At 47.5% G+C, this 138,956-nt stretch overlaps 8 protein-coding genes and 1 long non-coding RNA gene across 18 annotated transcripts in view; 5 read left to right on the forward strand and 4 right to left on the reverse strand.

Annotated features, from left to right (window-relative positions):
• The first annotated feature begins 4,037 nt into the window (after positions 1-4,037).
• On the forward strand, positions 4,038-19,220 carry LOC308461675 (trans-1,2-dihydrobenzene-1,2-diol dehydrogenase-like). The gene is made up of 7 exons (XM_080978792.1): positions 4,038-4,221; positions 8,147-8,258; positions 10,211-10,374; positions 12,929-13,181; positions 17,436-17,560; positions 18,586-18,736; positions 18,984-19,220. Exons 1-7 carry the CDS (start codon positions 4,129-4,131, stop codon positions 19,091-19,093), a joined length of 1,008 nt encoding a protein of 335 aa, XP_080834918.1. The 5' UTR covers positions 4,038-4,128; the 3' UTR covers positions 19,094-19,220.
• A 2,533-nt stretch (positions 19,221-21,753) lies between these two features.
• LOC308460199 (trans-1,2-dihydrobenzene-1,2-diol dehydrogenase-like) lies at positions 21,754-27,586 on the forward strand. The gene is made up of 7 exons (XM_080976280.1): positions 21,754-22,044; positions 23,794-23,905; positions 25,053-25,216; positions 25,361-25,613; positions 26,488-26,612; positions 27,097-27,247; positions 27,333-27,586. The coding sequence occupies exons 1-7, from the start codon at positions 21,952-21,954 to the stop codon at positions 27,440-27,442; spliced, it is 1,008 nt and encodes a 335-aa protein (XP_080832406.1). The 5' UTR covers positions 21,754-21,951; the 3' UTR covers positions 27,443-27,586.
• Positions 27,587-33,836: 6,250 nt separating this feature from the next.
• On the forward strand, positions 33,837-41,263 carry RPL13A (ribosomal protein L13a). The gene is made up of 8 exons (XM_080976324.1): positions 33,837-33,947; positions 35,465-35,537; positions 36,308-36,373; positions 38,111-38,212; positions 39,201-39,286; positions 39,491-39,550; positions 40,752-40,874; positions 41,139-41,263. Exons 1-8 carry the CDS (start codon positions 33,933-33,935, stop codon positions 41,223-41,225), a joined length of 612 nt encoding a protein of 203 aa, XP_080832450.1. The 5' UTR covers positions 33,837-33,932; the 3' UTR covers positions 41,226-41,263.
• Positions 41,264-42,390: 1,127 nt separating this feature from the next.
• Positions 42,391-52,923, reverse strand: LOC308460196 (trans-1,2-dihydrobenzene-1,2-diol dehydrogenase-like). Its single transcript, XM_080976276.1, has 7 exons — positions 52,627-52,923; positions 49,186-49,297; positions 47,949-48,112; positions 45,072-45,324; positions 44,832-44,956; positions 43,462-43,612; positions 42,391-42,555 (listed from the first exon to the last, which is right to left on the reverse strand). The coding sequence occupies exons 1-7, from the start codon at positions 52,714-52,716 to the stop codon at positions 42,416-42,418; spliced, it is 1,035 nt and encodes a 344-aa protein (XP_080832402.1). The 5' UTR covers positions 52,717-52,923; the 3' UTR covers positions 42,391-42,415.
• A 5,236-nt stretch (positions 52,924-58,159) lies between these two features.
• TULP2 (TUB like protein 2) lies at positions 58,160-83,050 on the reverse strand. 6 transcript variants are annotated; one of them, XM_080976164.1, is made up of 18 exons: positions 82,952-83,050; positions 82,001-82,173; positions 80,976-81,097; positions 78,040-78,089; positions 76,373-76,417; positions 74,519-74,570; positions 73,543-73,699; positions 72,794-72,919; positions 71,370-71,489; positions 69,706-69,900; positions 67,812-68,003; positions 67,334-67,470; positions 65,070-65,252; positions 62,865-62,977; positions 62,048-62,162; positions 60,448-60,546; positions 60,164-60,335; positions 58,160-58,980 (listed from the first exon to the last, which is right to left on the reverse strand). In XM_080976164.1, the coding sequence occupies exons 2-18, from the start codon at positions 82,065-82,067 to the stop codon at positions 58,847-58,849; spliced, it is 2,079 nt and encodes a 692-aa protein (XP_080832290.1). In that variant the 5' UTR covers positions 82,068-82,173; positions 82,952-83,050; the 3' UTR covers positions 58,160-58,846. The 6 variants fall into 6 exon arrangements, with proteins under 6 accessions (XP_080832290.1, XP_080832291.1, XP_080832294.1 ...); XM_080976165.1 differs by lacking the exon at positions 76,373-76,417 and having other exon boundaries at positions 82,952-83,049; XM_080976168.1 differs by lacking the exons at positions 80,976-81,097; positions 82,952-83,050 and having other exon boundaries at positions 82,001-82,115.
• Positions 83,051-88,120: 5,070 nt separating this feature from the next.
• On the forward strand, positions 88,121-103,440 carry NUCB1 (nucleobindin 1). 2 transcript variants are annotated; one of them, XM_080976232.1, is made up of 13 exons: positions 88,121-88,186; positions 89,203-89,345; positions 90,045-90,152; positions 90,691-90,823; positions 91,497-91,600; positions 93,353-93,538; positions 93,666-93,756; positions 94,970-95,028; positions 96,649-96,741; positions 98,827-98,916; positions 100,935-101,105; positions 101,397-101,511; positions 102,662-103,440. In XM_080976232.1, the coding sequence occupies exons 2-13, from the start codon at positions 89,238-89,240 to the stop codon at positions 102,787-102,789; spliced, it is 1,386 nt and encodes a 461-aa protein (XP_080832358.1). In that variant the 5' UTR covers positions 88,121-88,186; positions 89,203-89,237; the 3' UTR covers positions 102,790-103,440. The 2 variants fall into 2 exon arrangements, with proteins under 2 accessions (XP_080832358.1, XP_080832357.1); XM_080976231.1 differs by having other exon boundaries at positions 89,212-89,345.
• Positions 97,822-98,820, reverse strand: LOC308460237. Its single transcript, XR_013978515.1, has 2 exons — positions 98,171-98,820; positions 97,822-98,129 (listed from the first exon to the last, which is right to left on the reverse strand). It is a non-coding gene; the product is annotated as an uncharacterized lncRNA (long non-coding RNA).
• A 2,756-nt stretch (positions 103,441-106,196) lies between the features above and the next one.
• On the reverse strand, positions 106,197-115,392 carry PPP1R15A (protein phosphatase 1 regulatory subunit 15A). The gene is made up of 3 exons (XM_080976196.1): positions 115,169-115,392; positions 109,997-111,479; positions 106,197-107,136 (listed from the first exon to the last, which is right to left on the reverse strand). Exons 2-3 carry the CDS (start codon positions 111,470-111,472, stop codon positions 106,876-106,878), a joined length of 1,737 nt encoding a protein of 578 aa, XP_080832322.1. The 5' UTR covers positions 111,473-111,479; positions 115,169-115,392; the 3' UTR covers positions 106,197-106,875.
• PLEKHA4 (pleckstrin homology domain containing A4) overlaps positions 113,327-138,956 on the forward strand; it is a 44,430-nt gene continuing 18,800 nt past the window's right edge. The window contains exons 1-5 of one of the 4 annotated variants that reach the window (XM_080976123.1): positions 113,327-113,457; positions 131,661-131,769; positions 136,476-136,586; positions 137,341-137,413; positions 138,752-138,852. In XM_080976123.1, coding sequence (XP_080832249.1) covers positions 131,686-131,769; positions 136,476-136,586; positions 137,341-137,413; positions 138,752-138,852 — 369 coding nt within the window. In that variant the 5' untranslated portion in view covers positions 113,327-113,457; positions 131,661-131,685. Of the gene's footprint in view, positions 113,458-120,211; positions 120,485-128,467; positions 128,641-131,660; positions 131,770-136,475; positions 136,587-137,340; positions 137,414-138,751; positions 138,853-138,956 lie in introns of those variants that run through there. The other 3 variants (XM_080976124.1, XM_080976125.1, XM_080976122.1) reach the window with 3 other exon arrangements.

Raw genomic sequence — 138,956 nt, forward strand, 5'->3', positions numbered from 1 at the left:
CCCAAGGGTGATAAAATCAACACTCAAATGCCTGGTGATAGAAACAAAGTTTTTCTCTGGCTTTGCTATGTTGTCAAAGTTGGCACCAGGCGAGCCTCTCTTGGGGGAGCGTTCCACAAACAGGAACGAAGGCTGGACCACCGAAAGTGTTAAGTTGTGGGTGAACATATCAGACGACACAGCGATTCTTCAAACAGCTCTTGTTTATTCCCAGGCCAGAACAGAACCGAACTGAAGGGTTCAGTCAGCCTGCTTATATAGAGCTCCAGTACAACGTAACTGTAACAATTTTCTAAAACTATCCAATCACTGAAAGTCACTTTCGATCCCTTATTTGCATAACTATCTACAGTATCCCCCTGCTGGCCCAGGATGAGAACTTCAGTACATAACAGAAAGGGCCCTATTCCTTGTTGTCATCCTGTCAAGTTGTGGGTGAAAATATCAGACGACACAGTGATTCTTCAAATAGCTCTTGTTTATTCACAGGCCAGAACAGAACTGAGCTGAACGGTTCAGCCAGCCTGCTTATATAGAGCTCAACTACAACGCAACAGTAACAACTTGCTGTAACTATCCATCCACTGAAAGTCACTTTCAATTCCTTATTTGCATATGTGGACCTGTGTGAAAACTATCTACAGTATCCCCCTGCTGGCCCAGGGTGAGAACTTCAGTACATAACACATCCTTTACTGAATAACCAAGTCCTCAAATGGGCTCAGAGTCAATGCCATTCATTATTTCCATAGTATTTTCAGGCTTCATGGCCTTTTCTCTCTTTTTTTACAGTACTGAAGGCTGGCCACCTTGGCTGGAATCATTACAGCTCCCTCAGCCTGGGTGGGGAACTTTAAGCCTAAAGGCCAAAAGCAACCCTACAGCCCCCCCTCTACCCCCACCCCCCTCTTGCTTGCCTGGGCAGAGGACAGAAGTGTGTGTGAATTTAGAAACCCATGACTTCTATATGTCTGGAACTTGGCCAAACCAATCAAAATCAATGCTCAATAAAGGGTGCCTCCAGACCCCCTTTCTATTGTTCATTCATCAGGCACTTATACAGTGCTGGGAGCTGATGGGAGGCCCCGATTCCACTCCCAGAGCTACAACTCGCAGTGTAGTTTAACAATCAAATAATTGTAGTGAACAAGGGGCCTCCTAACAACCCCCAGCACCCTTAACAAGCTACAGCTCCCAGAATTCTTTGGGGGAAGCCATGACTGCTTACAGTGGCGTCATGTTGCTTTAAATTTATGGTGTGACTTTAGCCTTAGAGGCAAAGGGCTGTGGCCACAGAACCCTGCAAGCAGGCCAGTTTCGGGTTGGGAGGTGGCTTCCAGCACTTCCTTCCATAGAACCCAGCGAATGACCCAGCCCCAGTCCCTATTATTAATATCATTGGTAAAGCAAATCATGGGTGCCTTAAATTGCACCTGTGTCATGCACATGGGCTTCAGACTGCAGGCTAGTTTATTTTATTTTTTTGAGAAGCCTGGCACAGGTTGCATCTCCTGCCTTTTTGGTCGCAGCTGGATCCCAATGCACTCGGCTCCAATTTCCCCTGGCTCAGCAGTGCAGCCCTCCATCGCCTTAGATCAGTCTTCAGTGCAGACAGGGAGGGGACAAGGTGACCCGAGCTTGAATTTCACTTGTTCTCATGCCTAAAAAGAAAGAGGCCGACTGCTCCCCTACCCCACCCACCCACCCACACCAGAACCCACCCCTCCTGCCTCCTTAGATCTACGCCACACTCCTCTCAACAGAGAATCTAGGAGCACCAGCTCCTACCCTGCTCTACTCACTATTGATTGTTTTATTGATTTTGAGCTAAACTTTCTGCTAAGGTGCTCAAGGTGACATATATTTTATTTATAGCCTATATGTCGCACACTTAAAGAGTATCTAGGCGGCAAACATAGCACAGCCGTAAAGCAACGTAAAAATACTTTGCCATCATTTCCACTGTATAATCCCGAGGTAAGGAGGATCAGAAAGTCTGTTTTGGCTTTTGGAAGTCTTCTCAGGCCACGCCCCCTCTATCCAGGCTGCACCTCCTCACCGGCCCAGCTTCAGCTCCTGAGTGTTTTCGGCTGGCTAGGAGGTGACCGTGAACTCTGGTGACGTTTCCTGGTTGCCCGGACAGAGGAAAGAGTGTTTGAGTAGGTGCAGACATTTGCCTCCTGTCCACAGATGATGTTGACATTCATTGCTCCACCCACTTTCACCTCTGGCCCCGCCTACCACCACCATGTGACCCTCAGAAGGTGGGCCAGAAGGAATGCAGATCTTGGGCCAAAAAAGGATTACCTATCCTTGTTATAGGGATGTGGGTGGTATTATGGATTAAACCACAGAGCCTAGGGCTTGCCGATCAGAAAGTCAGCGGTTCGAATCCCCATGATGGTGTGTCGGTTCCAGCTCCTGCCAACCTAGCAGTTCGAAAACAGACAGTGCAAGTAGATAAATAGGTACCGCTCCGGCGGGAAGGTAAGCGGCATTTCCATGTGCTCTGGTTTCCATCACGGTGTTCCGTTGCACCAGAAGCTGTTTAGTCATGCTGGCCACATGACCTGGAAAGCTGTCTTTGGACAAATGCCAGCTCCCCCAGCCTGAAAGCGAGATGAGCGCCACAACCCCAGAGTCGTCCACGACTGGACGTAATGGTCAGGGATCCCTTTACCTTTACCCTTGTTATACACAATAACTGATGAGCGAGCGATACATCAGAGTTATACATCACCTGTGTAAGCAGAAAGCAGATTTGTGTGTCCTTCCTCGTCGTCCCTACTGCCGCCTTCCGAGGCAGCCTGTGTTCCACTGCCAAACAGCTATACGTGCAAGGAGAGCCCTGCTGAATCAGGCCCATTGCAAAGGCAGATTTAAGGGAGCGAGACTGGTTTGCCTGCATGGGGCGCTGAGCCAAGGGCGCTACAGGGGGCACCGCAGCAATGAACAGATGAGAGATGAGGGGGGGATTTTGGCACTGCACAACACGCTGCTGAAATTTGAAAGCCCCAAGTCCGCCACTGCCCATGGTCCATCTAGTTCAGCATTCTGCTCTTGCAGCGGCCAACCAGATGCCCCTTTGGGGAGCCCACAAGCAGGACCCAAACGCCAGAGCCCTCTCCCCTCCTGAGATTTCCAGCAGCTGGTATTCAGAAGCATTATTTCCACCATCTGCAAAGGCAGAGCATAGCTATGGCTGCTAGTAGCCACTGAGAGCCTTTATCTCCATGTGAAAAGGTGAAAAGGTAAAGGACCCCTGGACAGTTAAGTCCAGTCAAAGGTGACCATGGGGTTGTGGCGCTCATCTCACTTTCAGGCCAAGGAAGCCGGCGTTTGTCCACAGACAGCTTTCCGGGTCATGTGGCCAGCATGACTAAACTGCTTCTGGCGCAACGGGACACCGTGATGGAAACCAGAGCGCATGGAAAAGCTGTTTACCTTCCCGCTGGAGTGGTACCTATTTATCTACTTGCACTGGTGCACTTTCGAACTGCTAGGTTGGCAGGAGCTGGGACAGAGCAACGGGAGCTCACTCCGTCATGGGGATTCGAACCGCTGACCTTCTGATTGGCAAGTCCCAGGCTCTGTGGTTTAGACCACAGCGCCACCCGCGTCCCTCCATGTAAGACTGTTTGCTCACTGCATGCCATAGGGAAGTTCTTCCTAACATGGCAGACTATGAAGCTCTGAAAGGTGTAGAGCCCTGTTGCCAGTGTTGTGGGGCGGCGGGAATTGTTCTCTCCCTAGGGCACAGGGTGGGGAACCTGCTGCCCTCCCAATATTGCTGCCCTCTAGTTCCTATCAACTCAAATCAGTGGGGCTAATTGTGAGGCATGATAGGAGTTGTAGTCCAGGAGGGCCACTGGTCCCCCAACCTTGACTTAAAAAAACCCAGGATACTGAGGCAGTGAGGTTCCCTTTCCTGGATTCAACCCCTGCCATTCCCTTCCCTATCATGAGCTTCTGCTGCCCCCTGCTGGCTCCTCGCCACTCCTGAGAGCTTTTAAAAGCAGCAAACTCTTAAACTGTTACGAAAGTTTCCCTCCTCGGAGCAGCTCACCACTCTGCCATTAGCCGTGTGCTGCTGCTTCCTAGATCTGCTGCCTCTCGCCCTCTTCTGCCATGGTGGTCACACGCTGGGGGATCTGCTCTGCAGGGAAGATCGCCCACGACTTCCTGGTCGCCCTGAAGACTTTGCCACCCGAGGATCACAAGGTAGCAGGGGTGGTTTTTGAGAGGGAAAGCACTTGGGCATCAGAAACCCATTTTCTATCATTAGCTTCCTGTCGGAGGAGGTGGCATCCCTGTGCTTGGGGTTTTGCCACCATTTCTCATAAGAAACAAGATCCAGTCCATGTTCCATGGTTGGGAGAACGGCTGTTCTCTTTGAAGCAGCTAGTCAGTCCACAACACAGTGGTACCTCGGGTTAAGAACTTAATTCATTCTGAAACTGTTCTTAACCTGAAGCACCACTTTAGCTAATGGGGCCTCCCACTGCCGCCGTGCCACCGCCACACAATTTCTGTTCTCATCCTGAAGCAAAGTTCTTAACCCGAGGTACTATTTCTGGGTTAGCAGAGTCTGTAACCTGAAGTGTCTGTAACCCGAGGTACCACTGTAATTACTGTATTTAAAAATAAAAGAGAATGCGGGAATAATGGGCCTCTGGCTTGATCTGATGTTCTTAAATGACAGGTTGATCCAAACTCATAGGTACTCACAGTTTCCTGTTCCATGAACCTTCTGCCAAATCTGAGACTTTCATCTCCTTGGGGCAACAGCTGTCTCTTGCTTAGGTTGTTAAATACCACATACAGTGCTATTTTTATAGAAAAAGAAGAGCCAGAACTCACCATGAGCGCCTCCCTTGTTCCATTATAATTGCAACGACACCCACATGAGAAATGATAGAACTGAGTTCTGGCAAGTTGTAGCTGAAAGAAAGCCCTGATGGTGTCTCATTCCAAAGACTTTTATGAACTGAAAGTGGAGATGCTATTTGTACTTTTCCTTGTTTATTTGTTTGTTTTCACAACAAATTTTTTAATAAAAGCTAATTTGATAATAAAAGGTACCGCATACAGCAGATAGGTGACTTGTGTTGGAGGACCGGGAGCTGGACAAATGCACAGAACCAGGAGAAGTATTGCTGGAGAGGGCTCTCAATAGCTGACCCCAACCCACCATCCCAGCTAGGAAATGATGAGATTTAGGTGGCTTCATGCAAAGAGAAATGAAACTCTGAGTGTGAGACTAAGTCTGTGTACACACCACACATTTAAAGCAGTTTCCGCCACCCCACACTGAAAAGAATCATGGGAACTGAATTTTACCCAAGACAGAATTACAATTGCAGCACTCTTAGCAAACTAAGGTTCCCAGGATTCTTTTCTGGGGGGGGGGAAATGTGCTTTAAATGTATGGTGCATATGCAGTCACAGAAACTAGACTGTCGCCATTTTCTTCTGAGAAACACATTTTTGTATGCCGCTTTGACTGATGTGCACATTTTTGCAAGCAATTTCTCCTGATATAATGCGTTCTTACATATATATAAAATTTTCACTGGTATATTCGTTTTCAGGAAGGGTTTCCCCTGATATGTGCATTGCTCTAAGCATTGTTTGGTTGGAGAACTTGCATCGCAAAATTCAGATATGTGCAACTTTTGAAAGATGGCTGTGGTGGAATCTACACACCACATGCTAAAAACATTGTGAAAATGCTTTTTTAAAAAAAATGTTTTGAAAAATGCATTGAATTTGCTATAGCTCACCACCACCACCTAGTGCCACAGTTGTATATTGCACTTTGCAACACATTCACAACGTTTTATTTGCAGCTGTATAGCCGAGTCCTAAGTTTCCATTCTCACGCTGTTTTGGAAACCGCAAATTTGATATATCTGGCTTTAAATGTGAACCCAATCACATTTCTCTTGCATCCCTACCCGGAAGTGACCAGCTTGGAAGACAGAAAATGAGTGGGATGGGGTTAGGCTCTGTGAACACTTTCAGCAGCTTTCTGTCCCAGAGATCTGAAGGGGGAGTTTGGGGCCTCAGAGGCTGCTTACAAACCATCCCTTTAAGGCACACCCACCCATGAATCCTGAGAACTGTAGTTAACCCCCTGACCTACAGTTCCTAGCACCCTTAACAGACTACAGTTCCTGGGATTACTGGGGGGGTGCGCTATACATTTTTGGTGTGTTCACAGCCCAAGTATTTTTTATTTTTTATTTTTGTTTAGTTCGAGATTCTTACATACATTATATTATCTCCTTCCAATTTTTAAATTTCCTGTACAATTTTTTCTTTCACTCCCTTCCCACCCACCCATATCCACTGGAAGGGTTCAAACAATTATCCTCAGCCACGGGCATAGCATCTTTAGTTTCCACCAAATGTCTTTTGTTCCAGTAGTTTCTATCCATTGAAGATAGGGGTTCCATCTGTTCCTTATCGTGGTAGACTTGACCTTCCACATTTCCTGTGACATGACTGCGACAATGTCCAACTGAATAAATTCAAACAAATAACTATTCCATGCCTCTACTGTCCATTTTTCTCTCTCTTTCCAACCTAAAGCTATCGTTGCCTTTCCCGCTAAAATCATAGCTTTGAAGGTAAGCTGGTCACCTTTCTCCATAGCCGTGTTTCCAGGTATACCCATTGTCATGAAATCAAAGTCTGTTGAAAGCTTCACTTTAAAAATTTCATTAATAACCTTTAGGATTTTATTCCAGAATTCCTTTACTTCTGGGCATTCCCAGCACATATGGGGAAACCATCCCTTGGCTAGTTTACAGTGCCAACAGTTAGAATTCAATCCTGCTACCATATTAGCTAGCTGGGCTGGAGTTCTGTACCATTTTAGAAAGAATTTTAATTCCAGCTCTCCACAGCCCAAGTGTTTAACCTGTGAGCCCCACCTATGGCGCAGGTGCTGGATCTGGAGGCATGTTTGCAGACGACTTCTCTTTTTCATTATTGGTTGCATGCACTGGAGAGTGTTTGGTTGACTCTGTTTGCAAAGTGCTTCACTGTGCCTTGTGCGTCGGTGTTTGTCCTAGAAGGAGAGAGGGAGGCAGCTGTGGGACTGAAGCCCAGAGCTTGTGACCTCAATTGGCAGCAGAAACTTCCTCTCAGCTTCGAGAAGACGCCCTTCCTGGATTGCTGCTCCCTTTCTGGCCTCTCTAGGAAACGGCTCGCGCTGGAACGTAGTAACCCTTCTCACTCCTTTGGTGCCAAGGATCCTTCTACACAGGCACTTGACTTTGTAAGCAGCCTGGCAAATATCACAAATGGGTTGTTGGCCACATCTTTAAAACAAAAACAACTCTTCAGATTTTCTCTGGAAAGGGAAGACAATCCTGTTCACAAGAAGCTGGCCTAAAGCTCGCCCGTACAGTGGTACCTCGGGTTACATACGCTTCAGGTTACATACGCTTCAGGTTACAGACTCCACTAACCCAGAAATAGTACCTCGGGTTAAGAACTTTGTTTCAGGATGAGAACAGAAATCATGTTCCAGCGGCGCAGCGGCAGCAGGAGGCCCCATTAGCTAAAGTGGTGCTTCAGGTTAAGAACAGTTTCAGGTTAAGAACAGACCTCCGGAATGAATTAAGTACTTCACCTGAGGTACCACTGTATTGCATACCCTCCAAATGTCCCTATTTTCCAGGACAGTCCCGGATTTACAGAAGCCGTCCCGGTTTCTGATTTGATCCTGGAATGTCCCACTTTTCCTTAGGACGTCCCTATTTTCACTGGATAAATGTTGGAGGGTATGGAGTAATGGAACCCCTGAGCCAAGGAGATAAGTAACTATGCAACCTTTAAAAGACATCTGAAGGCAGGTGTCTGAAAGCATCGGAAGGTATATGGCTTCGTAAGTTCAGCTGAGCCAAGGTCAAGGGACTTAAGGGCAGCTGAGCCACAAATCAAGCTGTGGAGACAAAGATCCACTGGATCCTAAAATGCTCATCCTGGTGGATCCTAGCCATAGGATTGCCCCCTCAATAAGGGGGTGGAATGGGTTGGCATTTTGATACCTAAGACATAATGCAGGCACTATAAGAAAGTTGCGGGGGGGGGGGGAGGATGAGTTCCTGCCCGTTAACTCTTTCTTCTCCTCCAGGTAGTGGCCATTGCTTCTCGCGACCTCAGCCGGGCTCAGCAATATGCCAAGATCCACGGCATCCCCAAGGCCTACGGCTCGTACGCAGAACTGGCGGAGGATGCTGATGTTGGTGAGCTGCCTTCCCTCCTCAAACAGGGCTGGGGGACTCGTGGCTAGAGAGAGGGCAACTCCCATCATCCTTGACCATCCTTGGCACTGCCGGCCGGGACTCATGGGAACAGGAGTCCAGTGACATCCGGCAGGCCCATCCTTGCCCCCAAAACTGAGTTCCCACTTCTGTGAGTATAAAACTTGCTTCCCAGCCTTCTTCCAAGGGCTGCTGGGGAGACCTGGGTGGTCTTCCAGGGATTCAAGCAGGACAATCCCAGCTCTTTCTGGAGATGTCAGGAATTGAACTCGGGTCCTTCTGACAACGAGCTACTATGGCCTTTCCTTCGAGGCAGCGCTGGGGTCTTTCCAGGTGCTGTGACCTCACTGTCTGTCCAAGGCTGATGCCTGATGCGAAGCGTCTGCAGCCTTTCTCAACCTGTGGGTCCCCAGATGTTGTTGGACTACAACTCCCATCACCCCTTGCTAGCAAGGCCAGAGCTCAGGGATGATGGGAGTTGTAGTCCAACAACATCTGGGGACCCACAGGTTGAGAACCACTGCCTTAGGGCTTGTGCCTGCCAGCTCTCTTACAGACAATGCCACATGGCTACTACAGGATGATAAAACAGGATCTGTCCCCTGAGGAACACTGGTGCCCTTTGTATCCTTCGCTTGCAAGTTTCTGAAGCTTTTTAATTATTATTTTTAGGAACAAAGGATCTATTGAGGTGTCGTAGCGACACACTCCTTGGAAATATAATTTGTGGCCTTTCTAAACTCTCCTCAGAAAGAAAGAATCTGTTATCTATGTGCCTCACCACTTTTTGCTACATCTAAGAAAAAGCTTCTGTGCTGGTGAGCAGCTGACTCAGCAAACACGGACATATCAGGCTCATCTGATTCCCTCCCTTCTTTCTGCCGAGGTTATCCAAGGTTATGTTGGGAGCCAGCAGGAGCTTGAGATGTGGGGTATTTAATTGGTTACCATATGCACAATGCGTAACGCTTGATTTGATTCCCTGTTGTATGAGGGGCTGGCACTCGTCTGTGCCAGGGGTTCTTTTGTTAGCAGACTGCTTGACAATAATATAGTGTGCAAAACTAAAGCAGACTTGGCTCTGTATACCTGAAGGAGGGTCTCCACCCCCATCGTTCAGCCCGGATGCTGGGGTCCAGCTCTGAAGGCCTTCTGGTGTTTCTCTCATTGTGAGAAGTGAGGTTACAGGGAACGAGGCAGAGGGCCTTCTTGGCAGTGGCACCCTCCCTGTAGAATGCCCTCCCATCAGATGTCAAACAGATAAACAACTATATGACTTTTAGAAGACATCTGAGAGCAGCCCTGTTTCAGGAAGTTTTTAATTTTTGATGTTTTATTGTGTTTTTGTATTTTGTTGGAAGCCACCCAGAGTAGCTGGCGTAACTCAGTCAGATGGGCAAGGTACAATTATTATTATTATTGTTGTTGTTGCTATTATTTATTTATTTATTTCCAACATGCATTGACCTTCCAAGTAGAGCTGAGACTGGGTCACGAAAAGCAAATCAAAAGAAGCATGGAGACAAGATATTTTACGATAGCCAGTCCTTTCAAGCAATACCTCTATTGTTAGCTTGAGAACAACATTTCAGATTACCCTATGCACCCTGCAAAGTTTGTTTTTTTGTTACCCAGTTCTTTCCCGTAGCCATTAGGTGGACTGTGAGTCTGATTCACTTTAGCACACTTTAGTACTGTCAGGTAGTCTGCTAACAAAAGACTTCCCTGCAAGGACTGCCCAAATCGTGGAAATCGCTCCTGCCTCTTGACATTGGCAACAAACACTCAATACTCATGGGGCATAAAAAAGATTATCTGAACTGCACAGAACTAAGTAGGCAGGTAGAATCAGGGTCTTTTCCACTGTCTCTCGCCCACCCCCCATTTCCTGCTGGTCTTGGCTATGTATTCACTCTCTCAAATCTCTGTTACAGATGTGGTCCACATCGGGGTGGTGAATCCATACCATCTCCCTACCAGCCTCCTCTTCATCCAGGCTGGGAAGAACGTGCTGTGTGAGAAACCGCTGGGCATGAACACCGCAGAAGTGAAGGCCCTGGTGCAGGCAGCTCGGCAAAAGAACGTCTTCTTCATGGAGGTACAAGGCAAAGGCAGTCCCCCTGAAGCAGAGGCAGACTTAGGGGATCACAACCGGCCCATCCACACTGGGTGCCAAGCCTAGAGGGCATTGCAACAACGATGAACAACGGCAAGCAAGAGGCGGAGGGGGGCGAGTGTTGGCATCGCACAGCGGCATTCAGCGCCGCTGGAATTTCAAAACCCAATGTCCACCACAGCCTGTTGGTTCACATATAATAATAATAAAAATAAATTTTATTTATATCCTGCCCTCCCCAGCGGAAGCTGGGCTCAGAGCAGCTAACAACAGTAAAATGATAAAACATTCTAAAATCATTTCATTATAAAATTAATTCCAATCAAATTAATGGCAACCGTTGGGCTAGAAGTTCTGTGAGGATTGCCAAAGGAGGGAGTCAGGCTGTGCCCTGGCCAAAGGACTAGTGGAACAGCTCTGTCTTGCAGGCCCTACGGAAAGATGTCAGGTCCTGCAGGGCCCTAGTCTCTTGTGACAGAGCGTTCCACCAGATCGGAGCCACGGCCGAAAAAGCCCTGGCTCTAGTTGAGGCCAGCCTAACCTCTCTGTGGCCTGGGACCTTCAAGATGTTTTTGTTTGAAGACTGTAAGTTCCTCTGTGGGACATACCAGGAGAGGCGGTCCCGTAGGTACGAGGGTCCTAGGCCATATAGGGCTTTGAAGGTTAAAACCAGCACCTTAAACCTGATCCTGTACTCCACCGGGAGCCAGTGCAGCTGGTATAGCACTGGGTGAATGTGATCTGGCAGCGAGGATCCCGTAAGGAGTCTTGCCGCGGCATTCTGCACCCGCTGGAGTTTCACCAAACCATGGCTTAGGGCTTATCCACGCTTACTTTTCCTCTGCTCTTTCCAAGCATGGCCTGCACTTTAAAGTTCCACGTCCAAGCACCCGTTTTTTTGGCTTCCCCCACAAAAACCCTCTCTTTAAAGCTGAATCAGAGCAAACGGCAACCCATGAAAGACTCAAATTGCCATTTGCTCCAAATGAGCACTAAAGAACGTGTTTTTCTCAGGGAAAGCTCCAGGGCAAAAAAAAAAAAAAGGTCCCTTGGACATGGAACTTTAAAGTGTGGACCTCTGCCTGGAAAGAGCAGGGCAAAAGGTAAGGAAGGATAAGCCCTTAGTGCCAACTAGCAAAGGTGCAACTTCCTAGAGCGGAGATCCCACTCTTGCCTAGGTCCTTCTGCTGCCACATTGCTGTGAGCTAAGCTACAATTTGCCTGAGCATTAGAATCAAATCCAGGGTTGTGGTTTGTGTGGGGGAGTGGTAAACAAAGAGTAAGCGTTGCAGCTCATGCTTTGTCTGGAGCAAACTGTGAGCCTGGGTTAGGACATAATGCTAAATCAAACCATGGATTAGCCCCATGTAACACAGCAGCAGCAGCAGCAGCAGCAAGACCAGGGGAGGAACATAGCAGCTGCAGTCTTTACTGTGGAGTCCTGTACGTTTGCTTCTTTGCGCTAAACCATGGTTTAGCTTAGCATTATGTTCAAACCAAGTCACTGGCTATGTTTGGACGTGATTACAAACCATGGTTTATTGTGGTGTGAACCAGCCTAGCCTCCCCACCTACCAGGCTTAGACATCTTTCCCCCTTGAACATTTGACTCCTGTTTTTGATTAATTGCCGCTCATTGCATCATCTGCACTTATGGTTTGTTTGAAGCAAGCTTGCTCCAAACCATAGGTTACAAAACTGACTTGTTTAAACAAGCCATAGTTAAACTTAGCTATGGTTTAGGGTTCAAATATAAACACTAAACTGTGGGGAATTCAAATGGGAAGCAAATCTAGCCACCCTGGAGGCGGGGGGGAAACCCTGCTGGAAACTAGACCCCCAATGTTCTGGCATTGCTTGTGGAAATGCTGTTTCTTCTGGCCCAGCACTAGAAGTCCAAAAGGGCTGGCAGCCGGTTGCCAGCATTCGAACCAACCCTTCTACCTGCTGCCCTAACACAGCCTTCCCTAGCTGCGTGCCTTCCAGATGTTTTAGACTACAACTCCCATCAGGTTGGCCAATGGTCAGGGTGATGGGAGTTGCAATCCAGCAACATCTGAAGGTTCAGCCATTCTTGGCATCAAACCCCCCATGTTCTTAAGCAGGGGTAGGCAACCTAAGGCCTGGGGGCCAGATGTGGCCCAATCACTTTCTCAATCTTGCCCACGGACGGTCCAGGAATCAGCGTGTTTTTACATGAGTAGAATGTGTCCTTTTATTTAAAATGCATCTCTAGGCTATTTGTGGGGCATAGGAATTCGTTCATTTCCCCCCAAAAAATATAGTCCGGCCCACCACATGGTCTGAGGGACAGTGGACCGGCCCACAGCTGAAAAAGGTTGCTGACCCCTGTTCTTAAGACTATCAAAAATGCAAACTGAGGGTTTTATCACTGTATGCACAGCTTGAAGAATAATTTTTTTGCCTTGCTCGCATCTTTATGGGGTTTCACGTAGCTTGTCTTAATAAAGGACTAGCTCTGGATATTCCCCCCGCCCATGTGCCAACATGGCTACCTGCAATTTTTGTACGCCAGGGTCTGTGGACACGTTTTTTCCCTGCTTCAGAGAAGATCCGTTCCTTGCTCAGCCAGGGTTCCATCGGGGATGTGATGGTGTTACATGCTGAATTTGGGAGCCCGCAACTCTCCATCCCCAGATGTGTGGAGAAAGAGCTGGGGGGAGGTGGCCTTCTGGATATTGGCTGCTATTGCATCCAGTTTGCCTGCATGGTCTTCAATGGAGAGAAGCCGGAGTCCATTCTGGCCTCTGGATTCCTGCATGATACAGGTGAGTACTTGGCTGGTCACTTTCCTTGTCAGGGGAAGAAGTAAGGCGTTTCAGAAATTGTCCATCAAGGAAACCAAATGAAAAAAAGGGCTGGTCCAAGTCATGAGACAGAAAGTTCCTACAGTATTTAAGGTGCCCTCCTTAAATAAATATCTTCTTCTTCTTCTTCTTCTTCTTTGGCGATCATTCATAGCCAAGTATGATTCACTGGGCAACAATTTTTTACTTTTTGAATGTTGTCTAGATTTCTACAATTGATTTAGGGTATGTTTGCACTGCTGAATCAGGAAATGGCATCCGTTTCTCTCCATAAGGTCAGGTTTTTGTGCTATGTTGATTTGAAAAAAATCAGATCTTGTGACAAAATCGATTACATTTTTGTGGCATTATCAGCTGATTTTTGTCAACACATATCATCCTAAATATGTTTTTAAGAGAAAAAAATGTTTTTCCAACAACATATATTGATTACCAGATAGAAACAACTGTATGGTGGGCATTGATCAAGGTAAGTACACATAAATTGCATGTTGCTTCACCATTTTTCAAACTTCAGGGCTTGAACTTCCGTTTCTTGGAACTCCTGGAATGCTCAGCGGCAGGGAGGTCTCTCTTCAGAGTCCAACAGTAGTCAGCCAGCGACTGCGTCCCAGCGACCCTGATACCTGGTCTCCATCTCTTTCATGTCCTGATGGAATCTCTCCCCCTGCTCATTGCTCATTGAACCCAGGTTCTCTGGAAACCGGTCCATATGTGAAAATAGGTAGTGCATCCTGACGCTCATGTTGCAGCCCAGGTTTCTGAAAGCAGTCAGCATGTTGTTGACAAGTTCTGCATAGTTTCTGGCCTTATTGTTGCCAAGAAAGTTCTTCACTACCAGAACAAATGCCTTCCACGCTTCCAGTTCCACTTCGTTCATTGTGTTTCCGAACTCTGGATCTCTGATGAGCTGACGGATCTGAGGACCGTCAAAGATGCCAGCTTTCAACTTCTCCATGGTCAATCCTGGAAAAGCCTGGCACAAGTAAGTGAAGCAGTCACCATCCTTGTCCAGAGCCTTGGTGAACTGCTTGATTAAGCCGAGCTTGATGTGCAGCGGTGGGAAGAGTATTCTGTCTCTGTCCACCAGAGGGTCGTTGATGATGTTCCTTTTTTTGCAAGGCACCAATTCCTCCTGCACAGGCCAGTCCTTCTTCGTGTAATGCTGAGCACGGTCCCTACTATCCCACATGCACAGACAACATGGGTACTTGGTGAAGCCAGACTGTTGTCCCAACAAAAAGTTCACCATCTTCAGGTCAACACAAATAAACCACTTATGCTGATCATAACCAATTTTCTCCAGCACATACTTCACCGCTTCATAGTTCTCCTTCAGTGTAGTCGAGTGAGCCAGGGATATAGAGGCAAACTGGTTGCCGTTGTGTAGCAGAACACATTTCAGTGATTGCTTGCTGCTGTCAATGAACAGTCTCCAATCTTTGGGTTCGTACTGTGGCACTCCAAGCTTGAGCAGAAGCTGCGCAATATCTGCACAGTACACCAAGTCCTTCTCTTCCGAGAAAAAACAGAGGTACTCTTGATGCCTGTTGCGGAAGAAGCTGATGCGAGCACTGTTTCCTATACACTTCGTGGGGCGGCTGCCCCATTAACTTAGTTTTGATCCCCCAACTTTATGCTTTGCTGCACCAATTTATGGAAGATTTTGAGGTTTTATGAATTCAAACTGATCCCTTTTCGACATAATCACCCAGAACTATCAGACCTGAATACTTCTTGTCATTAAAATAATCATTTCCAATCAAAACAATTATTCGACATGGCATTTTACCCCCACCAACTTCTTCTAAAATGCTCCACACAAGCGTACATGTGAACAAAAACGTAAAAAAACGACATGTGGCCATAGCTCAAAAACTTGACCTGATTGAGCAAAACCAATGTGATTTTTGGATTCAGCGCATCAGATTCGTCCCAAATCAACTGAAAAAACGCAGACAATAAATTTGTTGTTGACCAGTGTTATCTTCCATGAACATGGTTTTAACAGTGAGTCCGTAAATGACTGTGGAGGCCAATTCTGGATCCACACGTCCTTCCACAGTGGGGACATAGGTTTCCAGGTGGGAGTTGATCATGGTGAGGGTTTGCCAAACGTGCCTTCCTCCTAGCGTGTCTCCCTTTTGTCTTGAGTTTGAGCGTCTTCAAAACCCGTGACACCTTTGGTAAAGGCTGTTCTTCAATTGGAGCGCTCACGGGCCAGTGTTTCCCAATTGTCAGTGCTTACACTACATTTTTAAAGATTTGCCTTGAGAGAGTCTTTGAACCTCTTCTGTTGACCACCAGCATTACACTTTCCATTTTTAAGTTCGGAATACAGTAGTTGCTTTGGAAGACGATAATCAGGCATCCGCACAACATTACGAATCCAATGAAGTTGGTGTTGAAGAATCATTGCTTCGACACTGGTGATCTTTGCTTCTTCCAGTACACTGGTATTAGTTTGCTTGTCTTCCCAAGTGATGTGTAAAATTTTTCAGAATGTGCTCTTACATACGGGGAGAAATTCAGCACAATTCACAAAGTCAAATCTATCAAATCCATATAATATAAGAACTAAAACACAGTCATGTTTCTAAACTCTCACTTTCCCAAATTTTACAGTTGACAGATCCTTCCATCCCTGTGTTTCTCTGCTGTCTCAGGGTAGTGCTAGCAGGTTTGATTTTGCTGTGGGTGACAGAACATTGCTTGCTTATGGGATTCTTTTAATATTTATTGCCTATTACAAATAGACAAGCAGAAGACAAGTGGGGACAAACTGCAGGACAATAGATCCACTATGTCACATCTGTTCCCCACAGAGGCCACATGCTTTCTGCCATCTCCCTGTCTCTGTCCCTCTTTCTTTCAAACTTCCCTTTGCTACTTCCTGTCTCTGACTGTTCAGCCAGAAGAACGTCTTCTTCTCCAAACTCTCACGGGGATCTCATTCACAAGCACAAAGAGTGCCTCAGATTTTAAGAGACTGTCTCCCAACCATTAGCTGACAAAACAAGATGATCCTGGAATCTGAGCCAACAACCCAGAAAGGGAAAGAAAAACAAAAGGAAAGGTCAGCCAGGAGCTGTAATTACATTTTACTGAATCATTTGCTGCCTTTTTAAAAAATGGTGTCTCATTCTGCTGCCTGAAGTTACTCATTTCATTTTGCCCAATGGTAGAGCTGGCCCTTCTTACTGGGGAAGGAAGGGGAGCAGTACGGATGTGGAGGTTGGGATACCTTAATTCCCACAAACAGATGAAAAGAACTGAGGAGCTACACTAACGATGAAGATGTGGAAATCCAGAAGATGCACCTCTTTGACACCTGAGATGCGTTCCTTCAGAGTCCATCAAATTCCTGTGACTATAATCTGTGACTATACTGTAAAATGTTTTCAATTTTCAATTGTTGTCACCTGCCTAGGACTTGCTAGTGAAGGGCAAGTAATATATAGGATGATGATAGTAGTAGTAGTAGTAGTTGTTGTTTTGACACACTATAGAAACTTCTTTTTGCTTCGTCAAACTTTGGGCATATGTCAGGGAACTGCCATCAGTGCCGGAGGGAGAGAGCAAAAGCCAGAGGGATTCCAGAGAGCGTCCAGGGATCGGGAGAAGCAGCCCATCTTCTGGGGAAGAGAATCAGCGTAGCACCAGTGGAGAAGGGGGGCAGATGGGGGAAGCGGTGAGGCGGTCCCATGACTCCTTGCCTGGGACCAGCGGGGAGAGTAGGGGTCCTCCGTTGCCCACGCCCTCCTTGCGCAGAAGGCTTTCACGCAGAGAGGGCAGGTGGAGACTAGGCGTCAAGGAGCTTCTTTGCTGGAAGAAGTTTAAGAAACGCCCACTGACGGATTCTGCCAGCGACTGAGTCAGCCATGGGTGAGTGGCGTCCGGACAGATAAGGTTTACATAGGCAGCCAGGCCAGGTGTTCGCACCCAGCCAGGGAGATAGTTGCCTGCTTACACACGAGCAACCCCTTAGAAACCTTTACAGCATAGTTTGGTTTTTCTCCCCACTGGTGAGCATTTATAATCCCTGCCTCTGTTTTTCAGCCTGAGGGGGGACAGAGTGGCAGGTTTGTGCTGTGATGCTAACATTTAAAAGAAGAAATAAAAACTGCTGAGGTGTATCTGTGAGTGGGTGCCAAAGAAGACTGAGGGCAGGAGAGGTTTTTTTCCAGTGACAGTCTTGTGTTTTGTTTTCCTCAGGTGTGGACAAGACCGTGTCAGTCATCCTGAACTACTCAGGAAATCGCCAGGCTGTCCTCACCTGCACCATGACAGCCAGGATGCCAAATCGAGCAAGCATTAACGGCACCAAGGGCATGATCGAGGTAACTCCTAGTTTCCAATCCAGGGGCTAAGGCGGTCTGAGGGGGGAAATTGCACCTGGTTTGTTAAGTTGTGGATGAACATATTAGACGACGCAGCAATTCTTCAAACAGTTCTTGTTTATTCACAAGCCAGAACAGAATTGAACTGGAGGGTTCAGCCAGCCTGCTTATATAGAGCTCCACTACAACGCAACAGTAACTACTTTCTGTAACTATCCAATCACTGAACGTCACTTTCAGTCCCTTATTTGCCTATGTGGACCTGAGTGAAAACTATGTACAGTATCCCCCTGCTGGCCCAGGGTGAGAACTTCGGTACATAACATGGTTAGAAATGTATTTTTTCAACCCTGACCCCCCTCCCCCAATATTGTTGGACTACAACTCTCATCGTCACCAAGCATTGGCCAAACAGGCTAGAGACGATGGGATTTGTAGTCCAATAACATTAGGGGACCCGGGGTCAAAGAACAGGAATGGAGGCAGCCCTGTGCTGTAATCCGAAATGGACTCCTTAGCTGGAAAGCAATGTCACATTTAACTCTCATATTTAAGGCACTATGATACCACTTTAAACAGCTGTGGCTTCCCGCAGAGAATTATGGGAACTATAGTTTGTTAAAGGTGTTGATAGGCAACTCCCAGAGCTAGATTTCCTAGAGTGGTTTAATCATCTATCCGTCTTCTAAAGGAGAAATGGGAAATATAGCTCTGGGAGGGGAATATGGGGTCTCCTGACAGTTCTCAGCATCCTTAGCTCCCGGAATCGTTTGGAGGAAAGCCATGACTGTTTAAAGCTTCCTTACATGTAGGGTGTGTGAATATGGCCCAAATGTTGTAATAGAAACACTTTATATGTGAAGAAGGGCATTCTAGGCAGACAGGGAGAAGGAAGCAGGAGCTAGAATAATACAGGGTGGCGTTGTCCGTTTTCTTTGAAGGTGGCTGTGCAAAGCCAGTTTTGTGGCATAGGCAGGCGCACACACCCTCCCCAGTTTTCTCTCAGTTCCCTTGCTTCCTGCCAGATTCCATCTCACTTCTGGTGCCCAACCAAGTTGGTGGTCAACGGGGAGAGAGAAGAGTTTCCCCTGCCTCCCCCGTCCCAGAAAATGCACTTCCAGAACAGCACCGGCCTGCGCTACGAAGCGGAGCATGTCCGGCAGTGTCTCCTCAAAGGTAACAGTTCGAAACACCGCTGACTCACTTTTATTAGATTGCCTGGGGAGAAATTCAATAAGCCACGTTTTTTAAAAACAAACTGGAGGGAGTAGAGTGAGAGAAGGGGGAAAGTTTGCTTCAAAACCAGCCTTTGGGACTACATCCACTGGTCCAGGTCCCCCAGTGAGCTTCCTGGCCAAGTAGGAATTTGGAAACCTGTTGTGTGTTTTTTTAGCCTTCTCTCCTACCTTCCCACATCTTCTAGGTTTGAAAGAAAGTCCCATCCTGACACATGCGGACAGCGAACTGGTCAATTCCATCCTGGAGGAAGCTCGCCTACAAGTGGGTGTGTTTTACCCTCAGGACAAAGTGTGACACACACTCCATTACCACTCCCCCTCCTGCAAGACCCCATATTCAGTTTCAAAAAATAAAATTGCATGCAGATGGACTTCAGCTGTGGTACAGACATGTATGGCCAATAAAGCAAATCTTGCCAGTTTTGGACGGTGAGTTATTGTGTCATCCAAGGAGGCCTGGATAGGGAGTGGGAGAAGGGACTGGGAGCATGGGCAAGGGGAGAAATTTGGAACAACGGGGCTGGGAATAAGGGTTGTGGGACATGGGGAGTGGAGGGGTTAAACAGCAGGCCAGGTATTCCCCAGCTTAAGAAGGGAGGCAGAAACACAGGATAAAACTGTCCTAAGAAACCAGTGGTGCTCAAGTTGTCCTTCTGCTGGGTTTGGTGATAGCCTTCTTTTACATTTAAGTACAGTGGTACCTCAGGTTACGCACTTAATTCGTTCCGGAGGTCTGTTCTTAACCTGAAACTGTTCTTAACCTGAAGCACCACTTTAGCTCATGGGGCCTCCTGCTGCCGCCACACGATTTCTGTTCTCATCCTAAAGCTAAGTTCTTAACCCGAGGTACTATTTCTGGGTTAGCAGAGTCTGTAACCTGAAGCATCTGTAACCTGAAGCGTCTGTAACCCGAGGTACCACTGTAATACTTTGGTTTAAGCAGAGTGGGATTCCTGAATGTGCATTTAGCCAGAATTCTTTTTCCTTTTTTCTTTTTTTAACGTTCATTTCATTCCACTGTTTTAAGACTGAGAGCAGGAGAGGGTTAATAGAGCCAGAAGGACTCATCTTTTTTTTTTTTTTAGTGTCTAGCAGCAGGCCACACACATTTTTGTTAGGGAAATTAAATCAAAATTAAGGCTAAATGGTCCACAATGGACTGGGCTGTTTCCAGATGTCTGTTCATTGGGTATAAATCCTGATTTGTTGGCACAACACGTGCACAGAAGTTATACATCACTTGTGTCACCTCACTTGTTCCATTCTGCATTCATCAGAATTAGCATGTACAATATTTTTACGAAGTTATACAACATATAATGACATTATATAAGTATCTAGTGGTTGCTAGATAGTGCGACTTTACGTCACCTTTCCACGATCAAACTTTTTGCAGCAAGTGATAGAGAAATGTACAGGATAACAACCGCTAGATGGAGCTGTCCTATAACAATGCACAATTGTTATTTTTTGAAATCAAGAGGAACGCTGAATAATTCTGAAGCCCATCTGTTGGTCACCAGAAAGGCAGCTGAGAAGGCACAGGGTGGAAATGTGTCAGGCTGTGAGAGCCTCAACCGCTCCAAACACCACTGCACAAATTCCACACCCCGTGGGTGGAGAATAGCAATAAGAAACTTCCACACCTGTGGAGTTTGCGCTATTCCATTCTTTTCCTTTAGAAAAAAAAGGTTCCTTCCAGTGTGGGAACAACACAGAACAACACAGAAATGGGCAGATGACAAAAGGGCAGCTGTGTTATGTGGAAACACACACACACTCACACGTGTAAAATGTTCTCGAACAAGGCATGATCATTCCACATTAAATGCATTGGATTGTGTCCAATTAAGTCATTGTGACTTCCTCTCCCACAATAGAGCTTCGTCTCCTCTCGCTGGGTGCCCACCAAATCTTCCCTAAGAGTGCAGATGGGGCTGGTGGAGGAAGCAGAAGGAGCGGGGGGCGTTGCACAAGCAGAAGTCACTCCATGAGCTCAATTATTGGATTCAAGCCTCCCCTCTGCTGTTTGGTTGCCATAGTGTGCATAACAATGCCAGTCCATATCTCCCACCACCCTCCAGTTTAATCCAGATATACCCTTTCTAGAAAAAAATAATCTGAGAAACTGGAACAAAGGAACAAACCACAGCCTGTGGCCAATGACCTGTTTGTCTCACTGACCCATTTGCCAATGAAGCCCTGAAGTACTCCTTCACAAGGTGCCCAGTTAAACTGTGGAACTCAGCGCCACATGAACACCATTTGGTCTGAATCCAGCAAGGCTGTTTTTGCAGAGGGGCCCATAGCTCAGTGGTGGAACATCTGCTTTGCATGTCCCCACCTTCAATCTTTGGCCTCTCCAGGCAGGGGTGGCCCATCCATGAGGCAAGGTGAAGCCACTTGCCTCAGGTGGCAGATCTTTGCCCTCACCACTGCCGCAGCACCGTCGTCCTGACCGCTTCGTCCTTGCCACTGCGGCTGCATTGTGGTGGCAGCGCAGGTGTGCCAGCAGGAAAGTGAGGGGCCCGGATCTGTGGGGCAGGGGATAGCATGGGGGAGCTTTGCCCACAGTGGCAAAACATCCTGGGATGGCCCAGTCTCCAGGTATGTGTGGAGAAGACTCCTGTCTAAAATCCTCAGGAGACGCTGACAAGTCAATGTAAACAAGGCAGCTTCCTACATCCCCTCCAAGTGTCCCAAGATTTTCCAGGGACAGTCCCAGTATTACAAAAGCCACCCCACCCCCAGATTCTGATTTGATCCCAGAATGCCCCTATTATCCCTGCTGGTTTTCAGAGCACCCAGACACAGATCTTTATGGGCCTGTACCTGGAAAGAGCAGGGCCAAAAGTAAATGTGGATAACTCCTTGTCCAACCACTTCCCACCCCCCAAAATTGAAGCCCTCTTAAGATACCTGGCTCCTGGAATAACCCCCACATACATACCTGTGCTGTCCCTTCTCATTCTGAGGGATTTGCTGCCCCCTGCTGGTTCTCTCGCTCCATAGCTGGCCAGGTGCCCAAGTCCAGAGTCCAAGCTTCACGACCGTTGACTGAGGGGCAGCGGTCCTTTCCCTGCGCTAGAAGCCACACCAAGCGCTGCTTTCTCTGTCCACACACAGCGCCTCTCTCTCTTCCTCTCTGCTACCATGACAGCCACCCGCTGGGGGATCTGCTCTGCTGGCAAGATTAGCCACGATTTCCTGGTGGCTCTGAAGACTCTGCCACCAGAGGACCACAAGGTAATAAGTGGAGCACAGACCCAAGATGGATGGAGGGGGGCTATTCCCACATATGGAACTGAATGGGAAGCTCAAACTGGGAAGAATAGAATAGAATAGAATAGAATAGAATAGAATAGAATAGAAAAGAATATTTATACCCCGCCCACCTGGTTGGGTTTCCCCAGCCACTCTGGGCAGCTTCCAACAAAGTATTAAAATACAGTGGTCTATTAAAATACAGTGGTCTATTAAAATACAGTGGTCCTAGGGCACCTAGGACCCCCAGGTCCTCGGGAAAGAAGGGAGAACTAGAATTAAAGAGACTGGGGTCTCTGGAGGCCCAGATGCTACATCAGAGGTGGGGAATCTGTCGCCCTCCTGATGATGTTGGACTACAAATCCCATCATCCCTGACCATTGGTTGTGCTGGCTGGGAGTGATGGGATTTGGAGACCCACAACATCAGGAAGGCCAACAGTTCCCATCCCTGCACCAGATCACTGGAGAACGCAGGTGGTTCTGTGGTTTCCATTATAGATGCAGAAAAGATACGACTTCAGGCAACTTGCAATTTGAAAGAATGCAGCAGGGCTGGCTTTAAGGAAAGGGGGAATTTGGATTCCTTTATTCAAGAATTTGTAAACCTAGAGGCTCTCCCTGGCCTACTAACTAGACGCTCCTCCAGATGACCTATTTGTTGAGCATTCATCCTGATTTACTGGTACTTGTGCAGCTACTATTCACCAATAGCTGGCAGGTTCTGTCTGATCTGGGCAGTGGACCTCCCATCCATAGTTGCACTAGCCCAGTGGTTCTCAAACTTTTTTCTCTGGGCCACTCTTTCTCGTGCCACACCAGATTTTTTAATGATAAGGAATATGTTGGAATACAAAAATAAACAAGAAGCCGTGCTTGATTTATAAGAACACAGCTGCTTCATGATAAGATTGCAGGACATTGAAAAAGTATAAAACAACGCAGCTGGATTGCTCTGGCCCCTAACTCAGCTGGCAGCCTCCCCTGGGATTCATCTGGCAGTGGGACAAGCAGTCACAGACCCTCCAAATGCCCCTATTTTCCAGGGATGTCCCTGATCTAAAGAAGCCGTCCCGGTTTCTGTTTTGATCCCGGAATATCCCACTTTTCCTTGTTGTTGTTTAGTCGTTTAGTCGTGTCCGACTCTTTGTGACCCCATGGACTAGAGCACGCCAGGCACTCCTGTCTTCCACTGCCTCCCGCAGTTTGGTCAAACTCATGCTGGTAGCTTCCACTTTTCCTTAGGATGTCCCTATTTTCATTGAAGAATTGTGGAGTTAACCGACCCCTGAACCGTCTGAAGGCAATCCTGTATAGGGAAGGGTTTCTTAATGTTTTATTATGTTTTTATATATGTTGGAAGCTGCCCAGAGTGCTGGGACAACCCAGTAAGATGTGTGCAGGGTATAAATAGTAAAACTATTATTATGGGATGGGACGTCCCTATTTTCATCGGAGAAATGTTGGAGGTATGCAGCCACAAGTCTCTATACAATGTCTAATCCAGTCGACAGCACCAGGAAAAGCAGATAGGCTTTGGGCTTGATCCAGTAGGCCAGGTCATGTTCCTGGCTTCAGATGGAGGAGGACAAGCAAAAGGCCCTCTGAAAATAATAGCTGCTCAGTCTGGCCAAGCCTTTCCAGAAGAAGGTGGTCTTTCTTGTGCTCCAGTCCTGTGCTGTTTTAGGGTCACTCTCTGTTCCTCTGTCTCTTGCCCCATCCACCTCCCAGGTGGTGGCCATTGCTTCTCGTGAGCTGAGCCGGGCACAGGAATATGCCAAGAACCACAGCATCCCCAAGGCCTATGGCTCTTATGCAGAACTGGCTCAGGATCCGGACGTTGGTGAGAAAGCTTCCTCGAAACCCTGGGGACATCGGGAGGGAGGAAACTGCCTTGTTCCAAGTCAGACCATGGGGTCCCTCCAGCTCAGTATGGTCTACACTTGACTTGCCCCATCTGGAGATGCTGGAGGTGGAATCTTTGGATCTTCTGCATGTGCAGCAGATGCGCCACATCTGTCCCCCAAGGGAGAGGGGAAATCCCCCTCTAGCGTACGATGTAAACTGGGTTTTGGAATGGGAACATCATCCAACAGGGGTGGAGAAGCTTTTCCAACCTGGGGGCCACATTCCCTTCTGGGCAACTTTCCAAGGGCCACATGCCCCTGGTGGGAGGAGCCAGAGGCAAAAGTGGGCGGAGCAACCAATATGCATGTTTACATTTGTACAGTAGAGCATTTTCTGTTGGGAATGGATTTAACTTTGTAGGTCTAGATCTAAACCTCCTATCCCACATGCACAGGAGAAATAGAAAACATGCATTTGTGATTTTGGCTGCAAACACCACAGTTTCTACATAAGCTCTCTCACCCCTTTCTGTTCTCTTTCCAAACAAGCAAGAGGCATTGTTGGAGTTCAAGGGCATATTCCAGCAAAGCAAAACATTGAAGGAGGGTGAGAAGCAAGGTCATTGAGGAGTGGGGCTTGAGGCAAGGGGGCTCAGGGAGGAAAAGTACCAAGAGCAAAAGGGGAGGGGAGATGGGCAGGCCTGGAGAGTCTCCCCAACCATTCAGACTCTAGCTGCATACATTGGAAGCGCATTTAAAGCACAAGAATCCTGGGAACTGTAGCTTGCTAAGGGAGGTGTGGTATACAGTGGTACCTCGGGTTAAGAACTTAATTCGTTCTGGAGGTCTGTTCTTAACCTGAAACTATTCTTAACCTGAAGCACCACTTTAGCCAATAGTGCTTCCTGCTGCCGCCACGCCGCCGGAGCACGATTTCTATTCTCATCCTGAAGCAAAGTTCTTAACCCGAGGTACTATTTCTGAGTTAGCAGAGTCTGTAACCTGAAGCGTCTGTAACCTGAAGTGTCTGTAACCCGAGGTACCACTGTAAATGTATGGCTCAGCCTCTTTCTCAAGATAAATGTTGACTGTGGCTGAGCTCAGGAGCGAAGCTTTCCTCCGGACTTCCCTTTCTTTTTGCAGATGTGGTGTATGTGGGAGTGGTGCACCCCCACCACCTGCCAGCCACCCTCCTCTTCATCCAGGCTGGGAAGAATGTGCTCTGCGAGAAGCCCCTGGGCATGAACGCTGCAGAGGTCAAGAAGATGGTGCAGGCAGCTCAGGAAAAGGAGGTCTTCCTCATGGAGGTAAGAGGCAGAAGCGCTCCCTGAAGGCCAAAGGGGTACCATATGGAACTGATGGGCTTTGGCCTGGCATCTCCAACCCCTGCAAAGGGAGCACGAGCCCCTGGTGTGGGGCAGCAACAGGTGAATGTTCTGATTTGTCCTCAGGCTTGCTGGACCCGCTTCTTCCCTGCTTTGGAGAAGATCCGCTCTCTGCTCCATCAAAGGACTGTGGGGGATGTGTTGGTGGTTCAAGCCGAGTTTGGTGTCCCTCTCCTAACTGTCCCCAGGGTTGTGAAGAAAGATCTTGGTGGAGGCGCCTTACTGGATATTGGTATCTACTGTGTTCAGCTGGCCTGCATGGTTTTTGATGGGGAGAAACCAGAGTCCATTGTGGCCTCGGGGTTCCTGCATGAAACAGGTTAGTATTGGGTTGGTCCTGGTCGCCTCTAGAGGTCAGTATTTTGCACCAGGGATTCAAGGGTATACCAGATACAGTGGTACCTTGGTTCTCACACTTAATCCGTTCTGGAAGTCTGTTCTAAAACCAAAGCATTCCATAACCAAGGTGCGCTTTCCCATAGAAAGTAATGTAAAATGGATTGATCCGTTCCAGACTTTTAAAAAGAACCCCTAAAACAGCAATTTAACATGAATTTTACTATCTAACGAGACCATTGATTCATAAAATGAAAGCAATAAACAACGTACTGCAGTCACACAATCAATCAGTCAGTAGCTGGACTCGGTTCCACACAGTCACAAATACAAAGCAAAAAAGCCGCAAAAACAAAAACGCAAAATAAATAGCAAAAACAGACAGACCTCAGGGTAACACTCAAAGCGGAAGCGTAACACTCAAAATGGAGCACATTCAACTTCCCAAAAAAGTTTGCAAACCAGAACTTACTTCCGGTTTTGCAGTGTTTGGGTTCCAAGTTGTTTGAGTACCAATGCATTTGAGAACCAAGGTACCACTGTGGTAAGGTCACAAATATAAGCCACATTTTAACTTTTCATGACCCAAATTTGTTTTTTTTTGGGGGGGGGGTGAGTGCGGATTATATTTGGGCCAATGCAGTACTTAGTAGAAAGGCTGCATTGTGCTTTAAATGTATGGTGTGTGTACACAGCCCAGTTGGTGAAAGATTGCCTTCAGGGGTATAAAATGTGCAAATAGGTCCAGACTAGGTAGGAAAAACAAGATCTCAGTGTGCAGTGGATGCAGAATATGATGTGCCTAACACAGCCTAACTGGCATGTGGATATGTCCACTGTTGCTTGTTTCCCCCAAGATGTAGATAAAACAGCTTCAATCATCCTGAACTACTCTGGCCAACGCCAAGCTGTCCTCACTTATACCATGATGACCTGGATGCCCAACAAAGCCAGCATCACTGGCACCAAGGGGATAATCGAGGTAAGTCCTGGACCACATGGAGAAGGGGATACACTTTGCATCTTCCTGGAAACAAAAGGAAGCTTCAGGAGGATCACAATCCAGAATTCCGTAGGCTCCTCTAGCGACCTAACCTCATCCCTTCCTGGTCAAAAGGGTAAGGAAGGACGGTTTGGGTGGGTGAGGGTAGGAGAGAGAAGAGCACACATACACACACACATATGTGTGTATCTGGAGACCGTGGAGTTAAAACAACAACAACCACCAGGTAGAAATTTATTTAGTTTGCACATTTTGCACTGAATGGAAGAATCAGTTTTTGACCTATGTGCAAAATGTTGTGGAAAACATAAATGTCAGCATAAGCACGGCCCAGAGCTTCCCTCCTGGGAAAGTTTGAGCCCCATAACTATATCTTTACAAATGAATTGCCCAAAATAACCCCTTTCTGAGAGTTCTAGAGCCTGTTTTGGTATATGCTTCCTCTCACAACTGTGTTCGGCAGATTCCCGGTCCCTTCTGGTGCCCAGGAGAGTTGGTTGTCAATGGACAGAAGGAAGAGTTTCCTCTTCCTCATCCTTCCCAAAAACTGTACTTCATCAACTCCACTGGCCTGCGCTATGAAGCAGAACACGTCAGGCAATGTCTCCTTCAAGGTAAAAGTCTTGGGCACTCCTGGGCAGACTGTGTGCAGCAGCAGAGCATCTTGACTTATTCTCCTTTCTCTTTCCTCTCCCTCAGGCCTGAAGGAGAGCCCCATCATGTCTCATGGAGACAGCGAGCTTCTCCACTATATCCTGGATGAAATCCGTAGGCAGCTTGGGGTGTCCTATCCTCAGGACCACGCATGACCCATTTCAGGCTTGATTTCAATGGCCTCGCTCATACATGCGAGGCGGCAGCTAGACCAGATTTTACTATTAGAAACTTCAGTCTGGTGGATTTGCAACAAATGTTGATTGTAAGCTTTAGAATAAAATGCAGTTAGATGCGAAGGGGTCGTCTGCTTATTATGTGAACCACACCCGCCATGAGATGTCGATTTATTTAACGTTCTGTAAATAGAAGCCTACGATTTGTTGTGTTTTGCCTTTTTCTGAGTTTTGTAGCCTCTCAATTTTCTCTCTCCAAATTTGGCATTTTAAACTTAAGGTTTGGAGCTGGAGCAGGTAAAAGATTCGACTCAACCCAAACAGGAGTTGCAGGAGCCATCAATCAGCTGACCAGTGGTGCCGGTAAAGACCTGGGCTTCGAAAACCCCAACCAACTGATCATCAGGTCTTGTAAAGTAGGGAGCCTCACATGACCTGAGGATCAGCAGATTGAACTTGCCAAGTGCTAAGCATGGGGCTTGCCGGGGCCTCTGCATAGTGATCTGCAAGCACTGACCATGATTGTCAGCATTTTGCAGGCTGTGCCTTTGTCCGCATACATTGTGCCAGTATGCGGACAAAGCTGATATGCTTGGTTAGAGTTTAACCATTGCTGACATGTCAGGGAACTGCCATCGGTAGGAAGGGAAGTGAAAGGGCTCACACAGGTTGGGAGAGACTCAGCAGCTGAAGAGGGAACCAGTAGGGGGAGAGGAGCTGAGCTGAGGGAAAGTGAGCTGGAGGGATGGCTCAGAGACACTTCCAGCGAAAACAGTGGGGAGGTTTCAGGACCTCCTGTAGGGACACCCACTCCTCGCCGGAAACTGTCACGCAGAGAGTCCAGAAGACGTGTTTCCGTTAAGGAGCTTTTATGTTGGAAGCGATTCCGAAAGCAACCACTGTCGGAATCTGCCAGCGACTGACGGAGCCATGTTTAAGGGGCTCCGTTACAGACAGAGGTTTGCAAACTTGACCAAACTCTGAGGGACTTGGATTTTACGCACAAGCAGCTCATCGTCCCATCACAGCATTCCGACAGACTCCGTGAGCAGCTTGTGCAGGAGAAGGCATCATGAGCAACCCAGCCGGAACCGGAGAAGCAGGAGCTGGAGCGGGTCCAAGCCTGGAAGAAAGGTACCGGGTGTTGGAGGTCCAGCTAGCGCTGCAGACGGCGAGGCTTGAGGAGAGGAGGGCTCAGGATGCAGACAAAAAGGGGAAAGACACCCAGCTCGTCAGAAAGGTACCAGGATTGGTGCAGAAGTTTGGGGGGGAGCCCAAAGACTATCATGGCTTTCGGACAGAGATGCAATATGCCCTCAATCTGCAGTTTGATGAATTCCCTGACGAGGAATCACGAGTGGCTTTCGTGATTGGGCATCTTGAAAAGGGGGCGAGAGACTGGGTTAGACCCCTGATGGCAGCGAATAGTGACGTCCTAAAGGACACGATGAAGTTCTTTCGCGCCATGGATCTGATGTTTTCCAGCGATATTGAACAGGGAGTGGTCCGCAGACAGTTAATGGCTTGCAAACAGGGGAGCCGATCTGTCCGTGAGTACTGGACTGAGTTCACCATGTTGATCCATAAATTGGGGTGGGATCTATCGGCGGAACCCATTCAAATGCTCTTTGAAGAAGGGCTTTCTTCGGCTGTGAAAGACGAACTTTCCCGGGCGCCCAGGGCGGAGTCTATGGACCAGCTGACCAAATCAGCGCTGACCATAGGAGCGCGCCAGGAGGCGAGAGCATTGGAGAGGCGGGAAGGGAAGGGGGAACGTTGGAAGGAGTTCCGCATTCCAGACATTCCAGAGCCAACTTTCCCGCCGGCAGAGCCGATGGAAATCGGAACAGCGCGCGCGCGCGCAGTTTCAAAGCCCAGTGAGGGGGGAAAGAAGGAGGGAAAAGGCGCCCGGAAATGCTATCTCTGCCAACAGCCAGGTCACTTTGCCAGAGTCTGCCCCCAGAGGAAGGAATGGCAAGGGATGGTAGGAGCTGTGGAGGGAAGAGAGGAAGAAATACCGAAGCAAGTAAAAGCCAACGCCTGGCTGCCACCGTCGGGGCACAGCAGCCAGGCCAAAGAGCAGTGAAAGTGCCCACGCCAGAACCTCCTAAACCCGCCCTAGTGATAGAAGTGGCGCTAGAGCTGCCAAACGGACACCCTCTAAAGATAAAGGCGCTGTTGGACTCAGGCAGCTCCTGCAATTTCATGAGCAAAGAGTTTGCAGCTGAACACCAGATACAGACGATCCCTTTAAGCAACCCCCTGCAGGTGACCACGATCGATGGCAGGGAGCTGTTGGGAGGAGAAGTCAGCTTGCAGACCGTCCCAATGATAATGAAGGTGGCAAGGCACACCGAACTGATAGCGTTTAATGTGGCCACCTTGGGAGGAGCTCCCATTATATTGGGGATGAGCTGGCTAGCGTTACATGATCCGCTGGTGGGCTGGCATCAGAGAGTGGTTTCTTTTGGTTCAGCACATTGCTTAGAACACTGCAAAGAGGGAAAGGGTTTGGCAGGGGCCCAAGCCACCCTAGCAGGGACTGAAGTAACGGAGAACGTGAAGGTACCACGACAATACGCAGATCTCCGCGACGTCTTCAGCGAAAGGGAAGCTGACCAACTACCCCCGCATAGACCCTTTGACTGTCAAATCAATTTACTCCCTGGGGCACAGCTCCCTGTAGGCAAGCTGTACGCCATGTCAGACAGAGAGATGCAGGAGCTAAGAGAGTTCATTGACAAGAACCTGAAGAGAGGGTTCATCAGAGAGTCCAGGGCGGTGGGGGGCAGCCCAGTGTTTTTTGTGGATAAAAAAAACACGAACAAGCCGAGGCTTGTGTGTGACTTCAGGGCCTTAAATGCAGTGTCAGAACCAGTGGCTTTCCCTATGCCCAGGATTGACGACATTTTGACAAGGGTCAGGAAGGGAAAGATTTTTACTAAACTGGACCTAAGGGGGGCGTACAACCTGATACGAATAAGGAAGGGGGATGAATGGAAAACCACCATGTTCACCCCTTTGGGGGCATTTGAATATTTAGTTATGCCCTTCGGCCTACAAGGAGGCTCCGCGTGCTTTCAATCGTTTATGAACCACGTCCTGGGGCCTTTGCTTTACAAGAATTGTGTGGCCTTCTTAGACGACGTGTTGGTGTATTCTGAGAATGAGGAGCAGCATGTGAGAGACGTCAGAGAAGTGTTGAGCAGGCTGCAAGCCAACCAGCTGTGGGTGAAACTGGAGAAGTGTCAGTTTCATACCAAGGAGGTGGAATTCCTGGGGTATTGCCTGTCAGACAAGGGATTGGCCATGGATCCCGGCAAGGTCCAGGCGGTGCTGGAATGGAAAACACCCAAAACAAGGAAGGATGTGCAGAGGTTCCTAGGATTTGGGAACTTCTATCGTAAGTTCATCCGAAACTTTGCCCACCTGACGGCGCCCAGTACGGACTGTCTCAGCAGTAAGAAGAAGTTCGTTTGGACTGAGGAGGCGGAGCGAGCATTTGAGGAACTAAAAAGGGCCTTCGCCTCGGAACAACAACTCCTGCATGTGGATTTACAAAAACCGATGAGAGTGGAAACTGACGCATCAGACAGAGCGATTGGGGCGGTGCTTCTGCAGCCAGGGAAGGAGGAGTCAGAGTGGAGACCGTGTGCCTTTTTTTCGCGAAAGCTGAACAAATCCGAGAGGAACTACACGGTGTATGACCGAGAACTACTAGCCATTCATGAGGCGTTCCGGAGATGGAGGCACCTGCTAATTGGCGCACAACATAAGGTGCAAGTGTGCACTGACCACAAGAACCTAGAGTATTGGAGGACGGCACGAGTGCTCAACCAACGGCAAGTGAGATGGGCCCAGGAGTTCTCCAAATTTAACTTTGAGATTTGTTACGTGCCAGGCCCAGAGAACATTAGGGCGGACGCTCTCTCACGCAAACCTGAATATTTGGAGGGGGAGGGAGCACCCGAAGAGAGACATGTCATTCCAGAGGACCGCTGGGTGTGTGGGGCGGCATTGGTGGGACCACCGATGAGGAGGAGGAGTTGGAAGGATTCTCGGACTCGGAAGGGGAAGGGGAGATGGACTCTGAGGAGGAGGAGTACTTCGAGACCAGGAACCGCAACAGGTGGAGAGAAGTGTTCGGGACATCGGAAGATGAAGGAAGTTCATTCCGGGGTTTTGCCTCCTCACCGCCCGTAGAGGAGGGGGCGAGAGGGGATGAAGGGGGCCCTGGAGGGGAGGTGGATGTCAGGGAACTGCCATCGGTAGGAAGGGAAGTGAAAGGGCTCACACAGGTTGGGAGAGACTCAGCAGCTGAAGAGGGAACCAGTAGGGGGAGAGGAGCTGAGCTGAGGGAAAGTGAGCTGGAGGGATGGCTCAGAGACACTTCCAGCGAAAACAGTGGGGAGGTTTCAGGACCTCCTGTAGGGACACCCACTCCTCGCCGGAAACTGTCACGCAGAGAGTCCAGAAGACGTGTTTCCGTTAAGGAGCTTTTATGTTGGAAGCGATTCCGAAAGCAACCACTGTCGGAATCTGCCAGCGACTGACGGAGCCATGTTTAAGGGGCTCCGTTACAGACAGAGGTTTGCAAACTTGACCAAACTCTGAGGGACTAGGATTTTACACACAAGCAGCTCATCGTCCCATCACATGACATTAATTAATAATGTTGAAAAAGCTGTATGTCTGCCCTCTCTCTGCCAAGTGGTGGCAAAAGCCCATGGAGCCCCAGGCACACACACAGGATCTGTGTCCCTTTGGAGAATAGAAGACACGGCAGAAGAAAGATGGTTTATTCACCTATTTACACTTTCAGACTTCATGGAGTCCAGATCTTACATGGCCCACAGCAGTGCAGGGAACCTTTTGTCTCCCTTTCCAAGATGGATCTCAGCCCTTCTTCCTCCTTCTCTCTCCCAGAAACCCCTTGCTTGAAAACTTGCCTTTCCTGTCCTCTCAGCTGGATGTCATTCTAGAGTGAATGCTTTGAATAATTTCTTTTATGTAATGCACAGGGAGGAAATTGAAGAACCCCCCCCTTTCCCCCCCTTTGGTGTTCTCTGCTCTGGGCTATTTTTGGGGTCCAAAATGGGTGGTTGGTGGAAGGACTCTGAGTGAGAAGTAGGGAAGGGAAGACCTCCCAAGGTGTTATGTACAGTGGTGCCCCACAAGACGAATGCCTCGCAAGACGAAAAACTCGCTAGACGAAAGGGTTTAGCGATTTTTGAGTCGTTCCGCAAGACGAATTTCCCTATGGGCTTGCTTCGCAAGACGAAACGTCTTGCGAGTTTGTTTCCTTTTTCTTAAAGCCGCTAAGCCGTTAATAGCCGCTAAGCCGTTAATAGCTGCTAAGCCGCTAATAGCCGTGCTTCGCAAGACGAAAAAACCGCAAGACGAAGAGACTCGCGGAACGGATTAATTTCGTCTTGCGAGGCACCACTGTACTGAAGTTTTCACCCTGGGCCAGCAGGGGGATACTGTAGATAGTTTTCACTCAGGTCCACATATGCAAATAAGGAATTGAAAGTGACGTACAGTGATTGGATAGTTACAGAAAGTTGTTACTGTTGCATTGTATTGGAGCTCTATATAAGCAGGCTGGCTGAACCCTTCAGTTCAGTTCAGTTCTGGCCTGTGAATAAACAACAGCTGTCTGAAGAATCACTGTGTCATCTGATATGTTCACCCAGAACTTAACAGTGAGAGACTGGGAGAAGGAAAGCTCCCAGGTGAGAGATGCGAGGGTCCACCACTTTCTGTGTGAGACAAGAGCTACCTTTGAGAGGGGCCTCACCTTTTTTCTTTTCTTTCTCTCTCTTTGTTTTTATTTAGATTAATTTATTTTATTGTACAGTGGTACCTCAGATTAAGAACTTACTTTGTTCCGGAGGTCCGTTCTTAACCTGAAACTGTTCTTAATCTGAAGCATCACTTTAGCTAATGGGGCCTCCTGCTGCTGCTGCGCCGCCGGAGCCCAATTTCTGTTCTCATCCTGAAGCAAAGTTCTTAACCTGAAGCACTATTTCTGGGTTAGCGGAGTCTGTAACCTGAAGCGTATGTAACCCGAGGTACCACTGTACTTAGCAATATAATAAAGATTTTTTTAAAAAGGAAATAAAAGACTAATTAACAAGAGTGACAGCTCTAATACGTTACAACAAGCTGAGGGTGGGGTGGGGAAAATGAGGCCCAAGCAAAAGGCGCCTCACTCCCGGTCTAATGTTGGCGGTTGCTCCAATACATAGATACGCAAAAGGTGTAGAGAGGCGAGGCTGCGTTCGACGTCATCAAGCCCGGCCGACCAAGGCGGCGTTCACACTGTCGGCTTCGCCGCGCGGCCTTGTCCGTTGACGTCATTTCCGCCCCTGCGGTTTCCGACCTTTTTCGGTAGCAGCCGGAAAGGGTAACCCCGCGGCGTGCGCTGGGCGGAGCCTCTTTTTCGTTCGGCCGCCGAGGAGCAGCCATGGCGGAGCCAAAGGTGCGGCTGATTCTGAGGGGTTTTCGGTTGGTTTTCTCGGAGGTTAACGGGCAGGGAGGCCGGGCGGGCGGGCGGCGAGCCTCGTGCTGGGCCGCATCCTGCCTCCTCCTTCCCTGCCGCTGGCTGGTGGGGATGAGGCCGAGGCGGGCCGGGGGGCCCTGGCGTGGAGGGAAGCGCGGCCTGGCGGGCGAGACGAGGCTGCCGCGTTTGCGTGCGGGGCCGGGGCCTCGGACGGGGCTAATCATGCTGATGATGCGCCCGTGTGGAGTGGCTCCCCGTCACCGCGGACTAGCCACTTGGATGGGGATACATAGGGACCGCGTGGTTCCTGCAAGCGGGCCTCGGCCCTCCATCACCACGTTGCTGTTTTCCTTCTTTAATCGGAAGCAACATCTACGGATGTTTGCAGGTTTATGTTGAATGGAGGGAAGAATTGGGGGTGTTCAACGGCAAAAAATATATATAATCATTTAAAGTTATTTTTTAATACTTAAATGTAAATCGGAAGGCTAGATATGAAAAAGAAAGAAAAAATGACTAGGTACAGGCCAGTCTTGCTCATCTGGTGTGAAAGGAGAGGGGCTCCTACAAGCAACGTCTCTCTGCACCATCACAATCTCTTTCTCTCTATTTTAAATGTGGCAGCACATATTTTTCCAGCAGGAGCGCTTCTGTGCAGGATCCCAATCAGAAACCTGTACTTTTCTTCGGGATACCGTATTTCATTATTCCTCTCTGTTCTAGCTCTCCTTGCTCCACTCTTCCCATGCTCAAGCCTTTGCGCATCTGAAATGGTGTAGTGCCGCTGAGCAAGCCAATATCTCCAGCTCAGTTCTCATTTTGCCACCATTTCTGTTGCTCCTTTCCACCAGTTTGCTATTAATAGAGAGTTATAATAAATTTAAAAATTAACCAGTAGCACCTTAGGGACCAACTAAGTTTGTTCTGGGTATAAGCTTTCGTGTGCATGCACACTTCTAAGGTGCTACTGGACAGTTTTTTAATTTATTTCAACTCCGTCAGACCAACACGGTCTGAATATAGAGAGTTATAGTTTGTTACACGGGTTCTCAGGGTGTATACAAAGTGGGGCTAACTGTACAGCTATATAAGAAGCTGGTGTGGGTGAAAAGGAAGAGCCAATAAGGTAAAATCCTAGTGCAGCAGCAGGCGCAATATTGCAAGAATCACAGCTTTCACAGTAAGTTTGGCTATGCAGAAGAGAACTGGCATATAAGGATGTAGAGGTACTTGGCTGGGAAATATGAACCAGACTACTATGCAGTGTGATAGGACTTGGTTGCATTTTGGATGGAAGTAAGCCAAGCATAAACCCTGACACTTCCTCTGCTGATTTGGAAGGGTTGGGAAAACCCCATGGCTTCACTCGAGACCTTTATAATTGCTGTAGCATTAACATTTACTTGGACTAATAAAATATTTTATTTGTTTGCTCCCCCCCTCGTTTCCTTTATCAGCTTACATGGCCCCCAACTAAAACTCTTTTCTTTCTCCAGGTATTGGTGATTGATGGACGTGGCCACCTGCTGGGTCGTCTGGCTGCCATTGTGGCTAAGCAAGTCTTGCTGGGTAAGATTCAGTTTCAGAGGGGAAGAGGCTCAACCTACTGAGTATTACTGGCAGGCAGATGATACAGTTTTCTGTGCTACCCATTCAGCTCCTTCTGATATGCTTTGGAGTAGACTTTGAGGATGTTTGTTTTTTGAGTCTTGCAACTGTGATAAATTCTTTTGCTCTGGGAGTGCTTCAAACTTAGATTTCTCCAAGGATTGCAAAGGGAAGGTGGCATTTCAAATTAAGAGGCATAGTTTCTAGTGTAGAGGATGATAAACCTTTTTCTCTCTTGAGGGTTACATTCCCTCAGGGGTATTTACTGGGGGGTGCATGCCAAGTAGGAGAATCAAATGAAAAGGAACCAGGATCTGCTGCTACTCCCCAAATGCTATTAACCTTGTTACATGGTATGTTATGCACTGTGGCTGTGCTGGCGGGCACTATGTTGCCAAAGCCTGGGGTAGGGGCTTAACCTAGGTTCTTATACTTGAGACACATGTGCTGTTACATTGATTTATGAGGGAAAATCCATGTGATTTCTGAGCTTTCGCTTGGCCAACTTTTGAGCACACAGCTGAGAAGGAGTGGGATGTGTGCTGTGTACTAGGATGATGGACTCAGCTTGCAGTTTTCAAATCTCAAGCTAGGGGCTAGGAAATATGAGATTACCTTGTCTGTAGAAGACAGGTAAAGTATTGAGTTCCTCTTCTGAACTTTAGTGTCCAGCCTGTGCTCTGTGGTGAGGACACAATCTCAGTTTGCACTCTTCCCCCTCCCCTTCCCAGGGCGCAAAGTGGTAGTCGTGCGATGCGAAGGGATCAACATATCCGGCAACTTCTACCGTAACAAACGTGAGTACCATAGCAGATTTTAAAATCTGTCTAAATGTTTGGCTAAGATTCTTGTTCTACTGTTGTCTCTCAAAGTACTTGCATTATGCTGTGGACAGAATGTTTCTCCATGCCTATAATAAAGCAATGTCTCCATCTGTGACAAGCACAGCCAATCCTTCAGTCTTTGAGGCTGAACAATCTTATCCCCTACAAGGCTGGGAAACCTGAGGTTCTTTAGATGTTGTTGGACTCCAGTTCTCATAATCTCTAACCATTGGCCATGTAGGCTGGAGCTGATGGGAATTCAAGTCCAGCAGTATCTTGAACATTGCAAGTTAACCTCCCCAGGCGTAGAATAAAAGTGGCATTATTACAGAGACCAAGTAGTACTGACTTCACAGGTTTGAAGCATAAGCCCAGTGGGTTTTTTTGTTTACTGGGGAATGTGTATGCTTCCTCAAATGGGAGGATCCTTGAGTCTTCAAGAAGACGCACTAGAGAGCAATAGCATTTATATGAAATGTAGCTGAAGACCTTTTTTTCTTGCAAGTGATAACGGGATCAGAGAGAAATCTGGGAAGCTGCCTTACAGCAGGCTCCAGACCATTGTTTCATCTAATTCCATATTGTCTGTGGCAGCTCTTCGGTGTTTCAAATAGGTCTTTCCCTTGATCCTTTTAAATGGAGTAATTCTCTAGTCATTATAGCTGCAGAGGCGGTTTGGGTCAGATGTAGATCTACCTGATAATCTACCAGGTAGATGCTACCTCCATAATGAGAATTCCAGAGGACAAAGAGCCAGTTAATGGTGGACTGCTCAGCTCTTTACCCTCCCTATGCCAGGTCTAGAGGAAGGAGATAGCATTGCCAACTGACCATCTTTGCAAGTGTCATGTTTCATAAATTCAAATTCTGGCTTTCCTTCTTGTCCCAAAGACATAGCATTGAGCTTATAACTTTAATAATATCCCACCCTATTTCCCAAAGAAACCTGGGGTTTGGTGTTGTATTGTGTTATAATTTGTTAGAAGTTGCCCACAGTGGCTGGAGGGACCCAGTCTGGTGGGCGGCATATTAATTATTAACATTTAAGCGCATATTTCAAACATTTACGAACAATTTAAAACCATCTGCAGATATTGAGAACATCTAAAAACATTTTTAATTGTTCTGTTGTCATTCTTGCCAGCTTCTGTTGGCACGTTTATGATATTGTGTCGTGGACTAGCTAGCCAGTCGTAACTGCCACTGTTGCTCATTGGTGTGCAATGGCGTTGGCTTGAGGAACAGGATGGGTGCGATGGTGGTCAGTGATGATGCTTTTCCACCATAGTTCGAGTGTCATGGCCATGAGATAACTTTACATGCACTACCATCTGAGACCACCACTCGCCTCTCATGGCAAGTTCTGCTTCTTTGGTATCCATTTGATATAGAATATTTCCTCGTCAGTATGCCTTGTTCGTGTACAAATCATAGAGTCTGTAAGACCTGTGGTCTGTATGAAGACCTGAAGGCTTTTATGTTCTGCGGGGCCTGTTCTGACTGCTGTGGTTATTAACCTGAGGCAGTATAAACATAGTTTCTAGACAAGAAATGAGTAGGTGGGTCTTGAAAAGTCTGCAGACTGGCTTGATAACCATCACGCTTAGGTAAGTAGTATACATATAACTGCATATCTGCCAGTCTCGTGCTCATGGTAACTTTCTTGCCAGCCTGTTCTAACTGTGCCATTCTCTCTTCCCATTCTCCCAGTGAAGTACCTTGCTTTCCTCCGTAAGCGTATGAACACCAACCCGTCCCGTGGTCCTTACCACTTCCGTGCCCCTAGCCGGATCTTCTGGAGGACAGTGCGAGGTAGGTGTATTCTCAACAACTTTTATCTGACCAAGAAGATAAATTGATGTGTTGGGGCGTGCCCATCACATGGTATATTCACAAATCAGTATTCAGTAGAAACCAACAGTTCTACTAATTTGTGTTTTACCACTTTTACTAAAACATGTTAAGACTTTAACATGAAACCATTTCTAGTCTGTGTCTCTTTCACATACTCACTCATGGGTCTCTTTGGTTCCATTTCTGTGTTGAATGCGTGAATTTTTATGTCTTTTACACATGCACTTAGATACCGGCAAGTCCCAATTTACATGGGGGTTATATTCCAAGGCACCGCACATTGAAATGAATGGGTATATTTGAAACACCATTGAAAAAGCCTGCAAACACTCCCTTTTGTGATGTTTTGGGGCCCCTTCCAGGTTCGGCGTGCGTGGTCATGCACATATCAGACACACCTAAACTGATCACTCACTGCCTGTACATATTTAATGTGTGTTTTCTCAAAATACACAGTTCTCTGTGTATTTTGATGTGTTCTGAGCTACAAACTATACCACAGTATTCAGAGAAGTGTGAAATCCAGTGGATAGCTATGTTCCAATGCCCACTCATGTGTTTATATTGCAGTTAGCAAAGATCAGTTTTTTAAAAGCTACCCTAATACTGGGTGGTCAGTGCTGTATATACATCCCAAAGGGTGTTCATTTCCAGAAGTTGCCCTAAAAGAGGCAAGTTGTTGGTGATGATAATAATAATAATACATTTATTATATATACCCCGTCCACTCTGGGCAGCTTACAGCATATATAAAACAGAAAAACATTAAAAACACCCCAATACAGGGCTGCCTTCTAAAAGTTATGCAGTTCTTTGTTTCCTTGACATGTATATAACCCACCCTCTAAATTTCACGCTTCTTTTTAGAGGACACATATTGCTCTTTATTCTATCCTGGGAGTTCTGCTTCTCCTCCAGCCTCTTCACATCTCCTCTCCCTTTGCAGGAATGCTCCCACACAAGACCAAACGGGGTCAGGCTGCCTTGGAGAGGCTGAAGGTCTTTGATGGCATCCCTCCTCCTTACGATAAGGTAGCTTTCCTTCTGTCTTTGGTGCTTTGCCATCATTATTCCTGATCCTGTTCTGTCAGTGATGTTTCTCTTATACCTACATTGTTTGACTTGAAGAGTGAGAAAAAAATTCCAAACGCTGAGGCAGATTTTGCGCCTCTGGGAGTGCTCACAGTTGCCTTTGTCTTGCATATATTGCTTAATGGGACATGTCTTCTCTTACAGCGCAAGAGGATGGTGGTCCCTGCAGCTCTGAAAGTGGTTCGCCTCAAGCCCACACGCAAGGTATCTTTTACCATTATGTTTTAGTAGACGTCTTACAACTGCAATGAGGGGCACACAAAGTGGCTTGCCAACATTTCTGCATTCCAGTGCCATAAAGCACTAACTGGGGGAGGGCCTATAACGCTCCCCCCCCCCACAAGTTAGACCTGGAGCAATACACTTTGCATGCGTAAAACCTCAGGTTCACCCTCCAGCATCTCCAGTTGAAAATCCTGTGTAGTTTTGTAGAGAGGTAGCCTGAGGCCTTGGAGAGCAGCAATACTGGAGCAAATGGACCGACAATAAGCTTTACATGTTACTTCTGGAAGCCCCCACAAATAGTATTTAAGAACAAAATTCTGAAGGTATTGCTTTGGGAGCATCCTTGGTCTATTAATGGGACCCACGGCAGCTTTCTTTCTCCATGTGATCATCTTGAAACCTCATGTCATGGTCAAACCTGCTTTGTCCCCTGTGCAACTGGTTTCTTTTGGTGCTTGCTTCAACCTATCAGAAGCAGCCTTAATAGACTGTTTCTGGCAAGATGGCCTTAGCTACTGCTCTCACCAAGTGTCGCCTGCTGCTGTTGGCTGGTCAGTGATGATGACACTCCACCATTAGTTCGAGTCTCAAGACCATGAGACCACAACTCTTCATGCACTACCATCTGAGACCAGCCCCTCATAGTTGGAGCTTTGTGCTTTGAGTGGGGGCCAAACGGCCCTTTTGGGTAAGCAGCAAGGCATATATAAATTAGAACAGTTTGTGAGCAGCAGGAATTTGGGCTCTTAAGGAGTCACTTGTGGGGTCGTTAAGATTTTGTTGCATTCCAACTCCCCATCGTTCCTGATCACTTTAGTTGGGGCTGATGGGAGTTGGAGCAACAACTACCGGAGGGCCAGAGGGGCCAAATACCTGTTTGTAGTGTGTGCTGTATTGAGGGCTTGGATGGAGGGTTTGCCTGGTGGTGAAAGTGCCAGGAATGGAGCCAATAGTCCCCCTAGGAATATTATTGAAAGCGGAATTCTGTGGGCAATAGCATGTGGGTTGGGAGAAAGGCCTTCATGCAGTTGCTGTGTGGGATTCAGTGAATAGAGGCAAGAAGGGGTAAGCGAGGAGGTAGCTCCCAACTTTGTGTGTGGGCAGCGACATATTGTGCACTGGAACAGCACCCTGCAGTGCTGGAGGCTTGTAAGCTAATGCGTGTCTTTCCCAACCACAGTTTGCCTATTTGGGTCGCCTTGCCCATGAGGTTGGGTGGAAGTACCAAGCCATCACAGCTACCCTGGAGGAGAAGCGCAAGGCAAAGGCCAAGATTCATTACACAAAGAAGAAGCAACTGAAGGTGAGTTGGCCTCATAATTATGGTGGGGAGTGTTCTGGGTTTAGTGGAGAAAGGAAGCCCTTTAAAAATGGAGGGGAAGCCAGAACCCTTAGATTATTATTCCAGGCAAGAGTGTCTATGCCACACCAGCAGGTGAATAGGCTTCAGATCGTTGAAGATATCCTAAGCTGAACTTAGTCTGTCTTCCATCTGTATGTAAAGTTGTGTGTGCATGTTGTGCTCTCTTAGCATCATGAATTCATTTTTTCTTTTTTTTTCTTGTAGAAACTCCAAAAGCAGGCAGAGAAAAATGTGGAGGGCAAGATTGCAAAATATACAGACATCTTGAAACATTACGGCATTCTGGTTTAAATAAAACTATTCACAATAAATGATATAGTTTACAGGTTCTTGGTTTTGTGTCTGTGCTTTAAAATCACTTTTAAGCTAGCCGATCAATAATTGCTACAGCCAAATTCTCTTCTGCAGTGGACTGGAGTTGAAGGAAAAAGAGGCATTGGTGTGAGTTAAGTGATAAGATTTATTGATTCTCTGGCAGAGGAACTGCTGCACTTGGGGGATCATAGTTCTAGGAATGAGTTGGATTGCTTTATAAGAGGTAAACAATGGGAGGGGTATTGGTCCTAGTCACTTTTTAAAAATTGCTTGATTGACACTTCTCATCTGGTGCTCAGTCCTGTAAGTCCTTTTGGCCTTGTGCTGTACACAAACCTCTTTATGCTTTGACAGTAGGGTTGCCAACTGCTGAACCCGTGTTAAGTATGAGAATAGTCTTAATCATCAGAAAGAACTTCAGCTCCAAGCCATGAACTGTTTTACTTAGGTCACACTTCTTAACAGGTTTGGCCTACTTCAGGCATAGCTAGACTTGGCCCTCCAGATGTTTTGGGACTACAACTCCCATCATCCCTGACCACTGGTTCTGTTAGCTAGGGATGATGGAGGTTGTAGTCCAGAAACATCTGGAGGGCCAAGTTTGGCCATGCCTGGCCTACTTGCATCTCTCAGTTGCTGACCCTCCAATAACCAAATTTGCTAGCATCACCTTTGATTCTGTCGACATGCTCATTTTAGGCCTGCACCAAAGATCTCAATTCCCCCCTCTTATATAAATGTTCTGTTTAGGTACCATTAGAGAGAGAACACCACTAGGGTTGTGAGTATTGGCAATAAGGAGCAGGAGATAAATATTTTAAATCAAAATAATGACTTCTTACCTCACCCTCTTGGTCAAAATGCTAATTATGGCCGTGTGGAATACAACCAATGGGAGTAACTAGATAAGCAAGGGATAACCATTTCTCCCCTGAGTTCCATGCCATCCCTTTGAGGAATTAACAGGTATGCATTAACTCTTTAACGACTAGGTGTTTTGAAACAACAGTCGATGCAGGGAGAATATATCCTGCCCACATTTTCAGATAATTTGTTTTCTAGGTAGACAAGTTTCCATGCCCTCACCCAGACAGTATTCAACAGCATTCATAAATGCAGCCATTCTTCAGGTAATAGAATGTTTTCTGACAAAAAAAGTGCAAATTTTATTTTCTGCTCTCAGATTGGTTGATACATTGGACCCGATCTTGTTCGTAGATCACACCCACTTGCCTTCGTGCTTCATCAGAGATGGTTGCTATGATTTCACTCTCGTGTAAAGGCATGATAGGACTTTCCTTCAAACCTGCATAAAAGACAGGTTAATAGAACCTGGATTAATAGGTACATTTCTGAGGTCTATTGAGTTTCAAAGTAGATTTAGACTGCAATCCTATGCACATTTTCCTGGGCCTGTAATAACGATGTAGGAAATGGGCCATTCATTTATCTAAGCTAATAGTTTTAGCACAAATCTAAACTATTCTCAAGTTATACAGGATCACATTTATGGCAGAGTTTTTAGGAGAGCAGTGTTAGTGGACAGAAGGGGGATTTGCTGTGATGTCTATATGAAGCCTCCAGATTCAGGGCCGATATGCCTCTGGGTAACAGTTGCTGGTGCGTAATATAGTAGGGGAGAGGTCTTTCCTTTCATGCGCTGCTTGTGAGATGCTTGGAAGCTGAGGTGGCCCAATAGATTTTCTTAAACAAGCAGCCAAGCAGCAAAATGCTGCCTCAGCCAATCCCACTCCATAAAGTGCAGGGCAGGGGCATATAGCGTCCACGCTATGTTGAAGTTACTTTGACACCTGAGGCAAATAGATGTAGATATAGATATATAAATTTATCCTGCAAGTGCCCCCCCCCCCCCCCGGTATTACAGTACATTTCCAACAGCAAGAAAACATTAAATAACTAATGACTTGCTGTCCTTTCGTGTAATTTAAAATTTTGATGGCTCGCTTTACCTCTAACGCTGCTAGGGGGAATCTTTTGCCACCCAGATTTTGCTGAACTGCGACTCCCAGCAAGCAGAGCCCAATGGTCAGGGAAGATGGAAGGTGTAGTTCAGCAACATTCTGGAGGGCCAAAGGTTCCCCACACCTGACCTAATGGTAGGGCGAGCCCTCAGAGACATGTGGTTGCCCTCGCTGGGTGCCGGATGAGCTATTCACGCGCCTCAAAAACACCACCTCCACAGGAGCCTTACCCTTCAGTAGGCACAGCCGGACATGTTCAGCTTCGTATCGCAGCCCAATGTCGTGCTCGAAGAACAGCGGTTCAGGCGAAGTTGGCAGGGGCCATTCCCAGCGCTTTCCTTTGAGAAACATGACTGTGGGGCTGTTCATGTGGTTGGGGATCTAGAGAAAGAGAAGCAGCATGCATTTTCTGATGGGAAGCAGAGAAACTCTGGGATTTGTCTACTCTGAGAATCAAAGCGGTGATATTCTGTGATCTAGATTGTGCTGGTGACTGCTAGACTCCCATCTCCCTGATCAGTCTCAGCTAAGGGTGTCAGAGAATTCCAACAGAAATGGAGAAAGGAGTGGAAATTGCCCCTGTTGGCTTTTTCGTTCCATGTGTGTGGATCAGAAATCAGGGTTCATTGCCGTTCTGTGAGGTGAATGGGGAAGAGAAGCCGCTGCTGCTCGGAGGCAGAATTGCCAGAAACACCATTGGTATTGCTGCCCTTTGGTTGGTAAGGGCCTGCCCTCGTCTGTGGGGTGTTCCAGCTGCTTGAGGAGTTCTAACTTCTGAGTATTATACACGTAGTCGGGTGAGGCAGTTCACACTGAGGGCTAGTAACTTGCTAAGGTCACCTAGGGAGTTCATGGCATGCAAAGGTAACTTATGAATCAGAGAACCATTTGGGTGGCAGCTTGAATTCCACAGCAACTCTCACTACCCAAGCCTAAAATCTCTCTGCTTCATTGTCCTTGCCATTTGAACTTCATTTCCCTCCAACGTGACCAGTGGGGTGTAGATCCCTATTCAGCCACAAAACTCCCTGAATGACTTTGGGCGTCATCGTTCTACTTCACAGGGTTGTTGTGACTTTAAAAGTAGTGAGGGGCAGACCTATATATGCCGCCTTGGATGTTTTGGGAGGAAAATTTGATACAGAAGTAAGTAATCCTAATTTTTAAAAGTAAGTGCGCATCTTCCTCATCTTCATCATGTATAATACACTTGCCATTTATGAATCCACAATATTCCATGCTATGGATGGGCAGAATGGAGATGACATAATACTATATGATTTGCAGTAAATTAACATGGGTTTCTGACTTCTACTAGCTTATCTATAGTAACAACAAAAATTGTGTCCGTCCTGTTCTCCCTGAAGTTTGGTATTTAAAATTCTTCATCTCAAAGTAACTCAGGTGCAGATTTTATAGCATATCTATCCCAGGTTATGGATCACAGAGTACAGGAGGCCACTGGCTCCGTCTCGCTGAGCCACCATTTTGTACACCCAAGCCTCCATTTTGTACCTGTCAGTGGACCTTGTGCTTCTGGTAAAGTAAACAAAGCCCATCTCACAAGTCAGGCATCTGCCCACACCAGTTAGCCAAGTACCTTGATGATCCCATCGGTTCCCCCAATTAATGCCTCTCCTGGTAGATCGATCATCATGGTGCAATTAAGCACAGCCTGCCGGTTCCCTGAGTAGTTGAGGACAATGCCAACGGTTTCATCCGCTCCTGGGAAGCACAGAAAAGGATGTGATGCATCACTAATCCATATCTCCCAAACATTAATTATAGCCCTAGGGCTCCCACAAATTCCACTCTCTTCACCCCACTGTAGCAGCCTCACCTGACTCAAGTAGGAACCCTGAGGCTGTAATGCTTTGTGGCTTCTCAGGCCCAAAAATCATCGATGCAAACTGAATGAGGTAGCAGCCCAAGTCCAGAATGACGCCTCCACCCAGTTTCTTATCCACCAGCCTTGGGATGTCATCCATCCGAAAGCCTAGTTGAGCTCGAAGCACCCTCAAGTCCCCAAGATCCTTCTTACTTAGCAGAGTGCGGATCTGCTCGGATACAGGGAAGAATCTTGTCCAGAAGCCCTGGAAGAGATGGAGGCTAAGTTATATCCTGCATTTCCATTCGGGAAAAGAAAGAGGGAGTGGGTATGAAGAACAATTTGGCATTCGACGCAGAGTTTCAGAATCTCAGGAACTTCAGCCTGTGTGTCATACTAAGAAGTGTCTCAGCAAACCAAGTTTCTAGTCCTTAAGATATTTAAAAGTGTGTGGGCAATGCCTGGTGCAAACTGTAAAAGAGAAGGCTGAGAAGCTGGTGAATCTTCTGAATTATTATTTTTTGTTTGCCCCTCCACAGTGACTAGTGTTTAATGCAAGGGTCAGCAAACTTTTTCAGCAGGGGGCCGGTTCACTGTCCCTCAGACCTCGTGGGGGCCGGACTATATTTTGAAAAAAACAAATAAATGAAAGAATTCCTATGCCCCACAAATAACCCAGAAATGCATTTTAAATAAAAGCACGCATTCTACTCATGTAAAAACACCAGGCAGGCCCCACAAATAACCCAGAGATGCATTTTAAATAAAAGTACAGATTCTACTCATGTAAAAACACGCTGTTTCCCGGACCGTCCGTGGGCCGGATTTAGAAGGTGATTGGGCCGGATCCGGCCCCCAGGCCTTAGTTTGCCTACCCATGGTTTAATGTGTTAGGTGCACTGCAATTTTAGGTAAGAAAAACAACAACGAGCCCATTGGCTTATAAATCCAGCAAATAAAGCACTAGACTGGCTAGGGAGAGCCAGTATAGTGTAGTAACTGACAGGAGATAAAACTGAAAAAACAAGTGGGGTGTATGGGGGGAAAAGAGTGATTCAAACATGTGAATGTACTAAAGAACAGGATTTGGGAAAGAGCCATTGCTCAGTGGCAGAGTGTCTGCCTTGAGTGCAGAAGGTCGGTCAGATTCAATCCCTGGCAGCTCCAGGTAGGGCTGGGGGAGAACTTTGTCTGAAACCCTGGACAGCTACTGTTAGTGCAGACAATACTGAGCTAGATGGAATCTTTGGCCTGATTTGGTATAAGGCAGCTTCCAATGTAGAATGTGCAAATCAAGTCACTTTGCATTATTTATCCAAGTTGGAGAATCCTCATACCGATTTCAATTCTATCCTGGCAATCATAAGGGCTAGAAACTTCAGGCTGCGTTATAAATTGAAACAGAAAGCTGGAATTCCGCTACACTTGCTCACCTCTTTGCCTAAGGCGGGAGTTGAACTGGAAGAACAAGGAGGGAGGGAGTGCAGGAGGCAGGGGAGAGAATGAGCAGGGAGTGCAGTAATATATACGAGTTTATTGGAGTCAAGATCTACAAAAGCAAATGTGCAGGATTAGCAGCATGTGACTGGAAATCAGACTGCTAACAGTCTTGCCAGGACCTTGCCAGTGCCCCAGAGTTCACATGGTAAAGGTTGCAATGTCAGCTTGCGATTTGCAAAACTTTAAGCTTGCCACATTTATTAGATTGCCAGTTTCCCGTCTGTGCCTGTCACAGCTGCACAATGCTGACATTCAGACAAAACATTCCTCCTCACTATGTCTGCAATCATAAGGGAGAGCTGCACCTGCTGAATTTCTACCTGCTGCACAGTATCTATATGGGAGTGTTGCCAGAAGATGGTCAGTGGGGACAACTCTGGTTCCTGCATTGTTCAGAGCAGCTTAATTGTGTTCTCTTGCTAGCAGTTAACCGCAATTCCTTTGGTAGTTAGATATCTAAAAGAGAATCTCATCCCTTATATATCCAGCTGATCACCATGCTCTGCAGGAGAGGGCCTTCTGTAAATATCATCTCATTGGGAGGTCCATTCCGTACAATGCAAGAATCGAACGTTTAGCATAGTGACACCTACCCTTTAGAAATCCCTCCCATTATATGTCAGCCAGGAGCTGTCTCTGTTTGTAAGGTAATTTGGGCCCATGTTGTATAGGGCCATGTGAATTAACACAAGACCCTTGAACCTGTTACCAATTTATCAGTCTTCCCATTACCAGAGATTGTGGTTTGTTGCTTTCTAATAAGCCAGTATCGGCAAACGCCAGCAACAAACCACAGCTTTAAGATTGGCTAGCAATCATCAAACAAACCATGATCCTTGGCTGAGATGTAACAGGAAACTAAGGCTTCCCGGTTGCAACAGGGGAGGAGTGTGCAATAGCATAGTGCTCATTCGCAGTAAACCGTAATTAGCTAGAAAGGCCTCCTCTAGAATGTCAGTAATTTGCTGGACGGATTCAACTGTTTACCAGAAATTTAGGTTTTGCACAATGAAAGTGGATTAAAATATTCTGTTGCTCTTGTACAACAAATCCACTTTTTAATTTTTTTTAAAAGGACTTCTTGCAGTTAGGAAAGTGATGCAGAAATGTAGTAAAAACTGTGGGATAAGCAACTGATTAACAGAAAGATGTAGAACCACTGTGCAAACTAATCAGATGAGTGCTCATTGCCTCAGTGCAAACAAATCAAAATGAATGTTCAATGAAGACCAGGCGTAGCCTAACCTCTGTGTAAGCTTTGTGCAAGCAAATCAGCATGAATGCTCAATAAACAGACAGAAATAGGACTTGAACCCATATCTTGCAGTCTCTACTCTTTTTCTACTGTATCACACTGACTGCTTCCCACGTTGCCCCAATATTTCCTACCTCCATGAGGAACACATTGTTCTCTTTAGCCACTTGTACCATGTCCCAGACTTCTGCTGCATTCATGCCCATGGGTTTTTCACACAGGACGTTCTTCTTCGCACGGAGGAAGAGGAGGACGAGTGCATGATGCTGAGTATGGACCGACCCCACATAGACCACGTCTGAAAGAGAGATCCCGGCAGATGGGGAGCAGAAAACAGGGAGCAAAGCAAAATTTTAGCCACAAAACCTGTAGGCTCAACCTCAGTCTGTTTTCTGTGGCCTGAAACTAGTGAAATGATAAAGGTGTTTCTGAGCAAATGTAGAGAGCATTCCCTCACCACTAACTATCGCGGCCAACCCCTCAAAGATCCAGAATTAGTGGGCAAAGCTTCTACGTTAGAAAGTGGGACTTTCCATGGTAACTTGAACCCCACCACTACGAAACCAGGAGGGAAACCAAGAATCTGAGTTTTGCTCCTTATTCTGGCTGGGTTCCAGATCCTGAGAAGGCTGGAGTATGCTTAATACAGGGGTCTGCAAGAAAAGGACTGTCTTTCCTCATAGCACAGTCCTTCCATGCAGCTTCTTCATATAAATCATATAAAATAATTAACAAATCTGCAACAAAATGATTGCAACCTGTAAAACACTATTAACAGAAAATAAGCGAAACATCACAATTGCAACAAAAGTAATGTTATGTGATTAACAAATCGACATTTATAATCTATAAAACAATATTAACAACTCCAACAAATAGCAACTAAAAAATATAAGCTAAGCGCTGTTAAATTCACACACACGCTCTCCACTCCCCTATGCCTCATAATCTTTCACTGTATTCAGTGCATTAAAATACACATAAGATACACATAATGCCGTTGTTCAGCAAGCTCAGCAGTCTGACCTGCTATGAGACAGCTTCCTATTGTTCTTTTGCAGAGTCATTGAGAGATGTGCACAAGGGACAGAGAGAGGGTGGCGTCTGATGTCTTCCTGTCTGAAAGCTGTTTCCAGTTTGATATCCAGATTCCATTAGAACAGCCTTCCCTAGCTTGGTACCCTCAAGATGGGTCCAACTCCCATCATCCCTGACTCTGGGCCTGGGTGCTGGTTGGGCCTGATGGGAGGCATAATCCAGAACACCTGGAGGGCACCAAGCTGGGGAAGGCTGCCTTAGAAGATCACACCTCGTTCCCCTTTCCCCACTCATGACCACTTGGGCTGATTTCCCAAGCTCCATCCGCCTCACCTATGTCAGGGTCCTCCGCCAATTCCTCGTACGATCCATAGGCCTTAGGAATATTATGCTGCTTGGCATATTCCTCAGAGCGCTTGAGGTCTCGAGAAGCGATGGCGGCCACCTGGGGAGGGAAGAGCCATCCTATGAGACAAGAGCTTGTGAACTACAGAGCCTCACATCACCCTAGTTTGTAACTGAATGCCAAAGTAAGTTACAAACTGATCACTTTTGGTACCATCACAAGAATGATAGGAGTCTGCTTTATAGTGAGTCAGAGCATTGGTCCATCTAGCTTTAATATCATCTGCACTGACAGGCAGCGACTCCAGGGTTTCAGTCAGGGCAGGGGCGTAGGAAGGAGGGGGCAGGGGGCCGCCCCGGGTGTCACCCAAGGGCGGGTGTCAAAATGGCAGCCAGCCAAGGGCTACACTCACTGTAGGGCGGCTGAAGGCGCGTGCATGCTGTCATTATGTGCACTACTCGAGTGCCGTTGATATTGGTGTCACACGTGCGCCGTCTGTATCAGTAGCGTGCATGCGCCACCGGGCGGTGTGCCCCACCCCTGTGGGTGGATTGCCCTGCTCCTCGACACCCCGCGCCAGGTACTGAAGAGCCTTCCTTCGCCACTGAGTCAGGGACCTCTTCCCCCATCCCTACTTGGAGATGTCAGGAATTGAACTTGGGGCCTTCTGCATGGAAGGCAGGTCCTCTGCCTACTGAGCTATGGCCCTTTTCAAAAGTCAGTATAAAGAATGGTGCCTTTCACCCTCACCCTCAACCCATGTGAGTGATGATAGTGCCCTTTGGTGATTATGAGTACAGAAGCAGGGATCAGCTGCTCTTCCGGGTTAGATCTTTTTGCAGCATTTGGCTGTAATGCGCATCAAGTTCTGACAAATCCCGAATCTCGAGGTGTGGCTCCTAGGAGGGATTTCATGCTTACCTGAGGTGAAGTGGGATCTGTATAAGGCTGCACATATCAAACCCAGGTGTGTGGTGAAGAGAGGGAGCAGCTTTGCAAAACTAAAACTTGTGTCTCTAAGCTTCAGGGAAATGCCAGGATCAGGGGCAGGCGGATGGGCTTTGTCAGCAAGTGAGAAGTGTGGCGTGCTTTAACAATGCGATGTATAAATGTTTAACAATGCGATGTATAAATGCTGCACAATCAGATCAGGATGAATACTCATTATCACATAACAACTCCACAAACAAATAAGAACGAATGCTTAATAAGAAACTGGCACCATCTAAGCTACGTGGAAGCTTTGTGCAAGCAAATTAGGATGAATGCTTAGTAATCAGATAATCCGGAGGAGATCGTTTGGAATCTTTCTGTGTTTTGTTTTGTCTGTTTGAATGAGATACCCATCAGAGCTTGAAGAGGATGACACCCTTGAGCTGAGAGAAGGAAGAAGAGAGGTAGCAGAAATAACAGCTGGCAGTTTTTCAAAGGCAAGAGACAGAGAGTTGGGAGGTTTTAGCTGATGTTAGCTGAAACTGGGGGTGTAGCCTTGGGTGGCTGCCCAAAATGCACTTTTCTCATGAAGACATCTTTTCTCTTGAAGGAGTGGCAGTCATGCTCTGCTTGTTGTTGTTGTTTTCGTCAGTTGGTTAAAAGAACAGACTACTGCTACCCAGAACTGCAGCAAAATGTTGCAGCGTAAACTTCTGCTTTTCAAGACGCCAGCTACTCTTTCCTGTGTAACCCTTTCTACTCTGGAGAGCTGCTTCTAGGCAGTGGAGACAGGCTAGCCCAACCTTTGCCAGCCTGGTGCCCTCCAGATGTTTTGGAGGGCGCCAGGTTGGTAGACCAAACCATGTCTGTTCTGACAATCCTGAGCTAGATGGACCAAGTGGTTTAACTTGGTATAAAGCATCTCCCTGATAGATCACACAGATCATGCATACAGGTTCACGTAGAAAGTGTTATAAGGAAGCAAAGTGGCCAAGACTGGAGCACCAGCAGTCAAAGAAAGTGATGGTTCCTGGAATGGCAGATCAGGAGAACAGCAGCCCATCATGAAATGGGATACAACTGCTGTTCGGGGTTCCACTCCGGCACTTCTTGTTTTTAAGTTACGCTTATATCCCAGCTTTCCTCCAAGGAGCTCAAGGCGACATGCATGGCAATCCCCTCCCCATTTTATCCTCACAGCAACCTTGCGAGGTAGAGATTAGTCTGAGAGACCGTGAATGGCCCAAGCACACCCAGTAAGCTTTATGGCTGAGCCATTCAACACTCTAACCCCAGTTTTTTCTCGAACTTGGGTCCTCAGCTGTTGTTGGACTACAACTCCCATTATCCCTAGCTGGCAGGGCCAGTAGCCAGGGAGGGTGGGAGTTGTAGTCCAACAGCAGCGGGAAACCCAAGTCTGAGAAACACTGCTGTAGCCACTATGCCACATTCGCTCTCATTGTCAACACTTAATTTCTGGCAGGCCACCTGTGTCTTTTAACATCCACCTGTGAAGCAGAAACAGAGAAGGCAGGAGCTTTTGAGGCACAAGAAACAGCCCTACGCCATGTTAAACCGCTAGTCCACATCACTCGTTCAGTATTGTCGGCACTGACTGTCTGCAGCTTTCCAGGGTTCCAGGCAGGAATCCTATTCCAGCCCTAGCCGGATGGAGCTTGGGAACTTTTGTATGCAAAGCATGAGCCCCACAGCTGAGCTTATAACCGAGCTTCCCCTCAAAGAAAATGGGGCAATCTGTCCCTCTACCCCACTGTTCTCTACTCTGACTGGCAGCTGTTCTTCCAGGTCTTTCTCCAGAAAGTAATTCTTTCTCCAGAATCACTACATGAGAATCTTTTTTAAAAAAAATAACTGGCAATAGCAGAGATAGAATTCTTGCCTGCTAAAACCATGTAAAGGGTAAAGGTAAAGGGACCCCTGACCATTAGGTCCAGTCATGGCCAACTCTGGGGTTGCGGCACTCATTTCGCTTTATTGGCCGAGGGAGCCGGCGTACAGCTTCCAGGTCATGTGGCCAGCATGACTAAGCCGCTTCTGGTGAACCAGAGCAGGGCACAGAAACGCCATTTACCTTCCCGCTGGAGCGGTACCTATTTATCTACTTGCACTTTGACGTGCTTTCGAACTGCTAGGTTGGCAGGAGCAGGGACCGAGCAACAGGAGCTCACCCCGTCGCAGGGATTCAAACCGCCGATCGGCAAGTCCTAGGCTTTGTGGTTTAACCCACAGTGCCACCTGCGTCCCCGCAAGAACCACATGCTCCACCGCAAAGCTAAGGCTCCTCACTTTTCTAGCATGGGTAAGGAAAGCTTTGCCAGCTACGTTTCTAGCGACAGGGAGCTCTTAACGGCACAGAAGCTCTCCCAGAAGAAAGCTGGTAATTCTATCAGCAAAGTGTGATAGACCCTGGTTTTGGCTGCCCTCTGTCCCCATCCCCCCCACCCCCACCATTTGTTCCAGGCCTGTTATCCAACCTTGTGATCCACTGCCGGCAAAGTCTTCAAGGCCACGATGAAATCGTGGCTGATCTTCCCAGCGGAGCAGATCCCCCAACGGAGAGCCATTTTGAATTCCTGAAGCGATGCGGCGGAGAGGTGCTGTTCCTTCTGCCTGTTTTCTTCAGGAGGGTGCAGCAGCTTGTTACTCAGCTGCCCACACAGAGGGCTGAGGCTTAGCGTAAAGAGGCAGGCTGGGGAGCCCAAGGGCAGGTAGAGGCCTGCTTGCCTACTTCCAGAAGTGTTCGCGCAGGTGAGAAGAGGAATGAGGCAGTGATGCACGGGACAGGGAGGAGGAATCCTGGCTTTTCAGGGCAAGCGCGTGGGGTGAACACATGACCAACGCTACCTTACACTGAGTCAGGACGCTGATCCATCTAGCCTGGTAGGGTCTGTTTTGAGTATGGGCCAGAAGGTGGGGAGGAAGACTCATTTTGCATTTCAAGGTAAATCTGTGTAATCTTAACTTTCCGAAACAACAAAGCCATCCTTTGAAATTCTCCAAATTCTGCCATGCCAAGTAAAGTATGCAAAAAAAAAAAAAAAAAAGTATTTTCAAAGGTCCATAAGAATTGCAAGAATTCATTAAAATAACATTCAAAATTGCATCGCATCAGCGGAAATTGTTCTGCAAATGTCTGTATATTAGGCAACGTTGCATACAACCGTGTATATATATATTGGGAGAAATTCTTACGAAAATGCTGGTGAATTTTCATGCGGACTTAAAAAACAAACAAACCCAAAAACCTGATGTGGAGATTGGAAGATTTGGGGGGTGGAGGATGAGAAACTGAGGGAACCCAAACTTGACAGTTTCCCCCATCCCCAATTCTGAACCTGATTGCTGTTCAAGAATTCGGAGAGGGTGGGATTGGGCCCTTTCCCCAGCCTTGGCACTTGAGATTCTTGTACTGTAAATGGAGATGTAAGAAACTGAAACATGGACCATCTCTCTCAGTGCTCCAGCATGAAGCTGCAGCCCCTTTCCCTTGATTCCTGAGGATCAGTGGACGTTTTGCACAGTTTCTCCACCCCCACCAAGCTGTCCATTACTGGCTCCCACCAGCAGGCACAAAACTGGGCAGCGGCTAAGTTCAGCAGACAGCACAGAGCTCCATAGACAGAGCTGCAGACAGACAGCATAGAGCAGGTAGAAATCAACTGACAAAGCTTTTTCTCAGTGATGCTGGCAAAAGCTTGTTTCCTGCTACTTAGGTTCTGTGTCTGTTACAGCCAGCAGTCTTCACCCTGCGAATCTTCCTCTCTCTCACAGCTCCTTCACTGCTTGCATTTCAGAGGGTAGTGAAAACTTTGCCATTTAATCAGGCTCTTGTGCCCTCCTAGTTATTTGCACAGTTGTGGGTTTCATTGTTTTCTGTCATTCCTTTCTCTCATCTTTCTTTGTTCTTACAATATGACTGAATGAGCGCTATTTGGATAATATTTCTCTTTTATTGTAGTTCTCTTCTATCACTGTGTTTGTTTTTAACTGTTCTTAAGCTTTGTGTGCGTTTCGTGGATCTGTATGTCACTTTGAGACTTTTTGGTGGGAATTTGTGAATAAGTGAAAATAAAATAATAATAATAATAATATATTTTATTGGGTTTAATTGTACACTGCTCTGCACTTTAGAAAGAGGAGATAAATAATTTAAATCAATCAGTCAATCACTCAATTAGCTGTCTTTCTTTTTTCTTTTTTTATTAGAATTCTTATGTTACATTAATAAACATTATCATATTACATCACAGGACTTGTTATACTATATACAAGGATAATATACAAAAGGGGGGGAAAGGAAATATTCCAGAGTCATATATGTACCAACACTTTGGACTTCCTGTCTATCCCGTTGTATATTCCCTTTTTACAAATGAATGTACTCTTATTGTTATAAATTTCTTTACATTTTATCTAATACATTCCTATATCAATATGTACCCTTGATCTTATTTCTCAACTCAATCTCTCTCCAAAGTCAATCGAATGCTAGCACAAATTGCGAACCCTTACTGTATTTTTGAACATATATCTTATATCTATCCCACTTTTCCATAATTTTTTGTTTTGAGTTGCCTCTCAGGCTATTTGTCTACTGCGCCATTTCAGTTACCTGTCCTCTCCTGCAACATCCCAGGCTGATTGCAGCAACATAATCATACAACTGAAAACAAACATATGAGTTTATATACAGTTATAAAAGCAAGGGAAACACCTCCCTCCAGAGAAAAGAAGTGGGTACCACAAAAATATCTTAACAGTGAAAGGCCACAATAAAGAGGTGTGCTTTCAGCACATGAGGGAGGATGTGCAATGAAGATGCTTGATGCACCTCTTCACCTGCTCATTGCACCACTGGCGCAGGAAGGGGGTGCGGGGGGTGCGGTCTGCCCCCGGTGTCATCCCTGAAGGGGGGTGACATTGTCGCCCCACCCCCCTTGGACGCTTGCCCCACCCCTGCGGGTGTCTCGCCTCCCCCCTGGGTGCTCAGCACGTGCGCCGCTCTGTGTGCCGGAGCAACTAGCTTCGCCTCTGCATTGCACACTCCCTTTTCCCCATGAAACCCAGGCATCCTAGAACCTGTTTTTAATTAGAGGAATTAGCTTTGGAATATAGTGAGTCATTATGAGGAACTTGCCTCTAGGCATGTGTGAAGTGCGTTGCTGTTCCTGCACCATTAATGCCATTATTCTCATCACCCCCAGATCTGAGGAAGCTGTGATAGGGTTTCTAGGTAAAAAGTGATGGTTGTTTCCTAGAAGGGTTGTCTTTTATGCCTCTCATTTGGTCATTTTTGTGACTAGCTTGATGAAGAGTTCTGAACACTGAGCTGACTGCAGTACAGTGGTACCTCAGGTTACAGACGCTTCAGGGTACAGACACCGCTAACCCAGAGATAGTACCTCAGGTTAAGAACTTTGCTTCAGGATGAGAACAGAAATCGCGTGGCAGCGGCAGCAGGAGGCCCCATTAGCTAAAGTGGTACCTCAGGTTAAGAACAGTTTCAGGTTAAGAACGGACCTCCAGAACAAATTAAGTTCTTAACCTGAGGTACCACTGTACTTCTGTAGGTGTGGACTGAGAGGTTTTATTAGAAACATATCCTTGCTGACTAGAGCTCTCAAGATCTTTTGGACTACAATTCCCAAACACCTTGAGAGCTGTGATCGGGGCTGCTGGGCTCTGTAGTCTAAAGCATCGGGGGAGGGGGGACCAGGATGGCAAAGGCTGATCTAGAACTAAGACCTATTTATTTCTACTTCCCTTAATCTTGTTTTTCCCCCACACGCCTACACAAGCTCAAATGAAAGCCAAGCCTTTTTGATCTGTAGTGTGACTGTTTCTTCTCTGATGAAGAAAGCTTGTTGCCTTCAGCAATCTTGCAAAGTGACTGTGACACCTGGGCTAACAGAGCCCATTATGTCCCAATAGCCCAAACCTAATCCATCATTCTAGGCGTTTTCCCATGTTATTCTATTGAAATATTAATTTTTCACAGCGCAATCCTATTCAAGTCCCATTGAATACAATGGAGCGTTTTCTGATTGCCACCACCCTTGTCATCTCAAACATTTTGCATGAAGATCCCCAGGCAACTTTCTTCCTAATCTTACAATAGCTCCTTTCTTTAATCTTCTTAAATTCTTGCCAGAATCCAAATTGCTTGGCTGGGATGAAATCTTACAGGCTGAGATGGTGTGGCCTGGCTCACACCATTCCATAAAAAGATGCTGAACGAATGACACTGTTGTTGTACCTGCAGCCCAGGGAAAAGCACTGAAAACAGCTCTGTCCGGCACCTCTTGTGGTGTAGTGGTTAAGAGCGGTAGACTCATAACCTGGTGAACTGGATTCGATTCCCCGCTCCTCCACATGCAGCTGCTGGGTGACCTTAGGCCAGTCACACTTCTCTGAAGTCTCTCAGCCCCACTCACCTCACAGAGTGTTTGTTGTGGGGGAGGAAGGGAAAGGAGAATGTTAGCCGCTTTGAGACTACTTAGGGGAGTGATAAAGCGGGATATCAAATCCAAAGTCCTCCTCCTCCATTTTGTGTGCTGTTACATAAATGCTTTTCAAAGGGTGACCTGTCTAACTGCTGAGTAAGCTAGTATTGACAATAATAACCATACTCAGTCAGTCTATTGGTCCGTCTCGCTCAGTAGTGTTTACTTTCCAGGGTTTCAGTATGGGGGTGGGGGTCCTCCCCCTGTGCTACCTGGAGATGCTGAGGAATGAACCTGGGATTTTAATTTTTTTTTCCATGCAGAGCAGATGTTCTTCCCCCGAGACACAGTCCTAGTCCTTCCCCAAATCCTATGCCCCCCTTTTTCCACTGATCTCTGTACCCTCAAACCAAAGGGACGTGAAATTTGCAGAGTACTTTTCTAGGCTCTTGAACTAGCTGAAGTTACTTGTGAGATGGTGATCCCTGTGCACACTTACTGGGTAAGGGGGACTTGCTTCTGTGTAAACTTAAGAGAGCACACTGAGCTGCCTGTCCCATTGAAAACAATGGAGCAAGTTAAAGTCATGACAAAAAAAACTTCTGCCCCATTGCTTTCAATAGAAATTGCTTGTCATGGCTAATTTTAATTGGGGCCTAATCTTTGAGGCTGCATTGGATATTTTTCAGCTTATTAAACCAAACTGCCATCTTGGAAGTTAGAGATTTGCTATATAAACACACACACACACACACACACACACAAACACACACACAGAGACCAATCTACTGGATGCAGTTCATACTACTTTGCAATCTACACTCCATAACTTTGATGTTATAAACCACAGGGGGAAGCAACCTACAGCCCAGGGGCTGCATTTTATGCAGCCCTTAATACCTCCTGATAAAATAAACAGATATTCTCTATATTTTGGAAAGCTGTTTGTTTGTTCACTATACATTTGGGCACCTTTTAAGATAATGGAACCAAATTTTGTAAGATGGTTCCTGAGATCAAGGAGCCAGGTTTTCAACTAAGTTTGTATATGATTGGGTGCCATTTTGAATCAAGATGGTGGGCTGAACTTTTCAAAACTGCACCCATTTTTTGGTTTCAGAATTCCCAAATAGTGCCTGGTGCAGGCTATTAGTAATATATGATTATATGTTGTATAATCTCATCCATGCTTCCTCTTGCCCTCCCGCTTCCCCCCAGGAAAACCTGCTGCCTATTGCTGGATCTGAATAAACATAAACTGGGTTTTATTGATGTTTGCTCTGATTGGGTTTTCTGAGGGAAAGGCAAATCCACCCATGCCTGTGCCAAGAAAGAATGGGCTAAGCACAAAACTGTTTGTGTTTTCTAGGCAAGCGACAAGAAGAAGTCTGGACGTGCCCTAAAATACAATATAAATCAGTGTCTCTGGTTGTGATGAGGTTGGAAACAGAGATGTGATGAAGGGTGGTTTGGAATCCCCAACTGATGTACTCAAACCCCTCTAGAAGCAGGTTGTCCTGGAAAGAGCCCCATCTGCTTCCAAGAATAAGTCAGGCAGCCGGACTGATCTCTGGGTAAGCTTTATTTCCAATCTATTACCCAATTTGATAGAGAAGGGAAAATAGGTGGGGTTGCAGCTTCAGCCCATAGTTTCAAAATGGCTGCCCCTTCCCTTGTTCTGAATTCATGAAGCTGGCAGAAGTTGCTGTTTCTTCAAGTGCTTTGTTGTTTCTTCAGTAACGGAGCTTTGGTCCACATCTGGTGAGATGGTATGTTTCTTGCATAGATGGATATTAATTAGTTACTTTGGGGGGGGGGGGAGGAAGTGGGGGGGGGGAGTTAGGACATAACAAGCCTTAACCAAAGTAGCAAGGTCCAAAGGTTAAGTGACACAGGTCAGAAATCAGGTTGGGCAGGGGGAGTTTCAAAGTGAATAAAAAATCAGAATCAAAACAAGAAAGACGGAGATGAAGTCAAAGGTTTGGGGGCTACAGGAAATGGTGAAGATACTTTGGCAGGAAATGGCTTGTCGGGATTTGAATGGGGAGCAGCAAAAGGGGAAATCACATGCCAGCTTGACGGCAACAGGTCATGTGGAGGTCCAGCCTGACAAAAGACGGGAAGGTTGGAGGTAGAAGGTGGGCAATACTGAAAGCAAAACAGTTTGTGTCCAGTTTTACGAGGCAGCAGGAAGCAATCCGGGGCAAAAGCCACAGAGGTTGGATGTCAGAGAAGTCGGCGGGATGGCTCTCTACTCGCAAGCAATTTTCCCGTCGAAGCTAGACAGGCAGATGGCAAAGGCCTGAACGGCACAGAGAGGGAACCGGTAATCCATGGTGAACACATCGGGCGCCACACGACCAAACTGCAGCATAATGTAGTTAGCTGGATGGCAGGGATGGGAAAAGAGCACCAATGAGACAGGAAACTCTGTACGTAATCTCTGCTGCTAAACATGCAGACAAAACGCCTTTGAAGACATCCACCCTGGTCCACCACCTCGCCGGCCTGCCCACCTGTTATGTACTGAGTTGAATAGGATCCAAAATGCAGCAGTCTGATTGGTCCTAGAACAATAGGATTCAGAATGCAGCAGTCTGATTGGTTCTAGAACAATAGGACCAAGAATGCAGCAGTCTGATTGGTCCACAGGAGCCACCCAATCCAGCTCCAGGTGGAAGTGAATCTGCAACCTGATTGGCCTACAGAAGAATCCCGGAATTAGCCAATCACATGGGGCCCATTGTGTAAATAATGCATATAAAGCAGACATTCTGGGGGAACTTCCATTCCTCCTCATCACTATGAGCTGAATAATGAGCATGAAATCCACTCTCGACTCCCGAGTATATTTCACTACCCATCTCCCCATTCTTCAAAACCACATGCTCAGGGTGCTCTCCTCCAAAGATACATACCCCACCACCACCTCCGTTTACTACATACAGCCAAACCTCTGCTCAAACTTTCCTTCAGCCTGTGATAAACACAGGGAGGGGTGTGTATCTTTGAGAGGTCCTGTTCTTTTGAAAGATGGCTGCTGGGTGGTGCGAATAGCTTTCTTACGCCTATGGAGCTTGGTGAATAGAGGTAACTTGGTTACACAGAGATCCTTGTGTAGCATGTCTGCACAAGCCAATGTTTGTACAATCTACTCCTGTAAATATGTAATTTGTGCACTCAGGTCTGTGCGACCTTTACGTCCAAAGGTTTCTTGTGCATTGCCGAGATGCAGCTATATCCGGGCTGGGACTGTTAGGCCAGAGCGGTCTCCCTTAATTTGGCGCCCTCTGTTTGTTCTGGACTACAACTCCCATCATCCCTGACCATTGGCTCCACTGCCTGGGGCTGATGGGAGTGGTTCGTCCAACAACACCCCGAAGGCACCAGGATGGGGAGGCCATACCAGAGAATCCCTTGCCCACGAAGGAAGTGGTCCTTCTAAGCCTGTTTGATTGGAAGGAAGTCCCAGTGAACCGGCCTTGCTTATGAGCGGCTGTGGCTTAAGTTACTGGGCTGCAGCACTTTCGCCTCGAGTCGCCTCCTCTCAACTCCGCCCACTACTCACGGTCGTCTTCTGAGATGATCTGGAAGTTCTTCACGGAGGCCTGTGTGACGCGCCCTCGGAAGTTGAGCACGTAGGACTGGGTCTCCTCGTTCCAAGCCGGCATCTTGTTCTGGAGTTTGATCAGGTTCTGCATGTTCCGGTTCTGGTACCGAGTCAGGAGGGTCTCATGTTCCTACCAACAACACAGACATGGGGGATGTTTTATGCTGGCGGCTTCAGCCCTAGAAGGGCACTAGAAGGAGCGGGACTGCCTGCCAGTCTCCATGCCGCAGTGAACCACTCACATTCTTAGGCCGGATGCAGATCCTTTCGTTGTCCGCGTCCACACCAGGGATTATCACTGTCATTTTCCGTGGGCCTCTGAATCCCAGCACATTGGTTTCCTATAAAGGAGGCGAGGAAAGGAGCAAAAAGCAACATATAATAATAATAATAATAATAATAATAATAATAGTAATAATAATAATAATAATAATAATAATAATAATAAACTCTCCTATTGCCTCACATTGGACAGATTTCTGCATTGCAGGGGGTTGGACTAAATGACCCCACGGGGTGCCTTCCAATTTTATGATTCTATTCACTCTGCCATCGGGTTGTTACTGTCGCTTTATTATTCATTTATGTAGCATATTGTGAATTCTGCAAATGCATATCTAAGAAGCCACCTCGTACCAAGTCATACCACTGATCTATCCACTCAGTATTGTTTACACTGACTGGCAGCAACCCTCCAGGGTTTCAGGCAGGGGTCTCTCCCAGCCCTACTTGAGGGTGTGTGCGTGCTAGGGATTGAACCTGGGGCCTTCTGCATGCAAACCAGCTGTCCCAGCACCCAGAAACAACTCTTCTCCTATCTGTGTGCAATGCAATGGATAGATTCTAAAGCTATCACCTGAAACAGAAGCCAACATTCTCATTTTGTAGTAATAATATTAATAATAATAATAATTATTATTATTTATACCCTGCCCATCTGGCTGGGTTTCCCCACACACTCTGGGCAGCTCCCAACAGAATTAAACGCACAATAAAACTTCAGACATTAAAAACTTCCCTAAACAGGGCTGCCTACAGATGTCTTCAAAAAGTCAGGCACAGTGGTACCTCAGGTTACATACGCTTCAGGTTACAGACTCCGCTAACCCAAAAATATTACCTCGGGTTAAGAACTTTGCTTCAGGATGAGAACAGAAATCGTGCAGCAGCGGCGCAGCGGGAGGCCCCATTAGCTAAAGTGGTGCTTCAGGTTAAGAACAGTTTCAGGTTAAGAATGGACCTCCAGAACGAATTAAGTACTTAACCCGAGGTACCACTGTAGTTGTTTATTTCCCTGACATCTGATGGGAGGGTGTTCCGCAGGGCAGGCACCACTACTGAAAAGGCCCTCTGCCTGGTTCCCTGTAACCTCACTTCTCACAGTGAGGGAACTGCCAGAAGGTCCTCAGTGTCCAGGCGGAACGATGGGGGTGGAGATGCTCCTTCAGGTATACTGGGCCGAGGACTCAACCATCGTTGTCCCACTGGGAGAAAAAGCTGCTTCACCACAAGTGAAAACACCACAAGTGGTCAGAAGGTGATAAATAAAGCAGGGATGGAGGAGCTCTGGGCCTCCGGATGTTGTTGGACCCAAACTCCCATCAGCCTCAGACTAATCACCAGGGATCGATGGGAGCTGTAGCCCAACATCTTTGTGGGACTACAGGCTCATCTCATCTCTGTAGTAAAGGCAACAGAGGTTTCTGCTTATACAGGCCATTCCTCCATCCAACTCAGTGTTGCCCATTTTGGCAGTTGGTGGCACTTTGAGATCTTGGGTCTTTCCTACTGCCCAGGCTCCTCCCCTCATTCCAGCAGGGCCCACTCTCCATTCAAGCTTACATAGCAAATGGCAACCAGCTCTTGCCGCAGCTGGGCTGTTTCTGGAACAAAAGGTTTCTTATCTGGGTTCATCCCATTGTCAAACACGGTAAATTTGGTTCCCAGTACATTGGACCTAGAAGCAGGTTGGGGGGGGGGGAGAGAAACGCTTATTTTAGAAATGTTATACCTTATCCTCAACTCCCCTGCTTCCCAATTAATAAATAACAATCCAAAACCCAAAATCAAAGGAAAATACAAATGAAGAACAAGAACACTGCTAAAAATAAAATGCGGCGGCCTAGAATGAAACTTAAGTGTTTGTGTCTCCCAGCTAAGGATCATTTGTGCATACATTAAAAAAATGAGGACAAATTCTCAATAAACAAGATGCCTGAAAGGACAATGGCTTAATAGCCACTTCCTGCTCCTTATGGGAATTGTTTTTGAACACCACCTCCAGAAAAACTGGGCAACTCCAAAGATCACTATCATCACTTTGAACTTTAAATTGCTCCAAGAAAAGAGGCTGCCTCGCTTGCTCTGTGGTTTTCTTTGGCGATAACTTATAGGAGGCGTTGTAGGTCCTTGCCTATGAATGCTCTTGGCCCAATAAATGGGTAGTTACTAAGGTGCTGTAGGGCTGGATGTTTGGGGTGATGTGACCACAGCAACATAACGGTGACAGGCCCTAGCACTCTAGGGTCTCGGTCTTTCACATCACCTGAGCTTCCTGAGATGGCATGGATTGAACCTGGGGCCACCTGCACGCAAACCAGGCACCCTCCCAACTCTGCCACAGCCCTGCCAATGCAAGATGGGGTTGAAACAGACTCACCTGACTTTCCCAATGTAGTTATCTCCATCCCTTGACAGATCAATGGGGTCCAGTGAAATGAGGTAGTTGGAAGTCTTGCTTTTCTTCCTCTTCCGCCCAGACATAATGAATCGCTGAAGGAGAATACACAGCAACGGTCAGTGAGATGGGTCCCTGGCAAGCCTCCCTCCTGCAATGGCTAGCATCCCCTTTCTGATCCACACAGGTATCTTTACATTTCCCTTTCTCTGGATATTGTTGGACTACAACTCCCTGACCGCCGGCTGCACTGACTGGGATCGATGCGAGATGGAATCCAACAATATCTACAGGCCCAAGGCTCTCCATCCCAGTTTAAGCCACTTCCATCCAGAATAATTGCAGAGACTTTATCGCAGGTGTGGGGAACTTGTGCCCCCCCCCAATGTTGTGGGTCTACAACTCCCAACAAGCATGGCCATGGGAGCTGTAGTTTGGCCAGATCTGGAGGCCCATGGGTCCCTCATGACCTACTTTTAACATCTCCAGTGAAGTTCCAAATGTATTGGAAAACAACCCTGGGATATAATTGCTAAGCAGTGTCAAATCACAGGAAGCGGTACAAATTGCACCTCCTTCTAGAGTAATTACCTATAGGTTCTTGAACAATATGATTGATAAGACTAGATATTTCCATTGGCAGCTTCCTCCTCTGAAGCTTGTTGCAACCTACTAAGAACATGGATCCATCTAGCCTTTCATTACTGTTTACTACACTATCTGACAGCAGTTTTCCAGAATTTCGGGCAGGGGACTCTCCTGGCCATGCCTAGAGATTGTACCTGGGACCTCTTCCATGGAACATCTTTCGAAGGTGAGAGAGAATACATACACCAGTGTGAGGGCTGGCATATGTGAGGCACTTGCTTTTTTGCCTCTAACAACATCGCTGAGAGGTTGGTAAGGCCAGGGCCACAGTGATTGCCATGGCAGTGGGGAAGGCCCTTATGAGGCTGGAAACCATCCATTGAGAGAGAGAGATGAGCTCCCAGGATTGCCGCCTTAACTGAATTGCCAGACTTTTCTTTCCCATTAGACACCACTGTTCACCATTTCTGACCTTTTCTTTCTCACTATATATCCCCACCAAGTAAGGCTAAAACATGGGTAGGCAAACTAAGGCCTGGGGGCTGGATCCGGCCCAATCGCCTTCTCAATCTGGCCCGCGGACTGTCCGGGAATCAGCGTGTTTTTACATGAGTAGAATGTGTCCTTTTAGTGTGGTGCAGTGGTTAAGAGCGGTAGTCTCGTAATCTGGGGAACCGGGTTCGCGTCTCCGCTCCTCCACATGCAGCTGCTGGGTGACCTTGGGCCAGTCACACTTCTTTGAAGTCTCTCAGCCCCACTCACCTCACAGAGTGTTTGTTGTGGGGGGGGGGGGAGGGAAAGGAGAATGTTAGCCGCTTTGAGACTCCTTAAAAGGAGTGAAAGGTGGGATATCAAATCCAAACTCTTCTTCTTCTTCTTCTTCTTCTTCTTTTATTTAAAATGCATCTCTGGGTTATTTGTGGGGCATAGGAATTTGTTCATTCCCCCCCCAAAAAATATAGTCCAGCCCCCCACAAGGTCTGAGGGACAGTGGACCGGCCCCCTGCTGAAAAGGTTTGCTGACCCCTGGGCTAAAACTTCATTCATCTGATGGACTCCAGTCCATGGGTCGGCAAACTAAGGCCCGGGGGCTGGATCCAACCCAATTGCCCTCTGGATCCAGCCCGCGTACGGTCTGGGAATCGCCGTGTGGATCGGCGTGGGGATTCTGATGGTTCGGGCTGCACCATCCCCCCCCCTTCCACCACGGTGCCGCCTCCTCCCTCCCTCCTCCTGGCTTCTCCCTGCCCTGCCTAGAGGAGGAAGGGGGCTGGGCTTTGTTGAGCCACGGTTGGCTGAGCGCCATTTTAAGCAGCCCCTCTACAGAGCCAGCCCTTTCGCACCACTCATCATCCCTCCACCGCCGCCAGCCCTTGCCGCTCACAAGGCACAGGTAAGCAGCCACCGGGGCTCATCCAGTGCTGTGGAGAAAGGAGGGGAGAGTTGTGGGGGGATCCCCCCCAAATATAGTCCGGCCCCCCACAAGGTCTGAGGGACAGTGGACCGGCCCCCTGCGGAAAACGTTTGCTGACCCCTGAAAGCAGGTTTGTTGTTGTTGTTGTTTCTAAAGGCACAGAATTCTTTCTCGCGTGCAGATACCTTCTTTCCGTTTTCCATCTCCAGATGCAGGTAGTAGAAGGGAAAGATGCCCTTGTCCATCCCCTTCCGGTCCCGTGTGATGCGACACTGGATTGTACTGCCTTGAGGAGCGGGTTTCAGTACAAATTCTTCTAGGTCATCCAAATTGAGGGACAAAGGGGTGCTACATTCTTCACTGGGAGACTGAGAGGGGAAAAAATAACGATAGACTGCTTCTTAAGGCGAGTTAGAGATTGCTTTTGGGGAAAACCTCACAAAGCAGTTAACATGGAAATAGGAAAACAATAAGCATCAATTGAAACAAAATTAAAACAACCAAGTGACAAGGGGGAACAAATCCTTTTCGATAACTGGACCTCTCCTCCCTTTGGGGCAAGATGGTCCTTAAGTAGCCCATCTGAAGGAGGGAAATGCACTCAGGTGGAATACTGGGAATTAGATGGCAGCTTTTCAGACAATTCAGTCTTCTCTCTTTCCTTCCCAAGGCAAGATTGTCCTCAGATGGGAGGTGTTTTGGAAGGAATGAGGTAGGGTAGCTCAGTCAACAGCAACTGTTCTCTCCTTTAACTGCTTGCTTGGCTCCTTGCTCTTATATGTGGACCACAAGTGCTTCAAACACATGGAATCCTATGGATCATAGTTCTGTGAGAGGCTAAAGCAGGGAAGGGGGACCTATGGCACTCAATATGTTATTGAACTACAGCTCCCAGCTTCCCTGGCCATTGGCAATACTCAGTGGGGCAACTGGGAGTTGGAGTCCAACAACTTTTAGAGAGCCAAAAGCTGACAAATTTTATCGAACACCTCAAGCCATGTGATTATTAATTCCCTCAAAGCTAATGTTGGATCAACATGAATATTGGGATTTCCCAAGCCTAATTAAACACAACTTAAGCAATTATCGCAGAGAATAGACTCTTCGTTCCTGTATGGTTTATGACCTTGTAAAAGGAATACTCTGTTCCACGGCCGTCTTGCCCAAGAGGCAATGTGAGCTGACCGCCTCAGGCTTCTGGATCCACAGGAGCAGCAGATCCCAGTGTAGATCTTTATTCCCCTCCTTGTTCCTGATGTAGATATTCACTCACCCCTTCTTCCCTGGCGGGGAGGGGGCACCATTTTGCCTCAGGTGCCAAAATGTCTTGGGCTGGCCCTGCTCTGTGCTAAAACATAAATCTTAAAATAGCCAATTTTGACTCCCTGGTTTTTAAAAGGTAGTGTGTTTAGGGTGTGTGTGTGTGTGTGTAAAGCTGGAGAAGAAAACCAGGCACTTGTTATGTAGGCCTATGCCCGGCCAATCTCCTCCTGGCCTAAAGAACCTCTATGAGAGAATTCTCAGCAAACCCACAAAAAGAACCACATTTTCCAAGTTACCTCAGCAGAAACAGTGCTCTTGTGCTCATGTCCAGTTTGCAGACTTCCCACAGGCCTCTGGTCTGCCACTGTGAGAACAGGATGCTGGACTAAATGGGCCACTGGCCTGATCCAGCAAGCATGTCTTATGCTCTTAAACTATGACAGTTGAACCATTTGTAAACCCTGTTTTAAGTTTGTGGCACTGCCCTTCAAGGGAGCAGCACAGCAACAGATGTGTTCCATCTGAACCCATTTTTTAAGTCCTTCACCCACCATTCTTTCCACATATTTGGGAGTGCCTTTTTTCACCTTTAGACTTCTCCCTATATAAAAGTGTGTTGAGGGGGGGAAACTTGTCCATTTCACTGTGGCCAGTTTCCATTACTGTTCTCTAGCCATGGATAAAGGGGAGAGAGAGAGAGCATTGTCCGTTTCCACAAATGCACTGGTTCTTTCAACCACCCCAAATTTGTCTGTCGAAACTGACAATAATTTCCCCCAACCTTGTCCGTTTCTGTGGAGACCAGGGCAGGGGGACAATGAACGAAATGGTGCTGGGGTGAGGTGAAGGTGTACCTATGGAATAGCATCCGAGTAGAGTTGCAGGACATTGGGGGCAACAGCTAGGATAGGGGGGTGGGGGGGGGGCTTCTCTCACATTAGCACAACTGCATACTGTACACACCATATATTTAAAGCATGCAACGTTTCCCCTATAGAATCATGGGAACTGTAGTTTGATAAGGGTGCTGGGGATTGTAAGTATGTATGTGTAAACTTCACCTCCAAGGATTTTGGGGGGGAAGCCATGCACTTTAAATATATGGTATGTGCCCAGCCACATATATCCCGAGTGATCATTCAGATGCTTGAAAAGGGGATGCTCAATTTCAGCCATAGGCTCTTACGGTGGCCGAGTCAATTTCCTCACGGAAGTACATAAGAATGTCTTGATCCTTGTCCTTGAAGTCTTCATCTTCGTCATCCTTCTCTTCGTCATCTTCGTCTTCCTCACTCTGGCTTCTCCTTCCATTGGTGAGAGACCCTGAGAAGAGCAAGGAGGATTGTGAAGGATGGGGTGGAATCCAGTCACTAATCTCTCTCTGTCTCCCCCTTCTACCTCTTTAGATCAGGGGCATAGCCTATACATTGCATGCCTATTTTAACAGCCATTAATGCTAGAAAGTTGTTGTTGTTTTAAAAAACTAGCTACCTAAGGTCCTCATGACCCTTAATTCTGTGCTAAACATCACTGGATGTTTGCAGAGAGCTGCAGAAACACACACAACTCTTGGCTATATCTTGGCTATATCTCAGAACTCTTTGCCAAGATCAGTGAAAGAGCAGTTTGGCAGATGATCCCCTTCCAGCTGGAAGGCCACTCACCTCTGTGTGCAAGCATCCTGTCCCGGGGCTTTTTCATGGGTGAGGGTGGGACTGTCAACTCCTGGGATGACTCCCCCTCACTGTCAGAATTGCTGAGCAATGTGTCGACATGGCAGGCTTCGCCAGTGGTATCCTTGGACCCTGTAGATTCTAGGTCCATGTCTTCTCTCTGCGGTTCATTCTCAAAATGGTCTAAGATGTGAAATCAATTCTGTTACTGCCCTCTTCTGGCTTGTTCTCGTCTCCACGCCACCTTCTACCTCCTGTCCCAGGGATGCTTCAGACCTTGTATCAGGCGTGTGGGGAGTCTCAGGCCCTCTAGATGTGGCTGAACTACAGCTCCCATCATTCCTACCCATTGGCCCCATTTGCCGGGGCTGATGGGAGTTGTAGTTCAACAACAGCTGGAAGGCCAAAAGTTCCCCACACTTGCTTTATATTTTAGAGACCAGAAGTACATAACACACAAACCATGTCATTCACCAATGTGTCCCTGTATACCCCACAGCGTTTCCAGAAAAAAATACAAGTGAGCAACAGCCTAGCAAGGATTGATGTCAGGTAACAGATGATGGAAAAGACTGTTCCTGAGACCCTTAACTGCTGCAAGTCAGAATAGACAATATTGGGCGCCATGGTCCATTGGCTTGGCTCATATAGGATAGCTTTGTGTGTCTGTATATTCACTTCGGCATATATTGTTTGAACATCAGATGTAATTTCTGCACCCAGGGAACACACACGCCAGTCTATATTCCTGTCTGCATGCAGTTTAGGAACAATGGCTCATATTTGACATGGGGAATAATGTAAGAAGATGGGCCTTGTTGTCTTTCTACTTCTTCCTTGCTTGCCCCCTCCCTCCATGAACCCATTTGCACACTCTTTGCACTCTGTCTTATTAAACACAGATCCACTGTGCATCCCCCATACTTGCTCGCTCATTCCATTCCTGATCTTGTGCTAAAGCAGAGGGCGACCAGCGCTGGACTAGGACCTGGAGATCGAAGTTTGAATCCCTACTCAGCCATGAAGCTCACTGGGTACCTTGGGACAGCCACTGCCTCTCAGCCTAACCTACCCAAAGGGTTGTTGTTGGGGATTAAATGAGGAAGGGAGATGTCATGTGCTCAGTGGTCTGTGTCTGCCTGAGCTTGAGTCTGGACTAAGGATTCTGAGCTCCTGTGTTCTGATTCGATACATGATGTCCAATCACAGAACATTTCAAGATATGGGCTTCTGCCATTGGCCCTTGAACTCTTGAGTCGTGATTCGCAGCTTGGAAGTTTAGACAGCCAATCACGTTGGGAGTGGGAGTGGCCCAGGCTTTTGGGAATGTATATAAGCAGTTGCTTTGCCCCCGTTTCCCAGTCATGTAGTTCAATAAAGGTCCTTGCTGTTATCGCTGTGTCTTGCCTCATGGGAACCCACCTACACTTCAGGAGAGAACTGTGTATGTCACCTGAGGCCCTTGTATGAAAGGTGGGGGAAATGTAATTTATTAACTAACATGGTCATTTGTATACTACATAATTGTCAAGGTGGCTTCTAAACTTGAGCCTGGAAACTGTTTAGCAACCAATGAAGTCGATGCAAAATTGGAGCGGCCCACCGCTTGGCAGCTGCATTTAAAATGGAAGTTTCTGAGCTGCCTTTTTTGGCAGCTTTTATACGGAAAGCGTTGCAGCAGTGGCATGTTATCTTACTACTCGCATATGCACAGCTTTAAATGCAAATTTTCCTGCCCTGTTAAGAGTATACATGCTTCCCTGGCACAGTTATTTAGAAACGGGGCACATGCTCAAAACACAAGCTCATACTCCCTTGCCTCAAGAGTGGGCTTTTCTTCTTTCCATGCCTCCTTGTACTCTTATGCAAAACTCTGGAGTCTCACCTTCCATATCCATGATGATGGATGGAGCTTTCTGTATTGGGGATGAGGCTTCCTTTTCCAACAGGGGTGCCTGGAACTCGCAGCCAGGAGCCTCGCCTTCCATGTCCACAATGTTAGACGGAACAGCCTCTCTGAGTGACAAGACTTCCTTCTTTGACCTGGAAGCCTGGCTATGTCGCTGGGCACTGGGGCGCCCTGCAGGTGGTAAGAAAGAGATAACAATGACCTCAGGGGTTATGAATGACATGTGCCTTAAATAGCAAGCCAGCAAAAGCCCAGTTCTGTAACTTGAGGTAGGGGGGTGTAAATAAGAAAAAATGCATTATTTATGCTGTTAGTGTCCAACCATGCGAAGGGAGAAGGAAATCTCATATAAGAAGCCCTGAATTCCCACTGGAATTTGATCAGTGGATGTCTAGCTCAGTCTCTCTCTCTCTCTCTGGTTCCTGTGATTTCACTAGATTATGCTCTCACGTTTTTCAGCCTTTATCTGCATCAGAACTAGAAACTTGCCATTTTAAAATGAGGCCCAAAGTGTGAGATTATTGATTAGATCTCCTAATTTCTTTTTGTAAAACCTGTTGCAGGAAGACCTACAAACAGGCCCTGTTCCTAGGGGAGTGGGGATAGGTAATTTAATTATTCTTTTATTATTTATTAAAGTTGTATGCCACCCTTCACCTGTAGATCTCAGGGCGGTTCACAACATAACCCTTTTTGTAGCAATATTTCGCCGATTTAATTTGCCACTTCTCTTGAAGCTGCCATTTCTCGTATTATACCCGTGTTCTCCAACCCCCGTTCATGGATAAAGGCAACTTTGGTGGTGACTGCTTCAGGAGATGGCACCGGGGAAAGGGTTAAATCCCTTCTTTTATTTATTTTGCTACAATAGAAAATAAAAGACGGCAACAAACTAACAATGAAAGCCTTCTTCAAACCCCGTTACCAGAGTGACTAATTAAGCAGCAATTCCTCACAAGCTCTGCTGAACAGGAAGAAATAAAATGGGCAGAAGCTTGAAGGGGGAAGTTTTTAACTAAAGGCACATTAGTTCTGAAGCCTCGGGCGAATTTTGCACTGGGCAGCTAAGCCCTATAATTTTTTTTCTTTTTCTCCACAGATCAGGTCTGGGGGAAAACACAAGCAGACAATGCTGGAACGCAACAATCTGGTGAGTGGCAACAACATTATTATCCATTATAAAGCCCCCTAAGATTTGCTATATGCTGTATATCTGGAATGAACAGGGGTAAAAACTTTGCTACTCCTTATTCCCACAGCAACTCCTCGTAGAAACCACACCACCAGCTATCTCCTCCTCATAAATTTAAGCTTTTAGACCTTCTCTCCCTGCACTGGGGAAGCGACTAGTAGCGGGAATCCCCTCAAATCAACTAGGAACATCAGCAGAGGTATTTCCCGCATTGGGGTACCTGTGCGCCCTGCAGACTGCCTAATATAGCTGCCTCTGCCTTTCGGGAACCCCTCTCTGAATAAGAGAACTTTGTCCTTGGACATGTGCAAAGCAGTACGAGTCTTGTTGACTCAGCTCTGGTGCCTGGCAACCGAGCATCAGAGGCAGTTGCTTAGCAACCACTAACGGTATCGCAGTGGTGAATGTTCAGCAACCTGGTTCTTCTCCCCCCTGCCCCCCCTTTCACCTTCTCTCTGTTTGGCCTGCCAGCCGTTCTTGGGAGCTGATTCGTTCCTGTTGATAGGCTGGGTTTCTTCCAAAATGGCCACTTCCAGCTCCTCCTCCAGCTGGGCCTCATCAAAGAAATCTGTGGAGAGGGAAGGGCACAAAGACCACACAGAGGCTGTTCAATCAAGCACTGGATAAATTTTGTTGAATAAAATAAAAATAAATAAAGGTGAAAGGGTGCTGAAGACCTCAGGGAAGAGAGGAAACAGGTGGTGGGGATTATAATAATTCTAAGGTCTCAAATATAGAATAAATGTTCATAAACGTACAAGGCGAACGAATACACAAGTATATAAACCTCATGTCTGAAATAGTACAGGAAGCCATTTTGACTCTCCTCAAATATTTCTCTGCAAGGAGGAAGAAAATGGGAAAAGCTTCCAATTGACTTTGGACTGTAGGGGTTTACACCTCTCTGCTAATACAGTCTAGCAAGTATGTGTTAAGCTGAGCAAACTATCGATATGCCTAAGAGATTAGGGAACTAAAGTATTTACCATCTCAAAGTGATGGCCAGGCTACCCAGAAAATGCTATCAAGTAAGGCATTATCAGGTATCCTGGCAGACAGGAGAGAAGCAGCGCTCTCACATTTCTGCTGGGGACCACCTCTTTCTGTGATGTATGTATGATGTTTGGGGGGTGGTCTTGGGTTACAGGGTGGGCAATTTCAAAAGTCTTTACAGGGGCTTGCTCGAGGGTCTCCTCCCTCCTGCGTGTGGTGAGTGGGGACCCTGTTGCAATAGCTGATTTCCTTTAATAAAGATCAGGCTTATTAGCCGCTTTGCTTTCAGTATACTCTGGCTGGCCTCTGCTTTCTCTCTGACCGATAGAGATTTCCTGAGGGACTCTTAAGGGCTTCCCATAAGGAAAAGAGAGATATTTTCTTATAACAGGGATAATCACCAGTTATTCCTGGAAAGAGAAGTGCAAGATTTCAGAGCCTATGGGGTGGGGAACTTTTTTCTTCCCAAGGGCCACATTACCTTCTGGACAATTATTCTGAGGGCCACATGTGCTGGGCGGGGTCAGAGGGCAAAAGGGGGAGGAGCAATGAAAGTAAATTTTACCATGGCACGGTAGGCTAGTCCCCACCCACTCTTGCCTCTATCCTTCCTCCAGACAAGCAAGAGTCATTATCAGCAACGCAAAAACACTGAAAACAGGCTACTGAGGAGTGTGGCCTGAGGAGAGGAAGTGTGGCCTGGGAAGGGTTATGAGGAAGTCTCAAGGGGAGAGACGGCTGTTGTGCCCATGGCCCTGATTGTGGGCTTCCCAAGGGCATCTGGCTGGCTACTGAGAGAACAGGAAGCTGGACTAGTTGGGCCACTGGCCTGATCCAGCAAAGCTCTTCTTCTTATATTACCGTATGTTCTTTTGTTACCTGGAAAGGGTTCCTGGCATTCCCCTTGGCCGTTGTGTGTCCGGTTCATCTGCACAGAGTTACCCCACATATGAGCGCCAAGGTGGGCCTCTGGGACCGATTCCACGAGGAAAGGGTTGCATGTACCTTTGGAAAGACAGGCGGATTATCGTTCAGCGGGCATCAAATCTCATCCGAGAAAAGCTCCGAACTCTCCACGCCATCCATTTTATCTACCATTTAGCTGAGAAGGGCAAATTTTGGTCCAGTACCGAAGTGGGTTGGTTGTGGACCTCAAGGATCCGAGTTTGAATCCACCCACAGGGTGATCATGGTCTAGTCACGGTCTCTCAGCATAACCTACCTCACAAGGTGGTTATGATGATATACCGGGGGGGGGAGGGGGCGAGAGAACCATTTACACCCCCTCAAGCTCCTTGGAGAAAAGGGGGGTGCCTTTAATATAATTATCAAAGCTCATCCCTGACTGCTTTTCCCCTGCTTTGCCCCCTTCTGTAGCCTTCAAAGGTGCAAATTTAAATGCATGCTGGTTAAATGTGTGCACATTTGAAGTTACTAATCACTTTGCAGCTCTGTTTATTTAAAAAATAATTATTACAATAAAAAAGCCTCCTCGTAGATTGGAATTTCATCCTACGCGATGGGATATGTCAACGTTCCCAAAGCCCCACCCAACAAAAGGATTTAAATGCCGAGAGCAGGCTGCTAGGCCACATGATCTCCTCAGGCTGGGCAGTGCTGATACTCACTATTGCACAGGCTATGCTCACTGCAAGACTCCATGAGTGGGACGCGTTCCTCTGGCTTGCGCCTCCCACGGCGCCCCTTCACCTTGGCCTCCGTGTTGGCCTGGACCATGAGCGGCTCCTGGCGCTTGCGCCGTTGCTTCTTTTCGATGATACGGCGCTGGAAGGGTGTACAGAGAGATGGTCAGAAACGGAAGCAGGGTTAAATAGAAGAAGGAGAGTTTGGACTTGATACCCTGCCTTTCACTCCCCTTAAGCAGTCTCAAAGCGGCTAACAATCTCCTTTCCCTTCCTCCCCCACAACAAACACTCTGTGAGGTGAGTGGGGCTGAGAGACTTCAGAGAAGTGTGACTGGCCCAAGGTCACCCAGCACTTGCATGTGGAGGAGCAGGGAAGCGAACCCGGTTCACCAGATTACAAGTCCACCGCTCTTAACCACTAAACCACACTGGTGTAGAGGAGGGTGCTGTGTATATTCAACACTTTTTTGGTGGCTGTGGTTTGCAGTACAGTCACCTCTTTCTTTGCGGTTTTATGCCAACACCCACAGCACTTTTATCAATATACAAATACCGATGTCCTATTTTTTTACCATTAAAAGCACTGGATTGGAGATTAGATGACCTTTTGTGTCTCTTCCAATTCTACAGTTCTATGATTCTAAGACTCACGTCAATTGCAATGATTCCCCTCTATTTGCCTCCCCCATTAAGAGATCCCACAGACGAGTTCTGCCAAAAACCCAGATCTAAACCCTTGTGCTGGAATACACTGCAGCAGCTGAATTATGGGGTGTGTTGCCCTTGCCATATTCAAGAACCTTTTAAACAAAGCATTGCCACTTACAGATAACACACGCCAAGCAACTGCATCCCTGCAGCTCGAGAGCTGTCTACCCCACCCCACCAAGAAGGTCCCCAGCAATGTTCAAGCTCCTCCCCACTCCCGAGAGTTTGGCCCGCTCCTAAGGCAAGGTACCTGGATCTCCAGTTTCTGCTTCCGGATGAACGCTGCTTCGTCATTGCCATTGCTAGAAGAGAAAGGGGTACCAGCATCAGGAGGTGAATTGGAGAGGGAGTGGAGGCGGCGGTACAAATTCCGGTACATTCTGAGATGTGGCATCACTCTGCCAGCTCCGGGGCAGCCCCACCTGCTAGAGGGGTCAGTCCCCAGGATTGCTGCTCCCTGGGGGTTCTGAGTGCCATGGCGCTGAAAGGATTTTGTGACCTCACAAAAGCCTCAAAGGCCCAGCCACGGTGGAGGCGGAAAAATGGACAAGGCCATGTCCACACGCTCATCATAACTTATAAGTTATAAAGCCCTCCGTGCTCTCGAACTCCTGCAACACTCACAAAAAAATGGCAGTGTTGTGGCACCTTAAAGACTACGGTCACATCCACACGGCACATTGAAAGCACATGGCTTCCTCCAGAGGATCCTGGAAATTGCTGCTTACCCCTTAGAGAGAGCTACAATTCCCAGCATCCTTAGCAAAGGTACGGTTCCCATGATTCTTTGGGGGAAGCCACATGCTTTGAATGTATGGTATGGATGATGTGACCTGCCAGTTGCCATGGCATATAAGCTATCGTGGACTACGGTTTTATTTCAGCAGATGGAGTCGGCTAATTCTGAGGTGCTGCTCAGATGTTGTGGATTGCACAACTCCCATAAGCCACAGCCAGCATAGCGACCTGACGGGGATGAGGGAATCTGCAGCCCACAACACCTGGCCACATCTGGCTTAGGTGCCATAATAAATATGTTCAACTTCAGGTGGCTCAAAGACACTCTGTAATTTTTGGTGTAGCAGAATAACATGGATACCCTCTGTATTGTTCACACTGATGGAAAGAGGAGTTACAAGTGAGGAAGAAACAAGATGGGCTCCACTATTTTAAAACTAGGCCCATTCCCTAAAGTAGGGATGGGGATTCTGTGGCCTTCCAGACTCCCATCAGCCCCATTCAGAAGGCTAACAGTTAGGGACGATGGAGCTGTAACAAGACAGCATCTAGGACTGAATGGAGCTGAGTTCAAATCAAAATAAGGCTTAATAAAGATGCTTAGGATTTCCAAAATGCTTTGAAACATTCAAGGCACTTTACACGCACAACTGTACGGCAGGCTGGTATTATTTAGAGGTGCTGCCTGAATAAATAATGGATTCGTTCCCTGATGAGACCTGCACAGATTTTCCTATGACTAAACCGATAGTTTTGAAGGGAGAAAATATGCTGGGTTTTTCTTTATATGTAGATATATGATGGCACTGGGGCCAAGAGGCATCCCTTCTGTGTTATAATTAAAGGGGAATGGCATTTTTCAGCTGAAGTTTGTGTAAGTGCTTTTATTTAAAAATAGCGAACATTCGCCGAAACGTGTTGCCCGATTAATCGGTGTCGTTTCAGTCAAAAAGGGCCTTAATGTATCAACCCAGCCAATGAACGGTTGCAGCCCTGATGTTCATTTAGCTCTGCTTTATACCATTTTGAAATGGACGTTTTTGTCAGTAAGTGCATAGCTGGGGAACATACAAAGCTGTCCAACTGCTGGCCCACCTGGCTCCATATTGTCTACACTGGCTGTGGCTCTCCAGGGTTTCAGACCTGGGTCACTCTCAGTCCTACCTTTCTGCCTGGAAAAGAGGTGCTGCGCCACTACCTTTGCATTGATACAGCTGTAAATGTTTCCGCGTACGACCAGCCTCTGCCTCTTAACCACTATGCTGTTATCTCAGTTGCAATACTCAGCTAAGCAGCTAGCAAGCTAGGCAGACAGGCAGACTAAGAAGACCAGTTCTTACTAAATTCCCTTCCTCCCCTTCCTTACCTCCCAGGGGTGGGTGAAGCATTTTTACTTGTGGATTCCGTGAGGCTGCAAGAAAACGGTGCAGGTGGGTCAGACCACCAAAAAGAAAAATGCTTTCTGAATGCTCAGGCCCTAAATACGTCCTGACACTAGCAAGCAGAAAAGTCATATTTGCTGTAAAATGTCCAGTGCTCCTACAGGCAAACCACACAGGGACAGGGACAGTCCCAACGGCAGGCTGGGAGATTAGCGCAATCTGCAAGAACGGGGCAGCACAGGCAAGGGATTGCTGAGACAGTTGCACAACACCTCTCTTTATTTAATTACGCTCACACACTTCTGCTCCTGCCAAGCTCTCTGGGCTGTTTGCATCTACTATATATTTTGAGAAGTTGTTTGTTTGCTATGCCTTTGGGACGCATAACGGCAGAAGGAAGCAGGATGGTTTTCACTTAGCACCCAAAGGACTACAGCATTGGCACCCTCAAGCAAGTATCTCTGGGAAAGAGCATCCCATAAGTGGTATATTCATCATGTTTTATATGGAGAGGCCAGGGACTGAACCAGGGACCTTCTCCAGCCCAAGCGTATGGTCTGCCACCAAACTGCAGCTACTGGAAGCCTTGAAGAGCCAGTCTGAAAGGAGCAGAGGGACCCGGCTCAAACTTCCATCATCCCTGATCATTGTCCATGCTGCCTGGGGCTGATGGGAGTTAAGAGTCAACAATATCTGAAGGACATCAGGTTGAGGCAGGCTATAGGAGCATCGCTGCAGCTCTACATGGGGCTACCTTTGAAGGTGACCCAGAAACTACAACTAATCCAGAATGTGGCAGCTAGACTTGTTCCTCGGCCCAGTATACCTGAAGGAGCGTCTCCACCCCCATTGTCCAGCCTGGACACTGAGGTCCAGCTCCGAGGGCCTCCTGGCGGTTCCCTCACTGTGAGAAGTGAAGCTACAGGGAACCAGGCAGAGGGCCTTCTCAGTAGTGGCGCCCGCCCTGCAGAACACCCTCCCACCAGATGTCAAGGAAATAAACAACTATCTGACTTTTAGAAGACATCTGAAGGCAGCCCTGTTTAGAGAAGTTTTTTAATGTTTGATGTTTTATTGTGTTTTTAATATTCTGTTGGGAGCCGCCCAGAATGGCTGGGGAAACGCAGCCAGATGGGTGAGTTATAAAATTATTATTATTATTATTGCATTTCTTTTACACACATTTAAGCTTCAGTGCTAAAGTGGGAAACCTGTGGCCCTCCAGATGTTGCTAAGCTATAATACAAAGTCCTGCGTCTTCACAAACAAATCTTTTAGGTGCCACAAGGCTCTTGGTTGCTTTGTGCAACAGACAAACACAACTGCCTGCCCTGAAATGTATCCCTAGGGAATATATTTGGGGGTGTGAGGGGCGGTGAGCCAGAGCAGCTAAACTGACATATAGAATTCATTAAGTCTGTGGCACAGACATCTCTTCTAACAGCAGCCTCACAAGTGGGTTCTTAAACGAAAATGACCTCCGGAGGCTAAGAGCATGGATTAAAAGCGTGAGGCGAACGGGCGAGGCTATCCACACAAGGCATCTGTTCTCTTTCTAAGGTGGACGGGATAGAATTAGCCTCAGGAGGGATTAGCAAGAATAACAGCCAACAGTACACACCCACCCACCCAGAAGAGCTCGTGCGCTTACATTTTATGCCTTGCTGGAGATGGTTGGACCGCAGCAGGATCGAACTGCATCTGTCAAGCAGAAAAAACCAGATGATGGATAGAGAGACACAATATTACTTTTGATTTTTAAAATCATTTCCCCCCCTGCTGTCACCTACGACACAGCCGTCTTTGCCCTGAGCCTTTAGGACTCTCAATTCACTGCCAATCTTGGCTTCTCTTTGCTAGTGTCACAAATCACTAGTTCTCGCTTCTCGATCCAGAGTTCCCAGGTGTGACTTCTGGCACCTTCCAACACTCCCTTAAAAAAATGGTGCCAGATATTTATCTTTCGGTAGAGAACGACAGCTTGCCGCCATTTGATCAATGCAATCAAATGACACCCTGCACCCGGAATCCTGCTCAAGGACGAGCCCAAGCTCCCTTCTTAACTCACCGCTTTCACCCAGGGAAAGCCCCAAACCCCCAAACGGCAAGGCTGAGGTTGGATCCTGTCTTCTCCCTCCTAGCTCTGGTCTTCGGACTGCAGCTGGCTAAGATAGGTGCAGAAGGGCGGGGGGAGCACGCAGTGGAGCAGCTCCTCTTCCCCTGCCAAACCAGCATCAGATTCTCCTAATCAGCTTTGTGACTTTGTCTGCCTTAAGTCTGCAGGACCTGTGGCTGCCTCGAAAGGTGCCTGCTGCCCAGTGGCCTTGGGATTCAGGTGTGCAAGCAGCCAGTGGCTGGGCTGCTAAACCCTGAGCAAGTCTTTCCTGCACAGTGCGTGTCTGTCGAGAGCGAGCAAGAGGAAAAGCTTGCATTTGAGTGAGCAGCTGCAGAACTATGGCTACATCCATGCACACATATACGAATAGGGCAGTGGTTCCCAATCGTCTCCCGGCTCCCTACCCACTTGAATGCTGCTAAGGGTCTTGGCAGACCACTTCATAGTTTTTCTGCCAGTTGTAGCAACTGTTATGCGCTGTGGTGGGCAGGGTTGCAAAGTCAGGAGCATTTCAGACCCTGATTTCTCACGGTCCAAACCTGAGACCCTGGGGCAGCCCCTGGTGATGTTATGATGGGGCCCCCCCAGTGATATCACAGGGCAGGCCCTGGAGATGGAGGTTAATTGGGAGGCAGTAGTAGAGGAGGGTGGAACCCCTCAGGGTGTCTATGCTGCAATTTGCACCCAGCTCCTGCTGAGCTGAAGCTTGCAAGATGCATGAACAGTAAAGGCACTCTCTCCCACCTGGAGATTCAGACTGGCAAGCCTACTGGTAGATGCTGCATGATTTTTAACGATGCTTTTTACTGCTGCTTTTATTTCCTATCGATTGCACTTTATTGTACAGTGGATGCTCAGGTTACAGACGCTTCAGGTTACAGACTCCACTAACCCAGAAATAGTACCTCGGGTTAAGAACTTTGCTTCAGGATGAGAACAGAAATCGGGCGGCGGTGGCGGGAGGCCCCATTAGCTAAAGTGGTACCTCAGGTTAAGAACGGACCTCCGGAACGAATTAAGTTCTTAACCAGAGGTACCACTGTACTACAATTTGAATTCCCCAGAATTCCTCCTGGCCCTGTTGCTCCTCTCCTTGCTGGCCAGAGCAAGGAGAAACAGCACCAACCTTCAGTTGCCTCGTGCTCTCCCTAGCAGAGGTTGGTCCATTAGGGCAAACGTTGGGACGCAGGTGGCGCTGTGGGTTAAACCACAGAGCCTAGGACTTGCTAATCAGAAGATTGGCGGTTCGAATCCCCGCGATGGGGTGAGCTCCCGTTGCTCGATCCCTGCTCCTGCCAACCTAGCAGTTCAAAAGCACGTCAAAGTGCAAGCAGATAAATAGGTACCGCTCCGGCAGGAAGGTAAATGGCGTTTCCGTGCGCTGCTCTGGTTCGCCAGAAGCGGCTTAGTTATGCTGGCCACATGACCCGGAAGCTGTACGCCGGCTCCCTCAGCCAATAAAGTGAGATGAGTGCCGCAACCCCAGAGTCGGTCACGACTGGACCTAATGGTCAGGGGTCCCTTTACCTTTTACCTGGCACTGCCCCACCGGCCTCAGACTGCCCTGAGCCAGCTCACATCTGCTGACTTTCTTACCGACAACCAGTCCAGGGATGTGGTACTGCCTCTCCATTTCCTCTTCCTTACTCTCAATGCTGCCCTTTGTACAATTTGGCAGGAAGCAGGAGGATGGGGGCAAGACTAGAATTGGTCGGCTTCCCTGCTTGCCATTGGCTCTAGCTCCACCTACTGTTGACCTCCTTGCATTCCACCCTCCCTGTCCAAAGAGCACAGTCACAACTGACTCTCCATCTGGTGGTTGTAGGGACTGAGCCAAGAGGTAGGGGGCAAGCAGATGGGCAGCAGGGGCAGAAGTGAGGAGGTGGTGGTGGACCCATCACTCAGCAAGGGGGTCCACTGGGCATCTTTTCGACAGCCTGAAGCTGCAGACACCAACGTTCTCTAAACTGAACTAAAAAATCTCCCATTAGCTTCACCTTCCTCTGTTAGCTTACCTCCTCTGGCGAGATCAGTCTTAGTGACATGTTGATATCATTGTTCCAATTGAGCATGGCTCCAGCGTCCTTTAATATCCTTCCAGGAAATCCACGAAACCTACGGCTTGTATGTTTTGAGTCCGCTTTGCATAAAGGAGCCCTTTCAGGCTTTGCAAAGACACCACAAGTTCTAAGACAGCATTACAGCTGGGAAAGAACAAATTCCAGTTCAGAAACTGAGGTCAATAGATCAACCAGAGTTGAAGAACTTAGAACTTGCGCTTAATATATTTTTCCCCGTCCTCCAGCTCTCAGCAGCTGCTTTACACACTAGTTCCTTCAGTGCTCAAGGTCACCATACAAGCTACCGTTTGCTGATTGGACAATGGGTAATCTTGGCGATGCCACAAAGGATTAAAAAGATGTTCCATTCTGGAATAAAGAATTCCAGAATGTAGAGACAGAGGCACTCACCATTCTACTGGATGCCAACACAGACGTGGCTTGGCTGGTTCCAGAGGGGCTTAGTAGCTGTGCCAACAGAGGCTCTTCCCATGGGCAGAGGGGAGTGGATTCCAGTCTTATCCGCGCCCTAACTTTCCTCCAAAAGGAGCCCAGAGCAGCAAACACATGAAAATAAAACAATTTAAACACCTAAAAAAGAATTCCAATGCAGATACAGACTGAGAAAGATCTCTGTTATCGTTGGAAGCTAAGTTGTTGGCTTGTGGGGAGAAGAAAGTCTTCAGTAGGCACTGCAAAGACAACAGAAGCAGCACCTGTCTTATATTTAACAAGGGAATTCCAAAGAGATGGTGCCACCACTTGAAAGGCCTGGTTTCTATATTGTGCAGAATGGACTATCTGCTGCAGACCTTCACCTGCAGAGCAGTGATTGATTGGATATATAAGGGGAAAGACAAATGCTCAGGCATCCTGGTCCCAAACTACATATATCTTCCAGGTGGCTCATTGGCAGCCTGTGCAATTCTTTTAGCTGTATGCGTCGTAACATGGCGGCAGTATCCTGCTCCGGTGAATGGTAGAGCCACTGCTTTTTGCACTAGTTGCCCAACAGTAAGGGCTTATTTGCTCCGCCCATGGCTACAGATGCAACTTACCGGTACATTTCATATGCAGTGGTACCTCAGGTTAAGTACTTAATTCGTTCCGGAGGTCCGTTCTTAACCTGAAACTGTTCTTAACCTGAAGCACCACTTTAGCTAATGGGGCCTCCCACTGCCGCCGCACGATTTCTGTTCTCATCCTGAGGTAAAGTTCTTAACCCAAAGTACTATTTCTGGGTTAGCAGAGTCTGTAACCTGAAGCGTATGTAACCCGAGGTACCACTGTATACACGTACTAGCTGGCACACTTACCATTTCTTGCAGTAATTGAGAAATGCATACTTACCATGCAGATAAAACTATCATTTCTGACATTTCTATCCCCTATGCATTTTGGAAAGTTGACTGTCTGTTTGATATGCATTTGCACACCTCTTAAAATCCTGTAATTTTGCATGATGGTTCCTGAGATCTTTGTTTGGACTCCACTGGACACCATTTGAATCAATTTCGAAATGGCTCTGATTTTCTGGTTTCTTTGAATTCCCAAACAATGCTGGGTATGAGGCTGCTTGTGAACTATAAACAAGACTTCTTTCGTTTTGCTGCAAGAGACAAACATAATTAGCCTTCTGGAAATACTACCAACAGAGTTATTTTTAAATTATTATTTACTGGAATGACTTCTAGTCACTGTTATCACTGGGTGGCATTCAGGCAAGTTTTACTCAGAATACTGTAGACCCACTGAAATGAATAAGACTGAGATACCTCAGTTAATTAACCACCCCACAATCTTTGTTTTGCTCAGTAAAGATCTCCTCCTGTTTATTGTGTCTCCATGCTGAGGTATCTGCCCCTGTTGAATTTCTGCCTGACACTGGAAGCAGCAAAGCCTAGTGCCTCCGTCAGCAGATTTTTAAAAGCAGGCAGCCTTACGAAGCAAATTTCAGAGGGGTAACCAGCATATTAAGGAATACATTTTACTGTAGCAGAAGCTTTCCCGGATCAGCGCTCGCGAAGCGCCTTATACCTCTAGCCAGTGGCGTAGCGTGGGTTGTCAGCACCCGGGGCAAGGCAAGTAATTTGCGCCCCCTAACCCATGGATTTGCGCCCCCTAGCCCGTGGATTTGCGCCCCCTAACCCTAACCCCCAGATGTTGCGCCCGGTGTGGCCGGCCCCCCCTGCACCCCCCACGCTACGCCACTGCCTCTAGCTTGTGATTTCCAATGCACTCTGCCCATGCTCAGAAATACATTCGCCAGTTAGCAGATCACACGCGGCCGCTGCTAAATTCTCGCTCTCCAAATAAATCCGGGCTCTAATTGCGCCTTAAATTAACTTCTATCGCCTTCCTCTCTGCGCCCTCTAGCGTCCGTTTACCAGAAAACACGGATAAACGGAGGAAAAGGGGGGATGCAGCTATTTGGGAAGGAGGAGGACGGGGGCGTGGCCGTCTATGCAAAAGACGTTGGAAGGTGGGGGCATGACGCAAATAGAGCGCCGGACGTGACAGAGCGAAGGTGGCGTAGCCGGTGAGGCCCGGACTAGAGAGGGGGCGTGGCTAGGCATGCAGATATAGGGGCGGGGCCTGCTTGGGTGAAATATACTCAGAGTCGCAAAGTGATTTCATGCTCTTTATTCAGCTCATAGTGGTGAGGAGGAATGAATGAATGTCCCCTCACAGTATCTGCTTTATATACATTATTTACACAATGGGCTGCACATGATTGGCTAATTCTGGAATTCTACTGTAAGCCAATCAGGTTGTGGATTCACTTCTATCTGGAGCAGGATTGGGTGGTTCCTGCCAACCAATCATACTGCTGCATTGTTCTAGGACCAATCAGACTGCTGCATTCTGAATCCTATTGTTCTAGGACCAATCAGACTGCTGCCTTTTGGATCCTATTGTTCTAGGACCAATCAGACTGCTACAGTTTGGATCCTATTCAACTCAGTACATAACACCCCTCCCCTCTAAGTTCCAGTCCTGCCCGGGAGGTCGCATTCATAGTCCTCAAGGTATGCCGGCGGCCTACGTGTGCGTTGTGGCCTGGGGTGTTCCCTGGTCCGGGCTCCGGGTTCTGGCTCGTGTTCCAAGGATGCTGGCTGTGATGCGGCTGTTTGGTCTGGTGCAACCGGCTCGCTCAGTCGTGGTTCTGGTTCCGGTGTCCTTTCGGCCTCACGGGTCCTCTCTGTATTTACTGATTCTGCCTCTCCTGCTGGCCCCTCCTGCTCTATGGGCCTCACTGCCCCGCTGTTCCCTTGGGACTCCTCTGACCTGTCCTCCTCCTGGTTTTCTCCCGGGAATCGTCGCCGTATCTGGTCGCAGTGGCGGCGCCAGCATTGCCCCCCATCCGTTAGCACCTCGTACGACACGGGGCCAGTGACCCTGGTGATTGTGGCGGGTACCCATGCTGGGCCTGCCCCAAAATTCTTTGCGTACACTGGGTCCTGGGCCTCGAAGGTCCGGGGGTTCCTGCCTTCCCCCACCACTACCTCATCCTGAGCTCTATCGGGGTGAAGGCGGTCCAATCTGATTGCAAGGCGCCGACCCATTAGTAGTTCAGCGGGGCTCCGGCCAGTCGTTGAGCTGGGGGTGCTGTGCTGTGCTAGAAGGAATGTGGCAAGGCGGTACTCCCAGTCCCCTTGCGTCATGCGGCGAAGGGTGTCCTTGGTGGTCCGCACCATGCGTTCTGCTTGGCCATTGGTGGCAGGGTGGAACGGCGCCGAACGGATGTGGCGGATGGCGTTCTGCGCTGTGAAGGTTTGGAATTCTCCTGACGTAAATGCAGTCCCGTTGTCTGAGACGAGAGTGTCAGGGAGCCCGTGGGTTGCAAACAGCCTGCGTAGTACCCGGATGGCTGCGGACGTGGAAGTGGACGGTACCAGTGCGACTTCCAGCCATTTGGTGTAGGAGTCCACCACTATGAAGAATGTTTTCCCCTGAAAGGGGCCAGCGAAATCCACATGCAGGCGTGACCATGGTGCTCGGGCGGACTCCCAGGACTGGACTGGGGCCCTTGGGGGATCTGGGCGGGATTCTTGGCAGGCCTGGCAGTGTTTGACCCAGGCCTCTATCTCTCCATTGATCCCCGGCCACCACACATAACTCCTGGCAAGGGCCTTCATTCTTACTACCCCTGGATGTGTCTCGTGTAGGGCTGTGAGGACCCTTTTGCAGAGGGGCTGGGGAACAACGACTCTGCTTCCCCATAACAGGCACCCCTTGTGGGCCGACAGTTCATGTTTGCGGGTTGTGTAGCCGGCGAATTCTGGCCCGGGGCTGCTGCTGGGCCATCCCCTCCACACCCAGTCCAGGACCCGGGAGATGACCCTATCTTTCTTGGAATGGTGTGCAACTTCTTGTGCCTGAATGGGGCGGTCGGGAAGCAGCTCCAGGCTCATAACCTCTTGTGCAGGTGCTGGGTCAGGGCCTGTTTCCGGTAGTGGTAGCCTGCTGAGGGCGTCCGCATGGCCCATCGCCTTCCCAGGTCGGTGAATCAGTGCATACTGGTAGCTGGCAAGGAAAATTGACCACCTGAGGACGCGAGGAGACAGCACTTGGGGGGTCTGCTTTTCGGGGGCAAACAAGCCAAGCAACGGCTTGTGGTCAGTCACCACGGTGAAGGGCCGCCCGTACAAGAAATCATGGAATTTTTTTACTCCCTTTACGATTGCCAGACCCTCCTTGTCGATTTGCGAGTAGTTCCGCTCGGTTGTGTTGAGTGTCTGGGAAAAGTACGCCACCGGTACCTCTCTTCCATCCGGGAGTTGGTGCCCCAGGACAGCTCCAATGCCATAGGGTGAGGCGTCGCATGCTAGCACCACCGGCAGCCTCTCGTCGAAGTGTGCCAAGACCGAGTTTGAGACAAGCAAGTCCTTGACTGCCTGGAATGCGGCCTCCTGGCGCTGGCCCCACACCCAAGGGGCCCGCTTGTCCAGGAGTCTGTGTAGGGGCTCCGCTACCGCCGCCTTGTGGGGAAGGAAGGAATGGTAAAAGTTCAATAGTCCCAAGAAGGCCTGAAGTTCAGTCTTGCTCTTGGGCGCTGGGGCATCACAAATGGCCCGTACCTTGTCCCCAGTCGGGTGGACCCCTTCTGCGTCCACCATAAATCCCAGAAAGTCCACCTGAGGCACTCCTAGTAGACATTTTTCCCGCTTCACCTTGAGACCCGCCGTCTGGAAACGGTGCAGAACGGTGCGGAGGCGGTCCTCAAACTCCTCTGGTGTGGGGCCGGCAATCAACACATCATCGAAGAAGGGGGTGACGCCAGGAATCCCTTTGAGGAGAGAGTCCATTATATTCTGGAATATGCCTGGTGCCACGCTGACACCGAATTGCAGCCGCTTTACCCTGAACGCTCCTCTGTGCGTCACAATCGTCTGTGCCTCTGCTGTGGCCTCATCTACTGGCAGCTGTTGATATGCTTGGGCCAAGTCCAGCTTGCCAAAAATTTTCGACCCAGCCAGGGTGGCAAGGACATGGCTGACCACTGGCACTGGGTATGCGTGGGCCGTGAGGGCCTTGTTTATGGTACATTTGTAGTCTGCGCAGATGCGGACCGAACCATTAGGCTTGACGGGTGTGACGATTGGGGTTTCCCAGGGAGCATTAGGCACCGGCTCCAGCACTCCTTGCTCTACGAGTCGGTCCAATTCCTCGTCTATACGGGGTTTCAAGGCGAACGGGACCCGGCGGGCCTTGAGCCTGACCGGTCGTACTGCGGGGTCAAGCTGTAGCGCAATGGGGGGGCCCGTATACTGTCCCAATTTCCCATCGAAAACCCCTGGAAATTCCTTGCATATGGCGTCCACGTCCACTTGTAAGCTAGTGTGGTTCACCCCGGTGACAGCTAGCCCCAGTGGTCCAAACCATGCCAATCCCAGTAAGCTAATGTAGGGGCCCTTGACCACAAGCAAGTCCAGTTGCCGCGTCCGCCCTCGGTATTGCACCCTGAAGGTCCCCACCCCCATTGTGGGGACCTTACGTTTCTGGAAGTCCCGGAGGGTGAATGGGGCCGGCCTGAGTTTGGGACCCCCAGTGGGACACAGTTTCCTTAAGGTCCTTGCCGAGATTATGGATAGAGTTGAACCCGTGTCAAGCTCCATGCGGCATGGGGCCCCCTCTATCTGTACCTCTACATAAATTTTCTCTACGTTGGGGTGGGGCAACTGGTATACCTGGAAGTCCGTGAGCTCCGTCGAGTTGCCTTGGTGCGTTGGGCCCCGGGACCTGGGGCTCTTGGATTGGTCATCTGATGCCTGGTGTCGGGTGGGCCGAGCCCGACACACCCGGGCGATGTGTCCCGATTTTCTGCACTGCCTGCACTCTGCGTTGCGGAAACGGCAGGTCCTCCTCTCGTGACTCTCCCCGCAGCTTGCGCAGTTCCCTCCTTCTCGTCGAGGCAGCTGTGGTCTGTGCGCTGCTTGAGTGCGCTGCTGTACTCGGTGCACCTCCTCCCTGTCGGATCCTGAGTCGTCGGTGAGGTCTTCATGGTGGACCCTCGGTTGGGATGGCAGGCTCGGCCGTGCCTCTTGGGTCGACCTCTCGGCAGCTTCTGTTGCCAGGGCCTCCTCCAGAGCGACCTGGAACGTTAGGTCCTTCTTAGCGTAGAGGCGCCGTTGCAGCTTCTCATCCTTCAGGCCACCGACGAGGCGGTCACGAAGCATGTTCTCCAGCTCTGAGAAGTTGCAGAACCGGGCGGCTTGGCGGAGAGAGGTCACAAACCCAGTTATGGTTTCCCCAGGGGCTTGCCGCTTTGCGTAGAAGGCATTTCGACGAGCCACCACTGAGGGCTGCGGCGAAAAGTGCCCCTTCAGCTGTTCCATTATTGTTTTGTATGGAACAGTAGCGACGTCTTCAGGCGCAAGGAGAGCCCGGGCGATTTCAAACGTCTCCTCTCCGCAGACGCTGAAGAATATCGCCCTCTTCTTGGCGTCTTCTTCGTCGGTGACCCCTTTGGCTTCTAGGAGGAAGGTGAAACGGGAGGCGTACGCTTCCCAGTCTCCAGATGCTGGGTTGAATGGCGAGAAGCTGCTGTTGGCTGCCATTCTGAGTTCCTTGTGCCCCGGAGCTGAAGCCTGGATACACGGTGCGAGGCAGCGGTGCGGCAGTTGGCGGTGCTGCGGTGCTGTGTGTGGCAGTCAGCTCAGCGGGATCCCATCCTCGTCGCCAGTGAAATATACTCAGAGTCGCAAAGTGATTTCATGCTCTTTATTCAGCTCATAGTGGTGAGGAGGAATGAATGAATGTCCCCTCACAGTATCTGCTTTATATACATTATTTACACAATGGGCTGCACATGATTGGCTAATTCTGGAATTCTACTGTAAGCCAATCAGGTTGTGGATTCACTTCTATCTGGAGCAGGATTGGGTGGTTCCTGCCAACCAATCATACTGCTGCATTGTTCTAGGACCAATCAGACTGCTGCATTCTGAATCCTATTGTTCTAGGACCAATCAGACTGCTGCCTTTTGGATCCTATTGTTCTAGGACCAATCAGACTGCTACAGTTTGGATCCTATTCAACTCAGTACATAACATTGGGAAAGAGGAAGCGGACTGGAGAAGGTGGCCGAACGTTCGGTCGCAGGCACCTTTGGACTCAGGTGAGTCGCGGAAGGGTCAGCGCCGGGACCTTTGCTTCAGGCGCTAGGGCCAAGCGCTAGGGGGTCGCCAACGCCGGGGGCTCCTAGCCCTACGACGTTCAGAACAGTATCACAAAGGAGGGGAAAGCGGCCCTCTTGAGCATGTCCAGAGTGCATTTCGCTGGCCGCCCAACCACCGCCCGCCTCCTCGGCGTCTCCGGCAGGAGGGATTGGGGTTTCCAGGTCAAAGGATGCAGCTCACCGCTCAAGCTCTCCCCACTCCGCTTTTAGGTTCCGGGTACTGCTGGGGATGTGTTTTCAGGCTTGTGAAATGTCGGGGATTACAGCTTTGCTCTGTGACTTGCAAGCCCTGCCCCCTGATCCAAGATATGTTGAGGGGACATAGCAAGTGAAGAACTGCTCTGCACTTGCTCTAGGGCTCCTGGCTTTTATTGTTACTATTATTATTACTACTGTTCTCAAGTGCTGTATTGAACTTTGGCATTGGCAACAAATTACACTGGTCAGCCGCAGTCTGTGGACTTCAGATTTGCATTTGCCACGTGGTGCAAACTTGCCCGTTCCTGGACTTTTATGTTTGCCTTTCCTTTGGGGTGGGCAGTGCCGGATTTACGTATAAGCTAAACAAGCTATAGCTTAGGGCTCCACTCTCTTGGGAGCCCCCCAAAAATTTAAAGGAAAAAACAAACTGGATGTACATTTCCAAAATATAAGTTCAACAATTACTCTGATAAAATACATATTTTGTTATGTGCAAATGGCTTTAGATACCTATTAGGTCCATAAATTACCATATACTGTAGCATATATTCAACACAAAAAAGCGGCGATTTGTTGTTGACAAAGGACAGCTGGATGTATAAAGGGCCCCATTACCTTCAGTAGCTTAGGGCCTCATCAAACCTCAATCTGGCCCTGAGGGTGGGGGGAGGTGTGGAGAAACAACCGCTCTTGCCATTTCTTTCCTTGTGGCCTTGGGAGTTCCATTTCTGTATTCCTAATGTAGTGTTTCCCAGTTTCCATAGGATCTTGGTGACAGGCACGCAAGGCAATGCACCTGCCGTGGCTCCTGAGCGCTGCCCTTTTAGGGTTGGCAACCTGTGTGCCCATTGAACGGCCCAAGGAGAAGCAAGAAGAGGAGACTCCCCCTGAGGCGCCAGTAAGGGATCCTAATCCTAAACATCTCTGTATTCTTGAGTAGTGCCCTAATGTATAATGGTGGTTGGTGATATTATCATCATTATCCTATCTCCTGGTTAGCAGAACTTGGAGTCAGGAGTCAGTCTCCTACTACTTTAGAATATATATTTTTATTTCTGATTTCAGTCCAGGAAATGCTTATGTTATTCTTTGCAAGCCAGTACCAGGAATCATTCCATTGATCAATTAGTATTTTTTTTACATGTAGCTCTGAATACTTTGAGCAGTTTAGGTTGTGAAAGGGAGGGGAAGATTTACAGCCTCTGTCTCAGCCAGAGACCAGATAGCACTAAAAATTTCTGTTGGTCTCCACGGTATTTATGAACTGATTGTGATAAGGAAGTTGAAGGATCTTGGGGTGCAAGAGCAGGAGCAGGTCACACTGCAGAATTTTGTTACATCTCTCCACTTGCTTGTTATTGATGATGATGATGATGATGGTTAGCACATGGAATTTGCTTATGTTGCATTGGACCTCTGAGTCCATTAAGCCCAGTTCTGTATCTTTTCTAACCAAGAATCTCTCCCAGGTCCTCTTCTCTGGAGACCCCAGGGACTAAATCGGAGAACCTTACGTATGCAAAGCAAACGCTCTACCCCTGACCAACAGCCCTTCCCCAGATGGTTGCCCTGACCCATTGCTCTCGCTTTTGCACAGGACACAGGCCTCTATTATCACCGCTACCTCCAAGAAGTGATCAATGTGTTGGAAACAGATGGGCACTTCCGGGAAAAGCTCCAAGCGGCCAATGCAGAGGACATCAAGGTGATCTGGACTATGTTGTGTGGTCATGTGTGCTAGCAAGATAGTTTTCTTCTTTAGCCAGCATTCTGAGGTTTTGGTTTTGGTGCATAGTGAAATATGGCTTCCCTGGGAGCCGGACTTGGATTTTTGTGGTAGTGATGAATCCATATCGCCCTGCAGTGTGGTAACTCTTCACTTGCTGAACTTGGACTGAGAAAACCTGGCCTTAAATCAGGTTGGGAAACCTTTTTGACTCCATGGACAAGATGCTTATCAGGCCAAATTTGACAGCCTTGGCCACCTCTCAAAATCCCTTGCATGGGTTTTCCAAATGGCCTGGTGGGCCAAATTGGACTCCCGGTGGGCTAAGGCTGGCCCCTGCGCTGGAGGCTCCTCACCCCTGCTTTTAATCCCAAAGCTCCAATCGCTGTCACTCAACCTATCCTATCTCATAAGGCTGTTATGAAGATGGGACGAGATGCATGTTCTGCATTGTGTTCCTTGGAGGAAGGGTGGAATTAGCATGACTAAAACCTCTGCCATCTCTGGCTTCTTTCAGAGCGGAAAACTCAGCAAAGAGCTGGACTTTGTCAGCCACCATGTCCGCACCAAACTTGATGAATTGAAGCGTCAAGAGGTCTCCCGGCTTCGGATGCTTCTGAAGGCCAAGATGGATGCAACCATGGAACAAGGTGAGTTGGGACAGAAGTGGATTGCGTGAGTGGGGCTCCTGGAGGGATTTGGGGAATAGAAATAGGGGGTGCTGAGAGTCAGGGGTTCTGGTTTTGTGGTTGGGACTGTGGCATTTTGGATAGTTTGTGTTAGATCTGGGTTCCAGCATGAAAAGTTCAGGGCCACTGCAGAGTTTGTATGTGTGTATTGAGTGGTCTTTGGACACTTACGCCTCCTGATCAGGAATTAATTGTTCCTGACAGCCTATTGCACTTACTTATTAGTTGCATTTTCAGCCTGGGCTTCCTCAGATGTAGCCATAAAAATGGTCTTGTTAGATTGGTCCATCAGCAACCAGCCTGGTCTCCCCACCCTCACACTTACTTTTCAGGAGACTCATGAGTTAGGCTTCATAGTGAGCCCCATCCCCTGTTGTCACCAGGAACTGATACAGCCTGGAAGTTCCATTTTCAGTTGTTCTGACCAATAGCCATTGGCTTAAATGGAAGGTGGGGGATCTGCTGCCTTCTGTGCCCTGTCCTTGGGCAGGTTGGTTGGAGCTGATGGGATTTGTAGCCCAACAACCTGTGGAAGGCTGCAGGCTCCTCATCCCCATTCTCTGTGACCTGTTGGAGCTTCAGATGTGAAGCAGCATCCTTAACCTCTCCCCTGCAAACTCCTCTCCACTTCCAGATGTACAGGTCGATCACCTCTCTTTGCTGAAGCAGTTCGAACATCTGGACCCTCAAAACCAGCACACGTTTGAAGCCCGGGATCTGGAGTTGCTCATTCAAGCCGTATGTCTGAACTTCCTTCCTTATTTCTTACCAAAATCGATGTGGCTGTCTTGTCAGCCGGTGGTGTGCTGATGCCCTGGTGTTTGCTCACCTCACCCTGGTCCATACTTGTGCAATGCAACACAACTGCCTGATTCAAGTGCTGTGCAAGAAGATATCCTTGCAGTGGGTCTTATTGCCTATTTATCAACCATCCTCTGTTGTTGTTGCTGCTGCTGCTACTGTTGCGCTTTTCGACAGCTGTGTGATCTGTGGCAATTAACAGGTGATCGCATTTTGCTCCATGGTGGAAGAAGCTCCACTTGCTAATTAATATCTATAAGTATGGGTGACTGGTTTAAAAGCAAGGCCTTTTGCCTAACGCGCCATGTGGTTCAGTGTGGGATCAGCCGTGTGTGTCGTTTTCTCCTCCCCCATATTGTTTAAGGGAGTGAAGTTTTTTTCCTTTCCTTATGCTCTGGAGGAAAACAGCCACAAAAAGAGCAATTCTTTGGGAATTAAACTGGAGGTAATTGCCTGTGTTGAGGATTCAATTCCTCTGGAAGGAGAGCCAAGACAATAATTCTCATGCACAGTTTGTTCGAGGAAGTAAGATAATCTCTCTTCCCACCCCCACAATGCTTCTCTGCTTTTCTGTAAAGTTTTTTTCTTTATTGGCTCATCCCCTTTTGAAGAAAGGCAGGCTGATCAGGATGGGAGATACTGTGTTTTTGTTACGTGCATGTACGTTTAGTAATCACAGCACACCCAGATTTTTAATATGTATCCAATCTATTCTACTTTTGGTCTCAAGGGATGGGTGGTGGATAGCAGGTCTGAGATCAAGTGGGGTTGCAAGACCCAAATCCAGAATAGCCTTTGAGTTTGCAGTCCTAGTGCAATTCTGTCTGAGCTCTGCCTAGCTCAGTAAGATGGTGGCCCTGTTTGCACTATACATTTAAAGCAGTATTATACCGCTTTAAACACTCGTGGCTTTCCCCAAAGAATCCTGGGAGTGACTGTAGTTCATTAAGTTGTTAGGAGTCCCTTAGTCCCCTCATAGAGCTGCAATTCTTACAGTGGTTATTGAGAGAACTGAGAGTGGAGTTAGGAGTCTCCTGTTCTGAATAACTGAGTCAGATGTCTCTAAAGAATCTGTTTCTATATGCAACCACAGCAGCCGGGATCGTATAGGCTCAGAAATGAGAGGGAGGGAACAGTACCAACGAAGGAAGAATGGCAGACGAAGCTGGTGGAATATGCAGAAATAGCAAGTTTAACCATCAGAATTAGAGATCAGGAGGAAAGAGTGTTTAAGGGAAGATTGGAAAACGTTTGTAGAATATTTGAAGAGTTATTGCAAACAAATTAAAACATTGGCAGGATTAGAGTAAATTCAGTGGTATAAATTAAGCTGAGAGAAGATGAGAAAGAATTAATATGGAGTTAATTAGAATATGCAGCAGCAGAAGATAATTAGATTGAACCATGGAAAGGAGGGAAGTCAGTGATTAATGTTTATTTTTTGTGAATGCAAATGTGAAAAAGATTGTAAAAGTGAAAATTATGTATGCATATGCTGCACTAGATGGATCATTGGCCAGATCCAGCAAGCTTGCCTTACATTCTTGTGTTTACTTTGAGCTTTGCAGGGACTTCAGGCATCCGTCTTCGAGCATCCCGGGTTACAGCAGGGGGAAATGCTTTTGTCCCAGCTCTCCCACCCCACTTTGTCACTGTTGACACTATCTGTCTTGCCTCTTCGCCCCACAGGCTACTAAGGACCTGGAGAACTACGATGCCGCTCACCATGAAGAGTTCAAGCGTTACGAGATGATGAAGGAGCACGAGCGCCGGGAGTACTTGAAATCTCTGGATGAGGAGAAGCGCCGGGAGGAGGAGGCGCATTTTGAGGCGCTCAAGAAGAAGCACAAGGAACATCCCAAGGTCAACGTCCCGGTAAGGGAACCACTTGTAGGTTTTTTTGTGGGGGGAGGGCGTGCGGGTGTTCCTGTGGGAAGCAAAGATGGGAGATACTAATTCTTTTGACTGGCCTTTGATTGCCTCATCTGTAACCCCAACGCAGGGGAGCCGCGATCAGCTCAAGGAAGTCTGGCAGGAGACCGACGGCTTGGACCCCAATGAGTTCAATCCCAAGACTTTCTTCAAATTACACGGTGAGGAGGGGGAGGAAGGGTGTTCCTTTCATCGCTTCCCTGAAGGGAGCTCTGGTTTCAGGCTTATAGCAGTGGAGGGCTGACAGGTTTAGCTGATGATCAGTAGATTAGTGACATTTTTTAGTACAGTCATACCTCGGGTTGAATGTGCTTCAGGTTGAGTGCTTTTGGGTTGCAATCTGTGGCAACCTGGAAGTAATGAAGCGCGTTACTTCCGGGTTTCGCTGCTTGTGCATGTGCAGACGCTCAAAATGACGTCATGCACATGTACGGAAGTGGCAAAACGCGACCCGTGCATGCGCAGACGCGCCGTCGCGTCTTACGTTCCATTCAGGATGTGAACGGGGCTCCGGAACGGATCCCGTTCGCATCCCGAGGTGCCACTGTAGTTGGAAGTCACTCTGGATGGCTTCCAATACATAAAAACACAATAAAACATCAAACATTAAAAATCTCCAGATACAGGGCTGCCTTCGGGTATTTTCTAAAAGTTGTATAGCTATTTATCTCCTTGACATCTGATGAGAAGGCCCTCTGCCTGGTTGCCTGTAACTTCACTTCTCGCAGTGGTGAAACTGCCAGAAGGCCCTTGGAGCTGGACCTCAATGTGTGGGCTGAACGATGGGGGTGGAGACGCTCCTTCAAGTATACAGGACAGAGGCCATTTAGGCCACAGTTTGTCTTGAAAACATGGTTTATTTCCTAACGTGCCTCACCCTGTCCCTGCACAGCTTCTCTCTTCTCCCTCACCTCCACATGTTCTCCAAACGAGTCACATTATTTTCTAGATCTGATTTATTACTCTCCCTTCACAGCAAGGTCCCAGGGTAATGTAGAAACACAATCTTGAAATCAGTTCAAACAATGGACAAAGCCACATTCTTTTGGCTGTAATGTTGTTCAAACCCAGAGCATGGTATTTTTTTAACCCGCCACGTGCAATAAGGCCAGAAATAAATTTAAGGTTTGTTCTTGGATTAATTGGTAGCCCACCATGTTGTTTGAAGGAAACAAGGCTTTAGGTGACATGACAGGCCGTAATTTGTGTGGGCATATTTGTGATTAAACCATGGTTTAAGACAAACTCTGGCATATTGTGACGTGCAAAACCAGACCACTGGCTCTCCCATAATTACTCACTGGGGACAGAGAGAGAGAGAGAGAGAGAGAGAGAGGCTTGCCTAAGTCTATCTCCCTTACTTTCCCCCCTCAGACACAAATAGTGATGGAGTTCTAGATGAGCAGGAACTGGAGGCTCTCTTCACTAAGGAGGTAAGTTCTCTGCCTAAAGGTAAAGGTAAATGTACCCCTGACCATTAGGTCCAGTCGTGACCGACTCTGGGGTTGCGGCGCTCATCTCACTTTATTGGCCGAGGGAGCCGGCGTACAGATTCCGGGTCATGTGGCCAGCATGACTAAGCCGTTTCTGGCGAACCAGAGCAGTGCACGGAAACGCCGTTTACTTTCCCGCCAGAGTGGTACCTATTTATCTACTTGCACTTTGACGTGCTTTCGAACTGCTAGGTTGGCAGGAGCAGGGACCGAGTAACGGGAGCTCACCTCGTCGCGGGGATTCAAACCCCCAACCTTCTGATTGGCAAGTCCTAGGCTCTGTGGTTTAACCCACAGCGCCACCCACGTCCCCATAGTTCTCTGCCTAGTTCTTAGTAATAAGACTGGGCCCAGGCTGTACCACAGCAGACTGCAGCTGGGAGGTGCATGCATGTTTCAATGCTCTTCCATACAAAAGCAAGCCTGCAAGCCCCTCTGCATGTAGAAAACTAGCACATGGGAGGAAAGCTTCTCTCTGAGACTTCATTTTCTGTGTACAAAGAAGTTTTTCTTGTATTTGGGGGCAGAAGGGGATGCATTCAAGCATTTGAGCCTCCCCTTGCAGTCTGCTGTGGTGCAACCTTGAAACAGGTCCTCATAAGGACTAGCCTCTTGCCTGCATATAGTGAGCAATTTTATCAGGCAGGGGTCTGTTTACCAGCCCAAATGCTGGGGATTGAACCTGGGAAATTCTGCATGCAGAGCAAGCCCTTTCCTAACTGAGCTACAGCCCAGTTGTCAAGGGATGATCTGATAAGAGGGCTGATAGGAGTCCCAGCAATATCCTGAGGGTCACAGACTCCCCATCCCTGTTTTTTTGTGGTGTGGGTTGTGAGCAGTCTCGAGAGGCAGGTTTCCCTTCTGGGGAACGACATGAGCTCTGGTGTGTAGCATGCATGTTGTGCATTCCAGAGGTCCCAGATTTGATCCCTGGCATCTCCAGGCAGGGCTGGGGGATGCCTCAGCTTGAAGAGCCAGAAAGACACTGGCAGTCCAGTGGTAAAGGTAAAGGTAAAGGTAAAGGGACCCCTGACCATTAGGTCCAGTCGTGGCCGACTCTGGGGTTGCGGCGCTCATCTCGCTTTATTGGCAGAGGGAGCCAGCGTGCAGCTTTCGGGTCATGTGGCCAGCATGACTAAGTCACTTCTGGTGAACCAGAGCAGCGCACGGAAACGCCGTTTACCTTCCCGCCGGAGCAGTATCTATTTATCTACTTGCACTTTGACGTGCTTTCGAACTGCTAGGTTGGCAGGAGCAGGGATGGAGGAACGGGAGCTCACCCCGTCGTGGGGATTAGAACCGCCAACCTTCTGATTGGCAAGTCCTAGGCTCTGTGGTTTAACCCACAGCGCCACCTGCATCCCGGCAGTCCAGTGTAGACAAAGCTAAATAGACCCAACTGGTCTGATGGGGTAGGAGGCAGCTTCCTATGCGCCCACAATTCAGGACCTTTGGGCCTTTTTCTTTTTGTGGGGAAGAGGTTCCTCGGGGTTAGAGAAGGGAGATGGGCACAACAGGGCTTCTTAGCCTCTCACCTTGCCCTTGTTCCCCACTTTGCAGCTGGAGAAGGTCTATGACCCCCGGAATGAAGAGGACGACATGTTAGAAATGGAGGAGGAGCGGCTGCGCATGCGGGAGCATGTCATGCACAATGTAAGCATCTGGGCCGGATGGAGAGGGCAATAGAGCGCCGTTGCTCCCTGCGATCAGAGAAGACAAAGGGGGTCCAACTGCGAGACATGCTTATTATGACACCCCAGCTTTTCTCTGAGTGAAACACTTGCTTCTTCCCCTTTCTGTTTTATCCCTGCGAGGCGGGTTAGCCCTGGCAAGCTTCATGGCCGAGTGGGGACTTGAACCCTGCTCTCCCAGGTCCCTGTCCCAACGCTAACCACTGCACCACGCTGTCTCTGTGGCTTGTTTTTTGAAGGCTGCTGGTGGTAAAGCGATCCACAGTGCTAGCGTATCAGCTGAGAGTGAGATGTCAAGTTCCCCCTGTTGTTGGCGGGAGGACTTAATGTACCTTTCCTCCAACTTACCGCCCTCCTGATTTTTTGACTCCCCCAATGACCCTCAGCCCCAGCAGTCACGGTCTATGGTTGGGGGATGGTGGGAGTTGCAGTCCGGCTTAATGTCTCTCAGCCCAGCCTATTTCCCGCAGCATAGCCCTGCCTCATAGGGTTCTCGTGCTTAATGTCCTGCGGGAGTGAGTTCCACAGTTTATGCTCTGTGGTGTTGCCTCTGCTCGTTCACAGTCCTAATGTGGGATGTCTTGAAGACTCGTCTTAGTAGAAAGCTTTGCCAAAAATAAAAAAATACCCAAACCCCAGAATTTGTGGGTGAGGGTGAACACTAAAAGAGACCACAACAATGGGTGGCAGAACCCATTGCCTGCCTCCAGATCTTTGTTTGAACTGTTCGCCATCTCTGATCATTGGCCATGCAGCCCTGGGGCTGATTGGGAGTTGCTGGAAATGGAACGGAGGCAGCAAGCGAGGTCATTGAATCTCTGCTAATGTGCAGCAAGCACAGAAAACATTGGCAGTCTATAGTGACAGGAGCAGCTTGCAACTGGAGCGGAGGAGGACTGAACTGCTTCCCTTCAGTTAACATCCTTTCACTACCAGAGTGGTTGAAAGGGCCAGACCACACGTTTCCTTTCCCCTGAGAGGTTGTGGAGAAAGAGACTGACTTCAGGAAATATGTGGGTGGCAGAGCCTGTGTGTTTGTGTGTGTGTGTGTGTGTACTGGGAAACTTGGCTTTCCCCTTTTCTCTCCCACACATTTGGCTTCTGAGATCTTTCTGCGTATTCTTCACATCAGCTGGTGTCATCTACACCTCGGAATTTTTCAAGTATCTAGAATAGATGACTGGAACTTCCCCCAACCTGATGCCGCCCTCCCACCTGAGGACCCAAGACTAGGGGAAGGCTGTTCTGTTCTGAACATTTACCAGCTTGACTCATCACTGAGGCTCTGTTTCTGCTTTCCCCACCTTTTTGAAGTGAGGAGGATTGTTAACGAGAGCAGCTTTTGCCAACCTGGTGCCCTCCAGGTTGGCGGTGATGGGAAGTTAGCCAACCTGATGACTTCCAGATTTGCTAAGGCTGAAATGGAGACGGGGCCTTTTTGGTAGTGGCGCCCAGCCTATGGAATTCCCTCCACAGGGAGGTTTGAGGGGGTTCTCCCCCTCTTCCTAAGGGCAAGTCAAGGCTTTCCTTTCTAGAAAAGCCTTTGTGGCGAGAGCAGTTGTTTGTCCTGTCCTGCTCCTGCTTATTGTCATCTACTTGCTGCTGTTTTTGTAAGTTTTATTGTCAGGTTTATAGTGATTGGTTTTGTTTATTTATAATTCTGTTGATTTAAATTGGGGCCTGTTGTAACATTAAGGTGGGTTTTTTGTTTTTTCTGTGGGTGCAGAAATGCAGCATATAGATATACAAAATTTACTTCCATGTTCCAGCAAACGAGGCTGGAAACTTGCTCATTATTTTCTTTAAGAAGTGAAAGCTTTAAGACATGTTGTTCTGTAGCCAGTATAAGTATGGAGTGACCCAGAGTCAAGAGAGAAGGGTGGCGGACCCATAACTCATACGCTGCAGATTTCTGAGGCGCCAACAGGCTTGGAGGGGAAAATGTCAGAAAAGCAGGAAGGGGCTGAAAATGGCGATTGAGGCCTAATAGAGGGATTGAAGGCCCAGGCAGATTTCTGTGGTCCGTTCACAACTTACCTTCTTGCAGGTGGACCTTAACAAAGACCGCCTGGTGACCCTGGAAGAGTTCCTCAAATCCACTCAGAAGAAGGAATTCAACGAAGCCGACGGATGGGAGGTTTGTGAAGGGGAGACTGCTGTGCGAAACAATATTCTGAATGTCTGCTAACAAGGATCAAAGAAGCAGGTCACTAGTAGCAGATTTCAGGTTCAGGGGTGTGGGGCACCTCAGTTGCAGGGGCCAGAAAGTACCTCCATCCTTCTCTGTCTCTCTCAAGCCCTGGGACTCTCCATGGGCCAAACATTTGTTCCAGCCTTGTTCCAAGTGCTTTTCCCTGGTTGAAACCTGCCATTGAACTGTGATTATGCCTTGGATATGTAAGGATAGATTTAGGTGGGTGGGTGCTTGGAGATGCCTGGGTTTGGCAGGCCTGGAATGTAGCCTACTGTACAGAGGTAAAGAGTCAGATCATTAGCCACACCCATTTTGCCTCTGGCCACACCCACCTTTGCCTCTGGCCACACCCACTACTGGCATGCTGCAAGGTGGCCCTTGAGAGAGTGAGCCCCTCTGGTTAAATAAGGTCTGCCCATCCCTAGGCCAGGAGCAGATAAATCTAACACACTCTCTGAAACTAGGTTAATCTTGCTGCATCCATGTGAAGTTGCTAAAAAGCAAAACATCTGTCTTTGCTTGAGGCAAGCTAATTCCCTTGGCGTGGAATGAGACTTGTCTTAAATTGTCTGGGGCTGTGTATCAAGAGGGCCTACTGCCCCTGATCCGATTCCTTCGCTATAGCGTGGGAGTTTTTGAAAATTGATTTTGTGAGAGACTTCAGAGTCAAGAAAACAACATTTCAGTTTCATCTGATTACAGTCAAAACGTGCTGACTTTTCCTTGGCTGTCTTTGATGGCCCTGAGCCTCAAGCTTCTGGTGTTTTTAAAGGTAAAGGTGGTTTCAAGTTTTTTTAATCAAAAATGTGTCAAATGATTTTAAGCCATGCAATTAAAAAAAAAAAAAAGATTGGGCCAGAAGAAGTTTTTAAATGATAAATGAAGGTGACTGGTTTTTCCTGCCCTGTGTATGTTAAGAGAGTTTTCTATAAATTGCTCAAAGTTGCTTGCAGCATTTAAAAAAAAAAACTGATTGCAAAAACAACTGTCAGATCTAATAAATCCGTTTTAATATGCAGCATAACTACGAAGCCAGCAACCTTGTGTGGCCATTTCTGATTCTCACCTCTCAGCTCGATTACATTTTTATTTGTTGAGGAGAGCAAAAATGCTCAGAACCTTTCATTTTTGCAGCAGCAGCCTTTTAGGAGCTATAACTGTATTTTTCAGTGGGTACTTGTTCCAGCCATGGGAACATAAGCCCAGTAGCTGCCGGTGCCCATTGGGGCTGGTGGGGAAGAAGGCAGTGAGCCCAAGAGCCAGAGACTAGTGGAGTTTGCATTTGGTTTGTTCCCATCCTCATCTTCCCTGTTGAGTTCTATCGAAGCAACTCTGAAGCTGAGGAGGGAGAGGAAGCTGACAGGCAGCGCCTCCCCTGGACAGAGTGATGTTGGTGGGGCAGTGCCCCGTTTGCCCTAATGGGCCAGCCTCCTCTGCTTAAGCCGTGGTATTTGTGAAATCTGCAACAGAGGTACTTTGATCCATATTACAGGCAACTCCCCACTTAGGCACATTCGAGGCATGGGCAACTTGCACACCCCAGAAGTGGAACAAAACGGCACAGAAACCATGTTAGCAATCCCACAAGCCTTTGCGAGTGCAATCCCAGGAGCCTTTGCACCAACCTTTGAGGCCTGCGGAGAGTTGGAGTTTGAGAAAGGAGGAGCGATTGCGGTGGAGACTTTGTTGTATTTTGGGGTTTTTCGAGAGTTTCCAGAGGCTTGCAGGCTTCCTCAAACTCGGCCCTCCAGATGTTTTTTGGCCTACAACTCCCATAATCCCTAGCTAGCAGGACCAGTGGTCAGGGATAATGGGAATTGTAGTCTCAAAAAACCTCTGGAGGGCTGAGTTTGAGGAAGCCTGGTTTAGAGGGTGTTTGCAGGCAGGCTCTTTCAATGATTTTTGCAATAGACTTGTCAGTTAAGCCAGCCGCTCTGTTTCTCACTTCTTCCCCCATCCAGACTGTGGAAGAGACCCAAGTGTACTCGGAAGCCGAGCTTCAGCGCTTTGAGGCAGAGCTGGCAGCCCAGCAGGCAGAGTTAGGCCGGCAAGCGGAGCAGCTTCGCCAGCAGCACCAGGAACTGCAGCAGCGGCAGGTGGAGCTTGATGCCCAGAAGAAGGAATTTCAGCAGGTGGGAAGCACGAGGTTGGGGGAGCGGCAGACATTTGGCTGGGTGGCATAGCTGTTGGGTGAGGGTAGTCGGATTGGGAGACAGGTTAACCGAAAGGGGAAAGGGCTTTGGTGTGGCGAGAAGTGTGCAGTTGCAGTCCTTTCTTCTGCAAGGAGATCAAAGCATGAGGGAACATGTGCAAAAAGAAGAAGAAAAGGTCCCAGCATTTTGTAATTGCATGCATGCCGTTTTCAGGATGCAATTGCACTTTGAGGGTTTGTGTGAGCTCACTCAGCTTCCTGTTCCTTACAGGTTGTTCTCCAGATGGAACAGAGGAAAGCCCAAAAGCAGCCTGAGCAGGCACCCCACGCTGGACCTGACGGAGAACTGAAGTTCCAAGCCCAGCCGCCGCATGCAGCCCCAGCAGGTAGGAGGAGCCGTATCCCCTGGGTTCTCTTGGAAAATAAGGGAATCTGGTCCTTTGAGAGAGGAAAAGTGGTTGGCAGCTGGGGTCTCTGGGCTTTTTTGAAAGGGACGAGGATCTGGGCCTGTATGCAGTGCAGTTCAGCCGCCTCTTTAAAAAGTACTTCGAAATATGCTCCCAAACACCAGAAGCTGTGTGGCAAAGTGACCAAAGTGTTGGTCCAGGACCGGGGAGACCAGGTTTCAAATCCCCACTCAGCCATGGGACTCACTGGGTGACTTTGGGCTAGTCCCTGTCTCTGAGCCTAACCCATCTCACGGAGGGGGTGAATCATGTAGGCCACCTGGAGCCCCTTGGAGGAGAGGTGGGCTATAAATGGGGGGGGGGGTTAAATTAAATCACAAGTAAAACTGGCTTCAGAACTGTTTATAATGTCTGGCAGTAGTTCTCCTGGGTTCCAGAGAGGGAACATTCCCAGTCCAATACAGTGGTACCTGGGGTTAAATACTTAATACGTTCCGGAGGTCCGTTCTTAACCTGAAACTGTTCTTAACCTGAAGCACCACTTTAGCTAATGGGGCTTCCCGCTGCCGCCACGCCGCCGGAGCCCGATTTCTGTTCTCATCCTGAAGCAAAGTTCTTAACCCGAGGTACTATTTCTGGGTTAGCGGAGTCTGTAACCTGAAGCGTATGTAACCTGAGGTATCACTGTATGGAAAAGTTGGGGAGTGAACCTGGGACCTTCTGCATTCAAAGCAGTTGCTCTACCACTGAGTTACGGCCTTTCCCCATAGCAGGAGAGTGCGGGGGGTGGGGAGGCTTGCCTGGCCATGGCGCTCTGGATTCTTTGCAGTCTCCACCAGCCACCTCCCCAATTCTGATGCTGGGGAAGGAGGGAGGGATGTCCCCGTGTAGCTGCCAGGAGGATCTCTGCCTGCAGCTTCAAATTTTCGAAGAGGGCTGGTCACTTCTGTACCCTCTCCAGAGGGTGGCACCAGGCATGGCAGGTGGATCCGTCTAAACCTGTGTTCTGGGCCCCTGCGCCAGGAGGGCAAGCGAAAGGGAGGAACAGTATTCCCATGCTCTTTCAGAGGCAAGTGAAGTCCTGTCGATGACAACAGCTCCACGCTCTTGTCTTCTCCTTTCCCCCCAGACCAAACACCTCCTCCTCCACCCGAGTCCCATGCTGGAGGCCCTGCGTTGCCGGATGCTCCTGCCCTGCAGAATCAGGTGGAACCTCTCCAGAACCAACAGCATCACGCGAATCCTGTGGAGCACTGATGGGTGTGGTTGTGGGGAATTAGGGTTGCCTTTTCCTCTTGTTTCCCCATCCCCTTTGCACCTGGAGCTCCCAAATCCAAACTTTCCCCGGTACCATGGGCAATGGGAATAGGCAAGAGATCTCTCCTATCACAGAAAACAGTGGGAAGAGTCTTTAATGGAAGCCCTGCCCCTTAACCAGTCTCTGCCCACTCCTCTTCTGGTCGCACACAAGAGAAAATAGGTATGGGAGCTGTTAAAAAACAACAACGCACACACATAAATCCTCCCCTTTTTTAAATTTAACCGATCCGGGCTCTCTGCTTCTCTCTAGCCACAATGAGCCTCTGAGGGAGCCCTTAGCAGGGCTCTAATGAGGGAGGTGGAGGAGCGTTTGCCATGGAAGATGAGCAGAGGGAGGGAGAAGAAACTGAGCGAGAGACCAGCACCACACCTGCCCTGGTCACTTTCTACTATGTTCCTGGATGCACTGGGGGGAAATCAACAGGGTTGGGGGACATGATGTCTCTCTTGCTGATGTCAGTATTGTAGACTCGGGCCACTACTTTCCTCCTTTTCAAAAGTTGATTCCTTTATAAAGGGATTGCAGTGTTGACCTTTTTTTATTTTTAATTATTTGGGCCCTTGTATTTAAATAAAGCTCTCAAAACACATCTGATTTCCAGTGGCTTCTCTTGCTTCTTTCTGTAGGAACTTATATCAATGCACATACTTCTGAGAAAGTCCCACTGTGTCCGGTGGGGTCTTAAGGGAAGGAACAGCAAAATTGCTCTGAGTCTGTGTCAGTATCAGTCGGGGGCCCCAGGCGGAGGTTGAGCCATCCTTACTTTACAATAAATAAACTGTGTAGATGTGTGTATATCCACCCTGGCCACACACCCTCCATGCCAGTGGTTGCATCCTGACCTCCACATGGAATCTAGAAAGTTGCCTTGTACTGAGTCAGACCATTGGCTCATCTAGCTCAGCACTGTCTGCACAGACAGGTGCCAGTATTCCAGGCAGGAGGATCTCTCCCAACCCTACCTGGAGATGACAGGGATTGAACCCAAGACCTCGTGCATGCAAAGCGGATGCTGTAACCATTGAGCTGCAGCTGGGCCCCCATCGTTTCTGAGTGGTCATGTGGTAAATGCAGGCAGAGCATTTATCCGCAGTCACTTCTTAAGAGGCCTCCTGTGGGCGCAACTGCTTCCTGTAGCACCATGGAGGGGGCAGAAATGAAGGCAGGAACTGGGGTCCGGTGCAGCAAGACTTTGGAAAGGGTTGCAAAATGTCAGGGGTCGAAACTCTTTGGCATGTCCCCTGCACGCAATTTGGGCAGAGGGAAGGCTTGTATGTGGCCTGTTTATTTTTTAAAAATGTTTTATTAGCAATTTCAACATATCAAAACCTATCATATTCATTATTTTTCCCCTTCCCCCCCTCAAACCCTCCCTCTCCTCCCCCAGAGACTTCCCTCAGCTCCTCTCTGATTTCTCAGCCCATATTATTCTCTGCATATTGTAAAGTTATACAAATCCTTACGTTATCTGTCTACCATGTTGTATGTGGCCTGTTTAAATGGGCCAAAGTGCAGGCCTGTGCCAGCTGCCATCACGTGCCCAGGTGAGTAGCCTTTACCCACTATCTCATTTCATAGGCACTCTCCCCCTTGGATGGAAAATAATGTGGGTGTGACAGAGAGCAACCTGTTCCTTCCCTGAGTTGTGCAGTCTGCTCCTGAGCTCCACCCACGTGCGTCTCACGTGCCCTGTGGTTTCATGCATCTGCTTTCGATGTGCCACCTTCCTTCCTTCCCTCCCTCCCCATTTAGAAATGCACCATAGGGCCAGGCCCCACCTGCACTCTACAGGTAAAGCAGCATTGCACCACTTTCAATGACCCCCAAAGCATCTTGCAAAGGTTAGTTTGTTAAGGACGCTGCTGAGGGTTGTTGAGACCTCTATTCCCCTCAGAGTGACAGTTCCCTGTGAAGAGGGGTTGACTGTTCCCCCTTTAGATGTCAGGCTCCTGCTTCCGTCAGCTCCAGGCAACATGTCCAGTGGCTGGGGATGATGGGAGTTGGGAGTCCAAGAAGCTACAGCAGGAGAGAAGAACCTTTACCCAGATGTTGCTGAACTAACCCCCCCGCCCCCCAAATTCCCGGCCATTGACCGTGCTTGCTAGGCTGACAGGAGCTGTCATTTAACAAGTTTGCCTTTTGCATAGCAAAAGTCTACCTTTGGGTTTCATAGAACCAGATCTTTCTTTTTCTTACTTGTCCTCTCGCACTAGGCCGAACAGTGTGGTACCAACAGGCTGCCATTTTGCTTAACTGTTTACCTCACAAAACCCATCTACCACCCTCAACTCTAGTTAACAGGACAGAAGCTCAAGTTATTTCTAGTACGTGCTGGCTTCAGTTTGCCAGTCATTTATTTTTAAGGCCTTATGAGTCAGTGCCCTTTGGTATGCAAGACTGCATTCCTAAGCCATGAGAGAACAGAAACGTCATCCATCATTAGGTTGTTTGCGAAGAGCTGATACTGTTCTGGCTGTTTTCTTACTCCAGTGGCTTTTTCCTTCCTCTTTTGTGTAAACTTGGAAGTTCTGCCTACTTGCCAGGCTTAAAACTAGGTTCCGATTTGACAGTTCCAGGAAATAAAATCTAGGAGAAAGAAAGCAAGGGACCAAAATGGGAGAGGTGGCTTGGCTTTCATCCATTATTTTACTATGTCTGTTGCTACCATCCTAAAATAGCATTGGGGTGGGAAACAGTTTTCAAGCTGAGGGCCACATTCACCACTGGGCAGCTTTCCATGGGCCACATTTCTGTGGTAGGTAAGGGCAAAATTAGGCTGAGGAACAAATTTAGAGAGGCTAGGAGAGCCAGGTTAAGGGCCCAGGGCCTGACTTTCATAGCTACAATTCTCAAGAGGGTCAATCCCTCTTCCCAGGGATCTATTGAGAAGTGTAGAGCTCTGAGGGGAATAAGGGTCTCCTAACAACACTTGGCACCTGTAAGCTACAATTCTCAGGATACTTTGGGGGAAGCCATGACTGTTTAATGATGTTGCTTCATTTAATGTGGATGGGGTTTCAGAGGGAAAGTAGCAGCAGGCTTGGGGGAAATCCCAGGCTTTGCAGAAATACTAAAAAATTAAGTGGGAGGGTGGATTGCCATCCTACACTTTCCTGTGATTTCCACCCTGCCATCACTTTTATCACATAAAGTCTGATTTTGAGATACAACTTTTGAGGCATGTTCGTTGCTCAAGACACCCATGTCCCCCTGGAAAATAAACTCTAGTGGGTGCTTCTAGTCACAAATAAGGGGTAAACACGTGTTGTGGGGAGACTTCTGAAATCAGCCTTCAATATTACATTTTCAATAACCAAGAAGATGATGAGGGAATACACAGTAATAGCTGTAATTTTTTTATTATTTAAAAAAGTAATAATTTGTGGACAGATAAATTATACATACAGACATCAAGTCTCTGCTCCATCCTGGGAGTTCACATCACCACTACTAATAATTTAATACATGTTTTGAAATTAAGGGGGAGGGGGGAAATACTACTTAAAGAAATCTCAAAGGTTTGCTTTGAAAGATAACTAGCATGTAAAATAGAAATACATTAGGAAATTCTGTCCCCTTAACATCATGTGTAAACTAGAGCATGCACATAACACACTGGCGTGTCCACCAGGGCCACCAATTCCTTGTGTTATGCTACACACATTGTAGACTAAGGGCCTGGCAGCCACATCCTTCAAATCAACTGAGGTAGTAGCAGCTTTACATCAGTGCATTTATTCAGAAATATCAGAGCACAGCTGCTCTTGCTCCTCACGGCAACTTCAGGGCCCCACTCCACCCCGAGAGAATGTGGATTTCAGGCCCAGAATTAAATCTTGCTACATCACACACACACTCAGACCCATGAGCCTCCCCTTACGATCTCCAGTGTTTAAAAAAAGGACTCAATTTGGCTCTCAAAACCTCAGAACCCTTTATATGTATCTCTAATGGACGGTTTACTTCATGGCTGCCATATCTTGAAGAGCCATTTCATTCCTGACTTAATCTGGAGCCACAGCTTAATCTGCCTCAGCAGAACCAGAAAAGAGAGGGGAGTTGTCGTTGCCGCCTTCTTCCTGAACCCCATAGATCTCCCTCCAAGCTTTGGCCCGGTGTTCCGCCCTCAGGCAAGGCTCCAAGATGGCTCCCACTTCAGCAATCCTCCGGCGGAAGCGGCATCGGTCGCGGGCCATTTCTTCCCAGGGGCCACGGCGGGCAGCCCGAGATGCGTAGCTCCAGGCCACCAGTGGGTGAACGGTCACCACCGGAGAGAATCGGACCTGAGGAAATTGAGAGGCTATGAGGATAGTGGGACAGGTATTTTCTTGCTCTTAAGCAAATTTATGCCAGTGCTACTAAACTAAATAATTGGCTAGACCTCATACAGTTAACAGGTTGGTTTTTTCGTCCTGTAATGGCCCTGCTGAATCCTACTGTCTTTTCTCAGCTAAACAAGCCAAATATCATGTTTTAAAGCCATCACTGTGCTCCAGGGGTTAGGAAGCTGCTTCTCTCCAGATGTTTCAGGATGTGCAACAGGTTATCATCCTGGCTGTAACCATTCCAGCCAAGGACAGGGAAGAACAGCCTTGTGTTGTCCCTAGTTTTAGTCCACTTCCTTTTCTGTGGGTACTGAATCAGGACCTTAATTTAAACTTGCCCTAGGCAAGAGAGATGATGCAAACCACCTCTTACTCCTATTTAGACACCATACATGAAAGCCAGTGTGATAGAATAATGGAACTGGAGAGTTAGATGGGACCCCAAGTGTTATCTAGTCCAACCCCCTGCAATGCAGGAATCTCAACCAAAGCATCCAGGACAGATGGCCATTCACCCACTGCTTAAAAACCTCCGAGGAAGGAGAGTTCACCATCTCCCAAGGGAGACTGTTTCTCTGTTGAACAGCTCTTACAGTGTCAGAAGTGTTGGAGTAGGACCTGGGAGCCCAGGGTTCAAATCCCCTACCAAGCCATGACTTTCACCTTGGACCAGTCTGCTGCTCAGACTAAACTACCTCACAGGGTTGCTATGCGGATTAAATGAGAAGGAGGGGAAACCATGTACACCATCTTGAGCTCCTTGGAGAAAAAAAGCGGGATATAAACACTAACAATATATTAGCTATTATTTTTATTTACCACCTCAAGTGATAGGTTTCTGGAGGCTGGCTGTGGCTGCTCAAGAGTAAGGCAAAGGCACTCTCTACCCATGGCTCAGAGGAACACTTTTCCACGACTCCTTGAGTTCCATTGCTAATCTCTAGCTGCGTCTTGAGCATCGCTTTGGGTTTCACACAACTGTGGGCACTGCACACAGTTGCATTTCCTAGCTGGAGGAAGAGAGGCTGTATACAACTGAGTCCTACTCAGAGTAGACCCACTAAAATGAACCCAAGTTGGTCATGTTAATTAACTTCAATGAGTCTACTCTGAGTAGGACTAGCAACCATAGGTTTCTGTTGTGGGTGTCCACTTTGCATTGTTCTTAAATTGATTTTGTTATTTTGTGTGCTGCTGTTCTTACATTTGGGGCATTTGTGGAAGGTGACTAAGCAAACTACTAAGCTCAGCTTCCAATAGATCTACTGACACTCTGTGGACAAAAGGAGGGAGGGGGAACAGTGAGAGTAAGGTAGGGGAGTCCTGTCTGCTGGGAAATGACCCAGCCTTACATCATCCACTTCCTGGTTGGTCATGTTGCATGAAAGGGATGTTACACGATATTTCAGGATGGGTGAAACCAACAGCAGGACGGGGGAGGCCAAGGAGCATTAAGGAGATTCTAGGGTGGTGCTAACAGGGAACAAGGTGGGGTGCAGAAAGTAAAAACTGAGGGCTAAGTAAGGTATCTTTAGAATGGGACAGAAGGCAGCTTAGGAAAGGAGAATGGGCGTAGCCAGGATTTATGTAAGGGGGGCAGGCTTTATGTTGGGGGAGCAGAATCCAACATTATTGACTTCCTTGATTTTAATCTTTGTTGGAAGCCGCCCAGATGGGTACAAATAATATATTATTATTATTATTATTATTATTATTATTATTATTATTATTAGCAACCCCTTTCTCCCTGCGCAACAGCCATACAGTGGTACCTCCGATGACGAACTTAATTCGTTCTGGAGGTCCATTCTCAACTCGAAACCGTTCTTAACCTGAGGCGCGCTTTCGCTAATGGAGCCTCTGGCGCGTGATTTCTGCTCGCATCCAGGGGCAAAGTTCGCAACCAGGAGACCTACTTCCAGGTTAGCGAAGCTCGTAACCCGAAGCGTTCGCAAGGAGGACAGTTTGTAACCAGAGGTATTACTGTTCAGTTCTCACCCCAAGACACACACTGCATGCTCACTTTTCTTCCTTTGAGGAAGAAAATCCCTGTGAATACATAATTTCAACAGATGGAGCTTTCCCCATCGCTCCAACTCAGGCCGATTCTTTAAAATGGTTTAGCGCTACAGTATCACCAGAAACACTTTGTTCCCTGCTATGACCATACTGTGCCCATCAAGACCACCAGAGTACCCTAAGCTAGGCATCCTTTACCCTGTGAGATGCCCACTTTCAGGGTTTTTTTTAAATAGCTTTTCAGTTCATCAGCTAAGATTTCAAACCGCTCTGATCTACTGAGGCTGACAGAAAGAATTGTTTATCATTGTAAAAGCCTGTCTGAGATGCCTTCAATTGTTTAAAAAAACTTGAAAAGCAGGAAGAGTGTTACTTTGATTAATTTATGTAAACAAAAGCTATACCTGTTTAATTTCTGCCTTAACTTCAGCTGTCAAAAAGGGCACAGGGTGGGGTGGGGAATAGCTTCTGTAACACCCAATTTTCTACTCATAACCACTGTTGTGTAAACATAGTAGTTATACACAGCAGTTAAGTGATAAAATTAGGAAGACTTCCTGAAACATTTGTGAATGAAATGGGCAAATCTAATCCAGGCTAGTAATTTGTGAGGGGCAGAACCAAGGGCGTTAGCAATTCCTAATTATGGAATGTCTCTCTCTCTCTCTCTCTCTCTCTCTCTCTCTCTCTCTCACACACACACACACACACGTTTCTGAACTGTCTCCCTCAAGACTCATCCTCGGGAGAACCTAGGGGTTCTGGTTAGTCCACACACAAAGTATTTAAAGCAACTCACCTTCTTAATCACCTGGTTTGCCTCCTGGGAAACGGATGACACTTCTGTGGTCACAGGATCAGAGTTTTCCTCAGAGTCTGGCTGGCAACTTTTCTGAGATGGATGCCTGGAGGAAACTCTTGGATTCCACTTGAAACGTGGTCGCGTTGGTGGATTACATAGCTCCTCAGGCTTAGAATCCAGCCTTGTCTGATAAAAGGTGACCGTGATTTCCTTGTGCTTCTTGGCCTTAGGCTGAGGGGCAGATGTGGGGGCTTGAATGGGCTTGGAAAAGCAGAGTGGGTGAAAAGGGTCATTCCTTGCAAAAAAAGATTTGCAGAGGCTCTCCAATACATCCTGATGCAGAGAGTCTGTTTCCGCTTCCAGATGGTTCTCCCCGTTCCCCGAGTGCCCTCCAGACTGAATGCTCTCTTCCATCTCGTCTTCGCTCCACCAGTCCTCTGAATCGTCACTGCCATCCTCCTCTTCCTCTGATGGACTGTAGAACAAGGATAGGACAAGGGGGCTTTTGGAAACACAGGAGACTGAGTTGAACGCACCCTTATCTCCACCTTTCTTGTATGCTTCTATCTCTTCCCCATCCTTTGGGGAATTAGATGGACTTTCAAAGCTTTGCCCGTCACGCATCACCAAATCCCCACTAGATCCCGGGCCCTCCTCGTTTCCCTGGGAAGCGGAGGTACTTTCCAAACAAAAGCCCCCTCCAAAATCCTTTAACTCTCCACGGTGGCTACAGGAACCTTCCACATTCTCCCTACAGTATCCGCCAATATTCAATCCTTTCATCAATGCTTGTGGATGGCAACAATATTCCAGCCATTTCTGGGGGGAACTCCCAGGGTTCTCTCTGCCTTCCAACGCCATGTCTTCTTCTGAAGAAACGTCCCAGTCATTTCCAAGGTCGTAGGCAATGGAAGTGCTGATCAAGTACGGTTCAGAAATGCCATCCTCTTCCAAACGCATGCTATCCATTTTGGATGGACCATTAGAAGCAGGCAGAAGCAGTGCCAGGTCCTCTTCAAATTGTCCGCCTTCAGCCAAGCTTTCCGTATCCCTTTGAGGGTAACACTTGTGACTGTCCAGGGAAAAGTACCCTAGATGGGCAGCTTTCAAGTTTCGTCCCTCCACTTTGCTTTCTTCTCTTCCAAGTTCCTCCCAAGTTCCTCTTAAGAGTTGCTTCGTCTTCCCTAAGATGGGCATTGCCCCCTTGGCAATGCCCATCAACACAGCCCTCACCAGGGTGGCAGGGCTATGCTGCCAGAGGTGCAACCACCTCCTTACCCAGTCCAGAGCAATCTGGGCCATACGTCCAAGAATCACGGCCGCCATGTTGAATTTGCCAGCAGGGCTGGACCGGCTCAATTCGGCAGGGAGGATTTTAGCCATTTTGAGCCTGAAGGGGTCACAGCAAACCAACAACCTCTCTGTGTCTGAGGGGGGTGATGTCAGATGGCTGGATGTGATGTGAGGGGGCATCTTAGACCTGAAAAGAAGCAAAGTGAAAATAAGCCACCAGCTATTAAACATCTGAAAGTGGTGCTGGGGAAAGCCCAGAGAGTCAGATTCCAGTATGTTTTGTTTTCCTGCATTATAGGAAGGGGTCAGACTTAGGCCCCATCTGCACTATATATTAAAGTAATAGGATACTGCTTTCAAACAGCCATGGCTCCCCCCAGAGAGTCCTGGGAACTGTCATTTGTTGAGGGTGCTGAGAATTGTTAGGAGAACACCAAGCCATCTCACAGAGGTACAGATTCCCAGAGTGGTTTAACAGTCAATCCCTCTTGCCAGGGCACTCAGGGAATTGCAGTTTTGTGAGGGGAATAGTGTGTGTGTGTCCTAACAAACCTCAGCCCCCTTAAACTACACTTCCCAGAATTCTTTGGGGGAAGCCACGACTATTTAAAGCGGTATGATACTGCTTTAATATACAGTGGTACATCTGGTTACGTACTTAATTCGTTCCAGAGGTCCGTTCTTAACCTGAAACTGTTCTTAACCTGAAGACCACTTTAGCTAATGGGGCCTCCCGCTGCCTCTGCGTGATTTCTGTTCTCATCCTGAAGCAAAGTTCTTAACCCGAGATACTATTTCTGGGTTAGCGGAGTCTGTAACCTGAAGCGTCTGTAACCCGAGGTACCACTGTATAGGGCATATGGGAGCTATTTGTGCCTCTAGTTCAGCATTGTCTTCTTTCAACTGGCAATAGTTCACCAGGGTTTCACCTCCACTACCTGGTCCTTCCCCCGCCGCCCACATTTTCTTTTTTTCCTGGAGATGCCAAGGATTGAATCTAGGAAGTTCTGCCTGCAAAACATTTCATTTACCACTAAGCTGTAATCTCTCCTGTAAGCAAGACATTTAAAACACACACACAGAGGAGATACAAGACCTGAAACCTATCCTGAATCCACCTGAAAGGCCTGTTCCCTTAATCCAGAGTGTGGAAGAACAGGTTGTTTATACTCAAGCTGTGAAGTATTTATTACTTATTTATATGGTATTTTATATGCTGCTTAATTTCTAAGCTGTGAGTAAAGGCCTTCTGTGCGTAATCAGGGCTGCTATGACTAAGCCCAGTATGGACTGAGACATGGCACCAACAACAGATTCTGGAATGGAGGCCTTAGGCAAGAAATGTCCTGAAGGAGAATGGGTTATGGTATCTGTAGCAAATAGCACCCTTCCCCGATTGATACTGCATTTTTGGGAGCTCAGGGTGTATGTATTATTTGTTCCAAGCAATATAATGATATGTACAATGGCATCCTGTTTTTTTGGAGGTTGTTTGAGGGCGGAATATGAATGGTTTCAGTGTTTGTTTAACTGTTCTTAACAAGAAATCCTTTGGTGAGTGTTTTCTTTTGTAACAAAGTATTTTTTTAAAAAAAGTTAAAAATAAGAGGAAACTTTAATACACACCTTTGCTTTGTACACAACACACATTTAAAGCACCCCCCCACACACACAAAAGCCTGGGAACCAGTCATAGAACTTACAGTTCCCAGCACCATTAACAAACTACAGTTCCCAGGATTCTGGGATGTGCTTAAAATGTATGGTGTGTACGCACTCATGAAGTGGATTAGGAAAAGCCCAACTAAGAATAAGACTGTGGAGTAAAATAGGAGGTAGGAAGTTAAGGCATGGGGCAGGAATCCTGCACTTCTAGGCCCTTATGCCCACATTCCAGCAAGATTACTTCCGCCCCCTATGTGTGCCTCAGTTTATCTCTTTCTTTTTTTCCTATGGGTTGTTTTCCTGGCTTGGATGTGTAGGTTGATTTAATCCAGGGCGCGCCCCAAACAAGCTCAAGCAAGTGCCCCTGGAACGCTGGCAACACCCCAGTCCGGAAGCAGAAAGGGGGGGAAATAACACAACACACACACACACAGTCTGGATTCCGGGTGTGCAGCTGTCGGGGAGAGAGGAAGAACAGCAAACCTTCTGACCCACAACAGGTTAGAACGGGAAATGGTGGGTAGGGGGAGAGGAAGGGAGGGGAGGGGAATGTTCATTTGAAGATTTCCAAATGCCCTCAAAGCAAAAAGATGCATGGATTCTCAGGATTGTGGGACAGCAGCTGGAGAGCACCCCGCTTTTGACAGCGATCTTAACGATCAAAGCCCTCCTCTAAAACAGGAAGGGGGCCCATTCAGAAATAGACCCCCTCCCTGTCATACAGGACAACTGTCACACTCTCCAGGGTTATAGCTGAGGATATTCCTAATGTGAAGTACTGTAAATATTAAGTTTGGGGTAGGGGTGCCGAAACAGTGGCAGTAACAACCTCATTGTCATTCATCCTAGTCTGGTAGGTAGGATGGGATATTTTTGAAAATGTGGAGCGAAAAGGAAATGGTGCAGTTTCTTAACTAGGTGTGCTAGGGAAGGTAGAAACCAAATGAGGGTGAAGTTCAGTTTCTGCTTTCTGGCCTTCCCTAGGAATTCGGTATTGGGGGAAGTGGAAAATTGTGGCAGTCTGAGGGCAGAGGAACAGAAAACGAAATCTTGGAAGAGCTCAAAAAGAGCAGTGGATATAACTAATGCATTTTTACGAAGGGGAGGGGAGGTCTGGGGTGCAGGTTAATGGGGGGAATGACCCCCCAAAATGCAAAAGAGGACATAGAGGCATAGACAAGATACAGAAGGCTATTGTTTTAGGACTAGCAGTGCCACAATTTGGGGGAGGAGGGGTTCAACATAAAATAAGGATACTTTAAAAGAAAAAGGAACAGCAAAAATATAGAATATTCGTTACTAAATCTTGAGGAAACTACTGGAATGGGGTATCTGGAGATCTGCCCCATATGGATAATACTGGGGTACAGATTTGGGGCACGGCACCAAGACACCATTCTGAGACCCGCACATAGCTGTCAACTTTTCCCTTTTCTTGCGAGGAATCCTATTCAGAATAAGGGAATTTTCCTTTAAAAAAGGAAAACGTTGACAGCTATGGACCCGCATTAAGCAGGATGTGAGGTCGATCTGCGACATCAGTCTCCCCATTGATCGCCAGGGTTGATTTGACTGATTTGGCTGGCTAGGCCGCTCCATGTGCATCCTCGGTGGAAGAGGACGACCATCCCAGATAAAACGAGTGTACCGTTCTTGGGTCAAGGGTGTACGATAGCTGCGCTCCCCTGCCAGAACCTCCAAACAAGCTCGAGAACTTGCTTGCATTAAGCAAGGACGAGGACGTAGCAATTAAAAAGGGTGTAGGTCTTGGGTGGATACCTGCGGAAGAGATATACGGGGGTGGGGGCAGGCACAGTGCACGCACCACCAGCGGGAAGGAATCTGGAGAGGCGGGGTGGTAGGCAGGACTCCTGGGTCCTCCGCAGGCAGAAGACCTGGGTCCTAGGGCTGAGGAGCCCAGGCGCCTGGGTGGTGTGGAAAGAGGCGTGGTGGGCGGTCTAACTCCCAAATACAAAGCGAAGGAGGGATCCCGGGTGCCGTGGGCGGGGAGAAGGCGAGAAGCCGGCCGGGATTTCTGGGTTTTCTAGGAAGGGATGGGAAGATCGAGCGGTTAACAAGCGGTCTGCAAAATTCCCTGGTCTGGCGTGGGAGCGGAATCTAGCCGTTCACAGTACCTGCGGGGGTCCAGGACTCCTGGGTTCCAAGGAAAGGGGAGAGAGAGGACCCCATGGTGGACTTTTGCCTCCTTACCTCTCGGATCGAATTAGCCAGTAACAAACTCGCTCCAGCAAGCAGCTGCGGGGTTGGCGCGGTGATCGGGCGATCGAGCGGCGGGCTTGGCAGAAGAGCGGTCGGTCGCGGCAGAACCCATGTCTCTCAATCGGCGGCGGCGGCGGCTGTTTTTCTTCTGTGAATAGGAATAGAATGTTTGGATGCTTCGCTGTTGACGCCGAGTCTATATAAACACTCGTTCTGGGGGGATTACGTCACCACATTGTGACGTTGTGGAACGGGGCGGGGCCAGGGGAGAGACGTGACCGATGGAGGGTTCTGAGGAGAGGGAGGGGCGAGGAGTAGCGGGGCTGCGTCGGGTGGGTTGGGAAACATAACTTGAAACGAAAGTACTTACCGCTGTTGTGGACTCTCCTAGTAGAAAAGAGGCTTCGTTCAGAAAATGCTCCTCGTACTTTCCATTTTCATTTTTTAAAACTGGTGGGATTTACCATGACATACAGAAATGAACTTTTCTTTTTTTCTGCCTGGAGCAGCCATTTGCAAAGTTTATTGTGGCATAACCTTTGTTTCATTACAGCTACCTGGCCATTTATTCTCAGCTGGCAAATAACTGTCTACGGCTCCTTTTTAATTCCACCCTTCCTCCAAGCAGCTCTGGGTGACTTGCAAAGTCCCTTTTACACCCCCTGTTTTATCTTCCCCAACAGGCAGGTTAGGCCGAGAGAAAGTTAGGTTCTTCCTTACTCAATATAAAGCAAAGTTGCTCACTTTGTAGGCACAGAACAAGAGGCTTTTTTTCAGGGAACAGGCTAACAGCAACAATAACAACAGCAGCAAGAGGAAAGTCACCACAAGGACAAGCTAAAAGGTGGAGTCTTGGCTCCAATCCATAATTTGAGACAATAGTCATTATCAAGTATTAGTCACTTTCTATGCAATAAAGATTACCAAATTACCACTTTTTCTGTTTTTACCTGAAACCAGTGACCATCGCCAGTACACATTTGCATGCTTCTTGCTTCTACTTTTCATGCAGATGGTCCCAGCTACAATCCTTGTAATTTCCAGGTAGAATGGAGAAATATTACCTGTCCAAAACCCTGAAGAGCCACTGCTAGTTCCGTGCAGAGACAATATTGAACTAGATGGGCTCAGCATAAGGCTGTTTTCCTGTGTTCCACACCACGAGATGCATAGCCTTGCCCCATGATGCAACCACATTTATTCTAGCTTGCTGGACAAAAACGAATACAAAGGATTTACATCAGGTAAATGTACATCAGATACCCACCCAATGAAGCTGAAAAAATAAATTGACAAGGCCAGACCAGTACAGTGGTACCTCGGGTTACAGACGCTTCAGGTTAGACTCTGCTAACCCAGAAATAGTACCTCGGGTTAAGGACGTTGCTTCAGGATGAGAACAGAAATCGTGCGGCAGCAGCAGGAGGTCCCATTAGCTAAAGTGGTACCTCAGATTAAGAACAGTTTCAGGTTAAGAATAGACCTCCAGAACAAGTTAAGTTCTTAACCCGAGGTACCACTGTAAAAGGAATAATCTACTACAGGACACACAACCCAATATGTATACTTGCTATTGCATTCATATTGTTGTACACAGCTCTGATATTTTGGAGAAGACAGCATATCAACACTTTTACAAATAAAAGGACAGAAACGTCACTTGTTACCCACAGCTCTTTTGTTTTTTAATTCCCCAAGATCAGTGCTAATTTTTCTAGAAAAAGAGGTGCAGGGACTTGCCATGAATACCTCCCTTGTTCTCTTATTATGGTTATGGTGCCCACCTGAGAGGGGGCAGAACTGAGTTCCAGCTGGAAAAGAAAAGCCCTGCCCAATATATTATCAATGATCCATAGCCCATTTTGGACAACAGTATTAGGTGGAAGGCCTGTGCTTGCTTTCTCACAGCCCCCTGGCATTTAGGACCAAATCTGAACAATAACTGAAACAACGTAAGAGAGAAACAGATCCAGGTGTCAATCAGTCAGGCAGATGAGAATTACAGGACCTAATAACATCTGGGTCACTTTCAACCCAGTGGTATTACTATCACCTGCCAGTAATGTAAAAAACCAATTGTGAGGGGTGGGGTGGGGAATTGCACCTGATTAAGATTTGTTGTAGTTTGATATTCCCTGTCCTGTTTCGGTTTCTCTTTCTGTTTTCCCCACTCGTTTTCATTTGTGGACAAAATATTTCTGGAGTATGCCATGTGCAAGAAGAAGAGGTAACCAGAACCACTAGATTATTGGAAAGGGAGGGGGTTTATAGGCTAAGAATCTGGGTGGGTTGTGTAAGATTACAGGAAGAGTGTAGTTACAGGGTAGCTCGAGCCCCAGGTCTTTTCTGTCAGGTCTTAGATCTCTCTCTCTCTCTCTCTCTCTCTCTCTCTCTCTCTCTCTCTCTCGTGTGTGTGTAAAACGTACTGCTAAGCACAATGTGAGTAACATCCCAGCAACCTACCATTGTAATTTGTCCGGAGGTCTATATACATGTAAATCAGCATATATGAATTTGTATTATGGGCTTGTGCCCTTTTAAGTACTGTACCTAGGAACACTGTGCCTCATCCTGGATAACAGACTGGAAATTTTCTTGGTGCCCGCCAGATGATTTGGATTACTACTCCCATCAACTGGAATCCAAAACTCCTAGGCTGCATACATGCCATAGGTGACTTCCCCCAAAGAATCCTGGGAATTGTAGTTTATCCTCCACAGAGCTACAATTCCTGGCATCCTTAACAAACTACAGTTCCCGGCATTCTTTTGTGTGTTTTTTGGGAAGGGGGGGCATGCACTTTTAAAAGTATGGTGTGTATACAGCCCTAGGCTATTCTAGGAGTTTAAAACGGGTGGAATGGTTGAGGGAGTTGGGTATGTTTAGCTTCGTAAAGAGGAGACAGAGGAGATGCAATAGCCATTTTCATTTATCTAAAGGGCCGCTACATAGTGAATGGAGCAACCTTGTTTTCTCTTGCTTCAGAGGGTAGGGCCCGAAACAATGGCTTCAGTTTAGAAGAAAGGAGATTCTGACTAAACATCAGGCTCTACAATTCTATAAATCTATGACTAAGAGCTAGCAGGTCAGAGGTGAAACTTGATGGACTCGTGCAATAAGGCTGCAATAAGGCTGCATTATTCTGGAGTTTCTCAAAACTCCAAGCAGCTTTCTAGCAAGCAGTGTTGATGTAGAAGCAAATCTGTTTCGTACCTGCAACTTCCGCCCCCTAGACACACCTGTACCATCTCCAGGAACTTAGTAGTTTTTAAATTACAGAAGCTGCTGTGGATAAGGGTGGCTTAAAAGGGAGGCCTGATAGCTACATGAGCATTTAATGTACCGATTAACAACTGCTTGAAAGCAATGTTATAAATCACGGAATCAAAGCACTGCAAAACTGCTTTTAAATGGGTCGAGCTCTGTAGTGCTGGCATGAATCATTCTGCCATAAAGCACTGCAGTTGCTGAAAAATGCAGTAGGAGGACAACACACAAACCCTCCTGGTTCAACGAAACCTGCGAGGGAAGGCTGTGCAATACGCACATGTGCCTTGAAGCCTCTTAACATAGGAAGAGAATAATGGGCCTGCTGGATCAGGCCAATGCCCCATCTCGCCCAGCATCCTGTCTGTCCTTATAGCTGTCAAACGTATGCATGTGGGAAGCTTGCAAACTGGACGTGAGCAGCAGCAGCTATTTTCCCCACCTTTGATTCCCAGGAAGTGGTGCTCAGAGATATAGCACCTCTGACAGTGGAGGTAGAATGTAGCCACTGTGGTTAGTTGCCATTGATAGCCTTGTCCTCCATGAATTTCATAGAATTGTAGAGTTGGAAGGGACCCTGAGGATCATCTAGTCCAACCCCCTGGAATGCAGGAATATGCAGCTGTCCCATACAGGGATCGAACCTGGAACCTTGGTGTTATCAGCACCACGCTCTAACCAACTGAGCTATCAGGCTCCAATTTGTCTAATCCTCTTCTAAGCTATCCAAGTTGCTGGCTATCACTGCCTCTTGTGGGAGTGAGTTCCGTAGTCTCATTACGCACTGCACAAAGTGCTTCTGTTCTGCTGCTGGTGAAATGGTGTGTTGCTGCTGAGCTCAGTGAGGTTAACGCACATCTGTGAGATGCACCCTTCAAGCATAGTTCTGGCCTTTACATACAAAATTCTGGCAGCTGGCCAAGAGGGTTTTCCCCTTTTAGTTTTTTGTTTCTTTAAGCTTGGAAGTTCTGTTACATCCTGGTCATATTTCAATCCTGTGAGCAGGACACCTGGGTTCTCTGCCAGGCAAAGAGGTGCGTGGAAATAATAAGAATAAGTAGAGAAATTATGGGTGTTGTGTAGGACTGGGAATCAAGCCCCACAGTCTGTTTTCACAAACACACCCCATTTGATTAAAATATAGCATGGTATCCCTGCCAGACACATGGTTGCATTTATATTATTTTTCAAATCAGGATAGGAAGCGGATTCTCTGCTGGAACAACGTCCCCTTTTGGGGGGAGAATCCCACCAGCAGGCGGCGCCAGAGGATGCACCTTTTCCTACACGAGGAGACATCCATATCGCACACCAGTCAAAGAATGTCTTTCTTCTTTGACAACTTCCCAAATCCCTGTTTTTCTAAAGCTTTTGTGGCCACTCCTCTCTCTAAAGTTAAGGTCAGGAATTCGGACTCCTGTCTCCCCCTCTCATTACTCTCCCCACCCCACACACACTCTCTCTCCTCTTACCCTCCCCTCCTTCTCAAGCCAAGCCCCCAGGAAGGTGGAGTGGTGGGTCCCAGGATTGAAATTCAATCGCTCTGCTTTTATTCCTCCTCTCTCTTCCCCCCAGAGCTGCCAGGGAAAGGGAAAGGAGAGGGAGAGAAAACCGCGATTGGGAAGGTCGATAAGGAAGGGCAGGGAAAGGAGGACGGTGGAAGACCGACTTACTTGATGAAAGAGCGAGGAAATTGGGCTGGTGGAAGGAGGAGAGAGATAGAAAGATAGATAAGAGGAGTGGAGGGTATAGTGGAGGGGGGGGAGAGAGAGAGATAAGGAAGGGAGTGGGTCATACTGGAGGCAGAAAAATAGAGGTGAATGTGTTCGAATGAAGAGAGCAAAGCGGGGCACGCAGGGCTTTGATCCCAAGTTCTGCTGAGCGCCAGAGATCTGATTCTGTAGGATATGAACCCAAGAAAGACTATAAAGTTTCCTGCCGCCAATGAGCCGATAAGGGGCTGCCTTCCTCCTCCTCCTCTTCCTCCTCCTGAATCTGCTCAACCCGTAGGAGATACCTCTGGCCAACACCAGTAACCAGGTAAGACCGTGGCGCCATGACATTGTTGCTCCTGTGCAAGATGGCCTTAGGGAGATGAGGGAGGCTTGTCCTCAAAAATCTGTTCCTCTGGATTCCCTACCCCTCTCTGCCTTTTGAACATGGGTGGATGGGAACCAAGGAATAATAATAATAATAATAATAATAATAATAATAAATTTATTATTTATACCCTGCCCATCTGGCTGGGTTTCCCCAGCCACTCTGGGCTGCTTCCAACAGAACACTAAAATACAATAACCTATTAAACGTTAAAAGCTTCCCTAAAGGAAGGGGCAGGTTTTGTGGGGCAAGCAGTTATCTTCTAGTTGTGCCTCCTTCCTGCCTTGTTTGAGAAGAAGAGCATCTTAACAGAGAACAGTCCCTGTCTTCAGATCAGTCTCCTGCCTCTGTGGGCCCAGGACCGAAGATTCCTGAAGGATAAGGCTATCAAGGGATGCTAGCATTGATGGGAATTCTCTCCCTCCACTGTTGTGCCTCTGAATGCCAAGTGGGGAGAGTTGCTGGGCCTTGGGGGGCTTCCCCCTGGGGCATCTGGTTGGCCACTGTAGGAACAGGTTCTGTAGGGCTAGATGCAGAATCTCTGGACGCCACAGTGTCCTCAGAGGATGCTCCTGAGGCATAGCAATGTCTCCGCTGCCTATCAACCTCTCTACATCAGTGGCCCCACGCTAGGTATTTTGGACCCTGCAGCTTTCCCTAGGCAATGCTCCTCTGGATCTAGGATTGCCAATGTCTCTCTGTGTTTTAAACTGGACTTCTTCCTGTGCTGTGCAGAATGGAAGCAGGTGGATTCCTTCCCCAATCCCCCGTCATGGAATAATGGAGAAAGCTGCTTCTTCTTTTGCTATGTTTGGCTGCTGTTTCAATAGCAGAGGAGCAAGGGTGGGGTGGGGAGTTGGCAACTTAGCCAGGTCTGCCGTGCTTCCTCACCACAGCACCTCCTCTTTACCACTGGCCCTGAACGGGTTAAAACGCCTTTTAGCACAAGCTCTTTCCGACTGCTGGGTGTGTCGGGGTTATGCATGCGGGGACACACACACACACACACACACACACACACACACGGACCCCTGTGACTGATGCAAAATATGTTTCCTCGCCCCCGCCACCAGCTGCCCCAGCGCCTTTTGTCTCAGCTGCTGCGTCCAAATGCCAGTGGATGAATAAATAACAAGAGCTAATGGCAGCCTCCAGCTATTTCCACCCCACAGCCCTCTCTCTGCACCCCCTGCCCCACCCAGCCCTCAGAGAAGATAGGCCCACTTTTAGCCGTGGTCAGGGACCTACATCCCTCGCACTGCGGGCTATCCAACAAAGATGAGACCATGCCTTGGGTCGGGGGGGGGGGTGTATGTGTGGCTCCTGGGCATATCAACAGGCGGATTGAACTCGCTGTTGGCTGGCCCAGCCTCCTGTCACTCCCAGGGTCTGGTCAGCCAGCTCATCCAGGGGCTTTGCGTTTCCGTTGGCTGCACTGCTAAAGTCTCACTGCAAGCTTTGGCCAATTAACCACTGGCAGACTGATGGGTGGATCCCTGATTCATCGGTGAGGCTGCTAGCACTTAAAAAGACTCAGAAAGGGCTGGCTCTGTGCAGGCCACAGGTATGATCTGCGCCAGGTTCAGTCCCCAGCACCTCCAAGTATAGCGCTGCCTGAAAACCTGGAGAGTCACTCAGTGTAGACAGTTCTGAGGTACTTGGACGAATGGCCTGAGTCAATATAAGGTACCTTCCTATGGTTGTATGCACTGTATAAATGCCAAAAGTTGGCATAACACATTATGAAGGAGACACATTGCCTGGATGTCCTTTCTTGGGCACACTAGAATGTTTTGGGATAACCTGACGTTCAACGCTCCAGTTTTGATGAAGAATCTTGGGGAGCGTTTCCCCTCTTATTTTGGCGCACAAACAAAATACAGTGGTACCTCGGGTTAAGTACTTAATTCATTCCGGAGGTCCGTTCTTAACCTGAAACTGTTCTTAACCTGAAGCACCAATTTAGCTAATGGGGCCTCCCACTGCCGCCGCACCGCGGCCGCACAATTTCCGTTCTCATCCTGAAGCAAAGTTCTTAACCTGAGGCAATATTTCTGGGTTAGCGGAGTCTGTAACCTGAAGCGTATGTAACCCGAGGTACCACTGTACAGCTGCAACTGTATGTAATTTCACATTTACCTACCATAGATGGCAGGAGCCTGTCTTAAATCCTGTGTTTATATGGTGTCAGACACAGCTGCGGGGTGATAGAAATAATAACAGTAGTAGGAGCTGGTGCAGCACGGTGGCTAAAAGGCTGGGCCACAAATCAGGAAATCCGCCCGGTTTGAATCTGCCTCAAGCTCACTTGATGGCCTGAGGTAAACTCCTCCCCATCGCGCTCAGTTCTTCCCTTCTGCAGTATTGAGGGGGGACCTACTTTACAGGGTTGTTGTAAAGGTTGCAACTGGATACTACATGTGCATTGAACTCTCAACAGTGCTATGCGAATGCTAAATGAGCTTATTACCCATAATAATACTTTAGTTCCTAAACTCCCTATCCCTACAGACCACCTGAAAATTGCTGAAGGTCTTGGCAGAGGATTTAATGATTTGACTGCCTTGTGGAGCAATTGTAACGAACTGTTCTAGATGCTCTGCGATTTATGTTGATTGAATCGGGATGAAACTTCCTAATTCTAGCCCTGCATTCACTTCACTGCTGATCCTCTCCCCTCCTTTCAAGTGCCTCTTCCGTACCTACCTGTCTCTGATCCATCCCACTCACACCTTCTGGGCAGAGGTTGGGTGGCCACCTGTCTTGGGTCCTTTTGTTGAGGTTCTTGCATTGCAGGGGGTTGGACTAGATGACCCTTGGGGTCCCTTCCAACTCTCCGATTCTTTGATTCTATGGACTGCCGGGAGCAACTGCGTCTGCCATTTACAGACACTGCTCCTTCTGTTCTTCACTGCCCCATTGCAGAGTAGCTGAATGAAGCTTACAGACCATTAATGGCCCATGGAGCACAGTTGGAGAATCCCTGCTTTAGAGAAGGTGCCGTCTTCATTGTGGGTTTTGCAATACAGTAAGCCTGCAACTTGGGATGCGGGTGGCGCTGTGGGTTAAACCACAGAGCCTAGGGCTTGCTGATCAGAAGGTCGGCAGTTCGAATCCCCACGACGGGGTGAGCTCCCATTGCTTGGTCCCTGCTCCTGCCAACCTAGCAGTTCGAAAGCATGTCAAAGTGCAAGTAGATAAATAGGTACCGCTCCGGCGGGAAGGTAAACAGCGTTTCCGTGCGCTGCTCTGGTTCGCCAGAAGTGGCTTAGTTATGCTGGCCACATGACCTGGAAGCTGTAGGCCGGCTCCCTTGGCCAATAAAGCAAGATGAGCGCCGCAACCCCAGAGTTGGCCACAGCTGGACCTAATGGTCAGGGTTCCCTTTACCTTTTTAAGCCTGCAACTTACACAAGGGTTATATTCCAGGGATCGCCAAAATCATATATAGTGAAAACATGTTGGCTTCAATGGTGTGTGGGATTGCCAAAGTCTTTATTCCCAGATTCCTGCTCCCTTTCCTCCCCGCTTTTAAAAATTCTAACTTATTTTTTTCTACAAGCTTGTAAAGCTGAATGTGCACAAGTTAAATGCGTGTAAGTTGCAGTCTTACTGTACATGAACGTAAACTTAAGTAAGTAATTCACTGAATAATAAGTCTGCATAACTCGTATTAATAAAAAAATCCTTCCAGTAGCACCTTTAAGACCAACTAAGTTAGTTCTTGGTATGAGCTTTCGTGTGCAAGCATACCAAGAACTAACTTAGTTGGTCTTAAAGGTGCTACTGGAAGGATTTTTTTATTTTGACTATGGCAGACCAACACGGCTACCTATCTGTCGTTGTATTAATAAATCCTGATTGCTTGGCCGTTCCTGATCAACGTATGGTCGTCTTCAATTTGCCTTCTTGGGAGTGTTTTTGGAAAGGTTCCTGCAGAAGAATCCATGTGGAAAACATTATAGAACTGATCATTCTTGTGGGTTCTTGAGTAATGAGTCGGAGCCAGCAGGAATCTAGCAGGCCTTTGCTTAAAAATTCAAATGAATGACCTATTCTGATATAATATTTTCCATGTGGCTTTAGGCATCAAAGCACTCCCACTAAGGAAGGCATAACCTTAAAAACAACAACACCTAATTGGTAGTTTTATTTGCTGTGATTTCTTGAGTACCTTACCAACCAGATAAACAAGATAAGCTTTGCAAGAGAGGAGTTGCAGGATCAAAGCTTCTTGCCAAAGTTCAACTCTTTTGTAGGTTAATCAACGGCCCAATCCTTCTCAGGGAGGCTTACCTCTTAGTTGAGTTGGACTTATTCCCAGGAGGATAAAGAGTGCCTTGAATTTCAGTCAAACAGTGCAATCCTATATGTGTTGACTTAGAACTAAGTTCCATCCAGATGAATGGGGCTTACTCCTAGGTAACTTGGGAATAAGATCTTAAGTAATTCAGTGTACAAAGAGTCAGTCGCACTTTCTTGGCACTTGTATACGCAGCAGTTTACATGCCTGCAGTACAATCTCATGTTTCAACCAACATATGGGAATCATGTTACTAAAACAGAAGTTACTTCCATGTAGAGATCCGGTAATGGGAAACAGCCTATAGAACCAGAGCAGGCTGGCGGTGAAAGAATCTTGAAAGAATTTCAGTCTAACTTTGTGGCTTTGAAATATGGCAATAGAAAATACATTGAATATTTTTGCTCTTTATGCATCTTAAGGAATCTACCTTGAACATTTTGCTTCCTTGCTTGCTACGTGTTCACATCCCTCTTAAGATATCTCATAATCAAATTCTGCACAATGGTTCCTGAGATCAAAAAGGCAGGTTTTCTTCTGTGTTTGGATACAGTTGGGTGCCATTTTGAATCGTGATGGTGGATGGAACCCTTCAGAATTGCTCTGATTGTGACCACTGATGTCAAAACTGCACTTATTTGGGAGTTTCTTAGAATTCCTGAGAAATGCCTAGTACGAGGTGGCTAGTGCAATCGAAACAAGGAATCGGTGTTAGATAATCAAGGTGATAATTAAGAATGGAGGAAGGAACATTGAGTGAATCAAGAAAATGATTAGAGTGAAAGGAGAGTAAAGTCAAGATAGAAGAAGAGATTAAAGAAATAATGAAATGTGTTTAAGCTAGTTGGAAAAATAAAGTAGCGTAACAATAATGGCTGGAAGTCAAGTCACTTGGTGGGTGTCCATGTGGGGTAGGTGTATAGGTATGTTGCTATGTATAGTATAGCTTGGTAATGTAGGTATGTTTTATGTTATGAAAATAAGGTAGTGTGTTGTGTATGTGTATTGTGTAAATGCAAATGTATGTGTTTTATATGTTAATAAAAAAAGAAAGAAAGAAAAAGAATGGAGGATGGAAAACTAAATCAGCAGAGGGACTTACCGTAACTTTTGGACTATCTAATAAGGGCAGAAGGGCTGTGTACCAGCGAGAGGGAGGACCATAGTTAGATGCCAAAAGTTACCGCAGTTGTACTTTGATGGTGTATCAATACACCTGAAGTTTAGAGTTCAGTGACAGCTGGCTGACCCTAGCTCTTACTACAGTCTGAGAAATCTTTGTTTTAAATATTTCCAGGGTAGTTGACAGGTGATGTACAGTGGTACCTCGGGTTAAGTACTTTATTCATTCTGGAGGTCCGTTCTTAACCTGAAACTGTTCTTAACCTGAGGTACTACTTTAGCTAATGGGGCCTCCTGCTGCCGCCGCGCCGCCGGAGCACGATTTCTGTTCTCCTCCTGAAGCAAAGTTCTTAACCTGAGGTACTATTTCTGGGTTAGCGGAGTCTGTAACCTGAAGCGTCTGTAACCTGAGGTACCACTGTAGTTGGAAAGGGACCCTAAGCATCATCTAGTCCAACCCTCTGCGGTGCAGAAATACACAGCTGTCCCATACAGGGATTGAACCTGCAACCTTGGCATTATCAGCACCACACTCTAACCAACTGAGCTATCCAGGTGATGTAATAAAATCTAAAGCAACCCCCTACCGCTACTATTTATTATTTATTGTTTTATGCCTTTCCTCCAAAGAGCTCAAAACATGGTTCTCCCCGCCCCGTTTTATCCTTACAACAATCCTGTGAGGTAGGAGAGGCTGGGAAATAGGAGACTTAAGTTAAAGAAGAAAGCTGCATAAAAGGGTACCATAAAATGGAAAGTTTAAAAAGCCCAGGAGAATTTTTTTTGGAAAATTCTTCTTTGGTGCCTGAAGTAGATGGGCTGCAGGAGTGCCGGACCCCCCCCCCCCCCAGTGAAAAGGAAAGCTTTCCTTTTGGACTACCCAAACTCTACAGAAATTTATTCATGTATGCGACTACAGCGGCAAGAATGTTACTTGCCCAAAAAGGGAAAGAAGAAGAAGTCCCAGCAAAAGAAGAATGGATACAAAAACTTATGGAATATGCAGAAATGGCAAAAAGAATAAGAAATCAAGATAACAAACTTTTTATAAAATAATGGAAATTGTTTCTTGAATATTTACAAATAAATTGTAAACAGGTAAGAACATTGGTAGGATTATAATCTGCAGTTTCATAAGAGAATATATTTAAAGTAGAGGAATGAATGAGTAAATTAAGTTAAACTGGATATGCAGAAAATATTAAAAAATAAATTTAAGGAACTGCAGAAAGAGGAGGAAGGAAGTCAAGTTTTGAAGTGTTAAAATGATTATAGAATTATTGAAATGTATAAAATAGAAAATCATAAATAAATAAAAAAGGAGTGCCCCCCGGTGGAGAAAATTCCAGCAGCGAGGGGCCACCACTGATAAGGCTCTGCCTCAATATTAGGAGTTTCCAGGTCTGTCAGTTCATATGTTGTGGAGGCAGGGTGGCATTGGGGGAAGAGATGATGACTGATGATAATGTGTCCCCTTGCAATCTACCTCTGCGGTGTCCTTTTCATCCTGCTCCTCATGGAACTGTGCACTCTACTCTCCAGAAGCAGATGAGGAAGAGTTAAACCTACCAGACAGCTGCGAAAACTCAGTCAGCCATGCAAATACTTCATTTCACCCTGACCTTTGGCCAAACTGTGAAGTACCACTGATGTGAGGGCATTTCAAGAGTTTCTGCTGGGGCCCTGCTCTCTCTCTCTCTCTCCCTGTGTGTGAGTGAAACTTGAGTTAGCATCCCTAACTAAGGAAAGGCACTGCTATGGGGAAGTTCTCTGTGCCAAAGTCGGGGGCGTAATGACATATTCAACCGTGAATGCCAAAACCTCCCTCCTTCATCCGCAAAAGGCTACCTAGTTTTAAGTGCTGTTTTTAATGACTATTTCTTTTTCTAATAGGATTGCTCCCCCCCCCTTTGTTCTGGTTTTATTGCATTTGTTTTCAGGTTGCATGCTCGTTTTTTGCTTTAAAGTGATGTTCGTATTTTGTTGTGAGAACTGTTTTGGTTGAAGGGCGAACCGCCAGCGTATAGAATGAAGAGGATCATTTTTTAAAAGACCGATTCCTCCCGCCCCACCCAAAACGGCTTCCTTCTCTAGCCCCTCGCCTCCCCATCTTTTTGCTGATTTTTCCATCTTTCCGGATCGCTCCAGGCAAAGCCAGTGACGTGAAGATCCTTGAACCCAGTGTGGGAGGTTGGGGGGGGGCGGGGAGGAAAGGGACCATCGCAAACAGCTGGCACAATGTCTCCCCCACCCCACTGCTAAGGGTCAGGAAGGGGGGTCCTGGCAGCATCAATGCCCTATTCATTCGCCTGGCGTCATTGCAAGGGTGAGAGGTGGGAGGAATGGAATGCGAGGGCCAAAGTGTGCCAGGGAATACAAGAGGTGCCCCTTCGGATCACGAGGCGCAATTGTATTCCCAGCCAGTAGCATATGGGAAGGAAGGTTTTTTGCATCAATAGGCAACTTTGTATGGATTATATCCGGAATATACTGCCACAACCCCCTGCCACTGGTTGTGGCGTTACACTGGTGCTTCTTCCAGTGGTCGTTGGTGGCAGGGAGGGTGTCTGTGGACACTCGACTGATGACCCATCATTGGAGCACAGCATCATAACCTGTCTGGATACCCAGAACTTCCTGAAATGCATCTTAAGTTGCGTCCACCTGCCAGGTAGGAGGAGAAGGAAGTGAAAAACTGGTCGGGTCAAGCTAAGGGTGTGGAGAACAGCAGTTGAGCTTTGGCAAGCAGGAAAGATAGTTTTGGATTTCAGGATGCTAGACAGATGCTGTGCTCTCTCTCTCTCTCTCTCTTTCTCTCTCTCTCTCTCTCTCTCTCTCCTTTTGCCTTTCCTCTAAGGAGTTCACGGTAGTGCATCTGGCTCCCTCAAGGGCCAGCCCTATTGTTAGGCAGAGTCAGACCACGGTGGTTTTTGCAGGGAAAGCACTGTGGCAAAAACCAAAAAACAGTAAGTGCTTGAGCACAGACCTTTTAAGAACGGACCTGTTCCTAGACACACTGTGCGAAAGGAAGTCTGGATGAGCCCTAACACAGCTACCCCATCTGGAAGGTATCTGAGTTGTGTCTGTACTTACGGCTGCTGCAAATTAGGCTTGAAAGTCATGCCTGCTGCAGTTGGCAGAAGTTGGTCGGGGTGTGAATGTGCATTGCTGAGAGAGGCGCACATCTAGTTGTCTAGGACTGGTTCGCTGGCCCAGGAACTCTTCTTGACCCCCTGGGGAAAGATTTGCCAGAAGCAATATAACGAGGCACATCTGCTTATTTTGTGTGAGGACCAGGGAACTGAGCTTCCCCTGGCAAAGAATGTGGATTTGCTTTTTCAAACCCAGGGAATTTGCAGCCTAGAGGCTAACGTGCTTTCCATTGTTGCAGCGGTTCTCTGAACCTCTTCCTTTCTGTAAGCTGAGAACCAGTAAGATCCTGCCTATCCCTGCCCTGGAGAAATCTAATTATAGGCAGCCATCTATTCTTTTGAATTCACCAAAGTGGGGTATGCTAGGCTTCCTGCTATATCTTTGTGCTAGGAGTATTAGCTTTGGCTACAGTTGTTAGTCAGGAGGAGCCACATCGCAGTGGAAGGGACCATGATGTGTTCTGTATACAGGACGCTGGTTCAATCCCAGCCACCTCCAGTTCAAAGGATCTCTGAATGTTTTGGTAATGGTATGCACAGCAACTGAAAATGTGACTTGAAACGCAGCAGGGAAAGAGGAACAACCTCGCTGTGTTTTCAGCTGCTAACATGTGCATAGCTTTAGTCTCAGAGCAGACCCATTGAAATTAACGGACATGACAAGCCCATGAATTGCAATGGGTGTACTCTGGATTACTTAGTTGACTTAAACCCATAGTTGTAGGGGGGCATAGATGGCTGGCTGAAATCCCACTTACCTAAAGCACTAGATATATACCCCCAGCATGGTTAGAGTGTTGGGCTATGACCTGGGAGACCAGGGTTCGAATCCCCACTCAGCCATGAAGCTCACTGGGTGACCTTGGACCAGTCACCCACTCTCAGCCTAACCTTACATTACAGGGTTGTTTTGAGGATGAAATTGGGAGGAGGAGAAGCACCTTGAGTTCTTTGGAAGATAAAGGTGCTATATAAAAATGTAATAAATAATAATAGAAATAAATAACGGAATCAGTAATGCCAATGGACAGGAATGCCAAAAGGGTGTTTTCCGACAGTCACTGTTTCTGGGTGGTATTCAGTCACATACGGCCCAATTTAGGTTGCACAGTTAAAGTTGATTGGGAGGCCTTGTGCAACAGATTCACCTCCCTGAAAAACCTTGCTTTTTAATGACAAGGAAAGTGATAGGAAAAGGCAGTGAAAAGTGTGGGGGAACATTTGCTTTGATGCAACGGTCATCTTAGCCTCCTTGCAAACAAATGAATGCCCACTGAATAGTCAACATCGTCTAATCTCCCTGCTAACAAGTCGGGATGAATGCTCAGCAAACTAGATGCCTAGAAAGGCTATGAAGTTCTAAATGTCTACTGAAGAGGGACTCAGAAATCGCTTCCAGGGGTTAAAAGCCTCCATTATTAAGAAATGCAGGCCTGAGTGTTTAACAACAAAGGGGTGATTTAACTGTAGAATTCTGCTGCCAAGGGAAGGGGTGGAATTTCCCATCTCACCAAGTTGACACTCTCTCGAATGAGATGCTTTTGCCAGACACAAGCAGGTGGGCTTGATCCAAAAATAACTAGAGGGAATTTGCTGGCAGGGGTTGAACTGGGGAGCAGGTTTAATGGTTTCAACACTCTATTCTGACTTTCAGTTCAAAAAAAGAAACGATGAAAAAGAATAAATGAAGCCTGCAAAATTAACACTGTGTGTGTGTGTGTGAGATATATACTGGAATAAACGGAAATATTTTAACAGGGGCTGATTGGTGTCTCCTGCTGCTTCTAAGAAAATTGAATTCTGTGCCCAGGAAACTAAAATTCGATGCTCAGCAACTTAAGTTAGATGAAGCAAAAGAACATATGTTACTACACTTATTTTTCACAATGCTGCTTTATTCTATAATTTAAAATGTATTTTGGGTTTTTGTTGTTGCCAAATCTGGAATGGGAGGGCATGAAAGGGATGCAGGTGGGAGAGAGAATGGAGAGAAAGAAAGGGATTTGAAACCATGTTTGTCAGATGGGAACAAATAATGAAAGAAAGAATGGATTTTGCATATCTTGTCAGGAAACATTTTGTTGTGGGGTGGGAATATAGTCTCAAGAGGGAGATCATTTAAAAACATATTATGAGCTTTATGGATCAACCCCCATGCACAACCTACTGAGCTGGATAGACCAATGTTCTGACTCAGCAGAACCCAGTTCCCTGTGTTCCTAAGCTGGTGGGATGTGACCCACAATTGTGTCAAGATCTCACCCAAGTTGCATCACACAGACAGTAGTACAGTGACCATCTTTCTGTGGGAGGAGAAAGAGGTGGGGAAAGAAAGGATGCCATGAAGGATGGTTTGGTTGAGGTTGTCAAAAGTGGGTTCCATGAGGCTGAGGGGTTAAGCCTGGGGTCCCCAGAGAAGGTTAAAGACCTGGTGCCTTACATTCCCCCAAATCGCTGGGCCCAGGCTGTGGGATTCTGGTAGTGTGAACAGCACATGAAGCATTCTTGCAACAAGTCAGCACCCTCTTTTCTTTTCCAGATCAGCATTGGGTCAGCTGAGGACCATGTCAGAAGGGGACCGGCCTACCAGCGGCCTGAGCCAAGCTAGCAGCACAGTCACCATCTCTTCCGTCTCCATGGGAACGAAGGTGAGGAATTGGAAGTGGTCCAAGCCCTCTGGACAGGTGCTGCTGGGGCGATAGATAGGATTCCAGAGATCTTGCTTGCCTTGTCTTCCTGAGCTAATGGGCTTTGCAGCTTCATTTGCAAGGAACACCTGAATAGTGTTTACCTCAGGAGTTGGCAGCTTGTGCTTTAAAATAAACAAATAACCAAAGCTCTTTTTCGGGAAAAGGAGAATTCTACAATAACCATGTGAACAAGTCCACAACATTTATGAGGCTTCAAAACATTCACATTGGCAGATGTATCCCTGCATACCTATGTGAGGGCTTATCCATATTTCCCGCTGCTTTCTCCCAGGGAAAACTGCTCTTTAGTGCCCAATCAGAGCAAACGGGGCAGTCTGGGACAAGTGTGGATGAGCCCTCAGTCATTTGTGGCACATTTGTGACCTGAAAGGAAGGGAGGAGGGGATAATCATTCTTCTCTCAGTTTACAAAGGCTCTTTCTTTCTTTCTTTCTTTCCTCTGCCTTCACCCTAAGGTCCCAGGACAGGTTACAACAATTAAAACATAATGTTTAAAACAGTTTAAAACAACTTACAATCATAGAAATAAGTTGAGTCCTAAAAATCCCAGGTGTCAAACGCCAGGGTAAAGAGGTACAAACCTTTATACGGTGAAGATGCCAGACAGTGCCAAATTTACGTATAAGCTAAACAAGCTATAGCTTAGGGCTCCACTCTCTTGCCCTCCCCCCACATATACTTCTTCTTGATTGTATTTCACTATCAATATACTTCTTCTTAACTGTATTTCAGTTCAACAATTACTTTGATAAAATACATATTTTGTTATGTGCAAATGGCTTTAGATACCTATTAGGTCCATAAATTACCATATAGCATATATTCAACACAAAAAACAGTGACAGTTTGTTGTTGACAAAGGACAGCTGGACATACAAAGGGCCCCATTACCTTCAGCAGCTTCATCACACCTAAATCCAGCCCTGATGCCAGACACACTGTGGGGCAGAAGTTCCACAATTTAGGGGTTGCCATGGAGAATCCCCTCTCCTGGGCTATTTCCCCCAGCTTCTGAGGGTGATGGAGCAACAAAAAGTACCCCCACTGCCGATCATAATACCAGAGGGTGTTTGTAGGCAGTCTTTCAGGTATTTGGGTCCTGAGTCATGTAGGGCTTTAAAACACTAACATGAGCACCGGGAACAAACTCATAACCTGTGATTAGAAGCAGGCTACCTGAAATTCACCATGAACTTTACTAAAGCCATAAATAAATATATGGTTAGGGTTGAAAAGACTTGCTTGGGAGATGGTAATTAAATTAATTTGAATGAGTTGTGAACAGCAGCTCAGATGTCCACTGCTTATACCATGGGAAGCAGCTTGTTTCACCAAAATCAGAATGGTTTCGTACGGATTTGGGATATTTCCATTATTACAGTGATAACGTATTACACCTGAGTATTTGAGGAACATGAGGCATTTTTATTTAACTTAATTATATCAGAATTTAGAAGCCACTGTACATTCAAGGAATCCCCAAATGCTGTACAGAGAGAGAATTATAGAACAATACAGATCCCAGAACTGTAAACCCAACAAGGGTTAAAAACTGCAGGAATAAGGCAGAGCAATCTTGGAAGACAATAAAAGTTTTCAACAAATGTCAAAAACAATGTTGGAGCTTGCTTCACTCCTAAGGGGAAGCAAATTCCTGAAGTCTGGTGCCACAGTGTTGAAAGCGCAGGCTCAAGTCTCAGCACGCCTTGCCACAGGGGTGTTGGGCATCATCAGGAGATCTAAGTGATTGGAATAGGATTTGTGTGGGGGGAGAGAGAGAACTTCTCAGACGCCCCGATCCAGAATCATATGAGGCTTCTAAATACCAGATTCAAATACTTGAATCTAGCTTGGTAGCCAATTGGCTACTGACACAAGACATAAGCATATGTAGCAAGAGGCAATGTTTACCTTGCTCTTAAACAATAGATCTTGAGATTGTCTGAGGCCATATGCACTCTGCCATGATGCATTGGGAATATTCTCTTGGTCTGTTTATGTATAAAATATTTTATGTAACAGAGACGTGGGTGGTGCTGTGGTCTAAACCACTGAGTCTAGGGCTTGCCAATCGGAAGGTCGGCAGTTCGAATCTCCGCAACAGGGTGCGTTCCCGTTGCTCGGTCCCAACTCCTGCCAACCTAGCAGTTCGAAAGCACACCAAAAAGTGCAAGTAGATAAATAGGTACCGCTCCGGCAGGAAGGTAAATGGCATTTCCGTGCGCTGCTCTGGTTTCGCCAGAAGCGGCTTAGTCATGCTGGCCACATGACCCGGAAAAACTGTCTGTGGGCAAACGTCGGCTCCCTCAGCCAGTAAAGCGAGAGGAGCGCCGCAACCCCAGAGTTGTCCGTGACTGGGCCTAACGGTCAGGGGTCCTTTACCTTTACCTATTTTATGTAACATACATTCAATGGGGATACTCACCACTGGCAATGAGGCAAATGGATGTTTACAAGTGCCTGCTGCATAGATGTCTGAAGCTGTTTTAAGGGATATAAGAGGGAAGAAAGGAGAGACAGCACATCCTACATTCATCCTGAAATAGGCTCTAGTCCCTAGCTAACAGGACCAGTGGTCAGGGATGGTGGGAGTTGTAGTCCCAAAACATCTGCAGGGCCGAGTTTGCCTATGCCTGCTCTAGTCCAGCACTGTTGAAAGCACTATACCTTTAAAGCACTTTTGAAACATACTCTTTCCCTCAAAAAATTCTGGACACTGCAGTTTATCCTTCACAGAGCTACGGTTCCCTTAACAAGCGACCGTGCCCAGAATTATTTGAGGGAAAGACTGAGTTTCAAAAGTGCTTTGAAGGTATAGTACGTAGACAGCCAATGACAACAAATCTGTTTGTACTGATGGTGCTACAAGGCTCTTTGCTTTTGCTGTAGTAGATAAATAGCAGCATCCCTCCCAGAAATGGCCAGTTTCTAAGTCACACTCATAAAGAGTGCCAGTTCCTTTGGCTTACTGTCCTTTCACTTATCACTTTCCTGCGGTAAAAAGTTTTAGGGCTGCAGCGCTTATTCAGGTTTGGTTTCCTTTGGAAGGAGGTCACGGGAGGCCTATTGGCATTGTGTAATATTTGCATTTGAACTGATTTACATAGGTGGAGGCAGGCACAGCTTCAAACACTTGAACTGATAGGCAACATTACATCAGATCTCTAGGGAGGCAGCCGGCAACCAGAGATCACTTTTTAGAGCTCCAAACTCAGCTTTTTGTGGCTTTCCCAGTCAAGCTGAAACTGCGGACATCTCTTCACATAAACACCTGGATTACATCATCCTTAGTCAATGGGATGGGAGTGGTCTGCCTCTGATGCTTCTTTCTGTCTACATTCCCACAACATTCCTGCAACAGGAGACAAGGGGCTAAGTATTTAGTTCCCTATTACAACATATCTCAGGGCTATTGACCACTCTTTTGTCAGCTTCAGGTATTGCCTCAGGGAAACCTGCCCAATAACCCTCTTTACAGAAATCTGATAGGAAACCTGTTGCTTTTTTCAGGTGGGATTTAATCAAATACTGGCAAATTCAATTTGTGCAGCTGAAGTTGATTTGGAGCTTTTGAGCAACAATATCCACTTGTTCCTAAAATTGGGCCTTTGATGATAAAGCAGGTCTGGAGGACCTTTGGCCTCCCAGATGTTGCCAGACTACAACTCCCATCAAGTCCAGAGAGTGTGGTCAGTTACCAGGGATTATCGGAGTTGTAGTCTTAAAACATCTGGCAGGCTGAAGGTTCCCCACACTTGTGATACAGGAACGTGATTCTCACCAGGCTTGTAAATAGCATTAGTCCACATTCTTCCATTTCTTTCCTTACTTACCTCCTCCCCCTGCTGTTTGACCACTGCCAGTTTTGGATTGTAAGCTCCTTCGGAGCAGGGACCATGCATATACTGCCTAGGTAAGGCTTTGCAGTTTGTAGGGTAGTTTGTCCACCTTGCTCCCTAGCTTGCATTCAGCTCTCACCTGTGGCTCCTAGAAGCTGTCAGCATGTGACAGCAGCCACACATTGTGAAGGGCTTTGATTGGCTGGCTAAACCAGGTGAGGGTAGCCGATGGGACTCAAATACTAGATGAGTTGGGGACTTCTCGGGCATACAAAGACAGGCTCCAGCAGATTGAGCGGACGAGACCGATAGCAGGTCCAACGGTCAAGAAGACAGTTTCTCCCCGTGCTGCAGAGGGTAGTGAGGGGCAGATGAGACTCATCAGCTTGGGAAGGTAGCTCATCTAGGAGAATGAAAACTCTGGTCCTAAAACTCCACTGCCTTATGAGATATCTTCGGGAGAAGAGAAGTAAAGCCTACACAAATCTGGAGTCCCTAAGACAGTTGGGTGGCGCCTTGTGCGCCTCCTTCCAGCAACTCCTGCAACCAACCTGGGACCAAACGTACCTCTCTGCTTTCCTTTGGACCACATCAGTGAGATGGAGAGGGGGGAGATCTTGTTGTCTGGGCAGCCCAGGACCTCCATGCATGCTGCCCAGGCTTGCGCCCCGTTAGGCAAGGTGAGGCCACGGTTTGGCATCACCCCACAGAGGCGCACTCCATTGCCTTGAGACAGACCGATGCCAACACTGATGGCGTGCTATTAACAACCCAGTATTGCATTTCACCATTTTGTCTTCTGCAGCCACGCTCAGCCCGGCCTGTCCGGAAGGTTCACGCTTTTGGGAAGAGGGCAAACTCCATCAAGAGAGACCCCAACTCGCCTGTCATCATGCGCGGATGGCTTTATAAACAGGTAAAAAAGTGCATGAGGAACGAAGGGGGTTCCTTAGCTCAGAAGCAGCCAACGTGGTTCCCTCCAGGTGTTTTCAGCCACATCTCCTCCCATCTGCTCCAGCCAGTGTGGCCATTGGTCAGGAATGAGGGGAGTTGTTACTCACATAATACAGATGTTATCACGTTGGCTATGCATTAGCTTGAAGGATGAGTGGCTGACTGTTGGCATGGGTGGACCCAAATAGAGCAAGGGAAGCCAGAGGCTGCTGGTGGCATCACACGCTCAGCATCTGTCATTCTTGGGCAGCTGTTAGAGCTCCAGTGTTGCAGCAGCAGGGGCCACCACAGATGAGACCATGCTCCTCACCACCACTGTCAGCGTTGCCAACACCGCAATAGATCAAGATCTTGCAGAGATTTTGAGATCTCGCCCAGAGTTGTCATGATCTTGCCCCAAATCAATGTTGATGGTGGTGCCACTTAACGAGCAGCTCAATAAATAGCCAACGTCGTGTCATCTCCCTGCAAGGAAATCAGGGCAAATCTTTGAAAGAGAGGTCTTCTGGAAGTAGCCCATGTCCTCTAGCCAGGGACAGAATGTTTCCCCTCCAATTATGGCAGAAATCCACATGTTAGCAGCTTTACTACCAATTCTGTACCCACTGATAAAACAATATGCTTGACGTAACTAAGCAGAATGATCAGGGGTTCTCCTGAGAGTTGATGCCCTGGACACCTTTGATCTCCCTTTTTCCTTTCCTTTCCTCCTCCAGGATAGCTCTGGTCTTAAACTCTGGAAACGGCGTTGGTTCGTCCTTTCTAATTACTGCCTCTTCTACTACCGAGGTAATTGGGATTTCCCCAAGGTTCTGCCAGAGGTGGGCGGAAGTGATGTCATTGTGCTTTTGGAGGGAGGGCTTTTTTCAAGTCTCAGGCAAGGTAGGCTGGTCAAGCATTGGAGGGTGTGCCTCCTTCTTCCTCCTGTTGTTTCTCAGCCAATAACATTCCTTATGGTCTGTCTGGGAGCAGAGCTGGGAAAATATGCTGTAGGTTGGGGTGGAAAGCTCATGGGCCTCCAGCTGTTTATTCCTTTTACTTATAAGCATATTTTTATACTGCTGCATCAAAAAATACATCAAAGTGGTTTACAACAAGAATTTCTATATGTATTCTAAAAGCCCACATGTTCTGTATCCAGATCTGAAAAGGGTGTGCTGAGAATTTGGTTGTTTTCATTTCATTTTCGACTCTGCTCCTTACTCTTTCTGGTGGAGGAGTTTAGCCTTATATATACCCTTTTTCTTCTGATTCCTCAGATTTGCACAAAACCGGATGTTATGTTCTTTCGGTCTGTCAGATTTGCCCAAAGCCAGAAAACTGCACAAGCAGCTATACAGTTGCCTGGCTCTGTGCTTTTGTGTACTTCTTGGGTGGGGGATATTAAAACAAAAACAAGATGTGCACACAGCTATCTGTTGTCATGCCCTGTTGGCACTTAACTGGGGTGATAGAATCCACAAACTAGAAAGCAGGGAAAAACACAAAAGATAACACCTGCTGGTATGAATAGGAAAGACCGAAATTGTTTCTCATATGGAAATTAAAATACGTGTGGGTGTGGACTACTCCAGTGTAATTCAAATTCTCTCTCTCTCTCTCTCTGTGTGTGTGTGTGTGTGTGTGTGTGTGTGTGTGGATAAACGACTAAATAGTGCTCAGATGCGGACAAGCTCTTTTGTCCCCCAACTTAAGACCTATGGTTGAGAGAGAAGGCCTTGACTCTTCTCCCTACCAGCCGGACCTTAGGCAGTGGAGTGGACTGCTAGCCAGGTTTGACAGATTAGAATCACTAGTTCAGGCCCCAGAGATATTGAGGGCCCCACAGGGCTGGAGGGGAGATCCTGTGGCCCTTCAGACATTATAGGGATCCAACTCCCATCAGCCCTGACCCTTGGACAGGTGGACTGGAGCTGATAGGAATTGGAGTCCCAACAACATCTCAAGGGCCACACAGGGTTCTTTCCATCTGGGCTTTAGGGAGAAGTGCATTGAAGCGACTTCTTAGAATCATAGATCTCAAGGGTCCTCTAGTCCAAACCCCCCCCCCCCCCATGTAGGACTCTCCTGTGACTTTTTTCTTTCCTTTGGCGGAGGTGGAAATGTGTGTGTGTGTTTGTTTTCCAGACAGCCGCGAAGAGAAAGTTTTGGGCAGCATCCTCCTCCCCAGCTATGAGATCCGGACAGCGTTCTCCAAGGAGAAGAAGAACCGGCGCTTCATATTCAAGGTCAGTCCACCCCCCAATGGGATGCTTGTTTTCTTCCAAGGTCTGTTATTTTGCTGTCACCCAAGGTCTGTTGACAGCCATGAGTGATAGGTGAGAGATTCAAC

Source organism: Podarcis pityusensis (assembly GCF_964106645.2).
Source record: "Podarcis pityusensis genome assembly, chromosome: 13".
Taxonomy (NCBI): Eukaryota; Metazoa; Chordata; class Lepidosauria; order Squamata; family Lacertidae; genus Podarcis; species Podarcis pityusensis.

What these genes read in the sequence shown, in the direction of transcription:
- RPL13A (XM_080976324.1), top strand. An exon ending in GGCTAAGCAAGTCTTGCTGG is followed by an intron (nt 35,538 to 36,307) that starts GTAAGATTCAGT and finishes TCCCCTTCCCAG; the next exon opens with GGCGCAAAGTGGTAGTCGTG. An exon ending in TCCCTCCTCCTTACGATAAG is followed by an intron (nt 39,287 to 39,490) that starts GTAGCTTTCCTT and finishes CTTCTCTTACAG; the next exon opens with CGCAAGAGGATGGTGGTCCC.
- TULP2 (XM_080976164.1), bottom strand. Translation starts at nt 82,067, where the DNA reads ATGGTGTCCAGTGGAGTCCAAACAAAGATCTCAGGAACCATCATGCAA. An exon ending in CAGGATGCTTGCACACAGAG is followed by an intron (nt 67,471 to 67,811) that starts GTGAGTGGCCTT and finishes TGCTCTTCTCAG; the next exon opens with GGTCTCTCACCAATGGAAGG. An exon ending in AACTACATTGGGAAAGTCAG is followed by an intron (nt 62,163 to 62,864) that starts GTGAGTCTGTTT and finishes ACCTGCTTCTAG; the next exon opens with GTCCAATGTACTGGGAACCA.
- LOC308460196 (XM_080976276.1), bottom strand. Translation starts at nt 52,716, where the DNA reads ATGGCTCTCCGTTGGGGGATCTGCTCCGCTGGGAAGATCAGCCACGAT. An exon ending in GGCGGAGGACCCTGACATAG is followed by an intron (nt 48,113 to 49,185) that starts GTGAGGCGGATG and finishes TCTCTCTTTCAG; the next exon opens with ACGTGGTCTATGTGGGGTCG. An exon ending in CCGGCTGTGCCTACTGAAGG is followed by an intron (nt 42,556 to 43,461) that starts GTAAGGCTCCTG and finishes TCTTTTATGCAG; the next exon opens with GTTTGAAGGAAAGTCCTATC.
- LOC308461675 (XM_080978792.1), top strand. Translation starts at nt 4,129, where the DNA reads ATGGTGGTCACACGCTGGGGGATCTGCTCTGCAGGGAAGATCGCCCAC. An exon ending in TGCCACCCGAGGATCACAAG is followed by an intron (nt 4,222 to 8,146) that starts GTAGCAGGGGTG and finishes CTTCTCCTCCAG; the next exon opens with GTAGTGGCCATTGCTTCTCG. An exon ending in TGGATTCCTGCATGATACAG is followed by an intron (nt 13,182 to 17,435) that starts GTGAGTACTTGG and finishes TGTTTTCCTCAG; the next exon opens with GTGTGGACAAGACCGTGTCA.
- LOC308460199 (XM_080976280.1), top strand. Translation starts at nt 21,952, where the DNA reads ATGACAGCCACCCGCTGGGGGATCTGCTCTGCTGGCAAGATTAGCCAC. An exon ending in TGCCACCAGAGGACCACAAG is followed by an intron (nt 22,045 to 23,793) that starts GTAATAAGTGGA and finishes TCCACCTCCCAG; the next exon opens with GTGGTGGCCATTGCTTCTCG. An exon ending in GGGGTTCCTGCATGAAACAG is followed by an intron (nt 25,614 to 26,487) that starts GTTAGTATTGGG and finishes GTTTCCCCCAAG; the next exon opens with ATGTAGATAAAACAGCTTCA.
- NUCB1 (XM_080976232.1), top strand. Translation starts at nt 89,238, where the DNA reads ATGCACCTGCCGTGGCTCCTGAGCGCTGCCCTTTTAGGGTTGGCAACC. An exon ending in GACTTTCTTCAAATTACACG is followed by an intron (nt 93,757 to 94,969) that starts GTGAGGAGGGGG and finishes TTCCCCCCTCAG; the next exon opens with ACACAAATAGTGATGGAGTT. An exon ending in GCCGCATGCAGCCCCAGCAG is followed by an intron (nt 101,512 to 102,661) that starts GTAGGAGGAGCC and finishes CTTTCCCCCCAG; the next exon opens with ACCAAACACCTCCTCCTCCA.
- PPP1R15A (XM_080976196.1), bottom strand. Translation starts at nt 111,472, where the DNA reads ATGCCCCCTCACATCACATCCAGCCATCTGACATCACCCCCCTCAGAC. An exon ending in CAAACCAGGTGATTAAGAAG is followed by an intron (nt 107,137 to 109,996) that starts GTGAGTTGCTTT and finishes CAATTTCCTCAG; the next exon opens with GTCCGATTCTCTCCGGTGGT.